We start from the raw sequence: 111441 nt of genomic DNA on the forward strand, positions 1-111441 counted from the left end.
TGCAAATTCCTATGGAAAAATACCAGAAAATCAGTATAACTTTGAGCCTTTCATGTACCAAATGTAGGTGCAAAAGCATGGCACCCACATGGGTTTCCTGGTTTCAGGTTCACTTTCTCCTCTCATATGTGAAACTTTGCACCTCAAATTAAAAGGAAAAAAGCACTTCTAGTTCAAATGATCACATCACAATTTAATGTTTAAATAATAAACTAAAATGTAAAAATAATGAGCAAGACATCTTGTGTTGTTCATAGACTTAGTGTACACCCAAGCCCGAGCTACAGTTACTAGCTACTATTGCCATCATATTAAATTTGCAATTTACTTTGTAAATAGCTATGCCTTTCACTACTTTTTGCGCATGGTTGTGTCTAATAAAAAATATACATGCTTTTGCTCTGGAGTGTTATAGGAAAAAATAAATAGGAGGCGGCTCACCAGAAGTTCTTTGGAATCAGTAATTTATTTTATTCTTTAAAACGGTAGTAATATCCACAGCAGACAATTGTTCAGGGTCACATAACCACCCATCCACCTAATTCATTTTGTGCACCTATGCATAACATAGTTGTGTTATAGACCATGGATAAGAGTATGCCCCACCAAACATGTCTTAAAAGTGATCTGTGCCAAGACATTATCATTTTTATGACACCAGATGCATTCCTTTACCATGGTGATCACTGCACAATTGCCAAACGAGCACCAGTCAGTCATGGTCTGGCATTCAGATATACGTGGGGTTACAAAGTCGAAGACCAGCAACATGTCTGGGTCTGAAACAGGTACTCCTCTGTACCTCCAACACCGTCTGTTCAAAAATCCAAACATGAAATGGTAGAAAGCCTGTTTTTCCTGATGTAAAGGCTCAGAACTTTATCACTCCTTGGTCTGGTCTTAGATTCATGTGTATTATGCATATATTACTCTCTAGCTGCCTGGCGACACTTACATCATCAAGCGGCCATTGGCCTTAAAGGCCTAGGGCTATCCTGTTTTTGTTAGTCCAGCACTGCTGGCTGTTGCCTGTTCTGGAGACACAATTAGTGACACATTTCTTTGGCTCTAGGCTCATCACTACGTCTCTAGGAGCTTGGTGCTTCTCTTTTTCGTGTCCTTTTGGAAAGACTACTTGAAAACACTTTAAACAAAAACTAGGGGAATGTTTATAATAATTAGATGATATGCAAAAATATTATTTACTGGGAAAAACACAAGCCTATGTTGTCACAAACAGCATCATGCCTCCTTATGAAAAAAATTGCAAAATGCATCTGAATTTTCAGCAATACTCAGGCTTCACGTGTGGTGCTTCTAACATCAGCTTAATCTACAATGTATATGTAACTCATTCTTTGGCTTTGTTAATAGTGTATTTCCTTAATATGAATACACTAACTGGTGCTATGGATTTACATAGATAGATAGATAGATAGATAGATAGATAGATAGATAGATAGATAGATAGATAGATAGATAGATAGATAGTGGAAAAACTTGGTTGCCTGACATTGGCTTTACAGCGTTCCAGTTGGGACCATTATTTTTCACATATAGATGTTAAAATTGTATACAGAAAAGGGGCATGTGTAATTGTGAGTAGGTTTTATTTGCTCAGCTGCTGTCTTCATCCTAGATAATGTATCACATGATGACAGAACTCCAGCAGCTAAACCCTTGGAGTTTAAAATACCATCTTCAGGATGTGGGAATGTAATCTTCCCCCACATACACAGTCCTTCCTCAGTGTCTTTGGAATCTTCAGTCTCCCCGCTCCAAACATGTCTGCAACTGGAGGAAACTGTGAATCACAAATAAACATATGTGTAGCATTGATAAGAATGGGAATAAGTGTTAAGGACTTCCTCAGAAACGAAAAGTTAAATTAGAAGTTTGATGGACGGCATTAAGTTACACAGAGAGCTCTGGCCTGTAGGAAGGCGTTGTGGGATGAGCTTGTAAGGAAAAGTTAGTGTAAAAGAGAAAAAAGTTCCAATGATATTAATTATAGAAAGGTTATATTAAACTATGACATTTTTGTCATAGATAGGTAGGACAAAGCAGACATATTGGTGGGTGTTTCATCGGATATCTTTTTATTGTTCATAAGTATGATGATGTTCAACTGAACCACTACACATTACACTTATTACCAACATAAAATTGATGTTATCAATTTACCAAGTTCCCAAAGGATATTGAACAGTATCATTTCATGTAGGTTCACCTATATTAGATGCTACCAATTACAGTATGGTTAATAGCAGAGATTCCACAAAGCCCCTTTAAAATATTTCCATAACTATGACGGGTCAAACTGAGTAAATGCAGGAGTCGCATGGAAGTGTTTTATGGTGCAATGCACACAATATGGAACATATGATATGGCTATATGTCTATATATGGGTCTAACACTTCACACACGTAATAGATCATCTAACACTCCAACATTCTATTATTCCAGAAGTTATCTTTGGTTAATGTTGTTGTCATCCTGTATTCCAGTGGTATATTTCATCTGTACAATATTAATGAGGTGTGAGGCTGTACAGCAGGAGGCTTCTACAGATCACTCAGACTATCCCTTAACTTCCCAAATGTCACACAGCTTTGCTCATGCCCTGTTTTGGCCAAACCAAGGGCTAAAGTAAGCAAGGCCCCTTGGGATGTGGATCCCTTGAAAGACCAATCTACAAATGATTTTTGAGTAACTCAACTTGCCACCAGCTCTGGTCCAGATAGTTTTCATTGAGTTGAACACATATATTGCTATATCTGGCTAAGCTATCTCTGGTCACAGCATAACAAGTTACTATATGTGAGCTTTTTGAATTGTCTGGTGCTTGAACACACAACACTATATTGTCAAATTGTGTTCCATATGAATTAATCGTCTTCTATATTGGTATCCAACCCTGTAGAATAGGTTAGTGATTATCAATAATTGAACATAATAAAGAAGTGCCCTGCTCTGCAGTAGATGAAATGAAGGCACCCATTATTACGTTATGAAAAGAACGAAAATGCCATGAAAATGAAACATAAGGATCACAGCATAACCGATATATAATGACAACCATTACATGGAAAATCTCTGCTTACACTTCATATGACAAGTTGAAGGCCAATATAAAGACAGCCAATCCACTTAGCAGCATCAAATTCACAAAGTACTGTTCTAATAGAGTGTCATTATTTATTCATTTATGTATCATCATGATATCCCACGGCACTCTGCAATGGACTAACAGGACATGGCAAGTAACGCATCATATAAGATTGTAAGCTCATTTGAACAGGACTCTCCTCCTGTTGTTTCTGTATTATATCTTGTTAGGTTATATACTAAGTGTCTGATGGCGTTATATAAAACAATAAATAATAATAACAAAATGATAGAAGGAGCCTATGATTATTAAGATTAGTCACTGGGAAGTCATTGAGCTTCACAGTTATTTTCATGGCCTCACAGCACTCAAAAGGTTAAGTGCCAGCTTTCTAACCTGTCCGAATCAGATATATCAACTCCAACAGCTGGTATCTCAGTGGTTTCCCAACACTTCCGGATAGTACGTTTATTGCAGCCTGGTTTCATAGCTGGAATGTTTCAGGCTTAGGATGCAGAGCCTTTCTGTAAATGTTATAGAAATAATATTGCCTTCTGTTTCTCCAATATGCAAAAATCCATATTTTAATAAAGGAGGCCAATTTATTAATATACACCAAGGAGGCTTCTTTATTCTCTTCAAGATAGATTTTCTGCTAGCAGAGCGTGGCTCTCACCTATTTAGGGGTAAAGACAATTTAGATTATCTCTGAGTTTCATTAAAAGCCGCAGTTATTTTCATGAACACAATCTGACTTTTCCAAATTCCAATGCCATATTTAGGTTTCTTATTGTATAATATTTATTATATTATAGATTGTAAGATTGTTTGAGCAGGGCCCTCCTCACCTGTTGTCTCTGTAAGTCAATTTATTATGTTACATACTACTTGTTATGTCCTGTCTACCCATTGTACAGCGCTATGGAATTTGATGGTGCTATATAAAACAATAAATAATAATAATAATAATAACAACTGCACACAATCTACATGTTGTGATATATATATATGCTCATGTTTGTTTCCATAATGTAATATAGTAATTGAATATTATGATTATACCTGAAGACTATCTGGGTTTGGCCCAGAGGCTCCAGGAACCACTGGCCACTGGAGCACCTTTTGCTGTCTGGGTGAGGCCCTCCTCTTCCCAAACTGCATAGTCCCACCAAAGCCTAGTTAAAACATGCCCTCCTCTTCTTTATTTGGATCTGCGAGGATTGTTGGTTTCTAGTAGGGAAGTCCATGTTAGATCAGATGCAGTAGGGCCAGGCCCAACATGTGGCTCAGTGTGTCCAGCTCCACTGGCAAGCTCAACCAACGATAAGCTAGGATGAAAGACAGCCAAGAAATGGACAGGCAGAGAGTGGCAAATAGACACATGCATAGTCAGAAGCAGTGAATCACAAATAAAGTTATGTTTTCCATGGATAAGAATGAGGATAAATTCCTTGATAGTTAATATAAGTATTAAGCTAGATCTCAGGGTTGGTGTTACATTACAGGAGATCTAGCAGTATTAAGTCTTAAAAGATGAGACTAATGCTTCCCAAGGGAAAACCCTATATAATGTTTGGTATCTAGTTTACTAACACTTATTATTATTATTAGTATTATTATTATTATTATTATATTTTATTTATATAGCACCGACAAATTACACAGAGCTTAATACAATACATATAATCAAGGGGTATGACAAGACGACAACTGACAGACTAACACTTGTGATTATATACAAAATAGTATGGTGACAAGGAGTGAAAATCTAATTCAAAGCCTTGAAATTCTCGCTGATTTTAGAGCTTATAAAATTGTCCTAAATGATGAGTTTTTATGTGTCAGATGTACTTTTTAGTTGTTTGGGTATTATCCAAAATGCCTAGAAGTATGATGAATGGTTTGGAATAGCGAGAGGAAAATAAAATTCAGAGTGATCATTATTGCCTTATTATAGCAACTGAGTTATATTGTGCCTGGTGTCATAGAAGGAAATATTTATCTTATTTTAATTCTTTATTTACGATAATTATATCAGGGCACTTACCTTATTCATACTAACACTGAACAGACACATCTGTGCACAGAACATGTACTAATATCCATAACCCAACAAGCTCTGTAGAAAAGTCATAAAATCAGCATCTCTACATATTTTCTAGGTGCTCTAATCCTGATATTTTTTGCATTACATACAAACTTTACTTTAAATACATTGATTGCAAATCTCCCTTTCATCTCAAGAGGGGTTTTCTATCTCTCTAATTACCTTAGGGTAATTCATTGTAATTAGATTGGAATCATGGTCTGTTGCATTAGAGTATTGTTCCCTATTTTTTATGTTCCTATGCTCTTGTGTGACACCAGAGTAGATCTGAACTCTAGAGGTTTCATGTCCACATATTCCTCATGTTTACATTTGTGAGTCATTTTTAATTAAACTTTTAGAAATGAACAAAAAGCCATATATACATATCACAGACAACAATAAGCAACAAGAGACCCTCTCAATTTCAAAAACCAACAATCCCACACCACAAAACTTTAATTAATAACCCTGAATTGACCTTCACGGCCTCTCTGCCCTTCTGTTGCTGCAGCACAGCTTCCGTCCCCATAGCGTGTCCCTGTGTCCCTTACCCTGCTAATGGGTTCCCAGCTGGCTCCTTCCAGGCTCCCCACTATATTCCTGGCCCTTTGTATATTATAAATAATTATAGATTTAGGTACACATTCCTTTCTCAAGACATACTCCGTATAGCTGGCTATTCATTTTGTATAATTTTATGTTTTTATTATTTGTTTTATAACTGATTCAGGAATCAGAGGTGCGGCATTTTATGTGTTTCCTATGTTCTAAAAATAGCATTTCCCACCAGTTTTGCATTTAGATTTTGGCAGCTGGAATGCTATTTTTTTTTATCTGTGACATATCCTACACATATTCCTTCTTACTGTGTGAATATGACTTAACCTCTGGGTACCTTCCAAAACTAAATAATACAGTTAATGTGTCAGACCAGGTAACATTTAGGAATGTTTGGCTTCAGTGTTCTAAAATAAGAAAATTACAATTGTCCTTCAGAAAGTAAATTAGATAGTTCTAGTCTGAACTTGTATTCACATGAATAGAACCTTAGACTCTATGTGGCTAGGGTGAAAACTAAATATGTGGTTTTAGGGCATATTATGCTTGGATATATCTTGTTATTTACATGCAAGAAGATTTAAACCAGGCAGAAATATAGGTAGAATATATTATGCAGAAAAAAATAAGTCCAGTAATCTGTCAGACAAAATATTCAATAAAAGAGTGTATTAATTAAAGGAGAACACCCACTAATAGTTGAATATAAAATGAGTTTTCAAAAGTATTGTTTTTTTTTCTTCAAATAGTCCTAGTTTTTACAGGGAAAAGAAGAAATGTCAGTGCGCTAAGCTAGTCACAGGCTCAAATAATACAAATGTATAATACGAGGCCTACCAAACAGTCCTAGTTTTTACATTACAAAAGAGTGCAGTCTGTATGCTCTTTTGTAATTTTTAGTTTATGGTCGCTGAGAGGGACTATTCAGGCAAGCACACTTTCTCCTATTAGTCCTGTGTGCCTATTTATATAAACATAATCTTTTTTTCACAATACTTTTTTTCCGGATAGCTGCATGTTAGTCCCTTTGTGTGTCCTAGTGCTACTAATTTACTAAAGATCATGAGCCCTTTATATTACTTGTGGTAAGCAGTCGAATGGCACAGTCTCAATGACTCCATCTGACATTCTGACTAATAATAGTCTATAGAGGAAAAGGTTTCATTGTCCAAGCAGGAGTTTATAGGCATTGCCATAAAGAATCAGCCCAGTGTGGTGTTAGAGCAGGCAAAGTCACCCAATATATAATGGCTGACAACAATGGTAGCCTCAAAGTTTGAAGATAAAGGAAGTATATTGAAGCAATATGAAATCATCACTGCATGTAATGCTCAAAACTAAAAAAAAATTCCATTGATCTCCTCTTTCAAACACGAACTGCAGGTTCAACATCAATATGTCATTCTCAGGCCTAGTACGTCTCCTACTTTGGAAGGGACAGTCCTTTTCGGGTTCTTTGGGACCCGAAATCCACAAGTCTCTCTTTCTTCCCTTGATGTCCCTTATTTCTTGGAGCCAACAATGTTTACTGGGTATGAGTGTATAGCTGTGACCTACAACCTATAAAGTCACAATAATACAACAGCCTAATCTGTTTTATAAATTAAATGATGTAAATAAAATATATTATTCTTCTTAATTATGAATTATTCTTCCAAAAACCTTACTTTCAGCTGACCAGATTTTATAATTAAAATTTAGGAACATTATTTAAATGTAAATTTAATTATTTCATGTTTTTCAACATCACTAACATACTTCTTAGCTTACTGAAAGGCTTGTATGTGTTGGTCTAGATTTATATGATGTCATTGACCATGCTAAATACCTATTAGAGGAAAAATATATGACCATGACAATTTTTTAACATACTTAACAAATAATTCCCAAGGACTGGTGTCTCAATAGGGTGACCAATCCTCAACCCACGTCCCGTCCCCAAATGTACCTTTGACCATAAACCTGAAAAAAATATTTGTGTAATGGAATGAATTTTGTTCAATGACATAGTGACATCATTATAGACAATTGTTAAATATTAGTGTTGTGTACGTTGTTACACAATATATCAATCGTTTTACTTTTGAGTACGATGGGTGCATTTACATTCACGGATATAGTTAAGCCATTTAGCTTTAATTTTACAAAACAAACGTTGCGTGTCTCTTAGCAACCCAGAGAGGAGAAGCAGAGACAAGGAAATGCGTGTACGCAGTTGGCAGGAAGCAGGTGCTGCTTCCTGTATCTTTAAGTCTTAACGTGTGTGTATTTATTTTTTGTGTGAAAAATTGCACTGGTCTGTGTGTACATGGGACAAAAAACCCAGAAATATACTTTCAATAGATGGCTGAACTCTTGTATTTTGGGTGAATATAGACCATCAGACAGCTATATTTGTGGGATATAGAGTGTAAGCTTGCGTAATGTATCGGTTTGTCTTAATCTGTTAGCTTTACTTTTGTCATACCCCTTGGAAATACGTATTATAAGAAGCTCTGCCTAAATTGTTGTCTTTATATATATATATATATATATATATATATATATATATATTAATAATAATATATATAATGGCTACCAGTGAGAGCATCGTACCTAACTTTTAACCTGTAATGTATAAATTACTTATATTTGACACCGTGGCATCTTGGCATTTGTGATGACAGGTGTACTTTAATGATGTTTCCTTGTTTATGATACACGTTGGCACTTCCTGTATTAAAATAGGAAAGGGGGAATTCTGTTCCTTTTCATCACTTTCCAGAGCTCTTTAATAATTAAGTTGGGCTCTATAAATGCCCAATGATTTGGTTTTCACTTCTTGTAAATATTGTACATATTTTTGCACACTCACCGTTTCCTTCCTGGATCCTTAGACAAAGGCGGAAGGGCCTAAAGGGGCCGGAGTCACCCACTCTCCATGACCCTGCAGCATTGAGCTCTAGGCTACCCAGTACAGATAGTGGGTGGTTTGGCGCTCATTTACAAGCATTTAGGATGAATGTGTCTTAGACCGTATATAGTGTAGTGCACTGTGCATAGGCAGTATTATTATGCCAGGACAGGACTGTCTCAGTAAATTCAGGACTGTTAGGAGGTACGTTTTTGTCAGCATCTACAAGTAAAACATGGTCATGGCCCTTACTTACATATATCATTAAAGGAAAATTGTTGCTGGTTTTGAAAGTGTCCTTCCTACTCATTTCCTTGAAAACATCTGAATAACATTGTCAACATACTAATAGTCACAAATGTGTCTAGTTCATGTAAGACAGAATGCATGTGAAGCTATGTGGTAGAACAAATTTACTGCGAAAATGTACAGTATGGATATGGATTAAATATTTTTCAAACTTTTCCTGTCTGCAAATGTTCCTATTAAAACAATATGCCCAACTGAAGGATATCATTACTGAAAAATGAAAAAAAGGTGATGTTAAAAAAACAGTTATTTGTCGTGTGGGAGAACATGGTCCCTGACCAATGTTTATTTTATAATTTTTTAATAAAAATATTGCACTAAAATTTTTTTATCAATGTATACCACATTGTCGCTAAATAATTTTGGAGCTTAAAAAAAAATCAAAGGAAGGCAGGATTTTTATTAAGTAAAAATACTAGGAAACATGTTTGTTTAAACATGGAAAGAGGTACCTATAAGGGAATACAGTATAAATATACTCAGATACGTTCTATACTAACTTTTCCCTGTGGACATGCTCATCAAAGGTCTGTAGAGAAGGTGACCTCTTAAGGCACATGGAAATTAGATTTCTCCTTCAGCAACAGAAAGGGTTATTTATAGTGACAGCGGTAAAAATCTATCCAGTTATCAAATTGAGGAACATGCCTTCAAAGGGTTTGAGTGCTTTTTAGAAAATCCAGATATCCAAAGGTATACAAATGAATCTTGACTTCATAGAGAGTGCTGATCTAGAAGCTTTTCTGGATTTCTCCACTTGCTGTCGATTTTATTTACTGACTAATATGTTTATTTTGGGGCTTCGGAGAGCCACGATCTCCAAACAAGCTGCCTGATTTGTTAAGAATGATGTATACTCTGGGCATACTTAGCCAGATCAATATGTTGTAGCATTCACCATCTGTATCTTCTTACATTTTGATGTTCCATCTTATTGTCTAGGTCTCTCTAGAAAACACATTTCCAGAAAATTTTGCAGCCATTTTAAAACATTCACTCAACATTTAAGCAACCTTAAATAATTAGTATATCAAGGATTTTTAATAAAAAAGCAATCAAGTAGCCTTGGGTGTTCACTTCCTCTAATATAGTCTGTTGTGGTGGGCTGAGCTAGTCGGCGTCAGTAAAGGCATCAGCAGTGTCTATAGGCACTCCAGGGACCAAAAATAATAAGTATGGGTACTGCTCACGCCAGTCAACATTTTTTTTTATTAAAACCTTAATATCTTTAAGCCAGTTCCCAGGTATGATGATCTGTATATTACATATTTTCAAGATGGAGTACCAGCCTGTCTCTCTTGACAGTAATGAGGTTTGAGCTTTAAAAATGTTCTTATTTGATTTGACATATTGTGTTCAGAACAGCCCCGGAGGGAAAGAATTGGACAGAGGGGCCCCATGAATGTAGTGCGGACGAGGTACCCATGGTCAAGCCGGTTTAAGGGGTTAAGGCATGACTAAGCGGAAATTTTAGCACTGAAGGAGTTAAGTTTGGTGGCACGTGCAGGGCCAGAGGGGAGGGGGTAATTACCCTCCCTGGGGGGTATATAAGGAAGGGTCGTGGCCTATAGGGGCAATTATTTTCAAAGAGATTTTTCACCTTTTGTCTTGCAGGTCCTGATGGCGTCCAGCATGGAATCCCTGCTTCAGGAACTTCAGGAGGCTGCTGGGGGTGATGTTGAGTGGCTCCGGGAGCGTCTGTCCGGGGTCCTGTCTTCTTCCCCGGCTCCTGGTCCTTCACCTGCCCCTGGGACGTCGAGGTCAAGCCGTTCCAGGGTCTCCCGCCCTCCCGTCAGGCTGAGCCCAGAGGTGTCTGGCCGGAGAGTGGCTGCTGCGTCTCCGGTCCGCCCCGTGTCCCGTTCCGGGCCTACCAAGCGCCGGAGTTCCCGTCCGGCGCGTTCCGGGAGGGCCGGCAGGCCTCGCCCGGAGGTGCCGCCGCACCGATCATCCCCGCCGCAGTCTAGGTCCAGCTCCGGGGAGGAGCTTGGCGGCGGGGTCGAGGGCTCCGTTGCCGGAGCATCCGGAGCGTCCGGGGCGTCTGGCGCCGCCGGTGCGGGTTCCTTGCGGCCTAGCGGTACAGGCCGCGACCGCGGCCTCGATTTTGGGCGCCCCGGTGCTCGCGCCCGGGTGCGATCGTCGCGGAGGGCCGCTTCCCCGCTGAGGGCTCCAAACCCCGCGCAGGCTGCGTCTCGGCCTAGCTTGCGGGCCAGTGCTGGGGCCGGTGGAGCCCTGGGTGCCTGCAGAGACGCTGGGGAGGCTGCTGCCGGCTGTTCCTCAGTTGCTCCACGCACTGAGGCCGCGGACGACCTGCTGGACACTCCTGCTGCCTTCCGTTCCGGTTCTGCAGCTGCACATTCTCAGGAGGCTGTGCCTTCTACATCCACCGCTGGGGGCGCTGCATCTCAGGGTGAGCATTTGTTTCCTTTATTTTCTGATTTTGCTTCACACTCTACACCTGTTGGGGGGTTGGCTGGGGGTAGTGGGAGTGCTTCTGCGGTTTCTGGGGATAGCTCGGCGGTAGCGCTCCAATTGCTTACTGTTTTTCGTGACCTGGTGACGACTTGTGGTTTGGGGGGTCAGAGTGCGTCGCCGGCGCAGGTATGGGGGTCATATGGTGCGCCTGGGGCTGGTGGTCTCAGTGCTTTAGGGGGTAGTGGTGGTGTACCGGCTGTTACTGGGGTGCCGGCTGGGGCCGTGGGGCAGGTTGCGCCGGCGCCTGTTGCTGCGCCTGTTACTGCGCCTGTTGCTGCGCCTGTTACTGCGCCTGTTGCTGCGCCTGTTACTGCGCCTGTTGCTGCGCCTGTTACTGCGCCTGTTGCTGCGCCTGTTATTGCGCCTGTTGTTTCACCTGTTCCTGCGCCTGTTAGCGCTAGCAGCGCTTCTGCTGACCCTGCTGCTGGGGGTTCGCGCGCTGACGTGGATCCTGTTCGTCTAGCGGACGCTGCCCGTGGGGAGATATATGTTTGTTTTGAGGCTCCTTTGGGTACGCATTTGAAGCAGGACGTGAGGGAAAAGATTTGGAAAGGGGAATATGTGGAAATATTTTCGCTCCTCCCTCTAGAGAAGTTTAATCTTGACAGGCCATCAAAAAATGAGGCCACTAAAAAGGAGGATGAGGAGAAGCGTAGATACCGTTTGATTCCTCGCACCTTTTCTAATTGGCTGCAGGCTTTCGCCATTTTGGCCAGTGTCATTGGTCAGAAGGCGCCTGAGCATTGTTCGGGGTTATTTTGCTACCTTGACTCGATTGGGGAAGCGTATCGGGTTTATGGTGGGCAGGCGTGGCTGCGGTATGATGAGCAGTTCCGGCAGCGCATGGCGGTGCGTCCTGGGGTCCGTTGGGACCATAAAGATATAGCACTGTGGCTGCGCGTTATGACGCCGGGTCGTCCTGGGTCTCAGCCTTTTCAGACGGGAGCCGGCACTTCCGGATCAGGGGTGTCGGCTGGGCAACAGAAAGGATACTGCTGGAAGTTTAATGAGGGACAGTGCAAGTGGGGCACGTTGTGTCGCTTTAAGCATGAGTGCTCCGGCTGTAGTGGCGCACACCCGCTTACTAAGTGCCTCAAGCGGCAGAAAGGGGGTAGGGCCGGTGCTGGCAAAAGGGGAGACTCCGGTGCGGCTGGAGATGATGCTGCCGTGGCTGATTAAATACCCCGACCGGGATGCTGCCCGGTTGCTGGAGGAGGGTTTTCGGGAGGGTTTTCGCATTCCGTCTAAGGTTGAGGGTTTATCTGCTCGGTCGCGTAACCTTAAATCGGCACTTGCCAATCCGTCTGTTGTTTCTGACAAGTTGCTAAGAGAGGTGCGTTTGGGCAGGATGGCGGGTCCGTTTCCTTCCCCCCCTATCCCTGATTTGCGGGTGTCCCCGTTGGGCCTGGTCCCCAAAAAAGAACCAAACAAGTTCCGGTTGATCCATCATTTGTCGTTTCCGAAAGGGCAGTCGGTGAATGATGGTATTGACCCGGCTCTGTGTACAGTGTCGTATGCGTCTTTTGATAGGGCGGCACATTGGGTGAGGGTGTCTGGCAGGGGGGCGTTGTTGGCTAAGGTTGATATTGAGGCTGCCTTCCGTCTCCTGCCTGTTCATCCGGAAAGTTTTCATTTGTTGGGGTGTTTTTGGGGTGATGGGTTTTTTGTTGACAGGTGCCTCCCGATGGGTTGCTCCATTTCTTGCTCGTACTTTGAGACGTTTAGTACGTTCTTGGAGTGGGTGGTTCGGGAAGTTGCGGGTCTCCCTTCTATTATTCATTATTTGGACGATTTTTTGTGTGTTGGTCCGGCGGGTTCGTCTCAGTGTGCGGTTTTGTTGGCCACGATGCAACAGGTGGCGCGTCTTTTTGGTGTCCCGTTGGCACCTGATAAGACTGAGGGGCCGTGTAGTTCCTTGTGTTTCTTGGGTATTGAAATTGATTCGGGGGACATGTCTTATCGGCTCCCTGAGGCGAAAGTGGTTGAGCTTCGTTTTTTGGTTGCGAGTTTTCGGCGGCTGCACAAGGTCACTTTGAGGCAATTGCAGTCCTTGTTGGGGAAATTGAATTTTGCGTCTCGGGTTATGCCGATGGGCAGGGTTTTTTCGAGGCGTTTGTCTTTAGCGACTGCTGGTGTATCGGCCCCACATCATTTTGTGCGGCTTACGAGATCCCTGAAGGAGGACCTTGAGGTGTGGGATTTGTTTCTGCGTGATTATAATGGTCGGACGTTGTGGATGGAGGAGCCGGTCACTAATGTGGACCTGGAGTTGTGGACGGATGCCGCGGGTGCGGTGGGTTTCGGTGCTTATTTTGGGGGTAGTTGGTGTGTGGGGAGCTGGCCGGCCGGCTGGGCTCGTGCGGGTTTGACTAAGAATTTAACTTTCCTGGAGTTGTTTCCCATTTTGGTGGCGGTGGAGGTGTGGGGTGATCGTCTCACTAATCGCCAGGTTCGTTTTTGGTGTGACAACCTTGCCGTGGTTCAGGCGATTTCTAATCTCACCTCCTCTTCGGTTCCCGTGTTGCGCTTGTTGCGGCGCTTGGTGTTGCGTTGTCTTCAGCTTAATATGTGCCTTAGGGCTTCTCATGTTCCTGGTGTTGACAATTGTATAGCTGACTCCCTTTCTCGTTTGCAGTGGGACCGATTCTTCGCTTTGGCGCCCGGGGCGGACAAGGTGGGCGCGGATTTTCCGGCTTGGATGTGGAGTCTGGGCGAGCTGGAGTAGAGGTCCTTCTGCAACGTTCTCTGGTTCCTGCTACTCGTGGTTTTTACGATCAGGTTTGGGGTGAATGGACTGCTTTTTGGGCCGAGGCGTCCGCTTTGGAACAGGGTCTTAGTAGGGCGGAGTGCCTGTTGTGGCTGGTGGGTTATTGGTTTAGTAGTGGGGTGTCTGTTGCGGGTTTGGGTCGCCGGATGGCTGCACTTGCTTTTCATTTTAAGGCTGGGGGTGAGCCTGATTTCACTAAAACCTTTATGGTCCGTCAGGCTCTGCGGGGGTATCGGCGGGGTGCTGCTAGGCGTGATTCTAGGAGGCCGGTTTCTTACCCTCTGCTGTTGGATTTGGTGGCGTTTCTAGACGGGGCTTGTGTGTCGCGGGAGGAGTTCTTGTTGTTTCGGCTGGCGTTTGTCCTCGCCTTTTTTGGTGCCTTCCGTATTGGTGAGCTTGTGAGTCCCAGCAAGTCTGTCCCTGGTGGCCTGCTGTTCGATGATGTTTTGCTGTCCGGTGGGGGGGTCCGGTTGGGTCTTCGGAGGTCCAAGACGGATCAGGAGGGCAGGGGTCGTTTTATTGTTTTGCAGTCTCTTCCCGGTTCTTCGGTTTGCCCGCATGACTGTATGGCGGCTTATCTTGCAGTTCGGCCTCAGGTTGGGGGGCCTTTGCTGGTGCATATGGACGGTTCCCATCTGTCCCGGTTTCAGTTCATTGCCTTGTTTAAGCGGGCCCTGGCGAACCTCGGTTTGTCGGCTGATGAGTATGGGTCCCATTCCTTCCGGATTGGGGCGGCTACGGAAGCTGCGCGGTGGGGGTTGCGTCAGGAGGTGATTATGCGGTTGGGCAGGTGGGAGTCTAGCCGTTTTCTGTCGTATGTTCGTCCTCATTTGCTGTGAAGGTTGTTTTCTTGACGTTTGTTTTTCTTTGTTTTTTTTAGGAGCAGTTTGGATCCTGGGGCACTCCTATGTCTTCTGGGCGGCGCGTCGGGCTGCTGTGCGTCCGAATGGGAGGCAGCTGGGTCTTGATCCCGCGCAGTTGACGGTCCGCTGGCTCGGTTTCCGAGGTATGCGTTGGGATCGTGTGTCCCGAGAGGTGTCTCGCCACGTTCAGATCCATGGGGTGCCTCGGATCCTGCTCCTGCATGTCGGTGGGAATGATTTGTGTTCGGTTCCTATCCGGGCGCTGATAGCTGATATTAAGGCAGACCTGCTTCAGCTTTGGGCCGCTTACCCGGAGACGGTGTTCGTTTGGTCTGAGATAGTGCGCCGTTTGCGTTGGCGTGGTGCCAACTCGTTGGCCGGTATTGAACGGGCTCGCAAGCAGGTTAATAGGTCGGTTTCGCGTTTTGTGGCTTTTCGGGGTGGCATAGTGGTTAGGCATAGGGACTTGGAGGGTGACGTTACGGGGTTGTTCCGTGATGACGGTGTTCATTTGTCCGACATTGGTCTGGACATTTGGCTGCTGGACGTTCGGTCCGGTCTGGAGAGGGCCGAGGCTGTGTTGGGGAGCCGGTGAAGCGCAAGGGGTCGCGTTCTCCGGCCTTGGCCGGGTACTCTGGTTTTGTTAAGCTGGTACGGTGCAGGAGTTAACCATCTAGGTATGGTTACTTGTGGTGCACAGAGGTGTAAGTGCAGAACACTCCAGGGGCATGCGCCTCTGTGAATCGTAAGGTCATGTGACTGCCGCGCTAGGGGACGCCGGCAGTTCCAGCAGAGATACAGGTGGGCACGCCCATACCAGCAGGTTATTAATTTGGTTATTAATGGTTACAAGTGGTTATGTTGTCTTTCGTTTTGACAATAATTATTGATATATGTTGTGTCAAATTTGTTGTGTTTATAATATTTGACACTTTATGACATATTAATAAAGGTTGAGTGTCGCGGTGCTGAAGTGTTTAAGTCCGCACCGCGGACAAATAATTCCATTCTGACGTTAATAAAATTTTGAAATAAAGAAGTGTCTCTTGTTTTATTTGTGAAAGAGGTACCGAAACTGGACGCTACTTCATTCAAGAACAGCCCCGGAGGGAAAGAATTGGACAGAGGGGCCCCATGAATGTAGTGCGGACGAGGTACCCATGGTCAAGCCGGTTTAAGGGGTTAAGGCATGACTAAGCGGAAATTTTAGCACTGAAGGAGTTAAGTTTGGTGGCACGTGCAGGGCCAGAGGGGAGGGGGTAATTACCCTCCCTGGGGGGTATATAAGGAAGGGTCGTGGCCTATAGGGGCAATTATTTTCAAAGAGATTTTTCCCCGCCCATCCCTCCCCTATTTTTGGCTCTGCCGGGTACTCTGGTTTTGTTAAGCTGGTACGGTGCAGGAGTTAACCATCTAGGTATGGTTACTTGTGGTGCACAGAGGTGTAAGTGCAGAACACTCCAGGGGCATGCGCCTCTGTGAATCGTAAGGTCATGTGACTGCCGCGCTAGGGGACGCCGGCAGTTCCAGCAGAGATACAGGTGGGCACGCCCATACCAGCAGGTTATTAATTTGGTTATTAATGGTTACAAGTGGTTATGTTGTCTTTCGTTTTGACAATAATTATTGATATATGTTGTGTCAAATTTGTTGTGTTTATAATATTTGACACTTTATGACATATTAATAAAGGTTGAGTGTCGCGGTGCTGAAGTGTTTAAGTCCGCACCGCGGACAAATAATTCCATTCTGACGTTAATAACATTTTGAAATAAAGAAGTGTCTCTTGTTTTATTTGTGAAAGAGGTACCGAAACTGGACGCTACTTCATTCATGGCTTTAAATCCAGCATCTAATTCATCTGTCAATTTTTGGTTTGAGTAAAACAGACAGATTGTGACACAGATTGTTTGAAATAATTCCGAACAAGTTTGGACCTCATAGACAGAACTTGGCTTAGGTCCTCTTTAAATATACCTGGGTAATAATTACTAATTACCTAAAAAATAGAGGATTACATTATCATTTCCTTAAAGAAAGGTACAGGGGGCAGTGAGGTGTTTTGTGATTAAATTACTATATATAATCTAGCTCTAAAGTGAAATCATTATCAGCTCCACTTTCCATTACAAAAACATTGACAGTTCCTTTATACTTTTCCAACCCATTGCTACTGCTGGCTAGGTCAGTTGGGCAAACTGGAAGTTCAGTGAAGCTCCATATATACCCCCAGAGTGGGATATTGTGGAGTGTTTCTATGGACAGGAAATGTTTCTAGAATAAAAAGTGAGCACGTTAAATGTTTTTTGTTTGATTTTTAAAAAAAGCCATAAAGCGCACTTCGAGCTTCTAAAGGGTGAAATGAGATAGCACCTAGCTGTAGGTCAAGGCTGGACAGCTGGCTATAGGGCTAGCAGTGCCAAGGCCTTTGTTAAAAATTATAGATCAGGCCACTAGCTGTTCCATTTTTATTTGCTGAAGTGTCACTTGAAGAACGATTACGTTAGCATTTTAATTCTGTTCGGGTCATTAGTCGATATTCTGCAATTAACCAATTAAACTGTAAACTCTCCCGGGCATCAACCTTTTTATTACTGTTTAATTATTTATACCCACTGTACTTACACTTTCTTTCTTAAACATTTTCTAATCGCTCATTAATCAGGTGGCTACTGTAAGATGAAACAGAAAATGAAGAATGCAAAGGGAAACAGTAGGGAGTGAGAGCACGGTATACAAGGGTAACACAAAAGCACGCCAAGGTCAAATACCAGGTTATCCCAATCAACATGTGAAGTAACTGAAAGGGTAAAACAGGATTGTAGACTGAGTTCAAGGACATGGGGTCACAACTAGGGGATACACAGTTGCATGACAGGGGACATGGGGAAGACAGGAATCCCAGTGACCATAGAGTCTCCTGATGGAAACATTGGCAGGTGTATGATCTCCTATGCTCGGGCACTGCTGGTCCTAATCCCTGATTGACATCAGGAGGCAGCCAATGGCCAGTAAGATCTAGTATTTCTCAGAAAATTGGTAGTAAGGGGACAGCAAAGGAACATGCCTAAAAAAATAGGCAGGTCTCCATCTTTAACTGCACCTTGATTTGATTCATGCGAAGAAGCTGCACAAGAATGGTTAAGTGTCCTTTCTCAATCTGATAGGTCCATGATGGTCAGCCAGCTGAACATAAAGACAGCTGATCATCACAGAGGCTGCAATTCAACAATAAATCCAGAGCCTCCACAACATTCTGCTAGAAAATCAGGAGGCTACTCCCACCATTCCTATTTTACTGATTATATATGTCACATGACAGAAGCTACACAAACCAAAGGGACTGCTTCCAAGAAACAATAAACATTTGGGGATCATTAAGTCTTTGTTCCAAACAATGCAAAGGTCTGCCTGTTATTACCGTTTCCTCTGTATGCTCACATTAAATATAACCTTGTTTCAAAATAACAACTGAAAACAATTGAAAGAGACATGACACACAAAAGTGGTAAGCGAGAAACATGCATTGTAAATTCATACACCATACACTCAAATTGTGCTGAATGTCATCTTTTTAAAAATGGTTGCATAATTTGTCTATAATTTATGCCATAATGATGTATTATTAAAGAGTATCAAAGGGCCACATTTAGGAAATCACTAAATTATCCCCCTTCCCAATTCATGTACGGCACCCAGGATGGTGGTAGCCGAGGTCCGCGGCTGGGCCGTGTTACACATTATGTAACCTGGCAATAGTAAGGTGGTGGCAGCGGAGACTGAGCTGCAGTGAACACTGAACGGGTGAGTGAATCAGTGGATGTATAAGTGGTTAAGGATGACACAGAAAAGCTGTTTAGGAGAAGAGGTGACACAAGCAGGCTGTTTAGGGGCAGAGGTGGCACAGGCAGGCTGATTAGGGCAGAATACATAAAGGCAGGCTGTTTTGGGGCAGAGGTGGCACAGTCAGGATGTTTAGGGAACAATGTGGAACAGGTAGGCTGATTAGAGGCAGAAATGGCACAGGCAGGCTGTTTAGGGGCAGAGGTGGAACAGACAAACTGCTTGGGGGCACTGACAAGCTGCTTGAGGGTAAAGATAGCACAAGCATCTTTGGGGAAACAGATGGCACATAACAGATATTTGGGGATAAAGGTGGCACAGACAAGCTGGTTTGGGCAAAAGTGGCACGTGGGAGATGTTGCCTGTGTAGTTTGGGTGCCCTGGTGCAGTTTTCACACCAGGGCCATGCGGTTCCTAGTCATGCCCCTAGTGTGGCTTGGGGCATATGAGCTCCACCATGCAAAATATATATATATATATAAGGGGCTGGTGTCCAAATATTTCCAGTGCTTCTTTTCATTCCCAGCCCGGCCCTGCAGGTAGTTTGTTTTTAGTTTAGTGAATTAGTATAAACAAAAACACTATTAACAGCATTGGCAGTCAAGGATGTAGTAGACATGGTAGAAACACATGACCCATATATGTGTGTTGATGTCATTGCTCTGTGGCACATATCCATTTCCTATAGCACAGCGGTTAGACGTTACTGTATAGCATTAGCCTCCTCCCCTTCTCTTACAGCGCTGTTGACAGGTAGTGTCCTGCTCTCATATTGTACGCCAGTGCGCATGCGTCAGAGCCGGGGCTGCAGCCCAGTGCAGAGCTGAATAGAGGAGAGGGTAATAAGTGATGGGAAGGGAAGGCTGTACGGTGACAGCTACCGAGAAGCGAAATAGACAGCGAGAAACGGAAAAAAGAGCCCGGCAGTGCTGTTCGGGAGAGTGACAGCTGCTTATACATGAACTGAAATGCTGGGGAAGAGAAAGCGGCAGTGATAGAGCGCAGTGGCTGCGTGACAGTGAGAAAGGACACTCACAGTGGATGGAGACTCACGCAAGGGAGGGGCACCCACTGATAAGAGAGTGACAGTGCCTAGCGGGCCGGACCCCGCAGCAGCCGAGTGCACTCAGTGACAGCCGGGTGCACATGAGTACAGCACAGGACTGAGTGTGAGCATACATCGAGATCCGGGGTTATCCGCTCCCAGGGAGAGCTAAAATGACACCCGCACTCAGGTGAGAGAGTGTCCTCAGTCAAGAGATAGGGCCTGCCCTCACAGATACTTTGAAGACGGGCAGACGTGTGCTGGAGGAAGAGTCCGCATTTAGGTTGGTGATGGTATCCTAATGGAAGGGACTTTGGAAGATGTGCCTAGAAGCTGTGATGAGACCCTTCAGTCAAGGTGAGTGATCTTACAAAAAGGAACAGGAATTTGGACTCCTGGGAGTGAAGCTGCCGCACAGAAGAAGAATAATGTCAGGGCATTGAAGCTACATTAAGAACACTTATGGATACTGTGGGGTTTCTTATGCTGGACAATACTTCAAGAGTAAGTCCTTTTCCATGACCAAGGACTGGGGTAATTCTCCTTACATGCTCAAGTAGTGTGAACGGACAATAGCCATTTGAGTTGCAGGCACTCTTTTGCTCCCTGCTTATTTGTTTGTACTTTTGTATCTTGGTCTTACTCCATTCTGGCCCAATGGAGCCCTGGAAACAGTGTGCCCAGTGGCTTATAAGATGCAAAGTGCTGCCACCCCACCACAGGGTGACATGGGACACGGCCCAGGTATTTGACCTGGCGCAAACACTCCGGGATGGGGTTCTTCTCTGTCAGCTGCTCAAGAACCTGCAGCCAAGCTCCATCAACTTGAAGGACATCAACCTGCGACCACAGATGTCCCAGGTAAGTTTGACTTCTTACATACGGACACGTACATCTTAACTGTTAGCCCTTATGGGCAGGATCATGAGCCTACTTGGTTTTTATTTTTCTTCAATTTCTTTTTTTTAATCAGTCTTACTAGGGTACATACATTTTTACAACATATTTCCATGTGTATTAGTATAGTGAATTTATATTGTGTTACTGTGTGTGATTGTATATTTAGAATGGTTGGCTGTGGGTATCTGTTGGAATGTGTTTGCAATGAATGGATGTGTGTGTGTGTGTCAGTTACACCCAATGGATATGGGTAATTGTTCTACATGCTTTGTCAATCTGTGTATTAGTGGTTTAGTGTATTTATAACGCCTCATCGTTTGTTCCAGTGAATTTGTGAGTAGCTATTTTTATTTATGCTTAGAATTTCCGATGTTCCAATGAACTGGCCAGATTTAAATTGGGCCAAATGTGGTTGACAAGATCCATGGGCTACATGCAATATTTTAATAAGGATGGACCACCAAGTCAACTCCACCTTTCATTACTGACTTTAAGTGTTTTGTACTGGAAAGTGTATGCTTCATTATGTAAAATAACAGTAAATAGTGATGGAGTATATCAACAAATACAGGGATAATAAGTAGCGACAAGTCAATAACGGGGTAAAATGCTGTGAACACACTATGCTATTCAGTTCCACACTCCAACTTTTCACATGATAATAACTCTACCAGTGAATATATTCTAGATGATGCTTAATTGGCTGTATATAGCAATAATATGGTGTAACTTCCTTCTCTCAATCATTGTTGAATTGTGACAATGTCATTTGGCACGATGGTGGCTTCTGTATTTCCCTTGTGGCAGGGGATGGATAGGGACTTGGTGATTGTAGAAGGTAGTTTTAAGATGAATGTCTCTTATGCAGTAGATCTGCTCCTCTTCCCCTGCATGCATCTTCATGGTCTCAATGAATGAGGTCACAAGCTGTTAGCATTGTAGTCTACATGAGTAGAGACACAGAGGTCACTTCACTGATAGGGCCACTAGGAGGCAATTTGCATGGGGTGCAGAGCTACACTGCCCTTCAGAACTTGGTGCAGGGTCACAGCTGCATCAGTGTGGACCTGTTCCACCCCTGAGTTCTGTTACTTAGCACAATTTGCATAGTACTTTCACATGCAATTTTTAGTATCTTGAAGTATCAAAGAGGATGAGTGGGAGGATTGCCGATCATTCATTCCAAGCCCCAGCATATACCGTGTGCTTCAAGCAGATGTAGTGAGCTGGTGGTACATGAATTGTACACATACTGTACCTTCCCTTTATGGAATAAAGATATTAGTTGTTTTGGGTTTTGGAAACGGATGCAGACTCTCACCTTTTAATGCGTACTCTTCCCTTGCCTAGTTGCCTTCACTCTCTAACGGTTTTAGTTCTTAGCTTATCACGGGTGGAAACCTTGTGCCCAAATGAGCCAAGATTACACAATATTTCACTAGTTTTTTGTGTGAAAAGCAACCTATTATCCTCCCAAACTACTCACCAGACATGAAAGAGGAACTCTTGCAGAAACATTGATAGTAGTTTGGAGGAAGTGTGTTTTTCATTTCTTTCTCTTCTCCTTATCATTCACATCGATAATCAAGCTTTAATTCGGTCAGTAATTTAATTTGGTCTGATTGTCAAAACATTTCAGGAGGGATATGGATTTATTTCAGCTATAAGAGCGATAAAGATTTATTTCTACTTTACCATAAGAAAACATACTGTTTTATGTCATTATGAGAACCCGACAATTTTAACATTTTAAAGAACATTGACTTCTCTGATTTTTTTTTTAATACAAGTGACATTTTAGCTGCTGCTTTTGCGGTAAAAAGTTTGAAGCAAGAACTGACTTCCCATGTCTCACCAGTTATTGGAAAATCTCACACAGGCGCTATAATGGCTGGATAAACAAAAAAGAAAATGATTAGGTTTTCCAAAATTTCTTTTTGAATTTTCAGAAGGCAAGAACTGACACACTTTTGTAGACTGTAGGAAGCATACAGACATATCCTGGAGTGACCTTTATTTTACAGAAGATGGTTTATACTTTAGGATATAACTTCATAACACTTTACCCAACTTTTACAGGACATTAGGTCAATTTACAGGATTTACATAGGTTCTCAACCTTTTTTTTTTTTGCTACTCGCAAGTGTTATGCGATACAAGTCCAATAGTGAAGTAGTTCCCTAATTCTACTAGTTCCTAAGAGTTAGCAGTGTACATTAGAACTCATTTGCATTTGTTTTGTCTGCAAAGCATCCCAGAAGACATCTGCTGATGTTACAGGATGTCAGCACATGCTAGAGAACTTCAGAATTTTATTAATGACTTTTTAGTGCCCGTTGTCAAAGACTGGTTGAAACTACAAGACAGCCTTGGATAATGCAATATCTGTGGTCAGGGTGCATGAGTGAGCCACACAGTTTTGAAATACTTTTCTATATTAATCACTACCTGCTCTGCTAAAGCCCATTAGAAGAACCTATTTTACTTCTGTAATGTAGCCCTTTTTTGTTAGTATAATCAGAGCTTGCCCTTACATTTGTCACCCCAAGACATTTTCTTTCGGGAAAGATTCACGGAAAAAGAGAAGCGTTTCCGCACCTTTCTTTCTCTGGGAGAAGAAGGTAGATGAGGTCAAATGAATTCCCCCAGGGATACTGAGAGAGAAAGCCAAGGAGAGAAACCTTGGGTATTCTTATTGGAAAGGAAATGCGGTTGATAAGGTGTTAACATATAATACAAATAAATGTTGCTGGGAAAGATAGCCTTGAAGCTGTGAAAGAGCCAGACCATGAGAATGTGGAACCTAGGAAAGAAGGTTATTATAAAACTCAAGAAGCTTAGAATCAACTGTTAAAAGTAATACAGGGTAGTAGTTGGGGAGGGAGATGGAGTCTAATGAAATTGTGACAATTGAGGTTACTAATTAATGTTTGAAACAAGAGGTGAAGTAGCTGGAGGATAACAAGGAACATATATGTTAGTATGGGGCTCATAGAAGATGTCAAAAGGTTAAGAAAGTAGGAAGATATGGGATCCAGGGAACAGTTGATAAGTGTTGAGGAGGAAAGTAAAATGAACACTTCAGAACCATGGAGAAAGATACAAAAGGAGAGGTAGATGCTTAAGAGATGTGTTCCTTACACGTTTGATGTCTATCTAGATATTTATCATATTGAACCATTTCGCTAATGTTCTCTTCTAGATTGCAATTGTCTTCTTTCTCGGCTAACTCAGCTAACTATATAGGTAGTTCTAGGACTAGGTTATCGATACCATAGGAAAATATTATGCCAACCCCTTGTTATAGGTGTGTCTTGTGGATAAAAGGGAATATGTTTCTGAGATTACAGTTAGTTTTTTAACTCCATTTTTTAGGGGTTTCTGGTTGTATTATTTGGGTATAATAAGATTTTAATGGCAGTTCATTCCTGCCAGTGATTGGCTGCTTCAAGCTGAAAGTAGAGGAGCAAAAGCAGGACCACAGACTGGGGCAGTGCACTGCCGCTTCTCTTTAAGTGTACGTGCCTTAATAATAGTTTTCCCGTAAAGGTTAAATAATACATATTGAAATACCTAAAAAGTATAATTTCCCCTGACTTTGACTTAAACTGGGAATTACCAAAAAATGGTCCTTTTGCAAACTAAATGCTGCTTCGCGGAGAAATGCTGCTTTGTTTCTTTCTGATTGCAGCCAGTTATCTTTACCACTCCCAATACATGGTCCCCTTGTGGATAATTTCTGGATTCAACCCAACAATGTACTATTTGTGCTATTTACATAGGACTATGTTATACAGGACTTGGTCAGAAGGAATTTAGGGGAATGACTTAGCTTTGCATCACTCTGTAAAGAATGCACAAGATAGTTGATTTGTATTGCTTACAAACAGAAACGCATTTTTCACATATACATTTAAACATTATATATCTTTATAAATGTCATATGATCCAGTGGTCTAATTAGCCTGCTTGCCTTACCTGTGATTATTGTACAAAAATGTTACCTTGATGCTGTACAAGTAACCCATTACTTCCTAGCATAAGATGAATCTAGGCCAACAAGCCTGTTTAAGGAAGGTGCTATTTAAAGTTCCAAATATTACCATAATTTCACAATATTTATAATTACACATAGCAATGGAATTGCGTTTAGTAATAATAAGTTGATCACTATAACTATGAATAATGTTTGTTGAATATTGCCTAGATACAACTCTTAATGGGCAGTGTTTATTAAAATTGTGGTTGCCAAATGTCCTGGGGGGGGGGTCCAATAAAGTGAGATAGAGAAATGCCCTAGGTTTATGTTTCAAGACATTTCCCATGTATGCCTAAAACATGAGTGCTGGTTTGGAACAGAATTCTAAGTTGCATAAATGTTATTTGTGTTTATTTCATTTTGCGAAATTGTATGTAACTTGTTCTCAGTCATTTCTAGATATGTACTTAAGAAGCGTGCATGTGTGTGTTAATTGTATGAGCAAGAAACGTGCGTGCACTTGCAAAATTAGTGCTTGTGCAATTTCTGGCACCTTATTTCATTAAATGCTTATAGTTTTCAGCGAACAAATAGATGCCTTTTGAAAATACTGAGTGGCCATTGGAGCAGGTTTCAAAGACTTATTATATTTTTATATTATTATATATTATTAAATATTATTTAATTAGGGATTTAATTCAAAATTAATTAAATCATGTTTTGTACTGACGGAATGATACAATGACGGAATGATACAATGTACAGTATGACAGAAAGTATGCGGATGCCTGACTATCAAACCTGTATGAGCATGTTGGGAATCCCATTCCAAAACCATGGGCATTAATATGGAGTTGCCCTTCCCCTATAACAGCCTCTTCAGGGAAGGCTTTCCACAAGATTTTGAGGTCAGACTGATGTTGGATGAGAAGGTCTGGCTCACAATTGGCATTCCAATGTATCCCAAAGGTGTTCAATGGGGTTGAGGTCAGGGCATAGAGCCACTTGAGTTCCTCCACTCCGCTTGAGTTGTCTTTATAGACCTTGCTTTGTACACTGGAGCACAGTCATGAGGGAATAGAAAAGGTTCGTCCCCAAACTGGTGCCAAAGTTAAAAGCATACAATTGTCTAAAACTCCAGTATTCATATTCACTTTAATGCATAGTTTATCCCCATTTATCGTTTTCTCCTCCATGCAAATGCACTGAGGCATTTTGCAGAATCCACATATGCATTATACCCTCAACTCCACGGCTTGCAGGAGATGTGTTTGGCTAAACATTTCCAATGATTTTCAGAGTGCATACATACTATGCTTAGGACTAGCAAGCTCCAGTGCTTGCCCGCAGGAGAGTTCCAAAGGGTCTAACAAAACCTACCTTAGATTTGATTTCAATAAGAACAGTTTGTGAAAAAAAAGTGGTGTGAAAATGAGACCATGGAGGGAGCGGTGTACAAAGTACTTTAATATGTATTCTTTATTGTTATGGCTGTATAAGGCACTGGACTGTCCCTTGAAACAAGAGGGAGATTTGACCTGTTTCTTGACTGGAGCTCTGTAGAAGTTGCTTGGCCTGCTTCCTTCATGTAATGTGGAACCATTAGTAAGTCACTGGAAGTATACTGGTTGTGGAAGTGTAAACATACGGCTCAAGAAAAGAGGTAGCTTTCCAGGGATGAATTTGTACACTAGGCAGGAAGGTGAAGGATATGTTTGAATTCACTCACTTTAGATCTCTTACCATATTACCATGATGGGTACTGGGATCAGAGTGGAGACCAAAGTGGCAAAGTTGTACAAAGCATTAAATATGTCAAGATGCATTTGTGGTGCTGTCTGCATACACTGCATCCCCATAACTGCTATTAAAATTTGTTGAGCAGTCTGCCTTCTTACAAGAGAATTTAAGCAAAACAAGGTAGGAATAAAGACCTGTTCCAAAATTTAACAGCACACCAAAGGACAAAATGGTAGACACCTCTATGAAAAAGTAAAGTCTAATATATCTGGTAAAAAAACACCATTGCAAATATCATAGCAAAATGTCTGGTTGGGATGTATTGTAATTATTGTCTCTGAAGACATATATTTCTATAACCTTTTAGACGAGCTGACTAAGAAGTCATTCAGTCTCCAAAGAAGAATTATGTTGGTTCAGGCATATATTAATTTTACAGAATGCCTTCTGGCAATATGTCAGTGTATTGACTTCAATGTCAACTACTGGTCAGCGGCTTAATGCATTGGCTCATTTTGGAATTAAATCATTTGGTTTCAGGATACGCTTAAGACCATGACGAAGAATGCACTTCTCTAGCACTTAAAGAGTTAAAGTCAATCAGGCATTAGGGTTGCCTTTCAGTACACATGTCCTCTTTCATGTTTTTTCATGCTGCTGTTTGTACTGTTATATGGTAAATAATTGGTTGAAGCTTTTCGGTAAAAAACCTATTGTCACATGAAGGCACTGGAAAAAAAAGATGTACATTTATACATAAAACAAAAATGCACGGTCTCCATAAACACATTATGTAATGTGAAATACAAACAAAAGGTAGAATAAATGTCATTGAAAACATCCCCATGCAGGATAAGCCTAAAGCCACTAGTCGATCATATTGCTTATATAGTTGTATATGTAATAAGAGCCAGGAGTAGTGGTATTCAATTGCAATTTCATTTTTTCATATTTTCAGATACTGTGCCTTCAGATAATTGGATGTTTCCATTAAGAATGCATTGACGATGTTATCAATGAGTACAACATCAGAAGCATCTGGATATAGTTTTATGTTGGAGGCCTTGTGCATCAGCATCCACAGGGTTTTTCCCAAGGGAGGTGAAATATCCTCCCCAGTTTTCACCTCTTCAATCCCAGTATCTCCTCCCTATTGCCTACCTATTTTTGGCTCAGAAGAGGAGTGTCCTGATTTTCGGGGAATTTTCTCCTCTAAAATCTTAAACACTACTGCACCCTTACGTTAAAAGGAAAACAGTACTCATAGTTTCATAGTTGCTATGTGTAAATAATACAGTTTCAGACAAATAAAATGTAAAACTAATGTGCAGCAAGACATCTAGTGTTGTTCACATTTTTTATATAAATAAAGCTGTGAATGGCATAAAGTACAGTGGACAGGTTAAACATGCTGTGTGGTGTATGGGACCTCTCCTGCCATCATTGTGATATCATAATGAAAGCTACGTATATTACACTTGTTATACACACACACACACACAGTGTGTCATTCTAAAGGGTCATCTCAATACAGCTGACTCCGGGCCAAGTGAACTGCAGAGTGTTGGCTACCCGACAATGAGATTTTCAGAGCCGAGTCAGGATTCCAGCAACAGATTTGAGAACTCTGTGAAGAGTTGAGCTCTTCTTTTAATATGACATCTTTAGCAACCCAATTATTAATGTTATTATCTCTTTGTCTTTAGTTTTTTTTTTTTTTTACTGTAACTTAATTAATCTTAACTAAGACTTAACTTCTTAGTGCCCAGAGGGAAGGGCATTTCTTCAAGCTATGGTTCCCCAAGGTTTCCTCCTGAAAATGGGAGTTTTCCTCTCCTCCGTGCTGACAAAATTACTCTCTGTGAGTCCAGAGGTAGCTCCTTCTCTGTCCTCTTCCATACAATGTTTTATATTATATAAAAAAGCTTTGATTGTCCCCATAATCATTGTTGTCTATGAGCAATTCTTTGAAAATTGTAAAATGTATTAATCATATTTGGTTAAAACATATTATTTCCATAAGTCTGCAATGAACATTTTTTTTGGGCTAGCAACTTGATTTAATGTCATTTTAATGTGGTTTTACAGTGAAAGAGACATTATCCATTTTTACTCATTGTAGAACTGTAACTAAAACAACACATATAAGCTAATTAATTTACAATCATTAACTAAAAGCTTTCAATAACAAAAGGCAAGGGACATCTTTGTCACCCACTTTCTTTAAGACACAGATCCAAACCTGTATAGTCACTGCCGGCACTGCAGAGCCACGATACAATACAGGAAATCATGGCTCAGATAAGCTTTTTGCCTTTAATGTAAACAGCTTTTTTTATAACAGCTAACTAAATGTCCTATAAATGGGCCACTTATGTCCTTCTCTCCTTATATCACCTGTTTAGTTTGTAAACATTTGTTGGCTCAGGAGAGGGCTGTTCTGGTGGGAGGCAAATCGTAACCCTTTAATAGGAAATATAATGTGACCATGGTGGTAGTAGCTAATAAACCGGCACATACCCATATATTCCCATAAAAATGAACCAGCGATGATGCTCCTCACCATCATGGGCTTTGCAGTCAACAAAGGTTATTATTGTTTAGTGTAGGCCTCTTTGATTTTCCTGGCAGGGCAAGTACCTCTTCTTGCTCCCCTCAGGCCCTGTGAATTGAATTAATCAACAAAAATCACTAAATTAAGAATAGTGGAGGGATAAGACATGGGGAGGAATAATCATGCAAACCTAGTGAACAGGAGCTTAACATTAGGTTTTAACAGGTAAGTACATATATATAACATTTTGTTATATATAGCTTATTTGTAATCTCTAAACAGTATTGTTTATGGGTTTTTTAGTGCATAGAATGCTAGATTAGGCAAAAACATGACATATTTACTTTAAATGACAGTTTGTGCGGGTTCCTGGATATTGTTGCATCGGAGCAGTTGAATTAGTGGATGGCTTTGTTTCTCTTGATTGTGCACCTAAAAATTTGACCAAAGAAGTATAGATTTCTACAATAAGCTTTAAATACTAGTAAAAAGCCAAGACCAAAAGTTTAGAGCAGTGTGCATTACCACTATTTGGTGCCCCAAACACAATTGTACGGTAAGGAGATATGCCTGGGATCATTGGATAAGCAGAAAGAGAACATATACGTAGTAGAAAATATGGAGCATAACTGGAATGACTTTCAGTAATTGTTGCATATTGTTGGTGATTTTATTCTTCTTATCAAGTCTCTGTTTCCCCAAAATCATACTATTAATATTTCTATTGCAATTGAGGATTACAAGGGCAAATTCTGTTACAAAATAGATATTAACTACTGTATTACAAGGACAAATGTATAACTAAAAATACATTGTTACCGAAAGATCCCTTCCTTTCTGGCCATGCGCCAGCACACTGTCCCATGATGAAATCTGGAAGCAGAAACATAGTATGTAAATGTTCTTGAAAGCTCCTATGTAGTATAGAAAAGTAAACTTAAGCTCTACAGTTAAATGTTATTTTACCTATGTATGTGCAAACAGTTGTATAGACAGAACTCATTCTTCTTAAAGTTCCCCAGTACCATGGGGATTGGTTTATCCACTGTTATTAATATATATATATATATATATATATATATTGTGGTGTGCGTAAGCAAAATGAAAAGAAACAAATAACCTTTCTGGGAGAACATAGCGGTAGCCTAGCTATCATGGGACTAATCTTTTATTATAACATGCATGCGATATATGTCCAATGCAGTAATTTACGACAGCCAGATCAGTGCTCGCTGAAACAATATCTTCACAAATAATAATAACGTTCTCCACTTGAGACAATAGCACAATCCAGAAGTCAGTGTGAATGTATACAAGCAGATTACAACTGTAAACCATAAAACGCTATTGCTAATGCGTACTTTACTGCACTGTACGGAGCATATATTAATAATATAAGTCATAGCCGGGTCTCACTCTCTTTATATTACGTACCTCATTTTCTCTGTCCATATTACTTCCTTTTCTCAGTTTCCTTTCTACTTGCTGCGCCCTTCAATTTTGAATATCTTTTTCTCACTCCCACCATTCAACTTTACTTTTTGGCTTGTCTTTACCATGTACACTGTATATTAAATGACTACTTCTGATCCTAAATGATCTGTAGAGCCTCATAACTAAGGGGGTAGACGAACAAGATGTATTAAGATACATCATAATGTTATTTGAGGTATATTTTTTACACTACAGAGAATGGCGTTTGTTTTTATTTTAAGTTTTTCTGTTACCGCTTTAAATAGGTCTCAAATTAAAATATAATGGATCCGCTCATTGATAACGTGTTATTTGAAATCCCCATAACCACAACCTCCCATGTAGGTTCTAATGGTTTCTCTGTTATAATGAAAGTCGAGGAATGAATTAGGGTTTAAGACCTATATTTTAATGAGTGTAAAATAATACATTTGAGGCAGAATACAGGCTCGGTGGTACTACATCAGAAGAAAGGGACTTGGGAGTTATTTCAATTTTAAGGTAAGCATGCAGTGTAGCGAAGCACCATGAAAGGCCAAAAGATATAGGAAAAAAGATGTATGAAACCCACTTTTGATTAAGCAAAAGGTAGACAAAATAATTTAGAGATAATTCAAAGGGCCACTAAAATGTCAAAGGAAGAGCAGGGACATAATAGAAACATTTAAGTAGAAACATAGAATTTGGTGGCAGATATGGGCCATTCGTCCCATCTAGTCTACCCAGACCGTAATCTGTCCTTGGTCTCGCCTTCGATTCAGGATAGCTGCCTGCCTACCCCATGCATGTTTAAATTCCCTCACTGTATTAAGCGCTATCACTTCCGATGGGAGGCTGTTCCATTTATCTTCCACCTACGCAGTAATTTAAAACTTCCTTACATTACATCGTAATCTCAGATTCTCCAATTTTATTTGAAGGAATTAAATACGTTTCAGAACTAGAGGGTACAAGTTAGAGGGTTGACAAATCGTCTTGGTTGATTACAATATAACTATGCTTTTAACTATTAAATAAAGTGACTCTGATTAAAAAAAAAATCTCTCGTCCAACACAGACAGCTTAATGTATGACTGGAAACTATTCTGTGTTTTTTCTTATTTCCAGGAAATGACAGCTATTGTTGTTCTTGTGTCTATTATATGGAATGATCAAAAGCAACAATCTATAGAATATTTAACTGCTGAAATATCTGAAATGTGGATGGTGGACTTTGACCTTGTTGTGATTGATATGGCACAGAGAGGGCCATCCTCCCCTAGCTAGTCTTTTTGTAATATCATAATGAGGGCCACAATAAATCTTACTTTATCCACAAGAGGTAAGATTTATTGGTTTTATTGCTACACAAAGGACTTAGCTAGACCTGCACAATATATTTCAAGAACTTAATTTAATTTAACTATGCATTATCCTGGGCCAAACAAGCTCTTCTTGCAGGAGAATAGCTCTGGGTTGGAGCTTCATGATATACATTGAAGACTGTGAGTGCAGATGTCCTGCAGACTCTCTCTTAGTAAATAAACTCCACTGCTTCCATTATGGTGGATTATGAAGAGCCAAACTGTTTAATTTGTGATATGACTTTTTTTTAACTATGCATTATACAGGGTTGACCGAGCTCTTCTTGTAAGAGACACTCACTGGGGTTGACCCTTCGTAATGCATAGCGAGATTTTAAATTGGAACGCTCTTGCAAACAAACCAGGGCATATCGCCTTTGTTTATAAACCTTATCTCTCTACTAATGTGAGTTCCCAGTAGGCATTCTTTTACCCCAGACATCATCAACTGCACATTTAATATTGGGTCCTAACTGTTTTCTATATAAAAGATTCAGTCAACTGCTGTGTACAGAACTTGAGACAGTAGACAATGTTGGCAAACTGGAATAATCGTGGTACGCTAGAGTGCAAAATACAGTAAAGTACCCTTCGCTATTTAACCTCTACTGAAAGCAGGGGGCATACCACGGTATACTTCTTCTACATGTTAAGGAGAACGCCTGTTCTAATGAATAGGAGCTGAGCTTTCATTTAAATCAGTGGGAGTTGCATCAGCCAATCATTGTATGCTATATGAAGATATTTGGTAGCATGCATGCAATTGGCTGTTTTTCAGGGACTTCAATAAGGAGTGCTACTGAGCATGATTAAAATGTTTACATACTGATACTTCCTGGTTTCAGCAGCGGCACCGAGGGAGTAGTTGAATGAGACAGAACGTTCGGTTTCTAGCCTCAATAACGAAACAAAACCCAAAACTAATTTCAGGCAACGGCTAGCCACCTGACACACCTGGACAAATCTGGTGCTACTGTGTTCAGCCGTCGGCTGGATATGCCCGGCCGTAAACTGACAACCTGGCTACTCTGCCTATTGAGCTCAGGGGAGAAAGCATTAGAGTGCACGTTTAGTACATCAGTAGCTATTCTAGAACCAATGCAAGACGCATGTATCGCTTAATCTACTGAAGTATATAACTTAATCTAATGGAATACGTTCTGTAGGAGATATATTTGCTTTTTACAAAGCAATGTGGGTTTATTTCTTTTAATCCTGAAATATTTGAGCAGAAGAATTATAGAAATAGCTGTTCTATAATCTCTGGGATTTTTTTTGCGGTTTGAGCAACTGTTTAAGTACTCTGTAAAGTAAGGATTAAAGAAAATCCCTTTGGTGGATTTAACTTGCATTTCTATCTAGCACCTGTATTGGATGAAGAAAGAGGAAGAAGTAAACCATAATTAAGCAATGCACTTTTTAGCCGTTTGACTCCTTTAGTGTTGTAACGTTTAGTGTTTTTTCTTTCTCTCTCTTCCATGACATCCATACACTGTGCCCTTTTATAAGGCTGGTGATGTCCTAGAAACTTTAGAGAGAAGACTGAGAAGATGGTATAATCATGTGGGATTTGGAGACAGACTAATGTTGGTCAGAGGTTAATTGGCCTGATGAGTCCAAAACCATTTCACGATTTGAAAAATAGAAACGCATCACATAGATCTCCTCTTGATGTCTAATGACACCAAACCATGAAACACATTTTGTATTGGTCTATACATTCGCCATTTCCTAACATCTTTTTTTAGAGAGTAAAGTCTCAACTGATGGTCCTTTTAGCTACATTTGTTTGTCAGTGTTATCAGCAGTCTCTACTGTATATTTTATTTCTTTTTGGTATATGTGTCATTGTCTCCCAGTGCTTTGTGTCTTACTCTGAAGGTGTCTCTTTGTCTATTTCTCTGTGCTTAGTGCATGTTTTGAGATGAAAACAAATTCATCCCTTCAACATTACTATCTGGAGGCAAGGAAATAAGCAAGGAACAGAAGTCTGGTTACAAACATCACGTTCTAGCAATTAGCTCAGAGATTGCCACCATGCTTTCAGAAGATAATTTCACCATCTGAAACTTCCAATACAATCCGTAATGAAAACCTTAATGGGTTCATCAACCTCATTCTTCTGTTTCTTAATGACACAATTCACATAAATGCTGCCCATAAAACAGAGTGAATCCAAATTAAGTATCTGAAAGACATCCGTATAGTAATAAGTGTATTGGTGGGGACTGGCTCCTTTTTTCTAGCAGAATACGGTCATTAAAGCGACAGGGGAAGCTTCATAAAATATAGACAGTATATATGGTGCTTTGATATTAGACCCCACTATATTCTGATTAAACCCAAGAAACCGAAGAGGATCTGGTGATCTGAATTTCACTGCCAATGGCTACCAGGCTGGTAATATATTAGGCGATGTAGAAGCATCCTGACTCTTCTCCCTGAGACCAATTATAATGGTGTAAATAAATGATAAATATGAGAATATAAACTAATGGCAAAAAATTCAATCCATGATGAAAGGAGTTTGTTTACAAACATATTTCCTGTGGGGAAGAAACAGCTGAAAGTATATTAATATCATATTATGGCATAACTGATTCTTGTTTTGAAGGTTGTTCAAGTTTGAGCAACAGGGTCTTGTATAAAGAAACAGTATTAATTGTTGTTAGAAAATAAAGGATCTTATTAATATTGTAGTGATTGTGGAAATGGGACAGACAGAAAGGCACCTAGTAGACTTCTGTGTGCTTGACTGGAAATGTCCCACAAAACCCACCATCAGCTAGTTGATAAGACTCAGACTAGGTGGTCTCATGTAATTTTTTCAGTTCCAAAGCCTTCCAAAATACAAAAGGTTAAACCACAACAGGCTGAAATGCTGAAACACATTATTTGGCATGTTACATAACTTCATACAGGCCAATAATGGGTTCTCTCGTACTAGTAGAGAGCTACTATGACAGAGCAGATGATGCCGAAGGATAAAGAGCTACACATTAAGACTCCAAGACATACAGATAAAAGCAAATAGTAAAGGATAAACCAAAGATGAGGACACAGTGTGAGCGGTGAGAGTGGATGGGGCTGGAATTAGAATCAAGTAATTGGACAGACACCTTCAGGCCAGATGTGCAACAATAGAACTCTGTGCAGATGCAGCTGTCAGAGTAACTAAGGGATCCGGATCCTGTGTCAAGCAGGAGACAGGAGGGGGTGAGTCAGACTGGAAACCTTCCTGTGTACACACAGCCCGGCTCCGAGGGGCAGGAAATCCAAAGCTCTTACACTGTAACTCACTCACTGCCAGGATTAAACGTAACACTGAAAGCCATGTTTACTGACCAGTCCCACCAACAACCAACAGATATACGTCTCATGGGTCACTCCCAAGTTAAGTCAAGTGGTGACGTTTAATGGGTTGGTGCCAATAAGTATCATTGAGTGGGTCAGCACCAACAATGACCTATTAGGTATATGATTGGAACAAAGAGGCATGAATGGGAAGAATGGATAAAAAAAAGGGGTCTTGGAGGGATGAAGCAGATGCACAGGGCTGGCACTAAGTGGAAAAAAATCAGACCCGAAATTTAATACAAGTGATAAAAGGAATAACTATGAATGAACTCAGGAACATGTATGTATGATCACAAATTTGTTTTAAAGAATAATAAATCACAGTGATGTTACATTGAAGATTGTTTTGTTGCACTTGGATAGGTCTATCTCTTTTACTATCTAATGCATCCCTTAAAAATTGGAGGTGCCTATCCTGTGTAGGTATTGGCCACACTCAACGCATATCAGTGACTTGTTTGATTAAGGTCACATGGGTCCTCAATTTCTGATTACAAAAAAAAAATGAATGAGTGAATAGGCTGGGAGTAATGACAAATTTCTCAGTAAAATTTATAGGAAAACAATTTCAAAAGGCTACGGCAAAGGTAAGTGTTGTGGGTCTGGGGTGTTGCCCTGGGTCAGGCCTAGGACATCCCCAACTAAAATACAAAGCTAGAAACACTCATCTGTACCATCTGTATTTGCTTCTGAGTTCATTGTAGCAGTTTTCCAGCTGCAAAAATAACATGTTTTCCAGCTGCAAATTAATGGTACAAAATGCTGTTTTTGGGCTGTAGTATAGGATTACAAAGGTCCAGAATTGATGGCATTACATTAATCTTTTATTAGGCACTAGTGGTTAAGTACCATTAGTCTCCTATCATATGTTCTCTGCATGTGAATCCCCTGCTGTTGAATTCTCAGGAGGAAGTATCATTGTCCTATGAATTGGGTATGTCTCTTTTGAACTGGCACCCTCTAGGCTACTGATGGTGGATGTTATTGGGCCTGAGTGCCCAATTTTCTACATGAAATCAAGTTACAGACCTCAAAGTGCCAACACTGCATGTTGGTGTCTACCCCTGGTGTAGTGTACTGTTGTTTCAACCTTCCAGGAAAAAAACACAACACACAACATAAACATATAGTCACACTGACATACATGCATACACACATATACTCACACACACATATACAAAAGCACATTGTTCTGGTCCTGCTGGGTCCATGGGACACAGATGGCACTTTAACAGGAGTGCCAATCTGATGCCTCAAGGCATGTTCTTTTGGCTATATGCATTATTCTTGGCTCCTGTTTCTGTCTTCTCTCTTTGTCGACTCTTCTTGTGTATTCTTTCTTCTGACCTCTTTCTTCTTCCGTTTCTCTGTGAACCTGCCATGGCACTTCCAAGAAGAGCGGCGCCATGGAGACAGCCTCTCCTCGTTCCTCCAATCAGGGGAGAGGGTGTGCTCAGAAGCTCTGTCCTTTTGCAGCAGCTGGGCCATGTGCCACAAAAGAGGCCTTGGTGTGCCCATTGTGGCACATTGCTGCTCTAGGCTGATTATCTCGTTATCTGAATAACACTAATAATGTTATGACTGATCGGTGTGTGTGTATATATATATATATATATATATATATATATATATATATAGACAAATACAAGGTTTTAGATATATATATATATATGTTAATATTTGCCTCATTCATGTTTTTTATTAGTATCTCCTGTCAGGGGCTCATAGGCTGTTGATATAGAGACTGAAAAAAGCTATTAAAAAGTTTGTGTTTTTTTTATTTGACTAAACATTAAAAGGCAATAATAAAATCAAAGAGATGCAGTTAATGATTGTCTAAGTGGAACAAAGGACAAACATTATCTGAACAACTTCTCGTTGGCTATAACATTTTAATCTTCTGTATTAAATCAACACTATTTTAACTTGAATCCATCCATATATATATATATATATATATATATATATATATATATATATATACACATATACTTAGAATTATTTAAAACATATTTGTGGTTTATGAAAATATTGAATGTGTAACATGTTATTGAATGCAGATGGGCAATCATAAACCTCTGCCCATTTACGTACCTGGGAACTCTTTTGGTTTGACCCAGTGTCTCTCGAGCAGAGGAGTGGAGTTTGGCCACACCTACTGTTTGGCTACTCCCCACCCACCAAAGGGCACCTGGGCTAGCTCCATCCTACACACAGCTAGCCCCACCCCTTCACAAAGCCACGCCTCCTCCTCCAGAAGAGCTCCAGGTAGTCTGTCCTGGGAAGTTCCTTGATATGGCTATTTAATTTGAAGGGATGATGCTTGGTAGGCAGATTACTAATACGGAACACAGACACATATGTTGTCTTGTGTTTTTTTCTGGGGGGGTGGTAGCTGAGGGGGAGATAGAAAAAACTGTTCTCATGCTTAGTGTTCCATATACATATCTAACCATCTGGGAGCATCTCTAGGCTGGGAGGGGCAATCATTATTTGAACTTGTTCCCAGAAATCTGAGGTTGCATCATGTTGTAATACGATGGAATACATTTTCTTGTCTTGTTATCATATGATGTATTCATTCTGAAAGTACATCACCTAGAGGTGAATCATCTGAAAAGAGAATTTGTTCTAGCTCAATACAGACAAACTATACACTTTAGAGGATGTCTATGATGTTTATTTGTTTTTAAGAAAAATTAAGCCATTCTTGGTGATTTTATTGAGTAATCAATGCACTTGGCTATAGAATATTGAATACTGAAATATTTCAAAGTTGCGGCTTTTTAATTGAACGCTTATAAATTCCGCATGTCAACTAAGTTTGAACATGTGTATGTATGTTTCCGCACTCATAAAATTAAATGGTGTGCATTGTAAATAAAAATGGGGCAGATTAATGTGAAAAAGGTCCAATGTCTGTATCTATGCAAAATCAGCACGACTGATGATTGAAGTAGGTTGTTTTTTTGATGGAGGTTAGAGGCACACAGGATATTATGTTCGCAGGCCACCGATGATTTCAAATCAGTTGCTAAGTGTTTTATGGAATAAAAAGACAGAGATAATAAGTGGTTTGCTCCGGTTTGAAGCTTTTCCAAATGCAGCAATAGTGTTTATTGTAAATATTTGATGAACAGAGGGATACTGTTTCAGAAGATTTTCCCTGTTAGAAACTTTTGTTTGTATGTTCTTATGGTTTGTAGTAGAGCGTGGCAAGAATATTAGAGCATATTTGTGGAATATTAACCATCAAAGAGTATGAACACTTTTTAGATGCTGCGATGAAGCTAATCCAGATGGCAGAAGGAATTTTAGGTATTGGGGTTTATTCGCTAAAGTGAGGATTGTCAGGAGTTTGTCAGGAGACTTGTGGTTTCGACTCCCTCACTTCACTATTCACTATGAAGGGTCAACACTGGCATGTTTCTTCAGCAGGAAGGGCCGAGCTGACCCTGTATGATGGATTATTCAATGGATGAGATATTGCCAAAATCCCACTGATTTAACCATGTATTATACAGGGCCAGCCAAGCTTTTACTGCTAAAGAAGCTAAATGGGGTTGAACCTTTATAATATATATTACGGTCAAGGAGTTGAAACCACAACTCTGCTGTTAACGCTCCCTTGTGAAAAAAAGCTCTATATTTAATACAGATTTGGGGATGAAAAGTTATTGAGGATATGTCCTTTAATGCCTTCATCTATTCCTCATTTTAACCTTAGCACACATGTTTATCTGTTGTATCAGTTTAATTAGCCCCTTAATGACAAAGCCCGTACATGTATTGTTTTCAATGGGTTTTGGGACCGCCCATTGTCCTTAAGGGGTTAATTTGTATTTCCTCTTAGGGCTGATGTTTATATTATTCTGGGACTTTCTAAGGTGTTTGCAGTGCTGTTTTAGTTCAATAACTTTTTGTAGAATCCCATAAATTGCTTGGAAATGTAAATCAAATGAGACATAACATTGAACAAATCTTTGTTAAACTCTGAGATTCTGTGAATACTTTAGCGTAGCGAAAAGCTTAGGTCTGAGCATTGGCCTCTCTGATGACTGTTCTAGCCTAGCATTAATCTGGCCTGGCACCCTAGGTCTGGGAAGTTGTTTTGGAAACATCAAATGCGAATGTGGAACGCTGGTGGTTGTTAGGCGTGATCACACTGTGAGATTTGTGAACATTCTCAAATGGAAAGCGTTTTCTTCTGTTGTTATTGTTGGACCAACGTTGTGTCTGAAATCACAACAGGTGTTTGGCCTGCATGACCCTCCACCACCTGCCAAGAATTATGGCTACACATGTTTATTCCACGTTTTATTTCATGTTTTACTGTACTTATTGGAACTACTAATGATAATTAAAGTATGATGCAAAATACCATAGCTTTCGGTCACAGTTTGGACATCATAGATCTGCTCTGTTAAGACACAGAAAAGGATAGTTTCCTGTATACCGAGTGTTTTTTAAGACCGTCTCACCAGAAAGATATATACCTCACAATTAGCTGTACCTGTGGTTGACCAAGCTTATTCGTTTGCTGCTCTACCCAGGTGGTAACAGTAACTCCATATAGGTGTGTATGCTGAAAGCTTTCCCTATCAATTTATTGATAGCGCAGAATGACCATGAATATGTAAGGGGAAAACAAGGTAAGTATGGTGTTTGTAGATGATTAAAAAAGTGCTTGCAAAGTAAACCTGCCACCTGTCCCATGTTGGACCCAAAAACCCTCTGTTGCTCTTTCCCCCCTAATATCCCTTATTTCTAGGAGCTTGGAATATAAGGTGATTTTGGCAAAAATATGTACTGCTAAAGATAATGATAATGTGAATATAAATTACATTTTACAAGTACATGATTTTTCTTATTGATGCTTTGAAGTTTTGATGAAGCACGGCCCCGTAGCAACTTTTCTAACCACTTCTAAATAAAAATGTCCCTCTTAAATATACCTAATGCATTATACTTTAGCTAATATTAAAGATCTTTTCCTTCTAAAATAATTTTCTTTTTTTCTACCTATGTATGACATTTTTAACAGATTGTTAGATGTGCAACATGTATCTTTGTATGAGGCTGCTAGATTTCCCCCCTGACCATTTGAAGGCATTTCATTCAAAAATGCAACACTTTCTTGTCTCTTTCTTTGAAACTAAACACATAACTCCACTTATCTGTTTCCTATCATCTATACGCATCATTTGTTCCCATTTTGGACATTTTATGTAAACTAACACATTCCAGGGGAAGAGGTTCTAATGTACAGGAATGTGGTGAACTCAGACTTGTATCTCCTCCCTCCTTTTACCGCTAGTGCAAGCTTTTCTGCACTCTGATGTAAAATAAGTCACTTTAAATTAAAAATTGTACCTGCATTAGATAGGGTGTGTTTGTGTACTTATTGTTTGATCATGACCATGACTTGTGCCGTTGTTTGATCGTGACATTTGCCAAGGCAGGGCATATTTTGATGTAAATCTGAAAAAGACCTAGAACCCCTTCTGTTTGAGGTTCCTCGTTTGCCTCAAATCCACTGTTATGGGCAATTCATATGTGTTACCTATCAACCATCAAACGTCTAACATATTGCAACTTAAGCCAAGTTCGTAACCACTCCAACCATATATTTCCATTTTTTTTGTGTAAAATACAATTTTGCAGATAGATCTTGCGATTGAGTTTCCTTTCTGTATAATGAGGGGAAATGGGCTTACATTTTATCCAGATTAGCAGATATTTCCTGCTTTATTCTATAGTCAGTATAATTAAGCAGCTTGCTGACCGACCAGAATGATATAATTCCTCCTCCTAATTTAGTTATAAACTGATATAATACATTTGCTTCAAATGGAAGTCTCCCATTCACTTATATGTTATTGAAATTACTGATACAGAAAACTCCATAGAAAAGGTAGTTAGAAAAATGATGTATACATTGTGCTAGAAAGACATAGGTAAGAGCTTCCTGTGCTTGTGATATCGAGCGCACATCCTAAAATGCGAGAGGTTCATTGTGAACAAGAGTGGTCCATTGTTCTGAGGAACATTTAGTAAGCAGGCGGAAGATTACATCACACCCAGCAAAAATGCCAGCTTGTCATTTTTTATGAAAACATTTTTAGAAATAACAAAATCTCCCATTATTTTTGCAGTTTTGTTGCACCTGTCATTCATGTAACTAGATAAACCGTGGCTTGTTTGAAATAAGATGTTTGATGACTGCAGAATGTCCCTGGTGAAATGGGACAGTAGTATAACATGATGGTATAAAGGAATCCGGTTTATTTCAGTATGGAATAATAGATGCATAAGATGTTGTGATAGATTTAGATTCTTGTATTAGATACTGGGCTTTGGGATGTATGTATATATGGGAAAACATGAAATTACCCTATTAGGCAAGAAGGTATGGCAAAGATGATGAGAAGGATGAAGGTTGGATTTCATGGCCTCCGAATAGATAGCTGTACTATGTGGGTAAGGTGTCTGGGATTTGTAGTGGGGACAGCAGAATGGCCTTATGATCTCTATACATTAGGGAATAAGAAGAGACTATCATTTTCTTATGGGAGAGAAAAACAGCAAACCGCAGAATTGGCTTAGACTACTTTTTATGACCGGGAACACCCCACAAGAGCTGCAGTTTTGGAGATGCTCTGACCCAGTCGTCTAGCCACAATCTGGCTCAGATCCTTACACTTGGCCATTTTTCCTGCTTCTAACACATCAACTTTGAGGATGAAATGTTCACTTGCTGCCTAATATATCCCACCCACTGGTCATCAGCGTACACCACACCTTAATTGATCTTAGAATGGGGGAGCAAAAGGGCAAAAATAGGAGCAAAACACATTTGGTAGGTATGAAATGACCGTGTAGGACTTTGTGATGTGGATCTGGAGCAGAAGAGTTGGAGCTTGTTAAGGGAAAGACCTTCTTCTGTTATTTCCCTATTTATGTAGCAGCCAGAGCTTCCTTTAAAATCATTAATCAATAATCCAAGTTGTAATTGTATTTTCTCTGCGTAGTGCTGGCTGTGGGTGTAGGCGTACTCAGCGTGTCTTTTTTTTTCCATGGAGCCAACACCTTATTATTGTATTCAAACAAGCACCAACCTTCACATGCCAGCTGTGTGTATGTGGGCTATAGGTATCAGATACAGTACATTGAGCTCCCTTTTTTGTATGTATAGGTGAAATCATTTAATGCCTCCTCTATTTATTGTAATTCACCAACCCAATTACATTCATATACATTTTGTATATAATACATTGATAGAATTGTTAAAAAAAAAATATACGTAAATTATAACAGTAAGACTCAGTGTGGATTTCCTGTGGGTTGGAGTGGGTTAAATTGATGGTGTGATTAGAATTAGTAGGTTAAAACTAATGAAACGACAGCTAAGACCTATGTGCATTATTGATGATGGTCTCCAATGAACAGAGGTCGACACAGCCTGGATATACAAATCAATTCATCTGTCAGAGGAAGGGGTAGATGTGAACAGACTGGGCCTGCAGATCAATAAAGAAGCCAGTCATGTTGGGCTGTGTATATAATTCAAGTGACCAGGCTTAAGCTTTTATCTAGTCTGTTAGAATGCATTTCGTAGGGGTGCTGGCTCCACAGAGGTCCTACAGTTTTAATACAGATACACACATTAGTGTCAATTTGTCCATTAGGCTAGTGCCTTAGTACTGCAGTTAGTGCTGTCGGTCGATAAGGCTTCTGACAGAATGAAAGCTTTGCATGGGTCATTTTTCATACACTGCTCCTCTCTCAGGCCATTGGATGCAGGGGTACAGACAGAGGAGTAATATAAGACCCCGCTGCACCTCTAGTGCAAGGAGACCCTGGCTCTCAGGGGACTCTTAGGGCTTCTTGGTACACAAGTGACCCCTTTGAAGCTGGAAGGTAGGAAAGTGAAGGGAATTAAGTGAATCTTAATGCTTCAGCATACCAAGACATTCACGGGAACAGTTTGCGGAAAGCCCTCACCTTTTCCGACCAACTCATTGGGAGTGGTCAATACATTGTACGTAGACTCTGAGTCCTTTGAGTCTGGCCTCATAGGTGCGACTCAATGTATAACATAGATGCACGTATTTCTTTGTAATACGTATGTATGATACAGAGATGCACTCCCAGCTATGTGTTTGTAGCACAAATACAGTACTATGTACATACTGCAGATACACACCAGTCTGTGGATAACATATACACGCTCTAATTATTAAGTACATAAATGGAGCTCTGTGTACATTACACAGAGCTGCTTTGTGTACAATTCTGACATGTCTCTGTATATAGCACACACCAGTCTTTCTGTAATTATGACTATTTGTACGGACATCTCAGTGCAAACCCTTTTTTATGCTTCCTGTTTTGGAAATGTCGCAGTAAGTGAACAGTACGAGTCTTTTCACTTGTGGCAGACACTTACTGTTCAAAGAACTTTACAGACTTTCGTGAAATTTCAAAACAAGCTGACACCAAGAGCATTCATACAAAGAAGAAAGTGCGTCGCTCCTTAAAAATAGTTTTTATGCTTTAGATAGACTGGTGGAAGTGTAAATATAAACATATTCTAACACAGAGTAACATATCTCTATTTCAGGGGTCAACAAATTCGGAGTGGATCTTTGAGCCAGGCAAAAATTTTTCATATATTACCCCCTGGTCTACGGTTAAAGGATGTTTATTGGGGCAAGACAACATAAAACACACTTTTCATTAGTACTGCACCTCTTTGTACTGTACTGCAGTTACAACCCCTTTACACCAGAGACTAAAGCTTGTATATTTAACCACTATTCTTACACTTACACACACTGAAAACACACACACACATGCTAACACCATGCACTAATACACACTGAATGCAGATATACACACTCAACGCTGACACTCTTGCACGCACTACCCAACAACATACACACTCTAACACTAGTTATGCACACATACACACAATACAATACAAAAACACACACTAACAGATTGCAGAACTATACATATAAACACTGACACTACAGTATACGCATAAATACACTGCCTCCCACCGCACCTTGTAGAAACCGCACCGCTGCCTATCTTCTGCCATTGTGAATCCTGCACCCTATCGTTTCCTGCGGGGGTTATGAACCGGATTCACAATTGTAGCTATCGACAGTTTTTACCCCCTTGTCCCGCAAAATCATGGGCATGGTTTGTGGTTTCTAGTCGCCGTGGCAACCTGGCGCCCGGGGTTTGTACAGCCCTGCTCTATTTATATAGTCATTATTGCTTATCATAATAAGGGGTTTATTCACTAACCAGGGAGCTTATTGATGAGATGCAATGAGATGACACATTTCAAGCCACCAACTTAATATGCATTTTAAAAGGTGAACCACCTAGGTTCTTGTGCAGAAGGATTGAACTGGCCCTGCAAAATGCATAGTTAAAAAAAAAATTACATTATGTATAATCTGAATTATGTATGCATATCATATCAACAATTTTCATTAATTCACTCTAAACTATAATTAAATAATAATGAATCAATTAATAATGAACATATTAATAAACAAAAAAGTATTGTAATTCAATTGATGTACACTTTATTAATTAAATTATATTATTTTTCATGTGGAATCTATATAATAGTATATGTTCCATACAAATATAAAGTATTAGTTAATAATTAGTAACAAAGGGATTGTAGTGTACATTGCTTTTAATTAGTATTAGTTATATATTTGTTTTTTTACAATTTGAGAATACAGTTTATACAGTTTAATTGATATTTAATCCAAGCAATAATCATAATGACATGACTGAGGCATCGGGCACATATATCTATAAAGAACATGTAGCTATTAGCAGGAACATTTTATCCTCTTTGTACATAAACCACACAGTGTGCCGTTATTAGGGGCCCAGGCCTGACTGTGACCATTATAGTTGTATGACATCATTTGTATTTTCCAAATATGTGTAAGATTAAAAATGACTGGTGCCCAACAATGCATTAAATCGTCCCCAAAGCCCGAACGTAGTTCTCAAGGTAGAATACTCATCGCAGGTAGAAGTCCCACACCAATTAAAGTGATGTTTTATTTGATAAATAGGAATGGGTTAAATGTTTTTCATGCTAAGGTAGGTGTATTACTGATGAACCGCAGTGAGTTCACTTGAACAGGGGGATGGTGATAGGTAGCTGTGCTTCGTTGGTATTGGTTAGTGACGGTGGTATCCTGTTGGAAACCTCAGATAATTCATTTCTAGTCAAAAAAGGTGGACCACAAGGGTATATAGATCCTTTCACAGAGAACTTCCTGAAATTGCATGTATTGTTTTATTACTGTATCTGTGCTTGTGATTGTCTGTAGAAGCGATCACATGAACAGAAGTGCAGGGAATCTTCTGTAGACTGACTGCTCCATTCATGGAATGGTCAGTGTAACGGGTTCACCAAGAGAGCTGTAGTAACTCTCAGAGATCACCCAGATGTATCCTCTTGTTGTCCCCGAAATCACTTCCAGCACCAGTCAGCATGCGCACCTTGGAACCCTGCTATGTGTACCCAATAAGTAGACACAACTACCTTGAATTGAGTACAGCAGGAATGAACAGTTTATTGATGTAAAACATGGACTCATATATCCACAAAACTTCATTAACACAAATTAACATTGATAAATGTAGACAACCCAACCTTAAATCCCCTTTAGCTACTGAATCTCCCCCTGGCAGCAATCCTGTAAATGGGATTAGTTTACACAATGGAGTTCCTGCCTGTTTGGCAGCCAGGCTGGATCCATCTCTGAGTACCTTAGGGGCCCTGTATGACAGGTCATTCTGTCGCATATCTCCCTTTTAAAAAAGAAGACTGAACTGGGGCCAGACCCCAACCGGGTCTGCATCCAGTTCAGTTGGAGAGCACAGCTCCGTCGCTCCTAGAGTTGTGGATGCAGGGGGCTGGCAAGAGGCACCTGTCCCACTAACCAGTACTGGGGTAACTTAGAGACTGGGGAGTTCGGGTCCCAGATGAGGACAACAGTCCCACTTGCCAGGGCAGGGAGACAGGGTCCATAATCTGTGGGTAGCAGGCTTGCTTTCAGTCCTCTCCTGGGGCCCAGTGACAGACAATTCCGTTACATACTCCATCACAGTCAGCAACATCCATGACCCCACAATCACTGTGATGGCGGCGATGTGGGACCGCTTTTAACTCATGATGTACGAGGTACTTCATTGGTCCTCTAGGGACATCTTTTCTTGATGTACCTGGTATGTGATTGGTCATGAAGGTTTTAATCTTCATCTTATCAACCTTTGTAAAGCCTTGTGGTAAAAACTCTTTAACCTGACTTTGATGCAGTTTTTCTTTATATAAATATGAGCCTCTAACAAGTAAATCTGATGGGCCCTTTTAAACTGTTAACAAATGAGAATAAAATGTGTAAATGTGTATATTTGGATATATGGATTAATTTATAGCATCTGTAAGTGGCAGTATGTATGTATGTATGTATGTGTAAGTGTGTATTAATGTGTAAGTGCATGCACATATATATATATCCGTTTCTGTAGTTATGTGTATAATGGACTTTGTGGGCATTTGAGTGTATGAGTGTTCATTGGATAGTGTACATATATAGTCATATCATTATGTTGGTATGTGTATGCATGATTTTCTTGTTGTCTGGTTGGTGTCCTATAGATAGACATGACAATAGTATGTTATGTCCATACATAAAAGTGTGGCATTATGAGTGCATTGTTAGAGTCTGTAGGAAAGATAGGTTTAATTGTCTTTTTTTTGGTGGCGGTTTCCACAAATTTTTCAAGGGAAGAGGAACACATTGAGCAGAGCTCCACAAGTTGGTTGACTATGGCCAACATTATTCTATTATACAGATTCTGAACATGCCTATGCGATTCTGATTAGTGATGAGTTTTCCATGGTGGCTATCACTGGCACATTGCAGTTACTGTATTATACATGAAACGGTATACTCATGAAGTGTAAAGATCTTTACTCATATGTTTTATTATCCATTCTAGTTTCTTTGTCTGAAGAATATCCGGACGTTCCTGTGCGTGTGCTGTGATGCATTTGGGATGAAGAAAAGTGACCTGTTTGAAGCATTTGACTTATTTGATGTTCGGGACTTTGCAAAGGTATGTACTGTGTTATTCACGTGCATTTAAAGGGCTTTAGGATGACATGATTTGTCATTCATAAAATGATTGGATAAAATAAACATCCTTTTTTAAATATATTCTAGGCTGAACCTTTTTTAACCTCTGTTACTATGTTTTATTTTGTATCACTCATTGATGTAGATACATTGAGTGTTGGCTGAGGCCTGACCAAGACCTGTGTTGGGGAGTTTGATAAACATCTAGTGTCATGTCCTGTGAACGTGCTACCCTTATAATTGTGTATGCTATAATTTACAGCACATTTCCTCCCAACTACTCAGCTAGTGAAGGGTGGAAACTCTCAGCTTGAGGGACAAATTAAACCAAAAGGCCCACTAATATTGTAGTCCAAAACACATGTAACAGACTATAGTGCATTATCCCTTGTGTTCAACATACAAAATAGAATACGGTATGTAGAAGAGAGCACAGAAAGCTTCCTCTAGTGGCACCCCATCTTCAAAGCAACTCTGATCTCAATGAGCCTCCAGTACAGAACTCATTACTGTTTATATTTCTGGGTACTTATTATTTCTGTTATCAAATAATCAAAGTAAAATGTTCGATGCACGTTTTTGATTCCACCAACGTAAACACGGTGCAAGACTGGTGCCACAGTGGTTCCATTAACCCAATAACTGCTGGTTGTCAGTAAGGAAGAAGATACATGCCTCTTATATGCTTCTTTTGACATTAATTAGTACAAATAAATTATGGCTATTTGTAGATCTCCTCAGGGTTTATGAGATGAATCACTTAGCCAAACCAGCAAGCAGCCAGCTCTGTACACCCCCTTGCCTACCGAAGATCAGCATGTAGCGGGTGATAAATAGTATTAAATGCTAAGCAGGAATACATATCATCAGTAGTGTTAAAACACTCAATGTTTACAGCCTTTCAAGCACATATATGCAAGTCAATATTTAATCCTGATTTCACCAGGCTTAGAATGTGATCTTAAAGGTTATGAAATGGTTAATTCATTATAAGGGCAGTTCTGACTTACCTCCTTTTAATTTCATTGTGTCAAAGTCCAACACGTATCATAAATGTATCATAGATATACTAGAGGTCGCTGAGTTAAATTAAAGGGATGCTGTTGCCAGGTTGTTGAAATCTGGCAGAAACCAGAACTCCTTGTAATTAGAGGACTGATCTGTTATGCAGATGTAACTAGAGCCTTTTAGGATCAATTATAAAAATGCTTACGGTGACAAATATGTTCCAAGTGCCCCTATTTAGAATGTTTAAAACAGTCTTTTGGACCTAAATTCTTCTGCCCTTCTTTCTTACCCTGATATTTTGTTTTCTAGCTCAGAATGTTTGTTGGATATGATTGTATCAAAGTGTTCTAAAACCCAAAAGCATACCATAACTGTGCAGTACATTAAAATGTGTACATTATTTACTAAATAGCATATACATCTCAAATTTAATGAAGTCTTTGGAAAGGAATCTTAAATTCTTCTACTCGCCTGAACGTATTGAAGTAAACGTGAAAAATATATATTTTGAGTGCAGATATGAGCCAATAAGGCATTCTGTGGGATCCCAAGATCCCATCCTAGGACAGCACAGGTCAAAAACCAAGACAGACTAATGTTCCTGTACTCTTTGTAAGGTATAGCATGTTTAACATCTAACACTAAGGTTTTTTTAGTGAGTTGTGAATAGAGGCATACGGAAAACGCCAGTGTTTTTGTAAAGTATCTAATCATCGAGGCCCTATGGACTAAGATTGGGGTTTTTACCGCTTAGCATGAGTAAATCATGTGTCCTTAGGGCATGACTGTGTTTAGACATGAAATAGTTGTACCAAGTGCTTTACAAGTACCGGAATGTGTTTTGATACGGGTCAGTGTGTACTGTTACCGGACCATCCATATGGGAAGTGGATGAGAAGTTAAGTGGAAATTGTCTGGACATCTGTTACATAGATCATATGTGGCTGTCATTAGAAAGCATCCTAGATAGCGCTCATTGATTTGCTGAGGGATCAAATTGATGAAGCCTTATAAGATTTCATTTGAATAACTGTTGGTCAAAGAGGTATGCAACATAGACAGGTGGATATGTGAACTATGTATAGAACATAGATAGATGGATATGTGAACTAATATTATTTTACATGACAAGGTAGCCTTCCATCTTCTTTGAGAAAGGTAAGACAACATGTTTGTCTCTGTATAATTTTTGCCCCGTACCATCCTTAACATGAGGAAAAAAGAGCACATGCCCTGGGTCCAGGCTTAGCTTAGGGGGCCACAACAGATGGCAGAGACCTTTCCTAGTATCTATACCCTATGTACCACCTGAAGTTGGAGAGCTACGGAATATGACATCATGTCCTGGTGGCCAGCAGCAGATGGACATAAGACTGCGTGGTGATAAAGACTTAGCGATGATGATATGGCATCTGCACTTCCACTTAGGTGCAATCTGGCTTTGGGGGAGGCATAGCAGAAACTGTGTCTCAAGATTGCTGTGTTTTGCCGACAACATTTAATCCGGCAATGACAGATTGTTGCCATAGAACCTCAAAAAAATCTCAATGAATGTTTTTTTTTAATGGAATTAAACTTTCAGGGGAAATGATAACAGTTATAGATATGTTAGAGTTTATAATTGCACCTAAATTAAGGCGATTGATGTTTTGTCTAAGTGTGACCAGCGATTTTAAGTGAAAGTAGCCTAACACTGTAATGTGTTACTTGCTTTTAAGGCATGGATAGCATTAAAGTACAAATTGTTTAGGTTGTGTATGTAACAAATGGTTAAAATGTGGTTTAATTCATTCTTAAATACCAGTGTCAAAAATTAACTTATTTCACTAGCAACACACCAAATATATGTATATTATTATACATTTTAAGGCTATATATGTTCATGTCATATTGCCTGATATTATTGTTATATAGCTCCCTCTGGTGGTCTTTATGTGGAATATATAGCTTGCTAAACCTGGTATTTACAGTTTAGTACCAAACCTGACTAGACCAAAAAAAAAAGAGTTCATTAAGATTTGCCAAAAAAAGATTAGAACTTTTAGCTAAAACAGACATTTGTACTAGGGGTAGGCAGCAAATGGGTCTAATTGGCTTTACTTGTACCCTGGGCCAGAAGGTGCCAGTCCTCCTCTAACTTTAAAACTTTTACTGTCATACTTGAAAATCCATTATAAACTTTCTTACTTTTGTTTGTGTACGTCTCATTAGTCTGACAACTATTTTCCTGACAATATTTCATTATGCCTATTTTCAGGTTATAGAGACGCTATCCAAGCTCTCCCACGCGTCAATTGCACTTACAGCTGGTATACGGTTAGTCACCTTTTTTTTCTTCACTAAAAATGAAATGTGTAACACTACTTGTATGTGGGGCACAAACCGGTGTGACGTTTAATCTGTCATTCTGCTTTAATAGAACCTTACTTGATCTTTCATCATACCTGAGAACTTACCAGGGCTGGAAGAAGGATGGGAGGGTCAGGGCCACCACACACACACCACTAGAACTTTCACTTTTATGGTGGCAAAGGTGGCACAGACAGGCTGTTTATGGGCAAAGATGGCACAGGCTGGCTGCTAGGGGCACTGACAAGCTGTTTGGTGGAATAGACACATCAGAGACTGATCAGCAGCCTCAGTAATGTTAATAATAATATTAATCATAATCATAAAAAGGTAATAAGAGTTATTTCCTCTGGCAGGCTGGGGGCCGGCAAAAGATGGCTCCTGGTGCAGGTGACTGCCTCGCATCAGAGGCAGTCCTTGGGAACTGCCCTTCATGCTCCCCCATGTCAGAGGGCTCCCTTCACCATAATCGGTGAATAATCGGTGATAATCGGTCAGAGACCGATCAGGATCCTCAGAAAAGTAAATAATAATAATAATACATTTAAAGTAAAAGTTAAAAAAGTGTCCCAACAGGTTGTCAGCTGATCTTTTATTAAATAAAAAAAGGTCCCTGCTGTGGATCAGAGATTTTGGCACAGCCAACCACCCCTCTACCTGCAAATAAAATCAATACAAAAATTACAAAACATAAGTGCCCTACAAACAAAACCATTAAAAATAAACAAAACTGTAACATGTGTTCTGATTTCCCATATATCAAAACATTACATATTTTGGAATGCTTTCCTCCGATTTATGTAATTGAGCCTGGTATCATTCTTGGAGAAGACAGATACCACAGAATCAGGGTGCATTGTATGGTTATGTGGCTGCTTTGACTGCCTAGCTGCAGGGAGAGGGGAGTGTGTTACACCTAGCCATGCTTATAGTAAAGGTTCTAAGGAAAGAGGCTGATGGGTACCAAAATTACGTTTTGCTACTATTACAAACGACCTTTGGACCGGCTCTTCTCTGCTTGTAAATATTACAACTCCCTGCAAGCAAGAGGCCGTTTAAGAACAGATGTTCCAGTTAGAGTTCCATGTTAAGCTGGCTATGTGCTAGACCACGGGATGCAGTACATTATAATCACCAGCAGTAGGCGCTCTCTGCAGTAGATTAGTGTTCCCACCGAGTATAAGTCTTGGCTCTGCTGAGTTTGAAGCTAATTTTCACGTTTGTTTTTGTTTTCTTTACAGGCCGTTCCCCACCGAGGAAAGCGTACAGGATGAGGATATTTACAAAGCTCTTCCTGATTTGATTGAGTATGTATTAATCATATTTTCTTTATTTAACGAACTATTGTACATGAATATGTTATGTCTGGATGGGTGGGAGTAGGTTTTCTGGAGGCTTATTTTGTTGATACTATATGGTGTTTCCCGTACTTCATATTCATATTTATATTTTTTATGCATTACTTACAATGTGGAGGGTGTTACACATTTGCAGATCCCCAACCACTGAATCATTATTTCCCATGGACTTTCCCCCAAAAGTGATTTAAAAAGCTCTGAACAAAAAAAGACATAAACACTGCCTGTCAATATGATTTTAAGTGTTTTTCCTCTTTCTTGCAGTGAATCTGGGGTGGATGATGATGAAGAATTGTATTATGATTGTGTATACACTGAAGATGAGGGGGGTGAAGTGTATGAAGACTTGATGAAGGCAGAGGCTTCTGTGCCTAATGTAAGGAGCTCTTAATTAAAACACATATTATTATCACTATTATCATTATTATTATTATTCAGGTAACTGGTTGTATACCAATTGATTTTAATAAGGCTCATTATTGTTGCAGAGCCTATATTACCAATACCACCACATCATTTGTGTCATTGTACGAATATAATAGTTGTAATTTGACAAGTTCCGGATGGATGCAGCTGAACAAACCTGTGTTAGAACTACACTATGTACTGAAAATAACACAACACTGCTCTCTACAGTTGAATGGAGGGAGGTTGCACAAGAGTTCTGTTTTTCATCTTTTCAAATTGTTATGCATCTTGAAGGACTAACTGTCCAAAAACTGTATGAAACAAAATGAATTGGAAACACATAATCCATAATTCTGTTGGGAAGCTGACTTTCAATGAATCCCACTAAATTCACCAGGCATTATACAGGGCCAACCAAGCTCCTCTTGCACCTGAATCTCATTATAGAAATACATGCAACCTTCCTTCCCATACCCACCTCCTTTGTTTCTTGTCCCATTGGGCACAGCTCGTCACCGACTGGTAATGTCCATGCCAATGTCTCAAGGTTAATATCTGACATTGCCTATGGACACTACTGGTGCCCGTACTGCTGGGACCAGCTCTATCTAATGGACCAGATATAGGGTCTGCAGGAAATGAGCATCAGAAGGTAACCTACTTGGCTTTTTGTATTACTTATCTTAAGATAACAGCTTTTCTATACTGCTTTTTAATATACATACGGTTTGCATAATTGTTTTTAAGAAAGAAAAAATAATAATTATAATAATAATATAATTTAATAATAATTTATGCTGGATGAATGTATATCTCATTGGGATCTGTATCTCCTGTTTGCAGAGGACTGCAGAGAGTGACATTCGGAGCTGCTGTCTTCTCGAAATAAAGCAGACTGAAGAGAAGTATTCAGAGACTCTAGAATCGATCGAGAAGGTGAGAAAAAGAAGAAATAATGATAGACTTAAAATGATGTGTGTTTTGTTTGCTGCAGTTGTGTATGTTTCTTTTCCGTATGGCATTTTACCATAGTTAACTAAAATTTGTCGAATTAAATATTACAGCCAAAAATGCCATAGATCTTGGTGGAACTCATATGGAACGCAAATGTCCACATCAGAAAGGCTGGACAGATTCCAGGAGCCAGGTGGTCCTCCACTTTATTGCTGATATCTAACTATGTAGGGCATTTAGTGGAGATTTCTATAAATGCCGCAATTTCTGCATTTTAAAATTGGCTGCTAATATTATATTAATATCTGAAGTGTGAACTGTTTCATTTCTTAATACATCCCATAGCTCTACTTTTTTATGTGAAATATATTTTTAAATCCTCAGTCACAGGCATTTTCATCTTATTTATTAGTAGCCTGTGGCTGCTTATACTTATGTCTCTGGATAAACTCACTGTTTATTAATTTTAATTATCTGTCTTTTAATTTGCAGTTCTTCATGGAGCCCTTGAAGAAATTCTTGCCGCTAACAGACATACAGAAAGTGTTTATTAATATCAGCGTGAGTGATGGGGTAGGGGGAAGGATGGATGGAAAAGAGTAACAGAAAGAATACTGAAGTGATGGAAGGCAAGGGACAGATAGGGAGATACCAGAAAATGGGGTTGTGCGATCCGTACTATTCCCACCAGTGATGTGATAGTATCCAGCACTAGCCATATGCAGTGACGAGAACTATTGGCCTGACCAACAAGTATGGCCTGACACATGTGTGATGTTCACAAAGTAGCTGATAGAAGAACCCATAGGTCAGATTGCGGTTACTATTGTCAGGCTCCCATTCCTCTTTGCAGATGCAATCTAGAAATAAAATTGATCTTCTTCCTGACCCACGCAGCCAAGCTGAACTTAAACCAAATATATACCTATATTGAATGAACTAGTAAGCGAGAGAAAGAATATACTAATCTAATATAGAGTATGTTCCTATGTTCAAAATTGTATCTTAGTTTCATTAAATTGCACAAGCATTGAACAAACTAATGCAAGATTCTCAAAGAATATCCATAGAATTTGTGATGCTTTGCAGAATGGTTTCCTTTACCATAGGGTACTCACTTTAGTCGGTGGCTCACCCCACATCTTCTAATGTTTCTATTCTTTTCTTCAGGAGTTGGTAAAAGTACACAGAAGCCTGATGTTAGAAATTAATGACTCTATCAAGCAGAAGAATAGCCAAAACCTTTACATGGTGTTCCTCACATACAAGGAGAGGTAAATGTTTACGCTTTTCTTCTTTGGGCTTCAGGCTAGGTTACCTTTGCAGCTAATGATACAATTTGTGGAAAAACCTTGCGCTCGTCTTATACCATTTATTTTGGGATGCTATTCCTTGTATCATTACTTACATCAGGGCTCGACAAATCCCAGGCGCCAGGTCGCCATGGCGACAGAGAATTTTGTCCTGGCGCCTAGGTTTTGTCAGCCTCTTACATCCAGAAAAAATTGTGGATGTAAGAGGCTGAGTCACCACACGGGAGTCTGGGCAGACAGCACATCCACTCAGAGCCCGCCCCCGAGCCTGAGATCACTCCCACGGAGTGAGCCTGTAGGCTGAAAACGCGGTTGCTGCAAAACCAGCAATCGTGTTTTCAGCTGCCACAGGCAGCTTCAGGGAAGGGGGTTGTGTGTTGATTGGGTCCCCACACAAGTGTGGGGACCGGACCCAACACCCCCCAGCTGCCTGATCGCTCCATGAGAGCGACAGTGCAGCGTTAACCCCTTCAGTGCCGCGATCGCGGCATTTAGGGGTTAATTCCCGTTTTGTACGGGGCTCTGCTGCTGGTGGTCTGCCTGGAAGCCCAGGCAGACCAGCAACAGCAAAAACGAGCCCCCACAAGCCCTTTGATGATTCCTGTAGGCATGGAAGCCTACAGCAGTCATCAAAGACTCCCCTCTCTGCAATGGCTGGTCTATAGACCAGCAATTGAATCCCAGCTGCCAGAGGCAGCTTCAGGGACAGGGGAGAGGGTTCTTTGGTCTCCACATGAGTGTGGAGAGCAGCCCCAACACCCCCCTGCTGCCTGATCGCTCCATGAGAGCGACAGTGCAGCTTTAACCCCTTCAATGCCACAATTGTGTATGACACATTCGTGGCATTGCAGGGGTTAACATTTGTCCCCACAAGCTTGTGGGGACTAAATATCAATCAATGCTGTGCTCCAATGGAACATCAGCATCGAAAGAGTTAAAAAAAAAAAATTAATAAAAAAACAGCACTGACCTGAAAGTCCAGTGTGCTTCCAGGTCAAATGCTGTGAGTTTAGTAAGTGGGCTGATGATGATCAGATCACTCCTGACCAAGTGTTAGTTTAAAAAAATCCTGGCTCCTAACTTTTTTACCTGGCGCCTAGATTCACAATAAATTTGTCAAGCCCTGACTTACATAGATATAGCACCAGCAGATTCTGCACCACTATACCAACCACCCTCTTGCCGATGTAATATTTTGGTACCTTACAGAGAACAAAAATAGCCCAATGGGAAATCATATCATTCTTGCATGATTTTGGTCTCATAAATGGCACTGGGGGCCACTGAGCATTGTTGCATTTTTTAAGTAGAATAAAAAGTATAGCTCTCCAGAATCAGGGAGAATACATACATGTAACTCCATGTTAGATAAATTGATACATAAATAAACTGAGCCTCCAGTTTTATGAGACCCACCTTCCACACTTGACATGAAAATCCACTACTCATCCCCATACAATAGTACCCAGTGAATCAGACCTTCAGGACTCCTTCATTCATGTCTGGTCTTTCTTTTGTCTTTTAGGCTTCTCATATATGGTGAATACTGCAGCCAAGTAGAATTAGCCATATCAGCCTTGGATAACATCTCCAAGACCAGGGAAGATGTAAAATTAAAGCTGGAGGTAAAATGGGGCAGTGGGCAATGATAACAGAGACCTTTGTGTCACAAATAAAAGGATGGATGCAATATTTTGTCATCAAGAGTGGATTTCATTTGGATGACAGATCGAGGAACGATGTCGGGCTGCAGTTAGAAAACACAATTAAGAATGCTGATTCAAATAAAGAAAAAAGGTCACCTGTTACAGACTGAAAGAATAGATCAAATCACTTAGATCACAATAATGGAGTGCTTTTACTTGTATTCCTTCATGATTAGCAATTCTTGTTTTCACTTGCGTACGTTTTAGACGCAACAGCCAAACAAAACTTATTATTCGGAATTCTTTTAGATAAAAGGAATCAAATGCCCGCTGATATTTTTACTGCCATTTACCTTTCATATTAGGGAAAAGCTGTGTCAAACTATATATCCAGCCGTATATTTCAAAAGCCAGCGAATACAAGGCATTTTATTTGTGGTAATTGTTACATCGTTTGTTCAGATAATCTCCATAAACCCGATGGGTATGGAAGAGTAAAATAAATATCATACAGGCTGTTAGAAATGTCACCACCAAGTGAAAAGAAAACGAGTCCTGCATTTACAGGGTTGACCAATGTGTGAATAATAGATGGGATTAAATTGGCAGGCGTCTTTCAGAGATCACCTTTCACTTACGTTACGTTTCCTATCAGAGATGTGTACTGTGGGGAAGAGGATGCGGTATGAGTGATTTATGTAGACCTCCACTCATTTTTGGGGTCTGGCATCAGTATCGTGAGCTATCTTCACACGACGTGTCTGTATTCTGAGTAAAGACACATCAACTTTATAGGTAAATCATTCAGTCGGTTTTATAATCAGTAGATGCAGGAAGAAGTCGAACTCCAGGCGTCAAGGAAGTCGGCATATCCTTGCTTGGGCACACATGTTTTCAAGCATTTTGATTTATCTACCGCTGCTCAAGCTGGGTTATCCAAAAACTGGTCTATAGAATTAGTTCTCAGTGAGTCCTCGAAACCTACAACAGCCCAGGAGTATAGGATATATTGACACAAACACAGGATATTAAATCAAAATGAGTAACCATTTAATTCATATAACTACAACTTTCTATAATTATAATTTACTAAGCGTAGGCAACTCAACCCACTAATCCAAAACACACTGAAAGCACTCACTCACTTGAAAAGGAGCCATGGAGAATTCTCCTGGCAGCCATGAAAACGATAATGGTATTAAAAAAAATGCCCAAATAAATGGGGATCCAAAAGTGATGAAGTAAATAAAATCCATTTTCCTAAATGCAGCAAGTGAAAAGATCAATTAAAATGTCCTAGACAAGGATGTCAAGTTCACATCACGGAAATATGGCATCATACTTTCAAAAATAAGTAAACTTGGAGAATGTCTTATATGCTAACAGAAAAGCATTTACCTAGTATATTTTTGAAATTTTACCATCTAGTAGAATCCTTTTTTTCAGGCAATATAAAGTGTTAAGTGATTTGAAACGTTAGTCTCAATTTATAATAATTCTATAATTTCCATTTAACAGGAATGCGCAAAACGGGCAAACAACGGGAAATTTACTCTTCGAGATCTCCTGGTCGTCCCAATGCAAAGAGTTCTAAAATATCACTTGCTACTTCAGGTAAGGTTTCTTTAAACTTTAGGTCTGTTACATCAGGGAAGGTGTTGACCCAGCATATAAAAACAGATCCTTAAAAAATTGCACCCAACTTATCGAAGATACAGATCATCTTTCTGTGGAATGCCTCGACGGTGATATAAGAAATTAATTTAGCTAAGAAAATCACGTGCATTGTACAGTTAGTATTTCTGGAAATCCCATGCAACTGTATAAATATATATCCATTGCTTTCATTTCATTTTACGTACATTTTGTGCATTTGTCCATGGAGACTGTCAAGTAGCAGCCCTAGTTTTGTGGTTGGCATATAAAGTAAATTGTGTTTGTCCTACTTATTTCCAGTTTCATTCTTCATCCAACAATCAGTGAATTACAGGGAGTGTCCATCTTTTTACTAATCAAGGTGGTTAATTATTTCATAAAATATTAATTAGGAAATGAATTAGGAAAAATCTCAAACTTTGACAGCCCCCTAGGACGCTTAGTTAAAATAATTTCTGACAAACAAGTTTAATAATCATCATACCTGAGAAATCCTCGGATAATTCACTAAAGGGTGAGTTGTCAGGAGAGTTTGCAAGAGAGTTGTGGTTTAAGGACGTCATTCTTCGTTATGAAGGGCCAACCAGCTTCTGTTGGAGGAACTCTTGGACAAAAGCTCTTCAGTTCTGCGAAAGCTCTTCCAGCTGCAGGAACTTGACAGTGTTGGCCCTTATTAATGAATAGCGATGTGGGGAATGTAAACTCTCCTGCCAACTCTCACTTTAGTGAGCAAACCACACTTGGTTAAGCCTCCAGGTATTACATCTGAGTACATTCTCATGATGCGTGGTGGTGTTTGACCCTAATCATTTCTGAGTACTATCCTTCCCTTTATGATGTAGTGTTTGATAGTCATGTCTGCAAGGTCCTCAAGTATTATATGCTTTAGGTTTGTTCATTGAGATGAGAACCAACAGGGATCAACCATAAACATCGAACCCACTTAAGGAACATAGAACTCCACTGGGATTCATAACTTAATAGTTCAAAGTATCTAAACCATCTATATACCTGCTATTTCCACTTATTTTTAATGACTTCTTAGCGTTTTCACTGCTTAGTAGGTAACGACGGGGTGGGGGCAAAACCAAAGTCAAAATAAAGATATCTGAGAAATGTGTCCACTTAAATTTCCAGCTTGCAGTCTGTACAAGGTGACTATCACTCAGGTGATCATTTAATTAGCGTGAGGAGATATAACGCCTGTCCAGGTTTGATGGCTGTTCTGAGCCTGATTAGGAGCAGAGCGCATATATAACTCACGCTGTCACTGGCCGGCTGCTGATGCTGTAGAAATGTCACTTTGAAAAACAGGCCCACATTTCAAGCCACGGTCTGCGGTGGTCCTTTTTATTTATACCTCCTTTTCGCATTCCTCAAATTACATTTCTTTCAGTATTTGCAAGGCAATCTCAGTGGTAGCAAATGTACTAAATAAATGAATTGCTAAATATAGATGGGGAAGACACAAATCCATTGCATTGCTCTACATAACCTCTAAACAGAGAGGTGTACATCTGGTCACAGGCACTATTGGTGGAGTAGCTTTTTCTGTTACTAGACCAGGGTGATGCACAACATTGTTTCCTCGTCCCTACTTGATAATTGTTCTCCTCTTTTTACTGCCCCCACACCTGTATCTTATTTTTTCTACCCCCCCTGTTGCCACAGTCATTGGTGTATTTATGTCCGTTGCTGCCATAAGCTGGACCCCAGGACCTCTACTGATGGTGCAGACACAGCAAAGGCTGCGCTGGCTAGGCATAGTCCTCCAAAGTTTGTTGGTTACAAGGTAGATCTGAGATCTCCCAAACTGCCCCGTTGAGTAGCCATGCATCTGGGAGCCTAATAGTGGGATCTGCCCCTGGTGATTAGACACAGGGGCTACTACATATTCTTGTTCTACTAAGCCTAGTCCACTTATATTTTTCCTTTCTTTCCCCACTCAATTTCCCGCTACCATCCAAATTCCTTGTCATTTCCATCTCTTCCACTAGAATGTTTTTTGGCTTCCATATCTCCCAGATACATGTACTGATGATGTAAGGGGGGTTTGAGGATGAGTACCTTTCATTTCTTTTTTATTTAAGAGCAATCCACATCCACATGGCAACTTTCCCACCTTGATTTGTAGCAACTAACTGACGTACTTCAACTAGTACTAGCTAGCTACCGGTACTGCTGAGTTCAATTACAATGACTATTTCCCTGTATCACTAATCAAATAATCCTATTATATTATTATTTTTATGTTCTAGGAGCTAGTTAAGCACACTACTGATCCTACAGAAAAAAACAACCTACGTGTGGCGCTGGACGCAATGAAGGTAATCATAGTAGCTAGGCTAATGCAGTTAAAATTGGTAAATGATGTGCTTTGCTCCCATAATGTGCAGAAATTATATATTTATGTTGTGCCCTATACCACACTGTTAACTTTCTGTTGAAGAACAGCCATTATACCTAATAGTATGTCAGGTAATAGTTTTGTAGTTTAATGGTACTTGTTCACAATATGTTTTGTAAATCTATTAAGGGGCGACAATGATGCTGTTTTGATTTATATTAATGTGTAGATCTTTGCAGCCGACCAACCCATCCGATGGCATTAGTTCTGTATATCTTAATGTATACGTACTCCATTCACGGTTGGTTTTGTTAAAAAAACAAACAAAAAAACGACTCAATCAGTTCAATATTTTATTTATTATGCAGCGTTATGTTAATGACATTACGTACTTCCTGTGCATGTTGAGGTTAGGCAAAATGCCAATGGAAGACCCCATTTTTCTCCAACCTGTTACATCCCTAAATATTTCCCTTTAAAAGTACTGGGTCATCCGCTTGGTGTGATTCTTCTGAAAATCAGCACCATTCACAGAATAAATACCGCGTGAAGACTCTCATGGGCCTTTTTAGAAGTAGATCTCTTTTTTAATTATTTGAGCCATAGTGAGAAGAAAGAAACTCAGAAGAAAGAATATAGTCCCATATTTCTGCCTGGTGTTAATAATGAAGAAGTTCATGGAAATGGTTCTATGTATACATAATGTGTTGTCTTCTTGTAGGACTTGGCACAGTACGTCAATGAGGTTAAGCGAGACACAGAGACATTGAGGGAAATTGAGCAATATCAGCACTCCATCGAGAACTTGGTTTGTATATCCATTCTGTGGACATAGTACACTTTATGCCAAATCCTAAATGAGGGTCAACAGAATAGTAAATATCTGAGATATAAGAATATCTGTGCATAAAAAGCACTAGACAGAGGCAGCCCTGAACTCCCGGATTCTTCATTATCAACACATTAAAAAAACCCGTTAAGTTCCAAAAGGGAAAGCTGCCTATTTGTTCTGTACATTCCACACAGGTTTCTTCTAATTAAAATGTATCCAGTCTCATAATATTTACCTGCAGGCACGTCTTTCTAATTAGAAGCTTTTCTGCCTTTTTTCATCAGAGAATGTAGTTAGATTTGGTCAGATTGATATGTTCTGTGGCAAGTAAGTAAATACATATAATATTACATCAATGCAATCAATATGAATATTTTAGGGCAGATTTACCTTTAACATTTCCAAATGTCCTAATTGATCATTAATTACCATTACATGCAAACCATTAAACTTGGTTGTTTCATTGAACATGAAATGGAGTGTAGTATTGTAAGTGGCCATTAGGGGGCAGCATGAAACTATGAAATCTATGTAGTATAAAAATATTCCAAAGAAGTCAGGGATGCATCTCGGAAGGGACCTAAGAGGTCTCTAAAGCTTATGCAAGTCTTCATTTTACACTGTGAAATAAACTACGAATTAGAAAAAGACCTTAAAATGTGTATCATTATACTAAATATATAAAAATTAAGATTTAGATCTAAGTGGTTCGGATTGAGGAGATTTTTAATTTTAACATTGTGTTGTTTTTCTTTTGTGACACTTGCTTTTTGTATTATGATCCCATTTAATCACAAAAACATATTTACATTGTATCCTTCCAACTGACCCCAGATACTTGTATTTTTAGAATCAACCGCTGTCACTCTTTGGAAGACCGAAGGTGGATGGAGAGATTAAGATCAGCACCCTGGACAAAAGGGCACGACAGGACAGGTAAATAGAATAGTCAAGGGTAAAGTGACATTAGGTGATGCCTAATACATGTAAGCTTCACAGCTACTGCTTGGGATCTGGCCTTATCACTTTACACATGTATAAATGGCAGACATGTTAGTCCTCTGTCACCCTGTATAAGCTTGTACTTACCATTAGGGCTGCAACAAACGATTATTTTCATAAATAATTCACACCTCACTCACAGACCCCTCCTATGATGCCCAGCCATCACCATTATACCCATGTATAACACATTACACCTCACTCCCATCAAATCCAGCCATCACACATACTAAATTTGGCTTGTTAGGTTATGTTTAAAGTGTGCCCACTGGCTTTTGTTTGATGTGTCACTGCATTTGAACTTGGTGGAACTGAATGGGTTCCTCCTATGTGGAGCTGAAACTCACAATTGGCTAATATTGTGATATATGTGTTTTATTTTCTTAAGGTATATATTCTTGTTTGATCAAGCGGTCATTGTGTGTAAAAGAAGAGGGGATAATTATGAGATGAAGGAAATCATAGATCTTCAGAAATACAAAATAACCAACAACACGTCTACAGACAAGGAGAACAAAAAGGTACGGAATGAGAAATCACAAAATATTAGTGAGAAGTGAAAGAGACGGGTGGAGAAAATGAAAAAAACAGGCGGAAAAGCATGGAAGGGCAAAGTGAGATTTTAAAAAACAAATAAGGAGATAAACTAAAGTTTGGGAAGGAATGTGAGTAATGGAATGTGGAGTGGGTAAAACAAACAGTAAAAGGTATTTTAGTTTGGTGAAGATATAAGAGAAAGGTAAAATGGTTATTTAGAGTCTGCAGCAAAAAAAAGGTTAACATAAAGCCTGTGTGAGGCTCAGCTAGCTGGCAGCCATACGTTACACAATGCATTGGTCAGCACTGACAAAATGAGGTAGATAATGAGCACATTAGAGTGTTTTCTGGTTGCCGCTGTCTGAGAGATACCAGGTTAATTATTATAAGTTACACTGTGGGATTGCAAGATACTCGGCTAGCTCATTATCACAGACGGCACGGCGCACTGGTTGGCACTGCCAAAGAGGGATCTAGCTCATTTATATACGTTGGAATCATGAAGCAGGTGTCTTTCTTATAAGCAATGGTTATACTATCCTTGGCTCATGTCATTGCAGGGGTATGTATATACAACCAATTGTCCGAAAAAAGATTTTATGCCACTATCGCTCTATTCTGCTCTGGTTAGCTTTCATACCTTGTCACTGTGCTAGGGAAGATTGATGCAAGTGCTGCATTTAATAAGAAAGCCATCAGCTATCTAGAAATTATACCTCCACTTTCACTAAAACATGGTATGGAATATTTATCTGGGGCTATGATGTCATGAATTATTTTACATATACCCATATTTACATTTAGCCATGAAGTGGCCCATACACTTTCAATATTCCTAAAACTGTGTTGTATAAAAAGGCGTCAGTAGTTTATGACACAAAATCCTGGGATAAGATGTGCGAATTGGCCATTCCCCCCTTTGGGATCTAAGTGGCTGATATTGGGTTATTGGGGATGCTTTGGGCCATTAATGTATCTTTAGTTATCTAACTTATATTTTTCATTTTTTTGCAGTGGTCATATGGATTCTATCTAACACACATTCAGGGGCAAAATGGCTTTGAATTTTATTGTAAAACTAGAGACCTGAAGAAGAAATGGTTAGAACAGTTTGAAATGGCCCTGTGAGTATGTACATATATTAAATGCATACAGATATGTGTTGTGTATTCCACTTCATGGTGTCATCTCTCGCATCACAGTTGAAAATCCACAGCTAGATTGTCTTTATATAACCATCTTCGTTCCGTAGGACATACTATTGTGTCCCTGCAGAGCCTGCATTTAACTCTGCTGGATGTATATATACCTGTGTCATTTCTAATAGAAAAGGAGATCTGTCTGCCAATGCACAAGAGATCAGCCGGGTCTCCCCTTTGTCAGCAGGAGCTCGAATTGCTGATTTATTGATGACAGATACAATGTAACAGCATTCTCGACGACCACTGTTCAGTTTAAAGTCTCCTAAATGCCTGAATGGATGTTCAGGCATTCCTTTCTGGCAGTGCCATTATTGATACCTCAGGAGGGATCCCTCAATGTAATGAAGACCTTGGAGGGGCAAGCAGATACTACTGGGATCTCAGATGGTCCCCTGACATCTGTGATCAGAAACCAGGCATGTGAAACCCTGTTTCCTCAGCAGGCAGGGAGATCAGAGTGAAAAAAAGAATCAAAATGTCTAAATTTTTCTTTAAAAATAATCATACACATTAAATAAATGCTTAAAGCATTGATTCTTTATCTTTTTGGCATCACATCTCCCTTGTTCTAACAGGCCATAATTTAGGTTTAGGCAGTATGAGTTTGCATAAAACAATTTATAATTGAGAGGCGCACCGGCACCCCCCCTGGAGTCAGTCCAAAGCCCCCAGGGGAGCCGTACCCCACAGGTTAAGAAAATAGGGCTTAAAGGAACTCCTGTGATGTCATCATGAAAATAGATCCTTGGGAAGAAAATGTTTTAAAAAAGTGTTAGAACATTCTCTTAAAAACCTTCTATTGTTTCCAGTAGCCACAAAAACACTTTATAAGTCCAGCAACCTAAAAATATAAAAAGGGGTCTTATGTATGTTATATCGTAGCTCCTTAATTTCCCTTGAAACCCGTTGGATGTGGGGTAACATTAATATTTTTTCCAGCAATTGTGAAATAGCAATGGGTTTGAAAAAATGCTGTCATGAAGTTTTGCCACATATCCTGAAGGGAAAAACGACTGAATGACCCTTGTGAAATAGCTTAGCAACATATACTTTTGTGAGGCAGTTCTGTGAGCGCGATTAAGAGTATAGAGTCAGCACAACAAATTACAGCCTGCAAAGAGTGATCCGCGCCATCCTGTAAAGTGTAAGAATAAACGAAAATCCAAGACATATTTACTTCTAATAAATATTCTGTTATATGAATATAAAAAAGTAATTAAGAAAGAGTGAAATAACAGTTACACAAAGATACAGTAACCTCCTTTCGTAATATCATAATGTTTGAAAGGTCTGGTCACCTTTGAGTTGATGGTTTAGTTTTATAATGGAAGTGAAAGACCCCAAGTGCTGACAGACTTGAGGTATGAATGGATTTATAGACTAAGACAAAAGAGCTTAACATCTAGTTGTGCAATAAGATAGACCTTACAGTCTAGAACAGTGGTTCTCAGAGGTCACAGTAAGGTTCTAGGGGTCACCTATGTAGCACCATTGCTAGTGGCCATAAGGAGATGGCACATTGACAGACCCCAAACGTTTCTGTAACAGTTCTGCTCTTAAAAAACATGGCTGACACAAGTGCCCCAATGTATTGAAAGTATGGAGTGCATATTTTGCTGGACTTCTTTGATTATATGTAGACTGAAGAACGGTAGCTCAGTTATTTAGTATTGCACTAATAACAATAATAACTAATAACAATAAACAACCCACGCACACCCACTGCCTAATTTAAACATGAGCAGTGTGCTTTAAAATCTATATTTACGTTTGGGGCCATACACACACACATGTAGACACACATACATAACTCCTTCATGCACTTGTATAGGTACATAAATACATGCACAGTCTCACACCTGCATTAGGAAGTGCATTCCAGGTAGAATGTGACCACCTGGGCTTGTGGTTGCTCTTGTTTAGCGTTACGGTAGAAACTGAAAGCAGTAATTTGTTATGCGGTATTGTGTTTGTAAACACCATTTTTATGTGAAGTCACTCAACCAATCATCCAGTCTGCCTTTTGATGCTGTAAATCCTAATGGGAAGAGGATCTAGATGGAGAGCATTACCAATGACAACCAAGGGACACACCAGGAAGCAGGGTCAGAAAAACAGGACCTACTAAGCCAGATCAGAAGTCAAATCAAGGAGCCTACTTGGGGCAAGTCAGGAGAGGTGGGCATACAACCTGAACCCAAATCAGAGGTGAGGACCAGAGAACCAAGCTGAAACACACGATTCAAAAAAAAGCAGACAAAGTTGCGTTCCAAGGACACAAGCAGGAATACAGTACACAAGGAACTGTCTCAGAAAATGGAGTGACGGCACAGCCAAAGCTACAGAATATTGGAGAGAATGTGGACTTGGTAGAAGGTAATCCATGTCTCCTCTGTACTCCAGCCTCTCCTTCAGCAGCAGCATCAGAACCCAAATGTGCCTGTGCATTGCTCACTAATCGTTTCTGTTGTACTGACGAGACTAAAGGTGCACAAACAGCAGGATGGACAACAGTGACACACAATGTCCAAGCTGGACACCCAATGAAGGACAAGGCATGCAGATACCCAACAACTAAATGCATATTTAATTCTTGGTCTTCCATGTCTAATGAGCATATTTAATTCCATCTTAGAATTCTCTAACTGTATGACCGACTTGCCTGAGTTGCAAGTCTGTGATTGCCACATGCATTCCGTAAAGTAATGCATCCTTATTCATGACCTCTTGTTGTGGCATGTCTGTGAATTATATACAACAGTATAGTATTTTCCCACTATAATACAAAAACGTATACAATAATTTCTCAGCTAGAAATAGATTTTTCTAGATGTATCTTTTGTGATCCTCATCAGCTAAGCAGTAACAGAAAATCAAACCATTGTGTTCTTCTGAGGACAAAATAAATGCATTTGGGGAAAAAAAAAATCGCCTCATGAATAAAATAATGATTCCTTTACGAGAAGACGTGAAATGAATTTTACACTCGTGCTTCAGACTGATAAAACTTGTCTGTCAGTGTCCACTGATGAATTGGGGCGACTGCAGATCCAAAGATTTGAATTCTGTTTTTGTATTTTGTTTTTGGACAACTAGGTGGCAGGGTTTAGTTGGGGACAAGGAAAGGACAATAGCTGGTATAGACATCAAATTTGGTATGGGTGACAAATGATGGCCTCCGTGAGATCTGTTGTCTAAGATAAAGTTAGCAATATTTTAAATGGCTTACATAGCTGTTCTATGCCTGGTGAAATGTGACCAGCTACATCGAATGACATCATTATGAACGGTGACCTATTTGTAGTATCAAAAGCAAATTCGTGTCTCATGAATCATATAAAGTAATACATTTTAAGCTAAACGGTAATTGCCAGAGTTGCTAAAATTCTCTCCTGTGACTATCTTTAAAAAGAAGTATGAATGTGAGAGACTTCTCTCATTGGAGTGAGTTTTCACACCTAATGGGATCTAGGCTATAGAGATTTAAGAAAGGCTGTCTTCACGATGTATTATAATGAGCCAGCCCCTGTGAACTTTTCAAAGAAAGTAGATCTGTGCTGAATCTATATAAAACGCAATTCAATCGGTGACGTAACGTTCCAGAATTCTTGCTGATTTAACAAAGCCCTTTGTAAAAGGTTTGGTACCGATACATTAGAACGAGGCTAAGCGTGAATACTGATTGAATCTACAACGAAATGTTCTGGTTTCCCAAGGAAAACACGATTCGTACTTATGCTAGGCTACATTTTTCATACAGAAATGTGGTATAACTGCTGAATGTTGATAAGTTGCAGCAGTTGAGCTTTTTCGGTGATTATAGCATCTACAGCTCACATGGCACGTTACAAAGTTGCACCTTATGTTAAGGAACATAGTATTATTATTATTATTCATTGTTTTATATAGCGCCATCATATTCCGCAGCGCTGTACTGATTTTTTTTTTTAAGAAAAGAGCATGTTAAAGTAATATGCAAACTGTGTGGGTCCTCAGCAGATGCTTAATCTTCTTATGGTCCACCTCTGAACGTGTCCCAGACCACTACTCAAATAGGGTGTCTCTTATCAGGACAGGGGTATCTTAATCTGGCTTTACTCCCCCCGTATCGCCTATTTATTCTTTTATGAAGTCATAGTTATTCTTGCCAGATGATCTTTCACACCTAATTATTATTTCCGGCTACAGGAAGACACCGAATTACACTTCTGTGACCCTCACAAGAGGCAAGATGATGGGTGAGATTCGCCCAAGTGCTACAATAATCCTGGAATTAGTGTCACGTTAGAGCACTCATGCTTCATTATGTACCAGGGCATATTATTTGTAGGCTTCGTTTAGCATGTCTTTTTATCGGTGCTAAACCCTTTATTTTGCATTAGCTAAAAAGGGATGCTGCTTTATCATGCAGTGATGAATTAGACATGATAATTTGTGAGGTGTGAGGCAAAAGGGTGTAAGGAAAATGAATCGGACGCATTTACATGACGCAGATCACCTGTAAATATATTGATGACGCTTGTCAAGTTTGGCATGACAGATGCTTACCGTAAAAGAGGAGTAGGGGTCCTGTGATTCATTAAAAAAAAATGGTTTGTATAGAAAAGCGGCAATGAAGATCAGCATATCAGAGTAATCGTTTCCAAACTGTGTTATCGGTTTCAAAACCTCAGTATTTATATATTCTGCTTTCTCTTATTGGTCTACTTTCACAACTAATACTACCCATCAAAGTGCCTTATTGCTCTTCTCATAATCCTTATTACAGCCTTCCTCTCATGGTTTGCAGCCTTGCCCTGAGCTGCGCCATGCTTTTGGCGCTTCGGCTCGCCGCTGTAGTCACCCCCTTTGGCAGCCTTAGCATTACCACCTAAGAAAGCCCTTTATGTGCCACTTTACTATCTTGAGATGATAGTTTATATGGTGTTCCCAAACAGCTGTACCGGTTTGCCAAATCACGCGTGGTAATTCCCTTTCCCTACAGAGAAGTAATGTCCAAGACTGACTATCTTGTTTCGTTACGGAGTTGGTAACGGGACATGAGACTCCTAAAGCTTGACTTATCTTTGCGAAATTACTAAACTGCTTTGGGCTTGGAATCACTCGGCCATTTCCTTTTCAAGAATTTAATCTCAAACACCACTCGTTCAGCTACTTTACCCATAATTTTTTAATATTACAAAATGATATTCTGTTTCTGCGGAGGAACATTTCCAGCTTTTTCCCCCAATCTAATCCTTTTCTGACAGTAGAACGGCAATGCATGATCAGTGAAGGTTATTGGTTTCCTTATAGTGATCAGTGCCGTCTCTTCTCGTTGTAGGTCCAACATACGGCCAGTGGATGCGAGTGCAAATTACCACGAGTTTAAAATGCACACATTTGAATGTGTCACGTCCTGCCGAGTATGTCAGATGTTGCTCAGGTATCTCATTTCACGGAGCTGTGCATTGTATGTATGTTTGCTGATGTTTTAGAAGACGTAAAAATGCAATTTATTTATAGAATTCGATACCGCATACATCTCGCCACAAATGCTATTAAATGGTAAAATATATGAATCTATTAAAATGAAAAGCTTGCAGAATAGGGTGTAATTGATACACATTTTCAGGGTGTCATTTTCTATAACACTTAGGTCAGAGGTTTTGTAAATACATACACTTTCATTTAGTCGGCTTTACATGTATTCAACATGTATTATTCACCGGCTATCATTTCAGCCTTTCATTGCCTGCTTGTTAAAATTCTGCCTGCCCTGACCACTTTAAGGACAAGAGACTACAGTGTAAACCTAGGGTCAGAAGCTTAGATGTAATGTAAGGATGTTTTACTTTACTGATGGGGGTGTAGGTAAGTGGAACAGCCTCCTAGCAGAGGTGGTAGATATGAATTCAGCAATGGAACTTAAATATACATGGGATCGGCATATGGCTATCCTGAATATGTGGCCAAGGACAGAATAAGGTTTCAGGTCTTCATAGCAGGATAAATTATTTTAAGTTTATTGAGTTAACAAGGGATAGAGAGAAATCGTCTTTCCTCTGCTTTTGGTTGAGCAAAATAGGAAGCAAAATGTGGGTACAATCCAGGTATTATCAGGATCTGTAGAAAGTGGGTACCTCAAAATCTCAGTAAACCAATTGATGCCTCTTCTTGGCAGGGGAACTTTCTTCCAAGGATACTTTTGTCCGAAATGTGGAGTTGGAGCTCACAAAGAGTGCCTGGGCAGAGTGGAGACATGCGGGCGAGGAGGTATGATATATTCCTGGAGACTGGAGCATTTTAATGAGATCGTAAAGCACGGGAGGAATAATTAAGGTTTATTCGAAGTGTTCTGTGTTTTTATGGAAGCACATATACCCTTAAAAGAGCCATTTATAAACACAATTAGGACTCAGCCTGAAATTCATGGGGACTAAGGCCCTCTTCAATTATTATAAGAGCCACTTAGGAGACAGTTACTGCAGGGAATTGCTGCAAAGACATTCAGATACCTTCTCTGCCACAGAGGTCTACAGTAATGATGAGTAACCCTTTCCCCACGACGATGCTTACATTGCTTGCGCACTTAAGCCTTAAGCCTAACAATAACTAGAAAAATATATATGTATGCGACGCAGTGATACACAGAATCATCTAGATGACGCTTCATACACTAGATGAAAAGAAATATTTCGATGCAGTTTTTAGCAGTTTGTGAGCAAGTATGTTGTTTAATAATACAGTATATCTGTATGACGACACGCTACAAGGTGGTAACTGTAGTTGTTTGGTTTGGGCAGCCTTTGCGATGAGTGGGTAAGAAGGACGGAAAAAAACACAAAGTACAGTTTTAATAAATGAATATCGTCATGCTAAACAAATGTTCTCCTTTAATCTCCCCAAAGTGCATAGCAGCACAGGCTCTGCCCGCAGAGCAGCACCCTCAGCCAGCTGTGCCCCCACACGGCCGCCATCCTCATTGCTAAGTGTCCTGATACAATGTCATATCCTGGCATGTAGATCAGAGATGTCCCTTCCAACCAGCCCATGGAGCAGGTACACCAGGGGGTCTGATCACTCAAGAAGGAGATCTGCCCCCACAGCCCAACATAGGATATAGTACTGCATAAAAGAGAAACAATAACTAGGTTATTTGTACATTTGTAATAGGAATCCATTATAGTTACAGCGATCTGAATAACATTTACACCAGGGGTGGTTTTAGGGACCCAGATTGGGAAGATTTAAGATGGGGGGGGGATATCTAAAACAAGCCATCAATTTTCATTCAGAGGTAGCGCTGCTCAGTGTTTATGTGAAGCATACAGAAACCGAATAGAAGTCAATTAACTCTGTTTATTGCATGAACTCAGTATAGAAGTACGGTAAGTCAGGTAAATGGAGTAATGTAACATGGGGATAAATGGTAGTCTTTTTCTAGGGGTCCTGTAGGTCAGTAAATACCCCTGTGCTGCCACGTAATCTGATCGTATGATAGCGTTACCTGTTGGTTAAGTGATCAATGTATTTCTCAGAACCCTGTGCTGTGTTTTTCACATGGTGTAATCGTATAAGGCATGAGGTTTAAATGTTAGGGACTATTATATTTCAGTAGAGCTGAGTTCACTCGTGTTCCCCTCAATCACCCTTTCCAATCACCCAACCAGAAACACTCCGAAACACAGAAAGATCTATAAATACTTTCACATAGATTTGTACATAGCTGTAGAATTCGATAGGAGAACTTCACATGTTTAAGCAACCTGCAGAGAGTGCAGTTCGAGGGTGGAAGGATGTGGCCCGGTGCCAGCAATTGTGTAGTCCCATGATCATGTTACAGCTCAATACACCCCGAGCAGGAAAACTCGTGTTCAGTGTCTGCAAGTCTCCAAACCTGCCACCTCTAATGCCGACCTCCAACTTTCTTTCAGATTCTTGTACCTTGAAGGCAGCGGTAAGTATATCATTTTACTCCTTTGATCGAAAAATTCACACATTTCAGGGAGATAATGAATTCTAGTTGTACTATACAGCATTTTAAGGGTGGTGAGGTATAATGTGAATCTCTTGTTGGAGCCAATTAGAAAATGTAGTGTTATTCTTCTGGGGAATGTCTCGTTTGTCCAAGCGGTCTCACCCAGCTTTGTGTAGCATCACACGCACAAAAGATAATTCATACAAACGCAATTACATTAATATATTAAAATAGTTGTTCCAATTATGCTAATGTAATTCGTGTGTAATGCCAATAACATGCTACAGTTCATTATATGATTGGATACGAGATCCTTCCATCCATATCTAAAAAGACTAACAAGTCACCTATGTACTTAGATGTTTTGAGTATCTAATAAGACATGTGGGTCGCTCAGAATAGCGCAGCCCACAATTACTGTCCAGCGGCTGATCCGAAGGTGCAGGATCCAGAATACAGTTTGTGATTCCCAAGCAGGAATTAGTATCTCTTTTACAAACGTAATCATATGAGCAGAATTGCTGGCAGAAGCTTGTTCTCCAAATGTGCTGTGGAATGTGACTCGGCATGAGAAGCAGAGTGCCTTAGGGCACAGAACCCATAAGTTCTTCTTACACCCTGTGCCAGAAACTGCGTGCTCACTTGCCATAACCATAGTGGAAAAACACAGAACATGTGGACGTCCTGGCTCCGAAAACCAAAGCCCAGTCATCTGGACCGAGTGCACATGGCGTCAATAAATATTAAAAAAGTAATAATTTCATAAAGTCATTTTTCTTTTGATCCTTTTTGTAGCACTTTACACACTTATGTCTAGGTAACTAGATATTTTTCGAATTCTCTAATTTATGCTGTTTAGAACTAAGCCTATACCAACGATACATTGATTGTTCGGCTTGGATGTGCTGTAAAGCACTTATGAATGACTTCTCCCTCCGTGTATACACCCCGAGTATGTTGTGTGGTGTACTGTAACATGCACTGTTAGGTGTAGCGGACAGGTATAACATGTTGACTTCTGTCTTCTTAAAACACATTCCGTACAGAACTTGCCCACAGTATGCTTGTATATTTGAGGAATGTAACACATCTTTCGCACAGAATGTACCAGTCTTGTTTTGGAACAAAGAGCACACACTGTACAGAACATAAAACTGCTTTTGCAAGGAACTATACACTATATCTTGGTATTATTTTCCATTACGTAACAGTTCCTCTACACAGAGTTCCTAGTAGAAGCAACGGAACACTTCTTCCTTACCATAACTAACACCATGTCACACATTGTAATGTATAAATGTCTTTTATGCAAAACACTCCCGTCGTGTGGTATAATAACAATCCCTGTTCGTTCTGTATCTATAAGAACGATAGATTAAATATGCAGATCTTAATAATAGCAATTAGCATGAAAAATAATAACACACCCAACCTTTGGACTTCTGGAGGAGGCAAAAGGTGAAGCATTTCTGCTGGAGAAGAACCTTCATTCTGTCCGCAATGCAAATACCAAATTGCATCCTCACTAATAAATACATTTGTTATATGCACCCTATACGGTAGGAGAGGGGCCAACAAACACTACATGTTTCACACTTATATTTAATTTCATAAAGTTGATGATTCAATGAAGAACGTTGTCAATGGAAATGCTATCACTCAGCATCTTCAGTTCTACCACACTACGTGATAAATAAAAAATGATGAAAGAAGAGCAGCAACGCTTTTAAGGGTAGCACAAGACAGGCAATGTTTCATTAAATGGAATAACTGTACCATATTGTAGCAGCCCTGGTATTCTGTAAGTAAGTAGCTGATGATACCACACATGAGTCTTATACAGGTTCAGGGTGAGTAGTTGTGTCTTGGAAATGTGTTAGGGCAGATGGTGGGTATTAGCGACAAAATGAATGATGGAAGCTTATTTTCTCTTTCTTCTTTTCTAGAAAGAAAATGGACCCCGGAGGACAGTTAAATACACAGATCCAGGTTTGTCTGCCAAAACAAAAGATATATTGAGTTGGAATAATTTTGTGAATAATTTAAGTCCCTACAAAAAAAAACCCCATATAATTTATCCTTTTTATGAATATTGTATATTGACACTGGGTGATGGAACATCTGGCCTCTCTTCTCCCTCCAGTTGCAGGGGTTCTGCGTTCCAAGAGCACCCTGTCCTTATGTGTGGTCTGACGAGGACAGCAGTCTAATGTTTGTTACGGAACTGCTGTTTAGTAGTGAATTTCACAGTCACTGTGTTATAGGAAGGTTAGACCAGGCATATTATTTGTTTTTTTTTTCTCAAACCATAAGCATAGCATGGGTTACTAGAATTAATAAGGACATGTCCTTCCAACCGGCATAATAGAAAATATGAGGGCTTCCTGGGAACTGTGTTGTTTCTCAAATCAAGGTCACCAATGAAGCAGCTACAGAAGTAAACACAAGTGAATGTTTAGTAGTTTTCCATGCTTGGTGTCTGAGTAACATTGTGCTTAACCTCTTGGCCTCTCTAGATTTTAATTATTAATCAGGCCAGTGCTTTTTCATTCCCATAGGTTAGTTTCCTTCTAAAGGACAGATGCGTAGAAAATATAGAACCCTCAAGACTGTGCTCAACAATTCCGGTGACATACATGACAATTGCCATTTTATAAAAGTTAAATTCTTTTAAGGATTCTGACATCTTTAGTATGTAACATTTGGGTACTCAGGCTAGAGCTTTTACCCGTAGCATACAAATTCTTGTCCGTGATAATGCCCAAGTTCAGTTGAGACATGTCAGAACGTCAGCTTGGTCTTCCTGATGGTATTGGAAGTATAGTCATACCTTCTCCTATAATGTGATGAAGCTGCGTTACCACTAACATTCCTCTTCCTTGAGTAAATGATCTTTCCAGTTTGCCCCTTGTTACCCCACTGAGTCTGTGACCTGCATCCATTACCTACATTCAGAAATGGTCATCCAACTTGGCCTGCCACAGTTATGATGGTAGTTTAGTTATAGCTTTTCTCATGGGTGCAAAATAATATCTTTCACTAAGTCTTGTCTTCAAAAACAAGGCTAAACTTGGTTCCCATACCCCCACATACTTCAACCACTTTTTCTTTCTGACAGCCCCCAATATACATTACACATTTCTTAATTTTGGCCGTAATCTGTGGGGCTGCATCTGTTATTTTTTTGGGCCCATTAAGCATTAAGAATTTTTACTCCTTTTATTCTTCTTTAGCTTCTGGGAAAGTAAAAACCAATCCATGATTGCTTTGAACTTGACTGCTTTCAGGCTCAGCTGCTCAGTCACCTGTAGCAGGCGGCTTTTGCCAGTCAGTCCAAGGACACGCATTAAAGCAACCCGTTACACACCAATAATTACAGAGGTATATATTGCATATATTTAATAAATCCAAATTATGCATTTTATCACATATTCTTAATGTGTGCAAATGAAATCCCTAATTTTCCGAACACATACATTATTCTATGCATCTGATGTGTGCATACAGACTTGCTGTGGCTAGCTTTCTATTTTTTACATTATTCTGTGATACTGGAATAATTTATTTATGCTCAAGCATTTCCTATACTACCCAGAAAACACCTCTCAGCACATTTATAGGTGGGCAGGCTTTTCTATACCCTACAGCAGGCAAAGAGGGCAGACTGCACCAACAACGAAGACTCCTTATTGCACAAGCAGGACTCCACCGAATCCCACAAACGGTTAAACAAATTCAAAAGACGCTCAGCAATAACATAAATGAGTGCAGTTTTATTCCAAACGCTTGCAATAAAACTGCACTCATTTATCCCATTGCTGAGCGTCTTTTGAATTTGTTTAACCGCTTCTTTATACCCTGACACAAAAGGGTGTGTTTGTGATTCTTTTTGGCACAAGACTGAATTCTTGCGCAATCTATTAAAGTTGCCAACAAGCTCAATAAAAGTTAAAGTATGTGTTTAAGTCAAATAATGCTGTTTTGGAAACTATGCTGAACACTTGATTTCAGACTTTAATTGAGCAGTTTGGAGAAACTGTGTGGTTGCGTGAAGATTCTTGGTGTGCAGGGAATATGCCGAATGCCACACCTTACTGTAGGTCCTGCTTGAAATGAGTTGTCATTGATGGTGTCTCAAATTTCACCCAGTTGTAGAGGAGCTTATGTAGTAAAATAAACAATAATTTCTAATACGTAATCATGAATGTCATAAGTAAAGTGAACTAAGCCCATAGACATGGGAAAGCAAAATATTTGCACACCTACGTGTAAGCCTTTGGAGGCCAAGGGATGTAAGGCATTCAGGTTTAACACATTGAGTACTATATGGCATGGGATGCAGTCCTCATATTTCAGGAACAAAAAGAGTTAAAATAAAATCAGTGGCACGAAAAAATATAAAGAAAAAAAAAACATATAACCAAAGCAGCAAAGAAAACATTCTACATAGACAAACTCGCTTGTATCAAGAGCAGAATCTTCTCAAGGCTTTTTTTTCCGGAATGTGGAATAACTTGCTCACTGTCAAACCAACTCCGCCAAGAGGTAAAGGCAAATGTGTGTTAGAGCAAAGGAGGAATTGCTATGTTTTAATCAATAAAGACTGGTTTTGTAGAGAGGGGCGCGGGCGTTTTATGTATTCATCGTGGCATAGGAGTTAATCTTGTCTGGATGTGAAGACAATGTGATTTATTGAAAGCCGACTGCTGATAAATGGTACCAGGGCCGTGCAAAAGATATATTTCCTGCAGCGCTGGTTTATACCCGGTTGCTAAAAACAGAAAACTGAGCTCTGAAAGTAAAATATTTAACTAGTAATGCATTTATCGGCTGTAATCATAAATAGGGACACATTAAATGCATAATTCAATCTTATTGGACTAATGACACTGGATGGAATGCGTTCTTCATGTTTCATGTTCTTTTCATTACCACTTTCACTGTCTTGCTCACTCTGTTACCGATATCGTCTTTTCTCTGCCCATCACATTTATTCTAGACATCATAAAGTGGGTTTCCGTCACAGCATTCGAGAGGTTTTCAGTCTTAACTTTCTCTCTTTTCTTCCCATAGCGCATATATACTGAATATATACATCGTTAAGCTGAGCCGCTTCACTGCGGTATTGCGATATGTGGTAATACATATTTAATTGCTCATCTATTTTTTATCAACCTCACTTTAAAAAGTGAGAAAACAATACTCTTTTTGGCTGGATAAAGGAAGGTTAATACCTTTAAAAAAAATTCACAAAAAAGGTATTACCACATACTGCAAAACTCGGTGTGTGTGTGCCACAACCACAAGGGATTCTGGGTAGGCACATGCAAATAAGGTCAACAATGATCACCTTTTGCCTCTATATCTCATTGTTGACCTTATTTGCATGCACTTACCCAGAATCCCTTGTGGTTGTGGCAGCACCATGAGATTTCTGAGGGAAAAACAAGCCTTCTTGCTTGTCTGGTGTCTGTAGATTATATATATATATATATATATATATATATATATATATACACACAAATAAATACATGTATACCCACATCAAATGTAGTGCCCCAGGACGTGAAAACTTTGTAGCTTATGCCTTAGGCACACTATGGAGGGCTACGTCGAGTATTCCTTCCATAATGTCCTTCTGCGGGAGGGGGCATCAGGCAACACTGCCTTGGGTTAGTCCCTGGGCAGCTCCAAAGGGAAATATATCGCTGTAATCCTTAACTGAAAGTAGAAACATATTAAAAACTATATTAGCAAATATTAGCCTCTTTAATTATGTTTTTTTGATCAGAAACCGCATTGCACAGTGAAGGTGATAACATAAATCTATGTATATATTTAACATCATATATTTAAATAGGTTTAGATAAGAGCAAAAAAAGATAAAAGTGGGTAAATTACTATAGCAATCAAAAGACTGGTGATGCTGATTGCTCCAATATAACTTGCAGCAGAAATACCCTCGGTGTCCATTTAAACGGAAGATTATTTTTGTTTACCATAGAGTGCTACTATATTTAGAGAACCATAGAGTTGACTCCATTGGTGTTGTCATGTAGGTGGATTGTGCCCGATTACAGCAGACATTATTTGGAAAAGCCTCCCATTTGAAGTAGTATGTATGTGTGTGCATCTATATACAAATATACTATATAAACATAGGTGGGGGCAGTTTATAAATATCCAAAGAAAGATAACATATGGGATATCACTGCTGATCTCTCCAACCTGCCTTTATCCCTACAGGCAACAGGGGGCTGCCTATCGCCCCAAAAGGGTGATCCCCTTCTTGTCACTACTATATAGCTCTTTGTGAACGTACCGTACATTATCTGTTTGCATTCCGCAATTTATTTTTTATATTTAACTGAGCAAACCCATCTTAGATTTGTTCTGCGCTTGATTCAGTATCACATGGGAAACACCTCGCTGAAATTTGCATAGATAATTGGGACGCATGAATGCACATCGGTGGGGGTTCTAATATATTGTGTTAAACACCTCCTAATTTTAACATAAATTAATTTGCAGCGTCTGTGTTTTCTGTCAATGCCAATTAGTGACTTCATCTGCAAATCATTATCTTGCTAATATGAATTTGTTCAGTCTCGTGCAATATTTGCAAATCGTACCTGACGTTTTGTAATAAAATAGAATTACTGCTGGGAAAGGACTTCCACTCGCTCAAAATTTCAAAGACGATAGGAAGTGATAATCTCAAATCAACAAAAACAAACAGTTCAATTTACGGAATTGTTAAATACGTGTGAAATATCTAGGAATTGGATGAATTTCCAGACTTCCAAACACTAACACAATAAACAATACGGACAGCTTGTAATATTCTACTAAAGCACCTGGAATATTGTAGCTCCGTTTTACTTTCTAGAACATTTTGTGGATGGTTTAGCTACTTATCCGATGAGCATTGGGATTGTAGATTATAGAGATGGACACGTATGAACTCTACATGTCGCACGGTTAATTATTACACTATATAAAATATTATTTAATATAGAGGGGCAGAGAGATTTCTAACCCAATGAGGGCGTGCATGCCACAAATACTACCTACATATTATACAAGATTGTCTTACGTTTGCCTACACACTTTAAATGTATCATTTTTTCGTAATATATAAATATAATAAATAATAATACATTTATATAAATAATCATTTATGAATCATTTATTTTTTATCAGTAAGTCACTGGATGCCATGCTCTTTGATCTGTAGGTTTGCCAAAGATGCAGGTTATAAGGAATTACTGCGGGTTGCCCCCACCCTCTGCTTTCGAGGGTCCTCCTCTCAGCATATATGTAGGAGACACCATTGAGGTTATAAGAGCGGATGCACACAGCTTATTCTGGCAGGTACGTATCAACATTTTCGGCTTCATTTAACCTTTTCCATGCTCCGGTTGCCACATAAAATCTCTCCCCGTATCCCTTTCTGTAATTTCATATAATTTCCTACCAGTCTTTACAGCCCTCCTATTGTTTCATATAACTCCAATATAATTGTCATATATTTAAATGTAGAACAATAATGCACAAAAGTAACAGACTAACAGACTACTCGTTACTTTTTATGCTAACTGTTGAATGTGTGTGATTATTTCTGTTTGGCAGCGGAAGCAAGGAACTGGAATCTAAGACATTCCATGACATGAACCATTTTTCTTTTTAGGGCAGGAATCTGTCCACGGGGGAACTTGGCTATTTCCCAAGTGACGCCGTCAAACCATGTCCATGTGTGAGTACAGATTACTGACTCGATTTAATTGTTTCAATTATAAGGTTTTATTCCAGCTTTATAAAATGAGATATTCTTACATGTCTGAACACGGCAGAAGCTTTACTACACGGCAGTGAGTGATGCAATTGTTGCTTGTCCTTGATTAGGAAATACAGTAATACAAGCTTTTTCTCAGTACATCCTTTGCTCATAACCTTGATTGCCGTCAAGAAGAGAGAGACACCTGCCTGTACTTAGATAAACAATACTGAATAGAGATGTCACACATAGGTTATATCCCATCAGAAAAAAACAGGATTGCCTGTCTGCTGCGTTAGAGTAAGTAAAAAGGGATTACTGCATATTTCCATCCTTTTACATATTTCCAGGTGCTATAATTTAGCAGTTGAACCCCAATTCTGTGTTTACTGATCTGTGGAGAGTTGAACATCTTACTGTTCCTGGAGGACAGAGCTTTTCCCAATAGGAAATGTGATACGGCTGCACTATGAGCCTCCACGAGGCATGATGTGTCTTTCTGGTACCTGCCTTTCAAAAGGGACCCCCAGCTCTCCAGGATTATAATATTCTCCAGAAAATAATATTCTCATAAAGCAGACTTCAGTGTGCTCCACTAATCCTCTGGCCCTGGGATGCCATTTGTCTTAATCTAAATGAGCTCATCATCCATCTTTAAGCTATACCATTAAGATTCTTTAAGACCAACACTGCAAACTTTACTAAAGTTTTCTCTCCCTTTCCGTAGATTAATTTATCACAGTTCATTTTGTCAGATTGCCATAGTGTTTATTAACCTCAGAATTAAATAAACATTCATTTTGTTGAGTTGTATTGAGTGACCCTGCCAATTTCATTGTTGATTTGCCCATCGATGCCAACAAAACTTGGCAGAAATGTGTCTAAATTGGCAGTTATGTCTAACTCAGTTAAGTAGAGCTGTAAATAGGGAGTAATATTTTCCTCTGTTTCAAATAAATGCCCTTTAAATGTGCACACATTTTAAATAGTTTTACTGCTATAATGCTTTTGCACTACAATGATCTGGGTATATGGAGAGGTATAGGCATAGATTGCTCACCCATACACCTTCATGCTCACACACACTTAAACATACACATCCATGCCCACACACACTTACACATCCATGCACACGCACCAACAATTACACATACATGCTCATGCACACTTACACATTCACACACAAACACATTCATGCTGACACAGTTAATCATACACTTCCATGCTCACACACACTTACACAACCATGCTCACACAGACTTACATCTGTGCTCACACACACTTACACATCCATGCTCACATGCACATCAATGTTTACACATTTACACATGCACATTCTTGCTCACACACACTTATACATACACATTCTTGCTGACACATACATGCTCACACGCAAACACTTATACACTCTCACTCTATCATACATACAATCATATGTGCATACTGCTTCCTTTACCCTCTCCCTCCTTCCCCTACCTCAAACCTCAGCTTCCCCTCTGGCTGTGAGCAGCCTCATGTTTAACCACAGGGTCACATAACGCAAGCTATGTTCCTGGCTCCCTAGTCTAGTCCAAAACTGTGCACAAAGGGCATGTCCGGCCTGGTCGAGGTCGAACCGGCTCCTTGTAAACAATTTTGGACCAGACTAGGGGCAGCATCGCCCTGTGTCTCCTGCCAAGTACACCACTGAAACAACTGAATACGTCTACCAACATAAATCCAAATGTTTATAAATCTCCAGAACACGGCTGATATTGTCTCAACTTAATGTTTTAATTACAAGGGATTTCTATTGGGCAAAAATAAATCAGGGAGACACTGATTTACAATCAGCTACATTTATTCTTTGTTTTCACCTTGACAGGTCCCAAAGCCTGTTGATTATTCTGGACAGCCTTGGTAAGTATTACAGGAGCATTGTTTTCTATACTATACATAGTTTCTATACTAGACTGTATTTGGTATTTTGATTTAATAGCCATGTGTCATTTTCAGCTAGTGAAGTGTACACAAACAAATATTTTGGTTAAAGTGACAGATAAAAATGCACATTTATCATTTACCATGGTATACAGGATATAACTAAAAACATTTTTAAGGTAATCCTTTTTAATAGTGTGTAAGCAAACTTAAGGGTCTGAAGGAAACATACCAATTGCTAAAAAGGTCATTTCGCTTACTTTGTGACCCAAGGTATGCAGGAGCAATGGAGAGAGTACAAGCGGAGACAGAACTCATGAACAGGGAGAACAGCACATACCTCATCCGGCACAGGACAAAGGAGAACGGAGAGTACGCAATCAGTATTAAGTAAGTGAAAGGACCTTAATGCCCATCTGTCTTGAACACTTCTTAAGGGTTCTCCACTGTATTATTTGGCAGTTGTGGAGAGTTACTGAATGGACATATTATTATGTTTTTTGCTTCCTAAGTTATTTCACAAAGACCATGGACTATACCACAACCCGAAAATAATATTTCGCATTCTTAAATATTGACTCTTTTCATAACTTACTATAAATAAAATAATTTCCATGTATGTTTTTTTGAGGTGGGTCCACTTAAATGTATGTACATGCATGCATCGACACTATACAACTGTAGTCAAGCAAGTCATTTCAGCACAGAATAATAATGTCTTTTGCTGTATATTGTGTATGTGATTCAAATAATGTAGTGGCACACTTGTTGCCATCTCAGTTATTGTGAAGCGTGCATCCACGGGTTGTATATGACTTTATGATCTCTTTTCCTTGAAATAAAGAGCAAGGATGGGTAACACCTAGCTCTTTTTTCTCTTTTGTCCGCAGTACCTGTAGTACTGTATGTAGCCTATGACTCAAACGTTAGTAAACTTTAATGCAAAGTGTTCTTGTGTGCTTTGCCAAGGTTATTGGTGACATAGAGACAAAAACAAAAAAATGCACCATTGTGTAGTAATGCAATTCTTTTGACACGGGTATGCAGGAAAGCAGCATGATTTCTTGGAAATAGAGTTGCTGTAGTGTACTAATGAAGTGAATTTCTTAGAAAGTGTAGCACATACATAAATAATTAGGAAGGGAGGTGGAGGCTGGAAGGTTTAAGACCTAATAGTTACTTCCAGAGAGAAACAAACCCTGTTTAATCCATCTTGGTAAACCTATATTTAGATTTTGCAGGGATAGATATATGGTTTGCTTTAGAGAGGAAAATATTTTCGGTGGCAGGTTCTTTGTTTACTTTACATATTTTTCTGAAGTTGGTGAATCCATGTTGTCTACATACTTTATGAAATCACTACAGTGGGTGCTACCTGATAGTATTAGTACTGTTGGTCAAGGTGGTTGATAAACATACTCACTTATTGACCCTTTCTAGTAGAGCCTTAGGTGTTCAGGTGCCCAGTGCGGACTACTTCTCTGGTGCCCCCCTCGACAAAAAAGAAAGGGAGAAAATCTTGTAACAAACAACTAGTTTTAATTAGAGATAATTTATGTGCAAGTGCAATAAAATATAACGGGAAACACTGGTCACACTAATGTAACTTAAATACATTAAATATAGGAAAAAACAGCTAAAAGTGCAACCTTTGTAACATAAACTTTTTTCCTTTAAATGTTGAAAAAATTGGACCCTAGGCAATTATTTCCTTTGCACCCCCTCCACGCACACCCTAGCATGCAATCACTCCCTCCGCTCTCACACCAAAAAAAAATATTTGCCACACTGACTGCAGTTTAGGGGAAGACAGTGCAGTCTTCCCTTCTGATCGTACCGTGACTTTGAAAGGTTCTCTCTCCCGTACTCTTCCCCAGAGTCCCTTTGTCCCCTCATTCACTAAGCCACGCCTCTCTTTTCCTCCCTCCCTGTAGTTCAGGTATAGATCAAATAAACAACACATGTAAACAACACTTGCATGTATAGCATTGCAGGTATAGTCCAACAGAATAACACACAAACCCAGCTTTGCAGGTATAGATCATCTGGTGATCACATGTAAACTCAGCACTGAAGGTATAGATCAAATAAACAACACATGGAAACAGCACTTAAGGTATAGATCAAATAAACAACACATGGACACATTGCAGGTATACATACATAATGTATGGAAACATAGCATAGCAGATATAGATCAACAGAATAACACACAAAGCCACATATAAACTCAGTATTAAAGGTATAGATGAAAAACCCTAAATTACAGGTATAGATCACAGCTCGCACACCCCAAAGGCCAGCCCTGGTGTCCAAATAGTACCCAGATTACACACACAAATCACAGCCCAGCCTGAGCCATTTTTGTCCCCAAACAGCCCAGCATAAGACATATTTGTCTCCAAACAGCCCAGCATAAGATATCTTTGTCCCATAAACACCCTGCCTGTGCCATCTTGGTCCCCAAAGCTCAAACACCCTGCTTGTGCAATCTTTGCCTTCCTCAAATCACTTATACATCTATGATATACACAAAACACTTATACAGTCACTCACTCATTCACTCTGTCATGTACACAATTCTTTCACAAAATTATTCATTCTCTCACTTATTCACACAAATAATTTACACATATTTATTAATGCATGCTCACAATTCATTCACACAATTCATACACACATTAATTCATTCTCTCACTCATTCACACTATTTATCAACACATTAATTTATACTCTCACTCATTCGCGTAATTCATATAGACATTATTTCATTTATTATCTCATTTATTCACACAATTTAGCCACACATTAATTCATTTATTCTCTCACGCATTCACACAATTCATCCACACAATTCATTAATTCTCTCACCCATTTACACAATTCATCCACACATTACTTCATTCATTATGTTACTCATTCTCACTCATTTATTTCAAGATTCTTACTACCCCCTTTCTCACAATCTCTTCCCCTTCTCACTATCTACCCCCTCTCCTCCCTTTCTTACAAGCTCTTCCCCTTCTCACTATCTACCCCCTCTCCTACTTACTGTCAACCCCCTCTACTACCCTTCTCACAATCTACTTCCTCTCCTCCCCTACTCACTATCTACCCCCTCACCTCCCTCCTTCCCACTATCTACCCCCTCTCCTCCCCCTTCTCACTATCTACTCCTCTCTTTTTCCAGTTCACTTACCCTGGTGAAGTCCTGTGGCCGGAGCGCGAGGCCTCATTCCCGCTGCCCTACCGCGGCGCGCAGCATCACCACTGAGCGTTGGGATATGAAGTTATATAATTCGGCGCTTCATTATGAGCACAACAAACAAGGCCTTGCTCTCCCACCATCGCAGTCAGAGCAGCAGTAGGGAGCAGAGGAGACAAAGGGGGCCGAGCGGTTTCTGAAAACTTTTTCATGTGCGACCACTCGGCGCCCCTCTCTCTTCTCCTCTCCCTGCCGCCTGGGTGCTGTGCACTCTGTGCACCTGCTTGGGCGCGGCCCTGGCCTTGGTGATGGGACGGCCACATGGCTCCCCTGCAGCCATGGCTCCCTGTGTGGCCGCACAGCTCGCACACCCCACGGGCACTTTGATGACATTGCATTCTTAATACATAGACAGTAATATGTAGTTGGTCCCCTCTTTGCAGCTACAACAGCCTCCACTCTTCTGGGAAGATTTTGGAGTGTTCCTTTGGGATTTTTTGCCTATTCATCCAGTAGATCATTTGTGAGGTCAGGCACTGATGTTGGTGAGAAGACCTGTCTCCCAATCCCGTTCCAGTTTATCCCAAAGGTGTTTGATGGGGTTGAGGTCAGGGCTCTGTGTGGGACAGTCAAGTTCTTCCATAGCAAACTTATCCAACCATGTTTTTATGGACCTTGCTTTGTGCACCAGGGCACAGTCATGCTGGAATAGAAAAGGGCCTTCCCCAACCTGTTCCCATTGTCCAAAATGACTTGGTATGTCCCTTTCACTGTAATCGTCAGGTGTCCTAATACTTTTCTCCATAAAGTGTAGATCAGTACTCTTGTAAGAGGATGTGTTTAAGCTTAAATAGTTACATACTCAGTGATAGTTTCTCAGTCTCTCCCTCAGATGAGTGTCCCTGGTTATGTACTGTTTTATAGGCTGTTGTTTAGTTTAATTTGGCTTTATGAACGCGGTGATGGAAGAATCTCCAGCTTCTACCTCAGAGATGGCTCTTCTGTTGCAGTTCATCAACTCCAGTGATTCATGGAAGATGTGGTTCAGAAACAGCTGTTGACCTACATTTTCCTATCCCTTTTATGGTACAACTTACATGAAATTGTATTTTTACCTATTGAATCTGTGACAGCCAAAAGCAACCAATTTTCTCTATAAACTCAGAATTCTTAGGTTTCACTCCAGCTCACGATTGCCAAAAGTGATTCCTGAATCAAACGCAGAATGGTTAAGAAAATTGTAGCCAACACTCATCTCCTCTTCTTGTTTTCTTGTCATTGTTGATGATCACCATTAAGGAGTTTTGTCTGACACATTGTGCCATTACATTTTTGGATTAGTTCTGATCTATCTTTTTCATGCTATTCTAGCTCTTCTGTCCGTGTTTTATCTGTACTCATCTCTCCATCTGTATGTGCTGTACATTTTTAATGTTTATTTCTGTGCAATTATAACTGACTTTTTACTCCTCTACCTAAAGTTCCGGGCAAGTTGGCTTGAAGAAAAGTTATCTAGACACCTTTGTGTATTGGAATGAGGCACTGGGCCATAACGGTGCATAATTTGAATTTAATCACACTGCATATAAAAGAACTAATTGGATTTAAATACGATCTTGCGGTCTGATCTATCAAAAACACACTGCATCTTTCCTGCATGTTGCTAAATATATTTTGTTAATGAGTTGTCAGGCCTGTGTTGGATGGGATATACGCCCTGCCTTTTGCAATGAATTTGTTTATTCTTGTTTTGGGCTTTGCCCGCAGGTAATTATTGATCCTTGGCTGATTAAAAGCAAATTTATATTCAGAAGTTATGCCTTGCCCGCAGGTATAACAACGAAGTGAAGCACATCAAGATATTAACGAGAGATGGCTTTTTCCACATAGCAGAAAATAGGAAATTTAAAAGTTTAATGGTAAGGATTGATTTAGTTCTTTTACTCAAAAAATGTCATGCTGATCTATTGTTTGTTAAACTCCTTTGCCCAAAAGCAGCCCACAGACCCTGCTAAACTGGATGCTTTGTTGATTGTCGATTGGAGAGAAAAACAAGCAGATATTTTGTTCACACGCAACTCGTGGACTTCTTTAAAAGACATGTCTTGGATCTTGCATCTTCTTTCTAAAGGCATGAGAAACTTTCCCATCCGTCCTTCTGTCTCATTATATAATGGTAGATCTAGGAGTTTATGGTGCACAATGAGTTCACACCCCAAGGACATTACATTTTAGTTCAACCATAGTGTGACATTATTAATAGAGACTTTGGTCCAAAAAGCTTACAATCAAGTAGTATAATGGAAAACTCTGCTCTGAAGAGCTTCTAATATAGTTGTATTGCAGGGATCCTAGGCATACTGATCCTAATATAACAAAAGCCAAGATCCATGGAACACACACAGTCCAACAGCACTGCACATACTAGCCAACATTTTAGCTGAGGATCGTAGCTCATAGCTGTGTTAGTAAATGTCTTAGAGAATGTAGTTGTAGTATGGAGTACCATTACAGTTTCTCATCTCCTAATATCACAGAGACGGTGACAAAACAGTTTTGAATTTAATGTCATGATGACTTCTTCCTATGGTCCTATAACCTAGATTCCAAGTTAGATGAGTATGCATGAGCTTGCATGCAAGTTATAGCAGCGCATTCGCATAATACAACTTGTTCATTTACTTGTCAACCCCTATTTACCAAAGTGAGCTGTGGACTGCCCACTGTAGGACAGGGGCAATTAACTCAAGCTGGAGGGCAGACCACATCCCATGCCTCTACCTCACCCCATAACACGTTCCCAGTGGGATGTTGTTGTTTTTTTTTAATAAATTAAATGCCCTTAGGGGGCTTCTGTATCCATTTTGCCATGCTGTTCCAATCTATAATTCAACTCACATGCCCTGGCAAAATTTTAAGTAGCAGGCGATTGCATACAAGTTTTATGTTAGTGAATATATAAGCAGTTCGAGTATGATGAGTTGAGCTAACCCCTAACCTCTTAGTGAATAGACCCAACTGAACAGTATAGCACAATCCATCGCGGTTAACATTGCAGCTAAAAGTTATGTGCCTGTCTCATGTTGAAGGGGTGCATGACTCTTCGCCTAGCTGCTGCCTCTAAAAAGGGTGCTAAGATTTTGCTGAAGGCTCCTAGAATTCTAAACCAGTTTAGGGAAAAAAATATATATCCGTTTCATTATCTGTAAACGTGTTTTGTTTTTCCGTCATTATTTTCAGCGTAAATGAATCCTCCAAGAACAAAGGCATTTATAAGAGGCACAAATTAGGAAGGAATTTTATCTCACACATAAACTCCCAACACTCATGACTCCTTTTTAATGGTATTTTATAGGGTTTTACAGCCTAGTAACGTTCAAAGAAAAGTAGAGCAGTATATTTTAATAATTGCTGTTCTGAACATAAACAAATGCACTTATTCACAGTTAAACTAGGCTGTTTGCATGTGTGTGTCTAGGTTTGCCTTGTTATATGCCTTGTACGTCAGTGCCATCATCCCAGGTGCAGAACATGCCCATATCTGTGTCTCACGCCCTTATCTTACTACATCTCTTAAGTGTTTGTCATATCCTGATCACATCTATGTAACCCGGTTTATGTAACTGCGCCTATATTCTGTATCTGGTTTTCTCATCTCATATCAGTTTATATATTTGGGATCATGTATGTCATAGCGCTCATACCTTAGGAGTATGGGCTTGGAAAGTAGACTATAGCCAGGGATTTAGATCGTGATATTGTGAATGTTGAACTTAGAACTGGGATGTAGTGAAACGAAGTTCAAAGAGTACTTATAAAGAATGGCTTATGTTACTTAATGAATATGAATTTCTCTTTGTAGGAGCTTGTAGAATATTATAAACACCAATCTCTTAGAGAAGGTTTCAGGAGTTTGGACACAACCCTACTTTTCCCCTATAAGGCGCCAGAAAACCAGGCTGGGCAAATCCGGAACCGCTCATCAGGGATGTGTAAGTAGTTACTAATATCCATTTGCTGGCACCATTACATTATTGGTAAACATTAATTAGGCTTTAATTTCCTTTAATTTCTTTGCTACTAGAACTTCAGCAGTGTAATAACTGGCTTCTCTCCCTAGCGAGAAAAATGCACACAACACACAATGCAAGTTAGATGGTACTTTAATATAATTGGTAAAAACATTGTTTAGCGAGAGAGTGACAGATAAATGAAACAGCCTCCCATCAGAGACTAATTCAGTGAGGGAGTTTAACCACGCATGGGACAGGCATAAAGCTATCCTGCAAGACCATTGGTTTGCAGGGGACATACTACTAAACTTAAAAGGACAACACAGCTGCCATGTGCATGAAGGTGCATATGATGGCTGGACTGTCCCTTTAATGTTCTTCAGTATCATTACCAGTATCTTTTCACTTGGAAAACTTTTTTGTGTGCACCATCTGGAACATCTGAAAACCAAAACACCTGGACACCCGAGTTCTCTCTCTTAGCTTGCTGTATGGGTTTCGTGTTGGCGCGCACGTCATACTGCTGTGTGTAAAGCTGCGGGGCTTTCAGTGTGCATTACAGGAACAGTATGCAATGTACTCAGCAGTGATTCCATGACGCGAAGGGGTGCAGTCAATTGATTTTGTGTAATGTGAATGTGCCGCCAAGTGACCATGTGAGGCGGTGTTTATGGCTTTGTGATATTGTGCATTGTGGTTATGCTGTTCAAATAACACTGTGGTGTGACAGTTATGCTGTCATGTATCGCTGATGGTTACAGTGATACTTTGCCTATCATTGACACCCAAGTGCTCCCGTACACATCATGTTTGGGAGAACGCAGTTCTGCATCAGCAGAGGCCGAAACCTTGCAATTGCAGCGTAATGGGCTGGTAGGAGAAGTATCTTTGACCTCCCGAACCCGTCTTGCTACCTATGATTAACTGGCTCCTGGGCATGGTGTACTCTGTGTACCCATCCCAGCATGCCCGTGACTCGCTGTGCGATGTGTTGGTGCTGTTCGGTGTGTGATTGTGCTGCAGAATGATAATTGTTGGGACGCTGTGTGTAAAGTGACTGCTCAGTGAGGTGCTACTGGTCGAGTAGATGCAGATGTATAATGGTTGTACTGGTGATTGTATATATTTTATATAATTATGCTCCAGAGCAATGCTGTGTATATTGTTGCCATGCTCTGTGATAAATATTATTGTGCTTGTGTTAAGTGGATGTAGTGTGTAGTGATGCTGCTTAGTGTGTGTTTTTTTCAGTAATACTGTGATGTGGTTGTGATTCTGGATTTTGCTTGTCTGTCTTCTCTCCAAGCCACGTCTGTGCTGTGTGGGTTTGCTTTTGTTACTGAGCCTGAGTACAGCTTTCTGCCCCCCTCCACCGCCCCCTTCTGGTCAGGTAGCTATGCACCGCTCTCTGTTTTTCCTGCTTGCCCCTCTCCATGACATCAGAGCTGCCAACATTTGATTATTTAGGTATATACATATCAACTGGGCTTATCTATAGAACTACCATTGCTGGATTGAAGAATGATTCATTGATTGGGCTGCTGTTTCATACTATTTGGTGCACTAGTAGTAGTAGTAGTAGTAGTATGATAGATCTAGTAGTAGATGACTATCCAGATGCATCAAGTGTTCCAGTCTTACTGCCAGCTGTGTTCTCCCTCTTATCATCTCTGAGGCTGTGAATCACGGATCTTCTTTCTGGATCGTAATTCCATCATTGGGTGGTAAGGTTCTTAGTCCAGTGAATCCCATAGTTGGGTCCTTAATTCTCTATTTCGAAAATTCTTAAAGCTGGCCATTAATGAACTAGTGGTGAAAAATGTGCACCATACATTTTAGCTCTGGATTCTTACAAATATTTTATATTTTTCTTATAATTTTATAATTAAATATTTTATATAATTGTATAACTTCATATATTTAATTGAAATAACTTTAAAGTTTACTTAATGTTAGTCCTTATGTTCTGGATAATTATCTCCTGTGTTGGCAACTCTGAGTCATGGGTCCCCTGAGCATGCTGCATGTCTGATAACATGTGCGTGTTTGTTGCTCACACGGCAGTACTTTTAATATTGGATCTGGAGATTAGGGTAGTTTACTTGATAAAGGAGTCCATATGGCAATGAAAAAATGTTCATCAAGTTTCTCAAGATGCATTGGTGATTAGTCATTAGGATGGATTCTTAGACAAATGAGGATGACTGAGGATGTATATGGAACGAGAGAAAAGGGTACTATGATGCAGTATGGGAGGTTATATAGATATTAAATGGGGGACCAGGAGGAATTGTACAGATTCTCAAGAGGAGTTTTTAGAACAGTTTCATTAGGAAAAAGTGAAAAAGAAGGGGTTACCGGGGGTCATTGACAGTAACAGGAGGAGTTTTAGGTGCTGCTACTCAGGTTAGTAGTAGGAATTAAGGGGTGACTGGAGGTAGTAGGAGATATTATAGAGAGATATTAAATAAAACTGAACCTTTTTGTAACAGGGAAAATATAATTCATCACCCATCATAATCAATAAATCCTCTTTACGTGGGGTTTCACTAGCATCTCCTGTTCATGTGCATTTTTAGACGTCCATCCTTGAAAGGCTTGGAAAGGTAATAATAACAGTGACTATATTACTAGGAACCTTATGCTAGCTAGCTTGTGCTCCATCTTTTTTATAACATGGCTCTCTCATTTTTGCAGTTCTGAGTCCAAAAGTTCTAGGTATTGCCATTGCTCGCTATGATTTCTGTGCCAGAGATATGAGGGAACTGTCCCTGTTCAAAGGAGATGTGGTGAAGATCTACACAAAGGCAGGAACTAATGGTTGGTGGAGAGGAGAGTCTAATGGAAAGGTACGTCAATAGTGTCTGTACCTGGGTAAGACTACAATAGACAAAAGAGGTCCTTATGGGCAATAATATATATTTGGTAGGGGGTTTAATTTCACAGGGGTTTATTCACCAAAGTGGAAGCTAGCAGGAGAGTTTGGAAATGCATTATATAGGGCAACCCCTAGCACATTTATCTGCAAGAAGGGCTGAGGTGGCCCTGCATAATACATAATTCATATTCATAATGTATTAACTAGGAGTTTCTCTTTCTATAATGCATAGGTCCAAACAAAAATATATACAACTTCCAACCCAACTGAGTGTGTTATGGTTTGGATGATGAGCATTGTACAAAAGAGACGAGGCTTGAGGAGTTGAATGGTCCTAACTGGCTGACACGTAGGTGGCGATAATTATAGTAGAGTCGCAAGCCCAAATTTCAGGCAAAGTAATGTTAATTTTCACTTGCAACAAGTTTTAATACTGAAATAAGACAGAATGATTAGGTTAGCAACATATCCTCCAACCTAGATTTTGTGCCGATAACTGCTGCTTAGTTTAGAAAAAAATGTGGGAAACAGCAATCTTCTTTTGATACAAAAACACCACCAAGTGTCACTTGGCAGTATTGTAACTCATATCCAAGTAAATACGGGCAGCAGCGCCAGCAGTTCCACTGCCCTTTTTAATACATTTCCTCTCATTGAGGCAGTGGAAAGCAAAAACAGGAGCTTTGGCAGAAAGTACGCAGAAAATAATGTGGTAATTGAAGGAAGCATCAAGTGTTCTCAGTAATCAAAGATTTAGGATAAACAATAATCTTAGACATTACATGCTCCAGGAACACTAATCTACAGGCTTTTAGACCCAATACTTTTAGAGAAACAACGGTTTCTATCCTATAGGCCCATGCATAATTACTCAGCTTTAGATGTTTTTTATTTTTTAAGCAGCACGCTACCTCCTTATTGAAAATGCCTGTCTGAAACTTTGACTTTAACAAGCCTTATGTATAATGCGTTCTCAATAAGGTTTAATAGTCCTTGGACAATTTCATCGCCCAAACTTTTCACCAAATTGTTAAATAAGGCAGCAAGAAGTTTTCTTTTATATCTATTATATCTGAAGAGGTGAGGCAAGAACTAAGAATTGGAATTTTGGGACTCCATGTTTTCTCAGCTGAATACGACTATATCCATCCCCTGTTATTAAACTGACAAGTGCCTCTTTTTCCACAGGTTGGTTGGTTTCCATCCACATATGTAGAGGAGGATGATTGAGTATGATGCGTAGCGATTGGAGTAGAACACTTGAAGAGACCCTGAAGCTGGTTGAGATTTGGAGATGTTCTGCTTACTCCAGAAGAACATTTTATGCTCACCATTTAGCACGTGACCATTGCCGGTGTCATTGAATGTTACAGTAGAACAATCCCCAAAAGGTCTGTGGAACTAATGGATTAAGGCACTGCACCAAAGAGAAGAATATATTTAATATGTGCCAGCCCAGGGTACAGCAGAACTTGGTGAAGATGACAAGACAGGGGGGTTCTTCAGGCAATACACTTGTCTTGGTCAGAATGGTTTGTCTAAACCAGGACTTTCATGGCAGATGGTCTGCTATTATTTCATTTAATGCCATCAAAGATATTCAGAATTGACTTATGTTTATAACATGCGGTTTTCAAATTCATTCTACATTCATTCTACAGTTACCCCCTATTTTCATGCCAAAATATGTAATTTCAGAAACCTGCATACACATTTATGGACCCCTATGCATTTCACTAACCTGTAATAGGCTCCGCATTGTGAGTTGTATGTCGTTCTGCCATTAAATGTGTTAAAATATAAGAGGAGACAGACATATAATTACACAGTTCCTTTACAATTATCACTGCAAAATTCACTAGTATGTATTTTCATGCAATGTAAAGTTACTTGTAAAAATCCTGTACAGTATACAGAATCAGATCAGTGTTAATGTTGAAAGAGTTATATATTTTTAAGTGTCTTATTAATTTCTGTAACATCTTTTTAAGCTGTGGTTTGTTCTGGGTCTGTGTGTCTCGGTATGTAGTTCTAGCAGTCTGATTATATACAAGACATGTTCTTCAGAGCCATTTTTAAAGGAGAAAATTCTAGGGTTGTTATCAAAAATATATAAAACTTGCTTATCTCTTCCTACTGCTCTATATAACCTCTTACAAAGATACATGGATTGGTCTGTGCTTGCCTCCACACAGGTAAACACACAGTGCTCTGCAATGACCTGTTCATCAGGCAGTATGAGTATGGGGATGGCTGTCTCTTGCATCTTCTGCTGCGGGAGACCCTTACATTTAAATAATGTTCTGGACACCTGGGGCAGGCGCTGTTACATACACTTCTGGAAGTCGAAGGAGGCATTGACATGTGGCAGCTCAAGTGTTCCCTTCACCTTGCTGCCCCTCTTGCCTCGTGGAAGATACAGCCCTGCTCACAGCAGTACCAATGCAAATCTGACAACATGTCCTATTACTTTCAGCTTTGAGTAGGCATATGCCATCAGTGAGGACATTTCCAAAGACAACATAATATTTAGCACAATGTTTCTGATCTTAGATATGAACTCCAAACCTCTAGACGGAATATTTTTTTTGGTCACTTTTGGAAGAATACATTTCTACAGTAGTAATTAAAAAAAAGGCTACCCCAAAACCACTAACTGCGTGATTTTGGAACATCCACATTTTCTTTAAATCAATACTTTTTTAAAATTAACTTCATCCTAAAGTATGCCTGATGTTTATAGAAGTTAATGGCAACTCAACTGGTTGGACTGGTCCAGCCCTCAAATGGAGATAGCCATACCTTGGAACTCTTCAGGTTTCACTCAGAGTCTCCTGGTAAAGCCCTGCTTCCCCGGGTCTTTGTGTCAATTTATTTTCTTTCTCCAGCCAGTGAGAAATAGCTCAGTTGGTAAATGCCCTCACTTCAGAACCTGTTCAAACTTCAGGGTCAAAGGTTTAAATTCTGGCAGAGTCAACTCAGCCCTTCATGCTCCTGAAGCTGATAAATGGTTACGATCAATTGGGTAATATCTATTGGTTAATTCACTAGAATAAGAAAGTGATTTGAGCCCCATTGGAAGAAAGACAATATAGAAATACTAGTTACCCCCAACCTACTGCCCACTAAAAGCTGTTTGGGGCTAGCCATGTCTCTGTGAACAGCTAGTCACAGCCTTTCCCAGAAGAAGGAATACTCCAGGTATGGAGATAAAAGTCAAACTCCAATCTCAGTTCTAGTTCCATAGACATTTTACTATGTTGGGTAGCATAAATAGTAATGCTGATACTAAACCATTAACAAAGCACTCACTATGAAAGGAATCAGAATATGTGATTTGTTTATATAAGAGTGAACAGGTAAATATTGAAATCTAATGTCAAGTCAGTGCCACTTTGCCCTGATGCACAGACCCCCATTGAACCTATTTATTATGAACTTTTTTCTTCTCGTTGCTGTATTATTCTTAACTGTGAAAACACATTTTTGCTACACAAACATAACTCGCCTTTTATCTTTACGCACATGATTATCAGTAGCAGTTGGCTGTGTGGGGAGCATGCAATGCACGTTTTACTGCATTTCACTCCTTTTTACCAGTTTTGGGGGTTGAGGCCTTATACCAATTCATTTTAGTGCCATTATTATTTAAAATGCTTATTGTAAAAAAAAAAAAGTCTTGCATTTATGTTAACTCGTTATCTCTGGCACTGATTGCTCTCTAGAATAATTAATTCGGCCACCAGGAGACACTCAGGGAGTCATCATGAACTCTTCTGTTGAAGAACTTATTGTGATCAACAAGAAAATCCTTGGCCATAACGTTTGCACCCACACTCTTCTATGGATTGCTGATTACAGCATGTTTCTTCCTGCAATATCAACGCGGGACCAGAGATTGCTTTTTTTCTACAGAAACTCTATAGATCTGGTTGGATGAACATGGCCACAAATGCCATGTTTATCTGGGAAAAAGCAGGAACATTTCGGGGCTAATAAGCTAAATCTGGGGCAATAAGCTGGTGATTGCTCTAAATTTAGCACTCAGATCCAGTACTGATCCAGTTTTGCATTGATAAAATGATGCACGTGTCCCCATAGTCACTCGTTTTACTGTTGCTTTAGATGTAAGAGAGAAATGGAAGAGATCACATGCAGAAACATCCCAACGATAACAGTCAATAGCAAATAAAAAGTGTTAAAAAAAAAAAAGGCACTACACCGCGGTTTAGTGATGAGACTTACATGTGGTCTATCAAGCGCTTTTTTTCATGTTGCTGTTTTATCTTAATACCTTATCAAAGTGTATAATAAACCAGTGAACTGTGACTTTAATGCTACTTGAAAACAATATATGTTATTAAAGATTTTTATTCTCATGACCCTTTAATTGCGCTCCTCTGTTTCCTATAAACCACATCACTTCACACAAGCATGTCTTATTACTCAATGTAGTGTATGTGGTATGCATTATATGCGCTTGTTGATTGTGAGAGCAATGTGTAGCTATCTTGGGGCGATTTGGTCCACAATTTTTTAGAAGCGAAAAGAAAACACATGAATAATGGCAAATTTAATGATCTACCCTCTCAGTTAATTACTGGGTTTCTAAGGACCAAATAGTCATAGTACAATATGAGTTAGGGGAGTATCATTTAATTATTTACGCTGCTCTTTTGCTGTGTGTTACCATGACATAAATAAGCAACACACAAAAACAGCCATTAACAGCTTAGGATTTCTGACCCACTGTGACAAAAACTAACATCACATCTCCATTCACAAACCTACAAGCTACCCAGTGCACTAATGTACATTTTGGTATTCATTGTTGCGAGGAGAAATAATTAATGTCAAATTAAATTAATCACACTTGTTTCATATATAATTATGTCCAGTTATTAGTTCATAGGGCCTTCTATAACAATTATAGATCTTGAGCCAAACAAAGACTGGGGACCAGTGGCAAGAACTTTGCAATTTCACCTTTGCGTTTTATAAGATTGTAAGATTGTATTAAAATTTTTATAAGCTGTTAACATAGCTGTCTCCTAAACGTTGTATGCAGTATGCTGTATAGCACATAGGACACAGCTAACATCGACACTTTTCTAGTTGTCTAGGATCCAAGATGGGGGATCTAATGTAATCAGAGCCATCCTTTGATCATAAGGAACATGGTTTGTTGACTGCTGTGATATCCAGCCTGCTACTAAAGTGGGTTGATAGCTAACAAACAACTAAAGGGATTCTTTGTTGTGGTAAAATTAAGTCTGGTAAACTTTTTGTTGAGCGCTGGCACGAGTCAAGATCCTTTTTAGTAGTGGCCTCTACTTTTTCTCCCTTGAACCATACCTTAGACCAGGTGTGTCCAACGTGCGGCCCTGCTGCAGGACTACATCTCCCATAATGCTCTTTCAGCTATGGGGCTGGCTAGGAAGTATGGGAGATGTAGTCCTGCAGCAGCTGGAGGGCCACAGGTTGGACACCCCTGCCTTAGACTATGCTTCAGGAAACGGCCATCTTCTATAACTGATAGAGAGATCTTTCTTGCTCTTCAGACCTAAATACTTCACTGCCGTCACAACCGTAGTGGGGATTATTGGGACTCTTTGTAACGCAATGCATTTTATATCTCATTAGTAAAGCGAGTTGCAGAGCTTCTTTCACCCATCAATCACCATATGGCGGTTCATTCAGATTATTTGTTCATGTTCTTGTTGTGTGTACTTTATAGGCAAATCTTATGCAAATTAGCACTGTAAACATTTGTAATCTTCTCAGGGAGACAATCAATGCAAATTAGAAGCTCTCTACGATAAGTAATTGCAGAGATATATAAGTAAATCCTGGAATATTTTTATAATCACCCTATATTTTCTCTGCCTGTCTGTATGGAGGTAAACGCAGAATATAAAAACCAAATGTGTATATTCCTGTATTTACTCATTACTGAAGTCTAGTATCCTTGTGTCACATACAGTTTGTCACAGTCTCTATACAGACCCTAGCTCCAACTGTACATATTGTATAAATGTAATCATAATCATCTTGAATATCTCATTACAGCTGCCCTAAAACGTACCTTTGTATTGTTCAGTCTTCCTGAAATTATTGTAATAGTAGGACCTTTCAAATGAATCAATATTAACTATCCATATTTAATATTTTTTTACGTACAAGTGTATTCACAAACACATCTGTCTATATCCATGCCTACCGATAAATGTCAAGCCATCTAGCTACAGTATATCTGTTCATTCATCAAGCACCTCACCCATACATACACACACACTTTCATTTTATAGTTCTCAGTGCCCATCCCTTGTCTGGCGCAGATCTTCTTGTTGGCTCTTGTGAATTAACTTGCGAGTTAAAGGTACTTTTCAATTATTTTTGGATGACAGAAATGGGGATTGATGGCTTTGCAGATCATTACTAGATGGCCCTTGAAAAGGTAAATCATGATCTTTTCTTCCCTACAGGTTTGAGTGCAACAGTGATTTTCATTGTCCGCCCTCCAAGCAGCCAAAGAGTGCTTGGATGGAGATCACCTTTCTTACCTGAGGGACTTACAGGTGAAAGGGGTCAGGATGTGTTATTTTATTTTTTTACCCCTTCCATTCAACAGCACACGGATGGAGTGAGGGGGGGTGGCATGGAATGGGGAATGTGCCACTCTAAAGGGGTTTTAATTATTTTAACTGACCCAATTGGGCAAGTGAGCAAGGATGCCACAAACGACTGTTAATTTGTTTGAACCCACTCCCAATAGGAACAAGATGGAGAGAAGCATGGCTAAGGGTCCATGCTTCCTATAATAATTTTAACTCCCTCTTCATCCCTCTGAACAGGTGATGGTGGTGAGTTGTATATTTTGGCACTTTACCCCTTCCAGACTGATATCATTACCCCATGTACCACCATGCACAGCACGGGGGAAGAAGACCATTGAACTTGCATGCACTTACCAGAAACTCTTAAAATACAAAGTCATGCCGTCACATGCTTTTGGATGTTGGTATGTGTGTAAGTTGTTTTGCAACACAACATTAGACGACTGACCACACAACTTCTTAGTGAATAGACCCCTTGTTCTCCAAGCTATATTATGATGCAAGAGCACAAAGATAATACAGAGATACAGCATAAAACCAGCAACGAGCACACAAATGACATGTGCCACAGGTTAAAAAACCTAAACTTCCCAATAACTGTTCGTCTTTGTCCGTTTGAAGTATTAAAAGGCATCTGTCAGATTTGGTGGGTCATTCCAAAGACATCCAGGGAGTTCAGTCTTAACAAATTGTCCTGAATGCCTGTCTAACTCTTTTGCACCACCAGTTACACATTATCAGCTAGTCTCCACAAAAGGCTAATAGTCGAGAGGTAATGCTCCTTTTGGAAAATGTTGCTCCTGAGAGTAGATTATTTAATGTTCCACCTCTGCTACATGGAGAACAAAATGCACCCAGCTGTGGATAGTGGGCTAGCTAGTCAATGTCCAAGAACGGTGGTCAAAAAGAAGAGCCTCATCTAGGGAGCTGGGGTGCCAACATTTCTGAGGAGTCCTCTAGAATGTCCCCCACTTCCTATGGCACATAATTACTAGGGCTCTAAATGTATTAATGTGGCAGGTACATTAACTGCCCAAGACAAATAATAGGTTTAAATTCATATGACTGTGCCTAGATAGAATTCATGAATAAAAATGACAGAGCTCAAAACTAAAAAAAAACTATTTCTTGCAATTCTTACAAAATGCAAATGTCCAAAAATAAAACATTGAACAGTGGGTCTTGTTTGAATATGTAAATTATTGTCTGTTTGTTTTATGGAGAATAACACTGGGAAGTGTAAATGTAGAAGACGCAGATCACTCCGAAAACAGTTTGTAACATCAGCTGTCACCCAAATAAAGAAAAATAGATGTTTCCGTATTAGCCCAAGAGAAAACAGAGTCTTAATAACAAAACAAAAAAACACTTTACATGAAATAAAACATTTACATTTAAAGTGATTTTTATTAATTTATTTAGCTGAATCTCATCATAGGCATAGAATGTTAAGCCTATCAGTATAGGCAGGTCTAGTAAATGTAATCTTTTTCTTGTTTTATAAATGATGCTGATTCTCGTGTAAAGTATGATCTAAAGTGGTCTTATCATTGTAGCAATAAATGGTAAAGACCACTCAGCAGGAACATTTGATTCATTGCTATGATGATAAAACCACATTTGAGTCACAAGGTTTTTCATTTAGTCTTTAAGTTTTTTCATAGACACTCGAATGGAACTGATTTTCAGGAACTTATTCCATTTTAAAGGGTTCAGTAAAATAAATAATGCTTTCTTTGCAGAGTCCTTTCGTTCGGCTTAACGAGTGGCCTTTCACTTTTTTATCCAAACATTTTTGTCCAAGAAGTTATTTGTTGACGGGCAGCATCGCTTACGCACATCCTGAGAACCATTGACCATTGAGCCTGCTAACCTTCCTGCCCCAGCCACTATGGGTAAATGCCCTGGGAGCACGTGTACGCGTTCTCTGTGCCCACAATATACCCGTTCCTGACCTAAGGGGTTTGTTAACAGCGCCCACAACATGGAGAACCTCCTAAAGTGTACATAACCATGCAGCATTTCGGGAACACATAGACAATGTAAGAGATGGTTGTACAAAAAACAGGGTCCTGACGTCATATTTAAAGGGTTAAATATTTCAAAGTGTATCCATTACTCATCTAAAATGTTTTCAGGTATTATTAAAATAACCTTTTCTCATACAGAAGTCAACCGAGCATTTCAAGACTTCTCTAGCGGGAGAATGGTTTTTAAGGAGAAAAAAACAAACAAACTATGCAGTGGATTCTTATTAAAAATTCAAGAGAGGAGCAAACATCTTTTATTTCCTTCTTATAGCTGCATTATCAATTATAGACGCCAAAGGGACAAAGCGTCAGTATCAGAGATGGGATGTCAGCACCCATGAAATGATATGAAAGCAAAATGAATGGTATTTAGTGAGCAGAACAGCCATTCTAACATGAAACCCTTTCTGACAGGCTGACACTAATATATGCTCTCCATGCGTTTTACATAATTAAAAAAAATGTCACGCATTTATTACAGGGAGCCCTCCGCACACAGAATTCTCATCATATACCCACCGCCACGTTACTCAAAAGAGGAGGAGCGGGCAATTTTCATTTTAACCAAAACAAAATCGTCGAAAGGCTTCTGCCCTGTGAAGTGACGCGCTGAACCTACGTGATGGGGTGTACAAGAAGATTACAGGGTTTGGTGTGGAGGAGTAGAAAACTGCTACCATCAGATGACTGGGGAGGGCATTTGGTTAATATTAGTTATTACAATTACACAGTGAAGGCAAAACGCTTATAGGCTGGTATAATGGGAATATTCTATACATTTACAGATTCACTAAACTAGAGGAGGAAGGGTCATCCTAATAGGATGAAATGCGAAAGTGTCATCATAATGGAACATTCAGAATTGTTTGAATTGCGAAATTGGTGGGGGTACCAGTCTACCCCAGACCTCTTTAATCACAAAAGCTCACAGTTGACCTAGATGTCAATAGGCCAGGTCAATTCCAAAAAATGGGAAAAGCGCAGAGGGGTAACACAAAATATTGGAGCCCCTGAAATCTGTTAATGTACACGCAGCTTTTGGCCGGATGTGTGCTGCCATGTTCTCACACTCTGATGTGTCAGCAGTGAAGATGAATGTGGACACCATCTCACTGGGCATAACTCGGCCAGATGCTCAGCCCTGGTCTGCCTCCTTGTGTCAATCCTACTGCGGATCTGAATGCCAGTGTCTCTGAATATATCATTCCACATGTATCAAATCAGAACTGACATGCAGTTATATTAAGGCGCTAATAAACCCTAGGTGTCTGTTTTGCACATAAATAATCCAGTGATTTGATAAACCCCGTGCATGTGCCTGGTCATAAGTAATTAGAAAATGTATTAACAATGGATGTGATTAGTGCCCGCATGAAACAATCCACTTGTACACCAAGAAACCTTTAGGGGTTCCCTGCACCACAAGGGCTGCGGGAGCCTATATTGTCCCCCTGGCAGAAGATTCACCTTAGGTTGTTGCCTAGGGCTAGAATGTGCCCAAAGAACAAGATATGGCAGGAACCGTATGACCACAATAATTGTACTTAGCTTTGGGACTGGATCTGAAGAGGTGCTACATCAATGTACGCTGGAGGCTTTAAAAAAGGGATTCTTTGTGGCAAAAGATGGTGCGCAATAACATTCATGGGCACATATTTTACTTTAAATAGTGGTTGATCCAGGTAATATTACATTTAGAAATGTTATATAAGGTATATCCCTATGGTAGTGATAGGGGCCACAACTGGCCAGCTTCAAAGTTTCTCTCTAAAGTGATTTGCAGTTCCTGCAATTATTGGATTTCATCTGGAGAAGAACGTGTTTGTGGACTTTTGCTGGGAGAGAGGTCATTTAGGCTCACAGTCCCGGAGAAATGAGAAACGAAACAGCAAACCTTAAAACAAAACTCATTTCCCGACAGGATGATAAATGATTCCTAAAAAATAACATTTTCTGAGCTATTCCTGTCGGAGGAACTTGGTCAAATATGTCATAAGCTTGTAATGATGTTTTGTTGTGCAGTGCAGATTTCATTACTCCAAAATAACTCTAGCTAGATAAAGTTACAGAACAGGTTTTATGGATTTAATCAAAATAAAATTCACATTATAAACATTTAAGTGTCCATGGCAGCATTTTCTAGGTCATGCCCTCCACGCCAAAAATGCCACCAGAATGCACTTACATATCATCCAAACACATGTACGCATGCTTCAATGAACCTTGCAGAGACTCGGAATGTAAAGCACACAGATGCTGTGGTTTGTAAATAGTTATTTTGGAACATACCATCTGAGTAAGAGGCACATTGCACAATATCCTTTTCTAACACTTAGATTTTACTGATTTCCCACATTCTTGGTAGTTGGCTATTCTGACAGCCAAACATAACTTTGTCAAGATATTGGTCCCTTTGCTCAGATCAGATCCAACAAACCTAACAGGTCCACCCATTACTGGAGACCATTTGTGTGTCAGGACACAGACCCTCCTCAAAAAGTCAACACTATGGAGAAGCATGGTGAACCACTTGGTTGACATAAAGTAGTCATTATCAACCTTTTGGCTTACACGTGTGCAGTGCTAATTGTGTAAAGTAATAGTTAATAGTATGTTATCGTAACCTAACAAATAAAACAAACAAAACATTGATAAATTGTCCTTCTGCCCTAACTATTTAGATTCTTCTGAATTTTTAATTCAGAAAATAAGTAAAACAGGTCCCTAGCACTAAATAAAGTTGTTGAATGTTGAATTGATAGTTGAGGAGACTGCCTTGGACCACCCATGGTCAAGTTTTCCTACACGAGGAATAGTTCTATGTGAGGAGCTAATCAGCAACAGAAAAGGTCTAGAAAGGGTTCCTAGGCAGTAAATCCATTATGATGATTTTTATGGAAATATATGAAGACCTTAGGAAAGGAACTTTACTCAAGAGAAATGTTTTGAGGACATATAAAGTCTAAGCTCTGATGGATGGTTACTTTTTTGATATTAGCACTAGTTTAAAAACTTGGCCAAGGCATATTATTAATTAATAACATCTTGATGAGATTTATTTCACTAAATGCATCAAAATTTCCTTCCAATCGGTAAAACGCAGAAATCAATGGCTACGTTTGACCAGGTGCTTAATCCCAATATTGATCCTGTCTGCTGGGTAGTTCACCAAGTCTGTGTTCCTTTTTCATCAATCTCATTGCAAGTGATGAACTGAATTAACAAATAAAGCATTAATTAACCCCTTTTATGCCTATTACAGTCACAAAAAGGTACATGCATCACACTCCCAAAAAGTCTAGGTTCTCTAAGTATGGTGCTGTAAACAGTATTTTCTGTAAATTAATTTTTAGGGTAATTAAAGGCTAAATATATATAAAAAAATATTCAAATGTAATGTTCTACATACACAGACATATACACAGACATATACAGACAAATATAAAGGAATCTGGTTTATTGCTGCTTAGACATTAAGTGAATAAAAAAAGTGGTCATAATCTAAAAACTTCAGAGGATTATATGTAATGCCAGGAAGATTTACCTTAGATACCCAACAGATGTGGTATATGTTGATAAAGTAAAGGGATTTAAATATGCATGGTACAGGCATTTGGCTATCATAAATCAATGATGAGACCAAGAACTTTGGTCTCATCCCAAAGAAAACACACTTTATTGGGACTGGGCAAAGCTTATATAGCCCCTACCAGGGGAGGTTAAATTGATCAACACAGGAAACAGGAAAGGATTAATATACCGTATCCGCTCGATTTTAAGACAAGGTTTTTTTCAGAGCAAATGCTCTGAAAAATACCTCTTGTCTTATAATGAAGGTCTTCTTCTAATCAGACCTCAAATAGCTGAAAAATAGCTGGGGGGTCGTCTAATAATCGAGCAAATACGGTAATTATCACATAACACAAAGGCAATCTCCTCACACATTCAACAATGGTGAATACATAACAGAGGTAAAGGAATTAGGGAAGTAACACTGAAATGTGGACTAGATGGTGAGTCATTCTGAAAACACATTATGTACTGTAAAAAATTTTTTTATCCATTACCAATTTCTTACTTCAAGATCTTCATTTTTTTGAGCCATTCAGCCATTCAAAGTTGAACTTGATTGTGTGCTTCAATGTATTGTCCTGCTGGATAAACCCAACTGCGTTTGAGCAAGTTGGGTTATGAGGTCAAGAACTGATGGCTGGACACTCACCTTCTGATTTTTTCTGGTAGAGCAGAATTAATGCTTTCATCAATTATGGCAAGTTGCCCAGACCATCACACTACCACCACCGTGTTAGGCTGTTGGTGTCATATTGTTATTGTGGAATGCTGCATAAGCTTTATTACAGATATAACGGGTCCCGTGTCTCCCAAAAAGTTTTACTTTTAACTCATTCATCCACAGAATATTATCCCAAAATCTTGGAGGCCTTAAAGAAGTTTTTTTGCCTTTGTGTTCATTTTGGTCAGCAGTGATTTTCACCTTCCAGCTCTCCCCTGGATGCCATTTTTCAGTCTCTTTCTTATCTCAAACACTGACCTTAGCAGAGGCAAGTGAGTCCCTAAGGTTCTTTACATATTAGTCTGGGTTCTTTTGTGATGCCCTGGATGAGTCATCGATACGCTCTGGAGAAATTTTGGTAAGCGACCACTCCTGGGAATGTTCACTGTACCAAGTGTCCTCTGTTTGTAGTTAATGTCTCTCACCGTGGTTGACTGGAGTCCAGGAGTCTTAGAAATTACTTTGTAACCATTTCCAGACTAATAGATTTCAATGACTTTGTTTCTCATCTGTTCCTGAATTTCTTTAGATCCCGGCATCATGTGCTGCTTTTTGCTACTTCCTTTCTTTTTGAGGTCCTCAAAAAGCAGCACATGTCTGGGTGTGTCTAGTGAAAATAAACTAAATACTTAAATGTGGTTAATTAGTTGATTTAGTAACTAAAGGGGCAATTACTTTCACACAGGGCCAGGTAGGGTTGGATAGCTTTTTTCCTTCTATACAAGAAATCAGCATTTTGTGCTTACTCAGCTTATCTTTGTCTACTATTAAAATTAGTTTGATGGTCTGAAACATTTAAGTGTGTCGAATATGCAAAAATATATGAAATCGAGAAGGGGCAAATCCTTTTTCACAGCCCTGTACTAGGTGATAACACAAAATATCCCAATTTAAAACTGTAACCCCTGCAAGTTAATATAAAATTACAGTCCCAATTATTTTCCTAAAATGGGGGTCCACCATCTGTTACATTTCTCCTTCCTCATGATAGACAGAACTGATGACAGATCTTAACATCCTTAATCTCTCAACCTCCATTGGCTGCTGGGGACGAGGATCTGTCTCCCTGCATCCTGGCATCTCAGACTGCCTCTGTGGATGATGTTGTGGCATCCAGGATCCCAGCACTTCTCACTTTGGGTTCTATTCTTCCACATCTCTGTTCTTTAATGCATCAATGTGCATGGGGTTCTGCTGCTTCACATCATGGCTCTAGGATGTCCAGCATCCATTATGGTGGGTTTACTCGATGTCCCCAGACATTTGGAGCCCTACAATGCAGTACAGTTGATGGTTTGTGTTTGAGTGGAACTGTAGTTGGAGGCTTGGGTTAAAAAAAAGTACAGTGCCAAACAAGCCTTTCAGGGACAGCATTCCCAATGATTAATTTTACACACAGGTAAATGTTGGAAGAGTTCAGAAAAATCTCAGCACCACCTACTGAAAATTATCCTCGGGGTAAACTACACTGAAAACAGACATTGATTTATGAACTAATTAATTGTACAGAAGAAAAAAAAATACTTATAACAAATCTTTGGCACATGACCCCCTGCACTAGACCCCCAACTGCAGGAAGAAAATAAGTGCTGGATGTCTGGAAAGTAAAATTCAATATATATTTATGAGGCAGCTTAGAACATACACTAGTTAGCAGTAGAGCTTGAGGTGGGAAAAAGATAACCATGCATCAAATATGCCAGTGGGAATTCTTTCACACCTTGTATGAAATATTATAGGCTGGACAAATTGTAAAATTATGAAATTTCAACTAGAAATTTGTTATTCTGAGATAGGGAATTACAAAGGTCCTAAGATTTGATTAAAACCAGAAATACATCTGCTCAATCATCAAAGCACAGGGCAATGAGCTCAAGCTCAAATTATGCTTTCTTTATGCCTCCAATGAAAGTACATTTAAACTTAATTATGTAATGCAAATGTCGGAGTGATTACACATTTTTAATGGAATATTTAGATGAAATTGACTTTTATTTATATTGGACTAACATAGCAAAATGTATAAAGTAACATAAGCTTTTAGCATCTTGGGAGTCTCTGCTTCAGATGAAGTGATAATAGAGGTCCCAAACGCTTATGCAACCTTTTTTATGTAACATTGGTTCAATAAAAGGTATCTACTTCAACAAAAGACTCTTGGGCTAATACGATGACTGAGCATTGTCCGTGGTTTTAATGTGATCAGCGATTACTTTACGTTTCATTGTGGTGGTACTTCCAACCTGTCCCTGTAAACATAGTACACTCCAGAAAACTAAGCAAAGACCCCTGGGCCTTGGCCTGTGTAACAAATAAATACATATCCGCAACAAGGTATCGTCATACATTCCAGGGAAACCTTGCTATCTTAAAGACCAACTTTCTTTCTAACTTTCAAATAAAAAGCTGTGTTACTGGCAAACTGGTGTTACTATGTTATATTTTCTAAATATAATTTTTAGTTTGTATACAAATTACCTTTGGAACAAATATAATGCACTTATAATATAACCATTAGACTTGTATAAACAAAGCATTCAGATTCGTACAAACTTTTTTTATTTTTTTTTTAACAAAAATCGCCTGTTTCATACATTTGTATGAAAACAAGGGCGATTCCCTATGAAGACGAACTGCGAAACCTCAAAAATGTTGTTACGTTTGTTCATTTGTTTTCCAGCTATAGATGAATTATCTCTCTCACACAAATTTTCTGGGATGGTTGCCAGTAATTACAAGATGCTGCTTTATCTTGCGACATACAGGCTTAAACCAGCTATGATTAGCATTTTTGGCTGCATTCCAAGAAAATGTGGTTACGGTTTAAAGTGGGTACATGTGTTAAGCATTTAGAGCTCAATACATTCAGAGCTAACTGGTGCTGCTTATTAAGTAATCGCAAATGCAAACTCCACAGGAAACAATGAAGGATGAGTGAAAAAGATTACCTACAGCAAAAGAGAAAAGGCTATAGTTAACCATTGCAATGACAGATTGCAATGAGATATCTATAGTGAAAAAATCTCGATTCACTCAAAAATTAAAGGTTTAATAATATATTTAAAAATCTCAACCAAAACACTGAATTATATTAGAAAGGTGTAAAGATGAGGAAAAGGGGTTAAGTAACCTCAAGTTACTTCTACTGGGAGGCTTTGCCACATATTCACTACCCCCACAGTAAAGTAAGTCTTCCTTACATTAAGTAAAACTTTATTACATTAAATAAAAGTTAAAATCTCAGGAGGAACATAATTAATATGCAAATGACAAATAACCATTTCAGTGCCTGTAAGGAAAGCTGTGCATTAATTTACCTCTACAGACAAGCAAAGATTGTGTTATAATTTAGAGCAGCTTCTATTGCACTGCGTTTGTGCACTGCAGGTGTGTGCATTATCTCACATACTGACTCCCCTCTCCTCCCTGTCCCCGGTCAGCATGGTCTCTGCATCTGCCAAGAAGTCAGTGGAGATAAGAAAACGGCTGGTGAAGGCAAGTAAGCAGGTGGGGGCGGCATATACATGGCAGGTGGGGAGTGCAGGGACACAGAAATGATTGGGGAGACAGAAAGCATTAAAGAAAGAGATGTGTTTTTGCCCCCCAATTTAATGCTCTAATTATTAAAAACCCTGAATTTCATCCAAAACAAAAGGGTAGAAAATGATTTTTTTGCCAGAATTAGTAAAAAAAGGAAAAAACTAAAAAGTCTAATAACCATACAACTGTATATAAAAAAAAATGCAAAAAAAATACTAGACCAAATAAAAAATAATGATTTTTTTTCAGCCCATGTCAGTTCACTTCCCGCCAGACTGGGATTCCTTTTTAGTTTTGGCCTTGAACTGGTTACATTCTGGTTTAATCTCTGCTTTAATAAATTCACAATAGGAAGCTGTCAGATCTGAAATTCCAATAAGACACGGATACTGGCTAATTGATTTTGAATAAAAGCAAACAGAATTCTCCAAGCAGTTGCATGTAATCCTCCCACGGATTAATCACAATCACAAATGTAATTGCTTTTGTAACTGGCAAAATCTAAAAGAGACTTATTAATGTGTTTACATTTTGAATTATTCAAGCTGTATTGGAATTCAGAGCTGTATATAAAGACAATTTAATGTTCTGTACAATTATAGATCTCACATCCTACAACATGTGGCCTACTTCCTAAAGATTAAACAGCTGGTGGTCAAATTCGGTTGTCTGATGCCACTAATTTAGGTAGAGTGTAATTGGCAACTATAGATTTCATTTCTCTAGTCATGGGGAAAGCAATCTATATTCCACAACCTGAGTTAGTACCAAATAACACACACAATGGCAAATACCGTATTGGCTCGATTATAGGCCGCACCCAATTATAGGCTGCACCCTTAAAATTTGGTGCTATTTTAAAGAAAAAAAATATCTTTAGAGAAAAAATACACATGAGTGGAGTGGTAAAGTAGTATTTTATCTACTGAACAGTAATATATGTATTTTATTATTTTTGGTATTTATCATGCAGTTAGTAAGCATGGGTTATATACAGACAGAAATTTGGAAAACCAATAGCCATTTTAAGGTCCTCCCCTTAATTCATAATTCACCTTACTTAAAGATATGCCACTCGGCCCCCAGATATGCTGTATAACCCCTGATATGCCACTCTGCCTCCAGATATGCTCTACAACCCTGATATGCCACTTTGCCCTCTGATATGCTTTATGCCACCCTGATATGCCTCTCTTCCCCCCTCACCCAGACTTACCAATGCATCCCCAGACTCCATGGTGTCTAGCAGGGGCAGCCGGTGGACATCTGCGTGATGCGCGTAGACAACCTCTGCTGCTTCTTGCCACTTTCGCCAGTTCTTCTATACCGGCCAGAACCGGGGCTTCTTTGAAAGAGCAACGGAAGGTCATGTGATGCCGGCGCTTCATCATAGAAGTCCCGGCGGAAGTGCCGGCAGCAGTGGGGGTTGTCTGCATCGCGCTGATGCCCACCAGCTGCCAGAGAGGGGGATCCAGGTCCTCTGCAGCTGTGTGGGGGATCTGGATCCTAACCCTGCTGCTTCACCGCAGCAGAGGTAAATGATAAAGATAAGAAAAAAAACACCTGCCTGGAGCCCGGAACTGCATGTCCCAGGCATGGGCTGATACAAATTGCGCATCCCTGTGCTAAACCCCGATTATAGGCCGACCCCCACTTTAGACTTAAAGTGGGGGGGAAAGTGTGGCCTATAATCGTGCCAATACGGTATGTTTAGTGAACAGTAAAAATAAAAGTGTTTGGCAACAGTCGAGGGCTGGCACCAAACTTAAGAACTCACATATTCACACAAACTTAAACACTCACGCTTATACACACACAAACTTACACCCACTTACACATACACATTAATGCTAACACGCACACATACAAGCTAACACACACTCCCTGTCACGCACACCTACACTCTCATTCTAACATACCTACTAACTCCTTCCCCGATCCTCTCACTTCTTCACTCACCCCCTTACCTTGTCCCAGCCTCGCTTTTACTGAAATGTGATGTGACCCTGCTATTCCCACCTCCATGAGTGCCTGGTTCGGACTGGCTTATGTGAAGAAATTTGCAATTGTCTGGCATGTAAATAACCCACAGTCTAGTTATTTTACTATGCACTTTAAAGAAAACAGCAACCAATTAAAATGCTATGGTGGCATTGTGAGTAGTTTATTTCAGCAGCACAATTTCTTTTGGTAAGTTTGGAGGGTTATTAATGCAGAGAAGTGCCCAACAATGATTGACATACCTGGGAACTTTTCAGCACAGGCTAACAATAGCTTTCCCTCTTCTGGGTGATTGACGGAGTGAGGTGCCCCAAAAAAAAGACAGACTAGACAGACATTGGGAGTTAATGTAGATCTTTCTCCCAAAAGAATACGGCATTATTCAACAGACAATAAAAAGCAGACTATATGTTCTGTTAAAATCTATGATTTAATAGCTTATGGGATGACTATTAATATTTTATAGAGATCTAGTATGTTCTGCAATTAACGTACTGTAAAAATATTATATTAAAAAAAAGATATGCTCTTGTTCTTACAGTCTAAAAGGACTATTTTTAATTTAAGATCTACACTAATGTTACATTTCATGTGGTGAGGATATATTTCTCAGCTTGAAATCCTGTTCCTTTCAGGCTGATTATTTACCATTTTTTTAATATCTGTAATCAAAAACAATAGAGTGGATGTGCTTTACATAAACGGCTTGAAATACAAGATCCTTTTTAAAAAGGGAAGGACTTGTTATAAAGTTTTCAATGGTGCATCTTGCTATTCTAGTTTATCAAATTTATTTTAGGTGGGCAAAGAAATATTGCATCTCAACATCCTACATTACACAAAAAAATAATTCAGTCACAGAATCCAGGTCTAGATGCCATTGGGTAGAACATTTCCAAAGGGTCATAGTGACCCTTGTGAGCCAATATAAATAAAATATTTGGAGCTATATTAGCATACCTGGGAACTCTCACCTGGTGAGCACTGCTTCTCCGGTTCTCCGGGTCAAGACCCGAATCCTCCGGGTTGTGGGAGCGGGGTCCTGACATGCCCCGCTCCCTGCCCATTTTACCTTTAAATGGGGGTATTTTCCACTGCCGTCAGCAGG

At 39.6% G+C, this 111441-nt stretch overlaps 1 protein-coding gene across 1 annotated transcript; it reads left to right on the forward strand.

Moving 5' to 3' along the window:
- Positions 1-19684: 19684 nt before the first annotated feature.
- VAV3 (vav guanine nucleotide exchange factor 3) lies at positions 19685-93960 on the forward strand. Its single transcript, XM_053468876.1, has 27 exons — positions 19685-20810; positions 47350-47466; positions 50752-50810; positions 52085-52150; positions 52466-52577; positions 53453-53545; positions 54056-54124; positions 54734-54837; positions 56402-56501; positions 58041-58136; positions 60437-60505; positions 61247-61333; positions 62208-62293; positions 62748-62880; positions 63911-64020; positions 69422-69523; positions 70262-70353; positions 72015-72037; positions 74005-74047; positions 79296-79432; positions 79749-79814; positions 81700-81734; positions 82029-82145; positions 86792-86879; positions 88823-88952; positions 91671-91822; positions 93040-93960. The coding sequence occupies exons 1-27, from the start codon at positions 20607-20609 to the stop codon at positions 93079-93081; spliced, it is 2532 nt and encodes an 843-aa protein (XP_053324851.1). The 5' UTR covers positions 19685-20606; the 3' UTR covers positions 93082-93960.
- The last annotated feature ends 17481 nt before the right edge of the window (positions 93961-111441 follow it).

This window comes from Spea bombifrons, chromosome 6 (genome assembly GCF_027358695.1).
Source record: "Spea bombifrons isolate aSpeBom1 chromosome 6, aSpeBom1.2.pri, whole genome shotgun sequence".
Lineage (NCBI taxonomy): Eukaryota > Metazoa > Chordata > Amphibia > Anura > Pelobatidae > Spea > Spea bombifrons.

Excerpts from the sequence above, each read along its gene's own strand:
- VAV3 (XM_053468876.1), top strand. The coding sequence starts at position 20,607 with ATGGAGCCCTGGAAACAGTGTGCCCAGTGGCTTATAAGATGCAAAGTG. Across the intron at positions 72,038-74,004 it reads CTTGTACCTTGAAGGCAGCG|AAAGAAAATGGACCCCGGAG; the intron begins GTAAGTATATCA and ends CTTCTTTTCTAG. Across the intron at positions 79,815-81,699 it reads CCGTCAAACCATGTCCATGT|GTCCCAAAGCCTGTTGATTA; the intron begins GTGAGTACAGAT and ends TCACCTTGACAG.